The sequence below is a fragment of the Dermacentor albipictus genome, chromosome 1 (assembly GCF_038994185.2).
Source record: "Dermacentor albipictus isolate Rhodes 1998 colony chromosome 1, USDA_Dalb.pri_finalv2, whole genome shotgun sequence".
In the NCBI taxonomy this organism is placed as follows: Eukaryota; Metazoa; Arthropoda; class Arachnida; order Ixodida; family Ixodidae; genus Dermacentor; species Dermacentor albipictus.
Genome location: NC_091821.1, coordinates 232,386,633 through 232,530,811, shown reverse-complemented (window position 1 = coordinate 232,530,811; position 144,179 = coordinate 232,386,633). Strand labels below are relative to the sequence as shown.

General features: G+C 44.2%; 6 protein-coding genes and 1 long non-coding RNA gene across 7 annotated transcripts in view; 3 read left to right on the top strand and 4 right to left on the bottom strand.

Annotated features, from left to right (window-relative positions):
• LOC135897262 (uncharacterized) overlaps positions 1-6,480 on the bottom strand; it is a 6,987-nt gene extending 507 nt beyond the window's left edge. Inside the window, exons 1-2 of the long non-coding RNA XR_010562988.1 lie at positions 5,929-6,480; positions 1-881 (exon numbers count right to left, since the gene is read on the bottom strand). The exon at positions 1-881 is cut by the window's left edge and continues 507 nt beyond it. This is a non-coding gene — a long non-coding RNA (uncharacterized lncRNA). The remainder of the gene's footprint in view (positions 882-5,928) is intronic.
• A 1,104-nt stretch (positions 6,481-7,584) lies between these two features.
• On the top strand, positions 7,585-32,984 carry Uba5 (Ubiquitin-like activating enzyme 5). The gene is made up of 12 exons (XM_065425870.2): positions 7,585-7,852; positions 8,314-8,359; positions 8,449-8,538; positions 10,108-10,217; positions 10,318-10,404; positions 15,718-15,799; positions 16,083-16,187; positions 16,725-16,852; positions 21,986-22,121; positions 24,612-24,690; positions 28,249-28,367; positions 32,721-32,984. The coding sequence occupies exons 1-12, from the start codon at positions 7,713-7,715 to the stop codon at positions 32,793-32,795; spliced, it is 1,197 nt and encodes a 398-aa protein (XP_065281942.1). The 5' UTR covers positions 7,585-7,712; the 3' UTR covers positions 32,796-32,984.
• A 152-nt stretch (positions 32,985-33,136) lies between these two features.
• Positions 33,137-40,923, bottom strand: LOC135897275 (transmembrane protein 41A-like). Its single transcript, XM_065425872.2, has 5 exons — positions 40,403-40,923; positions 40,160-40,316; positions 39,918-40,079; positions 38,605-38,743; positions 33,137-33,406 (listed from the first exon to the last, which is right to left on the bottom strand). The coding sequence occupies exons 1-5, from the start codon at positions 40,501-40,503 to the stop codon at positions 33,228-33,230; spliced, it is 738 nt and encodes a 245-aa protein (XP_065281944.1). The 5' UTR covers positions 40,504-40,923; the 3' UTR covers positions 33,137-33,227.
• Positions 40,924-41,140: 217 nt separating this feature from the next.
• On the top strand, positions 41,141-50,935 carry RsfS312 (ribosomal silencing factor RsfS-like protein, 312). The gene is made up of 3 exons (XM_065425871.2): positions 41,141-41,864; positions 47,292-47,470; positions 49,613-50,935. Exons 1-3 carry the CDS (start codon positions 41,300-41,302, stop codon positions 49,892-49,894), a joined length of 1,026 nt encoding a protein of 341 aa, XP_065281943.1. The 5' UTR covers positions 41,141-41,299; the 3' UTR covers positions 49,895-50,935.
• A 7,541-nt stretch (positions 50,936-58,476) lies between these two features.
• LOC139047714 (uncharacterized) lies at positions 58,477-62,031 on the top strand. Its single transcript, XM_070521692.1, has 3 exons — positions 58,477-58,626; positions 60,930-61,298; positions 61,705-62,031. The coding sequence occupies exons 1-3, from the start codon at positions 58,477-58,479 to the stop codon at positions 62,029-62,031; spliced, it is 846 nt and encodes a 281-aa protein (XP_070377793.1).
• A 29,170-nt stretch (positions 62,032-91,201) lies between these two features.
• On the bottom strand, positions 91,202-113,611 carry LOC135897281 (ubiquitin conjugating enzyme 2). The gene is given in 6 exon segments (XM_065425887.2): positions 91,202-92,562; positions 103,451-103,598; positions 105,460-105,592; positions 113,202-113,252; positions 113,447-113,563; positions 113,565-113,611. Coding segments are annotated over 6 exon segments (579 nt in total). The 5' UTR covers positions 113,597-113,611; the 3' UTR covers positions 91,202-92,464.
• A 5,976-nt stretch (positions 113,612-119,587) lies between these two features.
• Positions 119,588-132,178, bottom strand: Syx17 (syntaxin 17). The gene is made up of 6 exons (XM_065425859.2): positions 131,778-132,178; positions 128,409-128,604; positions 128,134-128,330; positions 124,572-124,622; positions 123,065-123,281; positions 119,588-119,770 (listed from the first exon to the last, which is right to left on the bottom strand). The coding sequence occupies exons 1-6, from the start codon at positions 131,940-131,942 to the stop codon at positions 119,622-119,624; spliced, it is 975 nt and encodes a 324-aa protein (XP_065281931.1). The 5' UTR covers positions 131,943-132,178; the 3' UTR covers positions 119,588-119,621.
• Positions 132,179-144,179: the final 12,001 nt, after the last annotated feature.

Genomic DNA, 144,179 nt, shown 5'->3' with positions numbered 1-144,179 from the left:
GGGTGGATGCCTCATTTTCCTTTTATTAATTACTTCTCTCCACCTTGCGGGTTTCCGCAGAACTATTACGTCAGAGAGTGATGAAACAATGAGTGCATCGCTGGAAGAAAAAAAAATGTGTAGGAGTGGAAAGTTACATAGTAAGACTTGCTTCTGCTGCTGCCACCACAAGGAAAGGCTCAAATGAAGAAGAAAGTCTAGTGACTCACCCCAGTTTTGTCCAGGTATGTGCAAAAAACAAAGTTCTATCAGGCAGGTTACACTGCCACAACACCACACATGTTGTATGGATGAAGTATTAAAAGCTGTAGCCTCTTTTTTCTTCCACAGCAACTGACAGTAGGAAAAAACTAAAACAAGCAACTTTTATGCCTCAGCAGCTCTTATGTAGCTCCCTGAAAGACACCAGGGCTCATACCTTAACAGCAAAACAATGCATTAGCCAGATGAAAGGAAGCTGCTGAACATGATTCTAAACTATGTCTAGAAGACATTTCTGAGTGAAACCAAAGTGCCTTTTACATAGGAATCTACAAATATGCAAGCCCGAATCAAGCAGCTCAGCAGAAACAAATAAACATCAGCTCTCAGAGACCAGCTGTGAGATTAACGCAGCACAACAAAAGAAGGACACAAGGAGTCGTCTAACTAAGGCTGTGTGCGAATGCCAGCTTTCTCAATTCGTTCTCGCCGCCTCAGTCGTGGTGGGTCAGTGACCAAAAGACCAGCTAGGTCACCAGGATGCAGCAAGCTATAGAGGATGAGGGCTCCCTGGATGGATAACACACGGTCCTGGTGCTTCATGTCGTCAAACAGGTCCCAGTACATAGAGTGTTCCCATATGTGCTTGGTAAAGCACACTTTGCTCTTGTACAGCTTCCCTGGAAAGGTGAACAAAAGCATTTGACACTGCAGAGAAGTGTGCACTGTTCCTAAGATTCATCATGCTCAAGGTCAGCTGTGAATCAATATTCAGGAGATGTCTGCACACTATTTAAGGTGTGGCTTTAAAGGGCCCTTCACCAGAACTCCCTAAAAATTTTTGTTATACAGTGCAAAATTGTGAAGCACTGTCCAGAAAGTGCTCTACCAGAGTTTTTTTTTTTTCATAAGGGCTCAGCAGCAGCTAAGATAGAAGCAAACTAAATGTTGCAATGTTATGCTGCAAGGAAGTGAGCTACCCTCCTTGAAGCAAAGATCCTCTCCCACTACCTCGACCTTCTTTTGCCCCCACTTCTTTACATTATTAATGCTATTAGAATTCTTTGGGAACTTCAGTTTGCAGTACGTCTGTCTCTTTGTATCTAAACTCTTTCACGCCTTTCATTAATCATTGAGAACAACTAATTTTACCATACTGCATGTATTTCTGCTTTTGCAAGAACACTAAGGTTTGATCAGAAGCTCAAGGAAGCATAAATGTTGCTTTGCCTTACTGCCAAGAAGTATGCCTACTATCGACAGATGAAATGCAGTCAACTTCCGTTAATTTCACACTGACAGGATCGAAGAAACTGATCGAGTTATCCCGCTGGTTTAATTAAATAAGATGCAGAAAAAAAAAACAGATCAAACCAATGGTTCACCTGGCAGTATTTGCTAGATTTATGCCCTCGAACTAAACGTGCACCCGCTTTCAATGTGTATAAAGTAGAAAACTAACATATAAATTACATTAAAGCTCTGAAACAAAGTAGAAATGTAACGCACACATAATTTTTTAGCAAGAAAAATGGGCAAGGGTCTAATGTTTGTTGCACAATGGTGGCCGGTTTTCTAAAGCCAACTTCGCCACACTATTTTTGATGCGAAAGCGTCAAATGGCCCACTGAGTGAAAAAGCCGGCATATGTCGTCTGTAGCAGCAAAACGGCAGGTAAATTCCCATTGGCTGTGATGCCACATCACTAGCGCGCCTCGACGGAGCAGAGCGGGTGAAAAGGCACACCTGTTGCTGCACTATCGCGCCAAGTGTGGCGCGAGGGGAGAAGACATCGCCACGATGCCACATCACCCTCACTTTCGCTCTCGGAAGTCTGGGTTATCTGCACATTCCTTGTCTGTGCAAGCTCTCACCAGCATTCTAACTGCAGCTTAATAAGGCCAAAACAAAGTGCACCAAGCATCTCAACGTGCTCGCTTGCCTGCGAGGAGTTCATATCTGGAAGGACTGCTTAGTGGCATTCAAGTGCACATTAATTTTTAAAAAAGCCGAATTTTGGAATCAGGTAAATAACATAATCAGACATTGTGAGTTACATTTATTGCTTCAAAGTCTTCCTAGGGTAGGCTGAAAATAGGCGTTTCCAGCAGGAGGTGATGTGTTCAATGCATTCGCTGTCTCGTAAGCTCCACTGAAACGGATGCTGCCGTTAAAGGGGCTACTATTAAGGTCACCACAGGGGTCAGACGCATGCATGCTGACTCGTCAAGTTCGAATTATATGGTGAAGGTCAATTTTAGGATCGAAATAATGAAAGTTTGGGCTGATAGAAATGCATGGGTGCCAGCCTGGAACTTCGGCCAGGAATGAATTAACCGGAGTCGAATTAACAGATGTCTACTGTACTGTTACAAAACTAGAACATGCATTTACACATTTTGCATCAACTTCTGCTGGTGCAGAGCTGGTTGTAATGCAGCTACATAGGCAGAAGTTTAAGTAATTAATGTAATTAGCATGTTTAAATTTCATAGAATCCAATAACTAATAAGCAAAGGTGCTTGAATAGCGATATTCTTAAATCAAAATAAACACAAATATTCAAGGAAAGCTGTCTTCATATATTAAGCCAAAACCCAATGTGAGTGATTTTGTATGCAAAAGTGACAAGTGACAGCTTCAAGCGACGAAAGGGGCCATTGCATGAACAGATTGCTCGTTCTTGTTGCTCGATTGCTCAGTTCTAGAAATCTAGAATTCGTCGTAACTCATTGCCTGGAAGTGCTATGAGCGACTAGACAATAGTACGAACCCAGAAGAGGATGTACATCATGGACATACTGTCAGTTGTCACATGGAACGAGCAAACGAGCAAACAAGTGAATTTTGATATGTGCAAGGATAAAAAAACCTACCGAAAGACTATCAGAAATATTTTATTCTGTTCTGTAAAGCAAAATAAGTCAACTTAAGTTATTAAAGCATGAATCAGGCCAGTTTTGGTACATATTTGCTGCTTTCATACCGGCAACACTGGGAAGACATTGCTCAAAGTTGTAGTTGTCATTCACGTAGGGTTCTACTTGTAGGCGACGAGCGGATGTGACAGCCATCTCTATCGGACCGCTTGTTGCCGTAACCCTTAAAAAAATAAGCCCTATTATGTTTAGGCCTCTGCCATTTATTGCAACTTAGTGTCATTGCTAGGTGGATGTTAATAGCAAGCAAATTTTTAATGTAATTTCACTAACTGCCTAAAGTGTGCTAAATACTTTTAAATTACTTTAGGGAACACGTTGTAATCAGTAAATTGAAGTCGAGCTGTGGTGAAGTCGTATCTGGTTAGCAGAAATTCCAAGGCTAGCATCACATTCAAGATGGTATGGTATGGTATGAAAAACTTTATTCAGATCCTTCAGGTCGCGCTGGTTTCCTAGCCCGAAGCGTGCCGCTCCCACATCGGGACCGAAAGGCCTAGCCTCTCGGCCACATCGCAGGCCCGATGGACTGCCCATGTCTGTTCTTCTAGTTCGGGGCTATGGAGAGCTGCATCCCAATGCTGTTTGGTGTTGTCCTTGTCACTGCGTAACATGGAGCACCGCCACAGCATATGTTCTAAGTTTGCTACACTACCGCATCGCGGGCAAGTGTATGAAGCCAAGGCTTTGGGAAATATTTTGCTTATTAATAGGGGATTGGGATAGGTCCCCGTCTGCAAGAGCCTCAGGATGAGAGCTTGGGGTCTGTTTAGCTTTATGTGCAGAGGCAGGTATGATCTGAATGCCAAGTAAAAGTGTTTCGCGAGTTCGTTGTATGAGAGAAGATGGTCCCTGCAGTATGTAACTTCCAAGTCTAGCTGCCCTGGCTCCACACGGTCTGTAAGCCCTTGCGCAGTGTCGTAAGCTGACTCGTTGAGATTAGTCGGGGCTCTGTCAATTTCTCCCATGTGTGCGGGCTAACATCCTTGCAATGGAGGATCGCCAGGGCCTGTCTGGAAACGGTGCTCTTGTCAAAGGCTCTCACATTCAAGATGTCTGTCCAAAATTCATAACCGCTTCTTGGCCTAGTTGAGATTTCCTGAAAGACGTATTTATCACTAATTGGACCCGCACAAAAAGGAAGACCCATTATCGCCAGTATGCCGCCAATGTTTCTTCCATATTGTAAGAGTCCTCTTAGCCGCAAAATATGTCTCTCAGGAAATACATTGGCATTCCAGTTGGTTCCCCAAAAGCGTCCCTTTAGCCATTCTGAGACAATATAAAACTGGACCCTGGAATGTCAATGCATTTTTTAGCAAACTTTGGGGACAGATATCTCAAAAGTGCATGTATGCGTGCTGCATTGCTTCAGCCATGCAAACATGGGGACCATGGAATTAGAACAATACTTCTCATGAAGTGATGTATCAAATCTGCTGGCAGCCTAATAAGGAAACATCCTATACTAGATCACAGCAAGACATCGGCAAAAATAACTGACTGATCTAGACATCAGCTTCGAAACTGGTGCTTCTGCGCACAAATATTTTTTGGCAGAGCTTCTTGTTGGGCTAGCTGGTTTCGATGTGGAGGCATGGTTTTTTTTGCATCACAATTGAAAGGAAAAGAAGAGACCTCTTGATTTTTTGTGTGTTCTTTCTTTTTCCTTTAATGGTGGTGCTAAAGACCATGCCTCAATATTTTCTGGCAATGACTGCAGCCACAGGCGCAGGAAATTAATATGGGCATTACGTGTTAGTTTAGTAATGACTATATTCAGCAGCCTCAGATTCTCCCAATAGTCTGATAACCACACTCATTTATTCAGCAAGATGCGAAGACTCTAAAATCCATGTAATCGTACACCCTGCTAATAAGCTTAGCTAACACACACTGCAGTGCTCTGGCTGTAGCACATTTTGTTTCCATGGTAAATTTGACCCATGATGCCAACCAGCTGAGTTCACCACAAAATTTGTTAACACCATGGGTAATTTTGACCATGCACAGCTACAGATTGCAATTTATATAGCATTACAATTTACAAGAATGTAAGGTCTTTGAGTATACAGACGGAATGGCAAAATTTTAATCAGCTTTCAGAAAATCACACTTACTTAAGTCAGAAAAACAGAGGTAGATAAAGAGTACTATACTCGAGTTTCTGCTAATGCCCTTCAACAGCACACATATCGGAAAATTTTTAACTGACACATGAAATAAATTAAATTACACCACACAATTTAGAAGTTATGTGGAGCGCTTCAACTCAACGAAATTGTTGCAATAATGTTTTTCTGGATGGAAGCTGCAGTAACTTCGTTCCGAACACTGGGCAAAGCAGGCTACCTGGTGGCATGTTTACGTGTCCGCAGCAGGCACACACTTCAAGCCGCGCATAGTGCAGAAAATCGGGGGTGATTCGCAGTCAGCACAATACTTACTCCGCACTTATCCTACTCACACCCATGACAGCAAACATGAGACATGCCAGCGTAAGTGCACCGAACAGGAAGGTTGCCATAATTTTCCTTAAAAATTCCAGGTTTCGATGCAGTAGCTGCAGAACAACTGCAGCTATACGCAAAATGCGGTTGCACTGCGTACTTGCCAATCCTTTCATATGACATTTTTATGAGCACAACAAGCACAATATAGGTAACTCGGGCGAATGCCAGTTAATCGCTTACGGTTTTACTAGTGGCTGGCATCAAAACACAGATTGCGTCACAGAATGGCACAACACGAATGACAGCAGTGTAGTTATGAACTGCCAAATGCTTACCACAGATGCTACAGTTTATGCCTCCTACAGACTTGTTACACGTATCTTCTTTCAGCATTGTCACAATTCCTTGAAGGTTGAGGCTCCGGTCAACGACGGTGCCATCACTCGAAAATTTGGAACGTTGCGAGTCATTTTTCAAACGTCTTGACCTCAGTTCTTGATCTTGCTGAAATGTTGCCGTCCTCATTTTGATACTGCGCAAGGCGGCATGCGTCTTCACCGAAACAGCAAAAACGTCCGTCAGCGACGATTCTCGCCGCGTCGCTGCTGCAGGTATACTCAAGAGGCCATACTTGTCACAGTCCACCCAGAGACCTATCGCCAAAACAAAACGAAGTTAACACACTCCGCGAAAGCGAAACTACAATCTTCGGAACTGGCCGAGAACACTGTCAACATACGCGCATCACTACCAAGATTATTTGATCTGTGGCATAAAAAAATAACACCCGTGATTTTAAAAGCGAGCGCCACAAGCAAATAAACGAAAGAACTGTAGTAACGTTCATCACTGATGACAGCAAATAAAATGTCAAAAACTTGAGGCACTCTTCCGGTTCTTTATTCTCTGCTCTTCCTTGCAACCCAGTGCGCGGGCCTTGGCGCGCGTTTGAAAAAAGCTTTGCGCTCACCGCTGCACTGTTCTTGCTCAAATTTTGCAGAACGATCACATTTTGGCGTCGACTTCGTTTAGTGTAATACTTGGCACAGTTAAATGCCTGGTGTTGAAGACAAATTTTCAAATTTACCTGCGCCTATGAGGACGCGAGCTGCTGCCGCAACGGCGCAAGCATAAATGTGTGTCGCCGCCTGCCGTCAGCTGCAAAAAGCAGCGTTTCAGGGGGGATGTCGCCTGTTCCAGGCTATGATTCCAGGAGCGGGCAACACGCGTCGGCCATCCCTGAAACGCTGCTTTTTAGAGCTGATGGCAGGCGGCGAAACCAGCTTATGCTTGCGCCAGTCGAGGCAGCAGCTCGGGCTTTCATAAGCGCAGGCGAATTTGCATTTTTTTTTAAACTAAACAATTAACTGTGCCAAGTTTCATACTAGACAAAGTCGATGCCAAAATGGGATTGTTCTGCAAAATTTGACCAAGAACAGTGCAGCGGTGAGCGCAAAACCTTTCTTCAAAAAAAGTTTATTTCCTTCCTTCCTTCCAACACGCGCAGCGAGATGTTTCGGACCCTGCATGTTATGTTGCGCTAGGCTGTCCCACAATATGAGAAACGGCTGGGCTACATTCGTTACTACAAGGTTATGACTAGTCATTACGCAGATTGATCATTTTTTGATCATTTACAGAGTCCATGTAGCTTATGCAATGAAACAAAACCTTGGATTCAATATACCCTGCACCAACGGCGTAACAAATGTTCACACAAACTAAGAATATTGAAATTAACGAGAGTTTACCCCAGTAGCGAACAAGTTTCGATTCCTGCGAATTGTTTTTACACATCGTAAAATGCTAGACAGTAAAAAAAAAAAAAAATGTTGATCCTGATTTAACTTCTTGTTTTGAAACGTTGAAAATAGCAATTATTATTACTATTTATTTATTTATTTTTGCTTATTTAGTAAGTTAGTTGGTTTTTGTCTCTACTTTGAACTAGATTTTGCGGCGACGAGCTAAAAAGGACGCAGCCTCATCAGCATCAGCATAAACTTGCGCATCTGTGCGCGTGGCGCTTCCGAGTAGCAGAAATCTGTCAAACTCTCGTGTTTTCGTAGCTTGTTAGTTGAGTTTATATAAAAGTGCAATTGATTGGGCCACCTGAGCTATGGGGGACTCCAATAACTTAGAAGCACTGGTGATGACGCTCAAGGCCGAAATTGAACGTTTGAAGAAAGGGGAAGCGATTAATCCACGCGAAAAAATTTCCCAGATGAGCTCGGAGGTCGTAGACTCAAACCCCTACAGGCAAGTTTCGGTTCTAGATATTCAAAAGCTATTCATTCGCTGTCTGCCTAGTAAATTGCGTGTCGTTCGTGATTTGTGAAAATTATTCTCGGCACTTTCGGTCATAAGATCTGCCCGTTAGCAGAGCACATACGGTAGTGTGCAACATTACCTTGCATGTTGAAATGGTGGAAGGAATTACCAATCTAACGGGGTAGTTACGCAGGTAGGAATATCGTGATCATTATTTTCTTGGAACCGCTCGCGTTATTGACAGCAGTCGGCCTTAAATAAACTTTTTTGTTGTTGCACGCGCTAGTCGAAGTAGCAAGTTTCGTGTTTTTCTTCTGCGTTCTAGCTGTTTTGTGTTTGTGTCTTTTCCAGCATATCCGCGTTAATATACCGGAGTCACAATCGTTGTTAAAACAGTGCAGATGTTCGTCATTTAATATCCAACTTCTTAAACTTGTGTTTCCTTTCAGCCGTTTGATGGCTCTAAAGCGTATGGGCATCGTCGATAATTATGAGGCAAGTCGTTGACATCATAATTTTTAATAGATGATCAATTTCTCTATTGCATCTCGCTGCATGCTAACTCACTGTGCCTTTGCCCACAGGCCATTAGAACTTACACGGTAGCTGTTGTCGGTGTTGGTGGTGTTGGGAGCGTGACTGCCGAAATGCTTACGAGGTGTGGAATAGGCAAGGTGAGCTTTCCGTTTGCAGACGTCACGTACGATTGATTGATTAACCGATTGGTGGGTTTTGACTTCTCAGAGCAACACATGGCTTTGAGTGATACCATAGTAAAGGGCTCCGGGTTAATTTTGACCACCATGCGCACACAAAGCACATGCTACACAAACGTTAACTCGATTGTGCTCAACAGCAAACCACTGAGCCACCATGTTAGGTACACAGAAGTTATAATTTCACCTTGGAAGGAAGATGTTGAGCTATTTCTGCCATGATCAGTGCAACCTAAAATGGTACATTGATTCCCTCTTTTTTTTCCCAGTCATCACAGTGCTACTGGACCACAACTATTTAGGGTTAGCTATTTGATATATTAACATATTGCTCAGTTATTATTTAAGCTTATGTAGGCGCCTGGGTTGTGGTGTGATGCCCCCTGACATGGAGTCAGCTGAGTGCTCTCACTTTGAATTTGCAGGGCCAGATGTGGCATTCCAAATGTGACATGCCAGTGGTTCAGGGTGGTTTAAGCAAAACTGCATGAATATGGGGCACATCACGACCTACTGTATACAGTAGGTCGTGGGGCACATTTATACACTGCCTTCCTTTGGTCGGTCTGTCGGCTGGGCTGTTGAGTAGGAGGAGAGTCCTTGTCTCCAGACAGAGTTTCCTGGTATTCTAATCTTTGCATGACTGCAGTTATACTGAAGTGATGAACTAGTAGGAGCATACTTTATGTAGCTCGACTCATGTACAATGAAGTAGATACTTGTCTGAGTTTGTCCGTCCTTCATGGAGGACTAGAGCCTGCTGTTGCAAGCATTGCAACACAATAAAGGACAGCGAAAATGCCGATTTCTTTATGTGTGCAACCAGATTCATTATGTGATGAGTAATAAATTTCAAACACTTGCCCCAAAAAATGTAAGTGAACGAGCAGTCTCTTACATTGTACTATCGCATTGCAAGTGACAAAAATGTGTTGTGATGTGCTCTTGTAAATCACATATTGGAAAAAATGTTGGCTCTCCTTTGTTATCGCCCTTTATGTCTTGTTTGCTCTCAAAAGCAAAGAGTTTCAAAGTTGTATTTGTGTGTGTTAGACATGAAATATTATTGAATAAGTGGCCTCATTTCTTTGAACCTAACGATTCTCTCATAAAAGTTCTATAGGCTAATATATTCATTGAGGTTTTAGTGTTATTAATAGAGCTACATTCACAATTTACCATGAACTTCAATGTCATTGGATTATTCAAGGGATATTTGAACGTGTACCATCAGCAGAAATTGAACTGCAGACAGGAAAAAGAAAACCAAACATTTCTTACACAAGAGTTCATGAATGTTGGATGTGGTACTGCTTTATAGCCTACTGCTAAATGCTGTACGGTCATTCAACTACCGTCCAGAAAACAAATCTCTAATGTGTTGTACACACCAGTGAATGCAGAAAGAAAAAATTACTGTTCAAACTGTTCAGAGCTGTTGATGTCTGAATATGTTTTTCTTTTTTTGTGTGAAGAATTATTTTGGTTTAAGAATTTTACATGAGTGTTCTGATTTTTTCATTGCAGCTCATTTTATTTGACTATGATAAAGTTGAGCTTGCCAACATGAATAGGCTGTTCTTTCAGCCACACCAAGCAGGTATGAGCAAGGTGGAGGCAGCTGCCAAGACACTGCAGTATGTCCATTTCAGCTTTGGAGATCTGACACACATGGTGCTGCATTAACTGAACTCCAACTGTTTAACTTGATCTTTTCTATTTAATTATTTTTTGTAGGTTCATCAACCCTGATGTAGAATTTGATACATACAACTACAATATTACCACTGTTGACAACTTCCAGCACTTCATGGACACCATCAAGTAAGACAATTTTGCTGACATCAGAGACAGAACAACTACAGTATGTGGCAACTTTGGACTTTGAATGAAAGGTTTTTAGCAGCAAAAGGTGAAAGTTATGTATAGTCAGTTTGCACTGAATGCGCTGTTGTGGCTGCAATGTTGGGAGTACTTCTAGCATAGGCGCCGACTACAGGGCGGGGGGGCTCTGAGGCCTGAGCCTCCTACGGAGATTTCCCGGAGGGGTGAGCTGCTGAGCCCTCCTCGGGCAATGCCGAAGCCACCTCCACACACACCTATAGTGCCATTACCAGAGCTTTGACCCCCACATCATTTTAAATTCCTTTTGACTTTCCTCAACCTTCTCACTTGAAATTTTACTGGGGCTAATAGCTTACTGCGTCATTGTTGGCTCGGACGTCCACGGCTTTTAATTCATACTATCGCTTTATTGCTGCAAATCCTGACAATATGGGGGCACGCGCATTAGCAGCGCCAGCTGCCTCGTCCGTATTTTCTAATTTGTACATTGCTTTAAATTTCCACCGTAAACACCATGCACATATACAATATGTTTAAGTATACACACAGGACAAAGTTTATTATATTTTTGAAAGAGATAGAGATAGCCAATTAAAACTTATTTCTAAAGGTATGGATATATAGCCTATGCCTAGGGAATGAATATATGTTGCTGTACATTCACCACGCTTCAAATTGCTTTGCGTGCTTTGTTGACCATGAAAAACTATAGACTTCAGTGACCCCTTTGGCAGAGTCTTTTATTAATGCCGTGTGAAATGCACGTGAATGTTGCGTGTCTCAGTATTGCTTCTCTTTCCAGTAAGCAATGCTAACGACTCATGAAAAAAAAAAACTATTTTTAATAATTTACAATATTTATTAGGGATGGAAACATAGTCAGTTGCATTCAAAGGACACAAATATATACAGGATGTCCCAAATAACTATCATGCACCAAGATTTTTAAAAAAGCGCAATGCATTACTTGAAGAAAACCTAGTGCATATACAGTACAGTGGAGTAGCTGCCAGTAATTTTTTCGTTACTGAAATTTAATTAGGTAACTGTATTTAATTATTGAACTCGAGATGTACTATCCTAATTATCAAAGTATCAATGAGGCATTTCTTGGCACAGCCAAGGGACATCCAACTGCGTTTTTTTCAGTGACGTACAAATTACGTACTAATTTTCTCGACTGATAAATAAACCCCCTGAAATATGGAGAATACCATGTGACTGCGCTCCCACCCGAATCATAAAGCAGCACTCTCCACCCTCGAACAGGCTCCCTCTGAGTTATCCAGAATGAAATAAAGGAAATAAAGAAAAACATAATGATCGAGCTAGTGCCTTATCTACGTGCCTGGGCCGAATTAACACGTCGCGTTGGGTGTTAGTTGGAAGCAAGCTGTGATAGCTGATGTGTTAGTGCAGATAAAGTGCACGTTTTTTTTTTTTTTTTGCGAACACAAAACCTATCACCACAAAAGCAAATTGACAACGTCAGTGCAAAGGTTTGAAGGTGCGTTTTGCTTTGTCCCAGTCGCCACATCTCTCTCTAATGACCAGAAGGTAAACATAATCCTTGCCTTGGGATCTGCAAATGGCAACAAGAGGAAGGCTGCATATATAGTATATATCAGTAATGGAAGTGTGGTGGTATACCAATTGCATCAACTATCATCAGAAATTATAAAAACCTGAGACAAACCAGCGGCTGCAAGAAACAGTGGCGGAGGACTCCATCTTTGAGTCCTAGCCTATGCACGGATGTTCTAGCATTTATGGCCTCAAACCCTCATGCTAGCGTGCAGGGTGTGGCCGCCCACGTACCAATTTCCGTCATCAGTTTGATTATAAATTACAGCCCTTCGCCCGTACCACCTTAACCAGCACCAATGCCTAGAAAATAGGGACCTGTAGAATCATCTAGATTTCTAAAATTGGGTCCTCACAAAAGCTGATGAGTCACCAGATTTTTTGAGCGACATCATGTGCACAGATGAAGCCAATTTTCGCAGAAACGCCTAGGTAAATTTGCATAATGCACACTATTGGTGGGACTCCAATCTAAACTAGGTAAAGCGGAATCGGCACCAGTACAAATGGTCGCTCAATGTGTGGTTCGGTATTTACGCCAGTGCGATAATCTGTCTCATCTTCGATCACACACTGACTGGACAGCGTTACGTGAAAGAAATCCTTGAAGGAGTAATGTGAGGAGTAAGTTTCTCAGTGAAGTCCCGCTGTTACATCTACTTCTGTGGCATCAGCAAGATGGGGCACCTGCACACAGCAGCAGCCAAGCACAAAACTGGCTGGATGCAACTTTTCATGCACAATAGATTGGAAGGCACGGGCCTGTAAATTGGCCGGTTAGTCACCTGACCTCTCTCCACTCGATTTCTTTCTTTGGGATTATGTGAAAGATCGTGCTTACAGGATCGAGATGGACGTCAGATTAGTTCAAGGCAAGGATAACGGATGTCTGCCGTAGAATTCCGGGGTTGGTCATCAAGAAAGCCACTGAATATGTGATAAAACGGACACAGTACTGCACAGCTGCAAAAAAGGAGACCTATTCGAACTTGTCCTCTAGGCTGGCGTTCACCGGAGCTGACCAATTCATAGATGATAAGGGCACACTGAAATCTGATGGTTTTTTTCTTTTTTGTGCAGACATCGTGATTGCCAATTCGGCTCATTTAGAAGTGGTATATTTACTTTCTTGAACGCATTGGTTTTGCCTTTTCTCTACACGTTGGTCCTACAACGGGAAGCCTACAATGAGGCTTCCCAGTCTCATTAATTCGCTTATATTTTTTGACACGAATCTGTTTTCGTAGCACATATGCACTTTAATGAAAAATAAATTGGCCACTTTAATTTTGCTTTGGTCCGAAGCAAGTTTCTGGCGCGAAATATAGTTTCCCACTCTCGGTCGATGCGGTGCAAGTGAAGCCGAGATTTTGAAACATTTTATGCCTATTACATTACTCTTCGCATTTCGTGCGTGGTCAGAGCGGTGCTTCGGCTGCGTTATGAAGGGGCTTTGGTTATCAGTGTGACCAGTCCGCCTTGAAAGACGGATAATAAGTGTGATGTAGAAATGAGAGGAAGGAATAGCTGCGAAGCCACGAAACTTGCTGTTGGTGCTCCTTCCGTACCATTATCAAGGTGATGCGCTGTTTCTGCAGGTTTGCTACAGGCGATGCAGTTGCTTTCAATCAACTTATTCGGGGGTGCTGCTTTATGATGCGGGTACAGGAGCACACTCACATAGTATTTCTAATACTTAGTGAGGTTTCCTTGCCAGTCGGAAAAAATTTGTACGCAATTAGTACGTCACTGAAAACACCGCGGTTAGATGTCATTTCGGGGTGCCTACAGATGCCTCATTGACACTTTGAAAATTAGGACAGTACTTCTCAAGTTAGATAATTAATTGCAATGACCTAATTAAATCTCAGTGATGAAAGAATTACTGGTGGCTACTCTACTGTACTGGAAAGAATATGTACTAGGTTTTGTTCATGTAATGCAACTGCTCTTTTTTAAGTCTTGGTGCATGATAGTTGGGGAACACTGTATAATTCATTCAGTGACCGAAATGAGGCCAAGCCGGATTCGCTTGAAATCAGTATCAACAGCAGTCATATGCAGCAGCGCTTATACTCGGACTCACAGAAAAGAGAGAGAGAGGCTGCAGTGTAGCCGTAAAGATGAAGCAGTATTAGTGATAGGCAAGTATGCTACAATCACACAAAGGAAGATTACTGAGAGTACTCAGGCTATGAAATTGAACTGTCTCCAACTATGAGGTCTTGTATATACTCATACAACGCCGTCACTTCAGCGCTCAATTCTTTGACGTCACACAGTTTCAAGTGCAACAAATATATATATATATATATATATATATATAATGAGAAGCCAACAAACACTGACACCAAGTACAACATAGGGGAAATTGTATGTGCTTAATAAATGAAATGAAGTAATGATAAATTAATGGAAATTAAAGTGGATGAAAAAACAACTTGCCGCAGGTGGGAACCGAACCCACAACCTTCGCATGTCGCGGTTCGGTTCCCACCTGCGGCAAGTTGTTTTTTCATCCACTTCAATTTCCATTAATTTATCATTACTTCATTTCATTTATTAAGCACATACAATTTCCCCTATGTTGTACTTGGTGTCAGTGTTTGTTGGCTTCTCATTATATGACTAATAATTATCGGGTCCCTCGGTTAACCCCCTTTCTTCTCGTTTATATATATATATATATATACACAGACACAGACACACACACACATATGGGGTTCGGAAAGTTGCCCCCCCCCCCCCCCCTCGGAAATATGAAAACTCTCCGCCTCTGACTTCTAGCATAGGTAGGAGCTGTGCCCTAATCTGATTCCTTCACTTCCAGCTTATTTTTGCCTGTGCTGCAGAAGTTATGAATAGTACTCCAATATGCTGCCAGTAGCATTGCATGGAAGCTGGCTATTGCATTTATTTGTTTGGATTGTCCTTCAGAACCTGTAGCAATTAAGCTAATGTCACTGCTATCTGCGGACAGCCTTGCATTATTAAAGCATTGCGCGAGATGTTCTTATCATTGCAGTACCGAAATGCAGATTATGCTGAGCATATGATGCTTCTTTGTTGTCTCTCTATCCATGAGCGCATGCCTTGTCCTTGCTTTAAAATCTTGATATTTCCTGCTGCTCATTAAACCAGCGTGTAACTGCTATGAACATTAATTTTTTTTTCGTGCTAATGGAATTTCCTCTCTTTGGCATTTTGCATAGAGGCTTTTTTACACACAGATTTAACAGATATATTGATTTTGCGCAGTTCTCTGTACCTGTAGAGATGCTGATATTTATTTGTTGTTGCTGCAAGTATAATGGTCATGGATTTATTCCAGGTATAACTTTCATTCATGCGTCTCTTGCCTCATGCATTGAAAGTGAGATTCTGTTACATTGTCACTGAAACTCCTCTGAGGATTCATTCTGAAATACAACCTGGCTGAATGTGTGTAAATTGCTGTAGTCTCTATGTGTGTCCATTATTTAAAAGAAACAAATAGACTGTGGTAACATCATACGGCTACCTTGACTCAGTTTTAGTTTCTGCAAATGGTAAGCAGTTCTCAGTGAGAACTAGTACTTACCTTCTATAAACAGTGGACTGTTTAGAGAAGGCAGTAGATGGCAAGAGTTAATATAAATAATCAAAGGAACATGCAATTTGTTGTTCACTGCTATATGTTATAATGACTGCAAATATCTGTTCACCTAGGACTGGCAGCCTGCAGGGTGGTCCAGTAGATCTTGTTCTCAGCTGTGTCGACAACTTTGAAGCACGCATGGCAATTAACACGGTAAGCATAAAATATGAAATGCAACTACAAATGTATTTTGCCAGTTTGCACTTGTATACTGTAGCAAATGGGATTTGCAGTGTGTATGCTTAGAGTAAATAATCTCATTTCGACATATTTTCTATTAATACCCTTAAATGCAGTTTTACTTTTATGGGTGCGAAAGCATTTTGTGGTTATGATACGAAAAAAAAAAATTCTTTGTCTGGTTTTACTGCAGTCAATTATTATCAAGCAGACTCATAATCTAATGCATGATGCTGTACCTACTCTTTTGTTATAGGCCTGCAATGAACTCAACCAAGTTTGGATAGAGTCTGGTGTTAGTGAAAATGCAGTCTCTGGCCATATACAGCTTATAGTCCCTGGTGAAACTGCGTGCTTTGCTGTAAGTAGTTTCAGCGACATGATTAAGGTGCTTATGCTCATTGTATGGTACTAGGCTTGTGCCAAGAAAAACTGCAGTGCGAAGTAAGTTATTTTTGCATGCAGTTTTGTGTCATCCATGGATAAAGAGTGGAAATATGATGAGTAGAAATGGTGGGGCCATGTTGTGCATGCCTATTTCAGAAAGTGCATGGTTGCCATTGCCATATTAGTGAGTTGTAGTGGATGCTCATGGAATTCTTGACATGCACTGTCCACTTGCGAGGCACCGTTCTATATGTGCTGCTCAGTGCATTATGTGCAGGTGGACTAGTGCACAGCATGCCGGTGCAAGTGTAAAAGTGGAAGATGCTGAAAAGCAAAGCGAAATGTCATCAGGCTAAATTACAGCTGTTGTGTGCAATATGCCAGATGGAAATAAAACAAGATGCGTGCATAAATCTGTTATAATGCACACTAGCCCCTTCCATTACTTGTTAAAAACATTTCCTAGGAGGAAAGTGAGGAAAGTGTGTAACAAGGTCTGTTTACATTGCAGTGTGCACCTCCTTTAGTTGTTGCTTCCAACATAGATGAAAAGACATTGAAACGGGAAGGAGTTTGTGCTGCGAGCTTGCCTACTACAATGGGCATTGTTGCAGGATTTCTTGTGCAAAATACTCTCAAGTGAGTACATTATGTGACTAATAATATTAGGATTATACTTTAAGGTGATTGATTGGTTGATTGATTGATTGATTGATTGATTGGTTAGTTGACTGATTGATTGTGCCATGGCAAAGTACTCCAAATTAATCTTGACTACTTGAAATTCTTTAAAATGCACCCTAATGCTTAGTAAATAAGCATTTTTGCAATCTACCTCCACCCAAATGTGGCTGTGGTGGCTGAGGATCGATCGTGTGACTTCATACTGAGTAGCTGATTAGCAGCAGAATGCCATAGCCACTAACACACAGATCTTCGCAGTTTTTTTTTTCAATCTTTAATGCTTTGTGATGATAATGTGGTAGACATGGCAAAGTGAAATATTGTGAGTTAATTATATCCTATGCTTTGCCGGTTTTACATTTATTCAGTTTGTTGGGTGTGTGCTTAATTTAGCAGGCTAACTGGTTACGCAGGTTTCCTGAAATGCTATCAACTATCATGCAGAGTTAAATAGTGCATCATAATTGTACTTTTACTTTAAAGCCTAACCTGGTGACAAACTATACTCCATCTCACAAGCTGGTTGCAGCAATGCCAAAGGTATGAGGCATACACAGGCAATATCCTTGCACAGTAGTATATATTTCCGGGCGTAACTGGCTGATTATTGGCTACACTAGAGAGTTTTATTTTTGCTCGCTACACGATACGGTAAAGCGATACGTGACATGTTGGGTCCTTTGCGCAAGCACATTGTATACTGAGAATTACTGTGGCAGTCACCGACGGTAACCATAATAGCCACCCTAACTGTGGCAACATGGCAGCTCCCATACATCGCAAACCACCTGCTTCGATCCGAATTCGTGCTTGTTACTGACTCTCCACCCTGTCGGCAAGAAACAAGTGGCAAAATCCGTCATCGCTAAGTCTCATCTCAAGCTGAGGTCAAGTCATGGCTTGTCATAATTATTGATATTGGCTGTTTGTTTTCATGCTGCTAGGACTATAGACACGGCAACGAGCTGGAAAACTGGCTTGATTTCTAGTTAGCAGATGGTGCCACAGCATTAGCATTGGTGATGCGTTGATGGTGCGGAATGCTATAAAAGCCTAATTGTTCACTGCATCATTAATTTCATACTTGCCAACTCTTCCGAATTTTTCGTAAAATGTACGAATTTCGAGCAGTCTTACGATTTTACTAATCTTCCTTAAAGTTTTACAAAAAACATATTATTTGCGAAAAAAAAAAAAGCTTGACAATGTAGTAAAACTACACCCTGGGTACCTTGCGCTGCCATAAGAGGGCAATATGTATGCTTAGTATGATCATCAGGAGCTGCAAGGTTGTTGTGACTTCTTTTGTCTACTAGGGGGTCAGGAATCCATATCCAAAGCTCGATAGTGCTGATAGCGCCTCTTGCGTCTCCGCAAACCAGTTGCCGTGCTCTTGCCTTTGTTTGCGCAGGCATGCGGGTTTGGACTTCAGTCAGCTTCAGTCACTGCAGTATTGGCCTCGCCTTTTGCATGACTAGCTGCCGTGTCAGACGCAGTGCGACTCCGGCCTGTAGCGGCTTTGCACTGCGATGGCGAGCTCGAAGCCCCGACAGTACTTCCAAGTGTTTTTGAAATCACACACAAAGAATTTCCGTGCTTCGTGCCGTCAAAGAAAGGGGAGAAGTTAGAATTCTGCACCACGTGTGCCTTTGATGTGAACATCTCGCATGGCAGCAAGTCTGACATCAAGGTCCACATTGCTTCGAAAAAGCATCAGGGATTTGTGCGAGCCGCAGACAGCCAGCCAAGGCTAGCAAGTTTTATACGCAGCGACAACAACCTCAGTGTGATTCATGCAGAATGCCCCTCCACAGTTTTTAGTTGACCACAACACACCGCTGAGTGTCAGCGATCATGCCAGGCCGCTTTTCCAGAAGATGTTCCCCAAGTGCCAAGAAGCGAAATGCTACACCTGTGGACGAAACAAAGACGACGTCAATTGTTCGGGAAATGGCCGCCAACGCTCAGACTCCTTTGCTGGATACCCTAAAGCAGCAAGTACTTTCGATTGCTGTGGATGGCAGTAACAATAGGGATACACAGCTCTACCCTATTATTGTGACATATTTCGTTAAAGAAACGAGTAGAGTCGAAAGCCGCCTCCTTCACCTCGGGACAATCCAACGGGAAGCAACGGGTCACAAGATTGCAAATCTGGTTCTGGACGACATGAAGTCTCGGAATTCGCCTGTTGGAAACCTGTTGGCTATGTGTTTGGACAATGCCAATGTCATGATCGGCAAGAAAAACAGTGTTTCTACTGTATTGAGAGAGACTCAGTCAGGTTTTATAGGGGTTGGTTGCTCGTGCCATCTCATCAACTTGGCCGCCCAAAAAGGAGCTTCATGTCTTCCTGTGAAGGTTGATGAGGCTTTGGTTGACATCTTTTTACCTAGAGAAAATTTGAAACGGAAATATCAACTTAAAGAGTTCCAAAAAATGCATGACGCTGAGGTCAGAAACCTGTTGAAGCATTTGCCGACACGTTGGCTGTCGTTGGGAAAGTGTTTGAAGAGGCTGCTCAACCAGTGGAAACCACTACTCAGATTTTTTTATCTGAAACAAAGCAGTGTAACAAGCAGAGCTTGTTCTTGGAGTCATACCAAATTTTGAAGACTTCCTCACAAACCCCAAGAACCCTGCACTGGTCCCAAAGTCTGCTACACATCTTCACAAGACTCCTGCAGACCTCGGGGGAAAAAAGGCACCGACGGCGATGAACTCTCGCTAAAGAGGAAAGGCGCTCATTCTGGACCTCAAGCAAAAAAACTGAAACTTCATACCAAGGATTCTGGGGAAGCCAGCCACTTGACACGTGAGGAGCGCCTGTATTATTTTTTTTCATCGGAGCTAAACAGGGCATGCTGTCTTTTTTTTTTTCCAGAATGTTATACCGCTTTTTGAGAAGGCAAACTGCCTTCTTCAGGCACAGGCTCCTCAGATTCATGTTCTGAGGGGCCTCTTGAACTGCCTTTTCGAGGATTTCGAGGATCTCCTGACTAGATTTGTGCGTCCAGGTGTTGTCAAAGCATGTCATCCATTGCTGGGAGTTGACTATAGATCTGCAGAGAACCAGAAAGGTGATGAAGACATAGTCATTGGCAGCACAACCTACTCTGTAGTTGAGACACTGAGCTGCATTTAGAGAGAGCAGTTATTCTCTGTTGTATGTCTGTATTTAACTGTAGCGATTACATTCACCATTAATTTCTGCTAGAAGATGTCAATCTCAAGATGACTGAAGTTGCTCGAGTACAAGCTCTGGAAACTGCTTCATTCAACAGTGTACGCCATTTTATTATGGCGTTCCCTCCTATCCTACCCCTGCAGAGTGGCGAATCAAAAGAAGAAGCAATCGATGCACTTGAAGTCGAGTTTGCCAACTTGCAAGCATATCAGGTTCCAGCCGACATACTGAATGAGTGAAGGTGCAATGTGCAGTGGTCGCAATTAGGAAGCATTCGAAGTGTCAACGGATCGCTCAGGTTCCACAGAATTTCAATGGGTATTATACTGGGTATTCTCTCCATTCCCCACAGCAATGCTGAATGTGAGAGAATATTCAGCACTGTGAACAAAACTCGAATGGAGTTTCGCTCATCCGTGTGTGAGAAAACACTCGAAAGTCTGCTGATGGTCAAGGGGTACCAGAGTGGTACTTGCTTTAAGCAAACCTACATGGAGAAGTTTCTGAAACAGGCAAAGTCGGCAACAGCAGAATCATTGCAAAAAGAAATTGTGCCCCAGTGGAGTTTTCGCTCTTTACTCTCCAAGACACAGATTTTACTTGTGGTTGTGAAAACGTGAGTAAGCTTGTCGCAAAAGGTAAATCGCTTAAAAAAAACAAAAGTGCTGCCACATCCCCTCCCCCCCCCCCCCCGCCTGCCACGATAGTTTTATGAATTTCCAAATCTTCAGGTTGGCAGGTATGTTAACTCACTAGCCCGTTCTAGCGTGGTACGTGATGACGGTAGTGAGAAAATGCCAAGTAGACGCCGAGGAGATGCTGTGGCACAGGTGAACGTTTGTAAGGGCATTCACCCGTATTACTTGCCAAAGAGGCTGCAAGGTAACTGCAGGCAAAGCGTACAGGTAAAGTGAAGCCATGCTGTTGCATGCATGTAAATGCAGCCTATGGTTTGGTGTCAAAACATTTTTTGCATCAATCCCCACCAACCATGGAGCATGTAACAGGATGGCAAGCAGACTCTGAACAGACGACACGGTGCGGATGAGCACATCTAGAGGGAGGGGCATTTGGCCTCCCTATTGGCTAAGAATTCACAGTGATGCAACCAGCTTGTGAGATCGAGTATAGATAAAGGTGTATATTAATATGATGGCCAACATGAACGTTTTCTAGCTTTGCTTCTTTCGAGATCTCGCTGCTTGTGTTTAATCAGTGGGTAGTATAACATGCGCACAGTTTCTACCTAGAAATCGCTAATGTATAGTTTAAGTAGGCCTATTGTTAACTTTCATCTGAATGCAGCAGATAAGTTGTGGGAAAGGTCATTTACAGTTTCTGTTTGCAGCATACTTCCTAACTCTCCAGAATTTTTTGTAAAGTTAATGAATTTAGCATCTTTACGATATTACGAATGTTACGGGAAGTTTTACGAAAAATACATTCTTTCTGCAAAAAGCTTTTGCTCGTTGGTGCCTGAACCTTTCATAAAAGTCGTCTGATGGTGAAAGGATGCAAAAGGGGGACTTGCTTCAAGCAAGTTTGTACAGACAAATTCCTGGAACAAACTGAAAAAGTCATTGCTATTTGCTGTGCCACGTTTGTTGCTGGCTGTTTATTGCACCTAGTTAAATGATTTTTAATAAAGTGCAACTGCATCCCTTAAAAGGCATGTGCTCAGGGCAAGCTTCTACAAAAATTCGTGCCATCTCCCCACTTTCTGTGTCATGTCACAAGTATTTTACAAATTTTAAAGTTCACTGGTTGGCAGGTATGTTGCAGCTGCGCAAGCAGTTTTGATAACCATACTCGTAGTAGTAGGCATTGTTTACTTTAGGTGCCATGGACATAGAGTATATATAAAATGCTTGTCTAATGATGTACACTGAAAATTTGTCTAGGTATCTCCTAAAGTTTGGCACAGTGTCCCACTACCTTGGCTACAATGCTCTCCAGGACTTTTTTCCAACAATGCAAATGAAACCAAACAGCCAGTGTGATGACAGTTTCTGCAGACAGCGTCAAAAGGAGTACCAGGTGACACTGCATTAAAAATTAGTAATATAGTGCACCCACTTGTCAGGTCATGTTGTAATCCAAACCAGATATAAACCTCCATACTGTAGAGTGTGTAGAATGCCTCAAAATGTGGCTCATCGATTCCTGTGGCTGCTACTAGTATTGTGCATGTGACTGGTCAATATAAACCTGTAAGAAATGACTGTCGGCTATATTGCCTCAAATTTCACAGTTGAGCAAGGCAGCTGAGAAGGCAAAAAAAGAAAAGAAATGGAAGTGTGTGAAAATGAACAGAAAAGTTGCAGTTGGAGCCAGTTAGAGCATGCAACAAATTTTAAAAAGCACCATTGCAATGTTGTGAGATTCACTTTTGCCCTCACCAGTGAAGAGGTGCAACTTCTAACATGCTAGGAACGACAAAAAGAAATGGGAAGCCACTTTTAATTCTTCACCCTTTGGGTGCCAGGTGCTTTTCTGAAGTGCAACAAATTCAATTACTTTCTAAGTAACATAGCAGCAGGTTCTGAATTTAAATGATATTTGTTGGTGATATGTTGCTGAATGTTTTACAGATTTTCTATCTGAAAATTGAAACAAAAATTAAGACATGTAAATTAATTATTTTAATTAGAGCAGCTATTGTTCCTCAGGCAACATGGCAACTGTCGTCCCTTAATTGAGGACAGCTCATAATTAACATCAAAGTCCTCTGAATCAACGTTCATAAGAAGTTCTTGAATTTATGAGTCATTAAAAAATGCGCTGGTTTTATGCACCACAGTTCGCCTTGTCGGAAAATGAGAGGTGTGAGCAACACCGACAGTTGATAAGCTTTGTCGCACAATCTGTCATAGAAAAACAAAACCTACCATAACATTTCTGTTTAACTAACTTCTGAGAAGATGGCACAACCAATCTACAGATGTTTCACATTCACCAATTATTTCGAGCACTGAGCCAGGGGTATATATCAGTGGCCAGATGAGTATGCATGGGCACAGCAGGGTTGTTAACTTGATAGAAGTCCTTCAAAAAATTCCTGCAGGAGTAAATTCATGACACAGTGCCTTCTCATAAACTTTGACACAGAAGCAACGTAGAGCCCCTTAATGTTATTTTCCACTACATTAGCTACACCAGCGACTGTGGGAGCACTGTTTCTGGGTGGAGGCATACCCTCTCAGAGCAGCTGCAAAGATGAAATACAAGTTTTGGCCATTAGCTACCAGCTTGTCCCCAATACGTTGTGGTTTGATGTTGAACATTCTCATTATCTGCCATCGGTATTGAAGTTTATGATTTATTCTGTCATTATCTACCAGTACATCTTAGCATGTGTGGTAGTTTCACCACTACCTTAACACTGCTACCTGAGGACAGTTGGCTGGTCGGGAAACATGCATCACACCAAAATCTCAAGAAACAGGAAGAATGGAGTCTGAACTCATATTCATTTTAGACTCTGTGAGGAGAGTGCTAAATGCCATAGACACTGACAGACAATAAAATGTTTCTTTTCGGATATGAATCAGTGCACATAAAAAGCCAGAACAGATAGAACGACACACAATACCAGTGCTTAACTGAAGTTTTATTGTCATATTCACACTTAACAAGCAGGCACAAAAATACATGTGACATGAGTTGCTGCATCCATCTGAGTCACTTAAGAAAATATCTTTCGACAACTTCTAGGGAAGTGTAGTATTTATGTCTGAATGTTATTTGTTCTCTCTGGCCATCCTGGTTTTTTTATGCACACTGTTTTGTATCCAGAGTGAAGCATTACCAACTCACCCAAGTCTCACTTTCATCCCGACAAGAGTCCTGAAGAACTTCATTGGTAGATATGATGCACCTATTAGGCAAACTAATACAACAAATTTCTCAGTGTAATTTTATTGATTTTTCTACTTTACGCTGTCTAATGAATCTCTCATTCAGCTATAAAGCTATAATGTTGACTGGAAGCAGAGAAAATGTGCTTATATTAAAGCACTTAGTATAGTAGACAATTTACTCATTTCTGACTTGCTGTCTATAAGGGGGCTTTGCTGTATAATTAGCTTGTTTTTGCAGTGCAGATTTTTATGGTTGGAAAGGTAACATTGTCATAATTGACAGAATTTACAAAAGAGTGAGATTTTGAATGATTCTTGGCAGTTTTGGTTTAATCAATTACTACTGTTTTGTCTCATAGCACCCACTTCAAGTGTCTGTTGCGGTTGAAGCAGTTCAGTTCATTTTGCCACAGTTATACCACAGAAATGCTGCAGTTATTGGAGGAATTTCACAAGAATTAAATTCTTAGTCGTGGACCACTAGTCGTCCCACTAATGGTCACAGAAAGAAGGACTTGTGCTTTAATGCTCTACAACTTTACATGTGTAGTGCTAGTTAACTGCGACTTTCCTGATGCCTTGTTCTGACACTTGTTTTATGTTGAACTACCTGACATCGCAGTCGATGGCAAACTCATGCTTCATTTTTTGGTTTCATGGAATGCAGGTTCGGGAGGCATCTAAGCCACCTCCAAAACCCGTGGCAGAACAAAACGAAGAGGTGGTCCATGAAGACAATGAATGGGGTAAATAATTCTGTTTTAGCCACTTCGAATACTGTAACATGCTTGAAGGCACTAATGTGTAACTTTTGATTGTTGTAATTCTACTGATACAATAAAAAGCCATTGATAAAGGTCTAGTTTGGGGGAAGTGACATGCCAGTGATACCCTTCCATGTATGCTCTAGGCATTTTGCAGCTTGGCTAAAAAACATATTACATCCCATCATAATTGTTTATGATTTGTTTTAGACAGCCTACATATAATTCATTGGAACAAACAAACAAAAAACATCAAGGTTATACTATTGATAAAATTGCATCACTATACAAAATGCTCAGTACCTGTGCGAGAAGAGCACCACATCTATGGCACAGTTACGAGTTTCTTTATGATCTATTACTAGGGTTCTGTTTTTGTGAGCTTATTTTGGGGCAGTATCACTGGTCATTTTTCATAGTTCATTTGTTCACATGAACTAGAGTTATCGGAGATTTCTTTTATGGTGCAATAAAATTAGAAGTTTTTCAGCCTTCTTAGCATTCATGATTATATTGCGCTTAGTATTACACTGAAAATTTTAAGTGAAGGACGGGATGTGGACGTACGTAGCGCAAACTACCAACTGTTTAATGCTGTTAAAGAATGCGCTTATATACAAGGAGATATGGTGCGGGGGTGGGGGGGGGAGATATAAATAGGTATGAAAAGGTGACGACATGTGATCATACTTTGGGCCAGGCATACATCGTTCACTTGCACCCGTTCGCCCTGGCAAACTCGACCTCAGCTTCGATAAGCGCAATGGACAGAGTGCTTCCTGCTTTGAAGATCCCAACACCAGAATGCCATCAATGTACACCCTTACCTTTAGTAAAGGGTCGAAAATCTCGCTGCGTGTTTCTGGAAGACTTCGGGTGCAGATGTGATTCCGAATGGAAGTCTAAGGAAGCGATAGCGACCAAAAGGCCTGGCGAACGGGCGTATCTTTGAAGTAGCCTCGTCGAGTGAAATTTGGTGAAAACCCACGTTCGCGTGTAGGCGACTAAATAATTTTGGGCCTGTCAACTCCGCCTCGGTATCTTCACGTTGTGGCACCTGGTAGTGCTTGCGTTTCAAGCATGCATTTACGTTTCTTGGATCCATGCACACCCTGAGGCTACTGTCTTTTTTCCTCACAATAACAAGTGGACTTACCCAACCAGTTGGTTCGTCCACTTTGCAGATGATGTTCGCCTTTTCCATGTGCAGGAGTTCTTTCCGCAGGGGTTCCCGTAACGCCAAGGGGACGCGACGCGCTGCATGGATCACTGGAACTGCATCGTCACAAAGCACCATCCAGTACTCTCGCTTCATACAAACAGTGCCTTCAAAGGGGTAGCGAAATTCCTGTATGGCCAGAGCAACCTTGTCTGTAGTCGCAGAATCAACAGCGCGGGACAGTAGTGCCAGGGATTCAGCCAGTTCCAGACCTAAGATGGGCTGGCTACGCTTCACAACGAAGAAGTCTGCGAGGCCCCTACGATCATTGATTGAGACCACTTGAGTTGTCACCCTGCAGTGCCCGATCGCATTTCCGCTATAGAATCGTAAAACTGAATTACTTGGCCTCAAGCATGGCTTCGTTCGGAATCTGTTGTACACCGCCAATGGTAACAGATTGGCTTTGGAACCAGTGTCCACTTTGAATGCAACTTGTTGTTTCCCAACTTGGGGCTTAACGATGCAGTCCATTTTCTGGATTCCGCATATGGTGATGTCTAAGATTTCGAAATCCTCACTTTCATGTTATAAATGAGAAGAAAGAAGGTTAACCGAGGGGCCCGATTTTTACTAGTCACATCATTAGAAGCCAACAAACACTGACACCAAGGGCAACATAGGGGAAATTACTTGTGCTTAATAAATGAAATAAAGCAATGATAAATTAATGAAAATGAAAGTGGATGAAAAAAGAACTTGCCGTAGGTGGGGAACGATCCCACAACCTTCGCATTTCGCGTGCGATGTGCTACCAATTGAGCTACCGTAGTGCCATTTTCCTATCCACTTATGTTGTCCTTGGTGTCAGTGTTTGTTGGTTTCTTATGATATCACTTTGATGTTGTACTTGCCAACCTCCGCAAGCATGGCAGATTTTGCCAAAGGTGGGACACTTTCTTGGCTCATGTCTTCTATTGCACTTGGAGCACTGGAATGTGTTTTTCAGGCTTTGGCTCCGGTGCGGGTAGCCTTTTTCGACAGCGTCCACTTTTGCTCTGTTACTTTGCCTTGCTTCATTTTGTTTTCTCACAATCTCTGTGGCCTTGCAGATTTGTTCTGCCTTTTGGAGCGTCAAATCTTTCTCTTTCAGCATTTTCTCCCATAGTTTACTTTTCCTGGTACCAAACGCGATTTGGTCGCGAATCATCGAGTCAAAAAGCAGACCAAAGTTGCAGTACTTTGCTTGCTTTCGTAGGTCTCGTATGAAGTGCTCCGCCGGTTCACGTTTGTCTTGCGTCCTTATTCTGAAGAAGTATCTTTCATAGACTTCGTTTTGCTGCTCTGCGCAGTATTCTTTGAATTTTCTTACCACAGTCTTGTAGTTTTGCTTGTTTTCGTCTTCAGCGAATGTAAAGTTATGGAAGACTTCCAGTGTATCATCCCCGGCAGCAGTCAGGAACCGGGCGGTTTTAGCAGCTTCTGTCAGTGGTTTTGCTGGCTCTGTTGCTTGTACATACAGTTTGAACTTTTGCTTGAATAGCTCCCAGTTGTTCTGAACGTTTTCTGTTAGACGAAGATGGTCCGGTGGCTTCAGCAGTTCCATGATTCTCGGTATGGATGAAGCGTTGTAGCCGCCGCTGTGGGCCTCACTTCTGACACTATGTATCAGCCACAGTCAGGCTGATAAGGGACTGAGACAGTCACCGAGAAATCCGAGAGCAGCAAATGTGGCTGCGGGATTTATGGTCATCGCTTATATAGGCCATCATAGGTCGATGCGCAACAGAGTGTGCATCACGTGGCATGGTCAGCATGATCGAGCACGATACACTATCCATAGAATATGGATGTGTATGTATGTATTTACATATATCTTGTACTTACATATGTCTAGTCTTGTAGTTACCTATGTCTGCCTGTCCTGCAAGGACCACGATGTGGTCTGTAGTATGTACTAAATGAATAAATAAATAAATAAATAAATAAATAAATAAATCCATTGCACATAACAAGGTGGAGAAAACGATTCCTAAGCAGCAATAATTTTTCTTAAGGCATTGCTGCCTCGCATAGAGCTCTATTATCGGTGAATCATCACATGGTCATACTTTCAGCTAAAGGACATTATCTGCCCACCTCACAAGCAGCACCATCCACAGCTAAAGCGTATACATCTTGCTCTGTGTACAGTTGGCCACATTAGCTTGTGTATAAAGCACATGTGCTTTATGCTCGCATTATTTCATTCTCACATTTTTTTCCACTGTTTTCATATAGCACTAATTGCCCAGCCAATTCGACCTTTGCATGATATTCTTAAATAACAAATTTTCTTTGTATCAATGTAACCCATGGATTCACTTATGTTTTTTGCAAAGGTATCTGCTTAGTGTCAGAAACACCAGATGAAGCAGCTGAAGGAAGCAGTGCCGAGTGTACAGTGTCCGATCTTGCACCTGGAATTCAGCTAGCTTACACTGTTCCCAAGCCACAAAAGGTATGAAACACGTTCTGTGCCCAGTTTTTTATGATGAATTGGGGAGGGGGGGGGGGGGGCATTTTTGTTTGGTCTCTGTGCTTGTATAAATAAGGATAAGCATTGGCTGCTTCTGTAGCACATCTTCACCACCAAGTGTTTTCAGGGGAACTTATTTTGGACCCTCAGCGAGGCTATAAATCCAATCTGGGCCATCATAAATTAAATACTTTTGTGAGTAACTTGGTAACTTGCAAATACTTATTTATGTGAGTCGGTAACTGATAGTAGTGTAAACTTCTAGCGGTAACTTTGATATGTTACGCAAGTTACTCATAGAATCATAGCAGATGATCTGTGTTTGCAGCTCAACCAGTGCCTTTGGTTGTGCAGCTTGCTTTCTCACCGAAAGCTATGAACTGTGAATACACAACTGGCAGTGTTCAAATTACAGCCTAGCTACAGAAGCGGTGCACATCATTCCGTGCCCTGCATCCTGTTTCCCAGCAATTTACAAGAAGTCTATCTGTTGGAAGCAGGTCTCAATGCAGGTAGGAAGAGCCCGTGCACTGCAGTGGTAGTTCAAGTCTTCCTCATAGTGTCCAAATTTCTGCCATTATGGAATTTTCAGTTTCCTTACCTGTAACAGTTGTTGATGAAACAATGTTTTTCACACCATGTGGTGCCTTTAGTTCTGACTCGGGGATCATCTGATTCATTTTGTAGAATTTTCAGTGTCTGCTTCAAAGCATCAGGCATCCCATATTCGGATTTAAATATACTCCATTACAAAGCCACCTCACCATGCTGCAAACCCCTCCTTGATTTAATAGATGGACAAACCACTGTTTTGGTCTAGCCTTGTAACTCTGAACCAGCTCCAGTATGTTGCAAGACATGGCACAGTGCTGCTGGTCGTACTGCCACCAGTGACATCATTTTGCTTTGTGCAGGGCCAGGATAACATAAAACAATTCCAAATCTGCGATTAGGCCTGCGCGACAGGTCAAAATGGCTCGAGCCCTGTCCATTTTGGTCTATCATGGGGGGAGTCAGTTTGAGAGTGTAGAAGTTAGGGCATTTGCTACAGTTTGCCATGGTTTTCTTAGCTCTCATCTTCGTACTGGATGCAGCTGCAGTGCTGCCGAGCATGCAGCAATGCACACAGGGGCCGTCAGGGAAATTATGTTGAAAGCTATGACGGCATCCTGTGCCAGTGTGTAGAGAGATGACAAAGCATGCGTGGCAAGTGTGTTTCATAGAAGTGAGCCATGGTGGCAGGTCCTTAATTTAGGGAGGAATGGAATCCCCCTGGATGTGGCTTTTTTAACCCATGTTGCTACAGGGGGCCGCCAACCGGTAACCGTTTGCTCAAGTGGGCATGACGGGAGGATAATTAACCGGCAGCAAGTGACTGAAAATGCTTGCGGGATTTGACGAGATGAGTGTTGCTCCTGTAGGGGTGGGGGGAAAGCAGGGATAGTCAGATGTATGCATTTTTGTTGCGGTTGTTTGTTGTAACAAGACTGAGCCCTTAAAAACCGGCGCTCGGGATGAGATGAGAAGAGGTTGTCTGGGCGCAGCCCGACCGGAGGCTTTGCTTCGGAAATAAACGCTGTCCTCCACCAGACCCTAGCTCTTCCTTCGTGTTGCCAGCGTGCACTTGGGCCATTGACCAGCACCATCTCAGACCACCACCACTAACCACGAATGTCCATTCCCAGCTGAGGGCTAATGGTGGATTTGGAATAAAAACAGACTTAAATATTTTTCCGTAATTTTTGCCCTGCTTACGTTATCGCTTCGCCAACCTACCACATATGCTGATGCCCAGTATTTCCATATGTGTGTTATTTCAAAAAATAATTTCATACACATGTTCACAAAGAAAATGCTAGATAATGGGTGGCGCTGTGACGACATTCAACTTGTAGCGTCATCGAGCGGAAATAGGGGCGGGAAGAAATTGAGTGAACAGGACAGACGCTCATTTACAACTGAAGTTTAATGAAAGGTTTTCCAGGAAGCGGAGGGCCGCACATGCACAGGCTGGCCAGATATATGCACAATCTGCCACGTGTGTCAGTGTCCCATCAGTTGCCTTGATGGATAAAGAAATTAGGTATCTCCTTAGGCGGTAGCATTTTTTACAATTTTTGCATGTGATTATGCATGAGCTTTGTATCTGCCTTCCGACTGCGCACGTGCAGACCTCTGCTCCCTGGAAAACCTTTCATTTAACTTCAGTTGTAAGTGAGTGAGTGTCCTGTCCACACCGTTTCTTCCCACCTGTATTTCCTCTCAATGACACTACATGATGCACCAACTGGCCCAACAGCCTACGCTTCCGACAGTCAACTTGATTAAAGATAAGATTGTTTGAACAGTCATATTCATGTTTATTAAATGACAAAGCATGCATAAATATTTTTGTAATCATAAGGAATGTGCAAAATACTGAAAGTAGGCTTTTCCTATTAGGTTGCCATACACGAGATGGCCTACCTCCCGCTCATGGCACCATTGAGCCAAGGGTAGGCTAGCAGACAGCGATGATGTAGTAAGGAAGAGACAGTGGGAAGGCTAGCGTCACCAAGTCATGTGGTCGTGCCTTATTTATACTTCTATGGCAACGTCTGCCATCTTATGTGGGTCAAATAAGATTTGTGTAAAAGCGCACTTTCAGTATTTCACATATCTCCTATAACAGCCTTAAGCATTGGCACCTGTCTTTGACCTACCAACCTTTTAAAACAATGTGTATGTACACTTCTTACAAATTTACTTCAAAATTGAAGGAAAGAATCAGTCACAAAAGACAAAGGACAAGAGATGTTCACACTACAATGACACACTCGTGTTCACACCACAGTGGTTGTGGTGTGAACATCTCTTCTTGTCCTGTGTCTTTTGTGACTGATTTTTTCCTTAAACTATGTACCAACTCGCCCGGATGTCAACCCTTTTACTTCGAAAATGTGATGTTAGTGCTACTCGCAGAACTGCCAATAGAATGGGTCAAAAGATGTGCATGCACATGTACTCTTGCACACATTAAGTTTTTAACTGCAATCTAATCAAGCTCACTGGAGATGCCAGGGTGCACATTGTGGTGCAAAATCAAAGCGACAAATGTAGGCAGTCCAATAACAGAGTTGCTGGACACCTGCTAGTGCTCTGTTGGCACTATTGTTAGGGTGAGTTTTATATACCATAATGTTACTACAGTCAAACCTCGATTTAAGTAAGTTGTGTTCACATGCATTGTGGCAAATTTCCAAGAGGGAAGCCTGCAACGGTTTGGCCACATAATGTGGAAAAATGTAAGGATGACCAAATGTGGTAGCATAAGGAAATGAGGTCCACCTAGGAGGAGGTGGCAGGACAATATCAGGCAGATTTTCATACTATGAAACTGACGAAGAAACGTTAAGTGACTGTGTGATGTGATGGAAACTCGTCGAAAACAACAACTCCATGTGGAAATAGGATGTGTTTGAAGAAACTTGGGAGAGGAACCTATAAGGATTGTGTACATGGAGGAAGGCATGCAGTCTCACTGTCATCTTCATTTTCTTTTTGTGGCTATCCACCGTAGCCTTCTGCCGACATCTTGACTATGCTGTATAAATATGACAAAATCCCACATGGGTATACTATTTCGCTCTCTTTTTAGTGACTGCATTCCTGCAACTTTACTGTTGGACAGCGTATGTGAATGCATAAATGCTGAGAATAAGAGACAGAAATGAAAATGGCCAGGTCATGTAATGTGTAGAGCAGAAAACCAATAGTCTGTGAGAGTAACAAATTGGGTGTCAAAGGAAGGGAAGAGCAGCAGAGAATTAGGTTTTTTGAGATTATGAAAAATGCAGCTATCGGGTAGGTTTGGTTGAGGCAAGACAGGGGTAATCTGAGATCCCTGGGAGTGGCCTTTGTCTTGCAGTGAATAGGCTGACAATGGTGATGATGTATGTGAAGTCACGAGGGAAAGGCTTCCTGGTCTGTTAAGTGCAACTCTTACTTGTAGTCGACTACATTCTTGCAAAGTATAACATGTATCCCAGTCACCACCTTCATGTTGGGGGTTATAATTGAGCATAAACATATGCAAATGTATTTAAAGAACTAGTACATGTATGACAAAAAGTGGTTTAGTGCTGAAGCTTGTGCATAGTTTTGTATTCTGACATACAGATACATTTTATATTGTCTCACTGCTTCACTTTTTATGTGTGTGCGTGTGTGGCAAGCTTTATAGCTCACAGGCATTATTGTGCACTGATGCAGTGCACACTACACATAGCTAAATTTACATTCCTCATGTCAAGCACCTTATTCAAGCTTTTAATAAGTTTTGTTTTTCTTTATCAGAATGAAGACACAGAAGTTGCAGCTGACAGTGGACAGACATTGGAAGAACTTATGGCACAAATGAAATCGTTGTAAGAGAAGCTATGCTTCAAATAAAGGCCCTACTACCAGCTTCACATCTTAAGATATCCGTAACACTCAGATATCGGGAAATGCAGTGCAAAACTGATGTGCTTATTCACCATACATAAAAAGGTAAGCTCAATTAAATGTCAGTTGATACCCATGACAATAAAATGTGCTGATTATGGCGCTTGAAATTTTTCTGCATCATAGTTATTAAAAGTGCTAAACACTGGGGTGATTTTTTCACTGCAAGCAGAGAGGTACACTGCACATTCCACTATTATGCTTCTTCATCAGTAAATTTTGGCAAGCTCAGCTAAGGTTGAAATAAATCATTCAGGCAAGGAACAAAAAATTCATATGTATTTTAATGACATTTGTACACAACATCAACTTGAGAAAAGTGAATTAGAAATGAACAAAGTTAAGTCTAATCATTTGTCAGTTCATATCGCACTCTTTCTTGACACGTCTTTTCATCAGAAGGCTTGGTAAAAGTGCAACGCCTGCAATGGCTGCCATCTTGGCCATTGTAGTCCATGTGAGTATGTCATTCATAGACTTCAACTCTGAGAGTATGCAGCCTGTCTGCACACATATAAAGTTGTAAGGCATCAAACCTGCAAGAAAGAAATGCCTGGGTTTAGAAAAGTGTTAACAATAAAAAATTACTTAGTAGATAAGGTGTCACTGAAAAATAATTCAAAGGCTGTGGAACATTGAAGAAAATTTTTTTGTTGTTGCATCATTGTAAATAGTGATAAAAAATCTAAGGCTCTAGCACATTTTGGTTCACAGGAAACTTAAACCCCACAGTAAAAGATAGCATGTATTCATCAACTGGGGTGATTTTTTTCACTGCAAGCAGAAAGGTACACTGCATATTCCACTATTATGCTTCTTCATCAATAAATTTTGGCAAGCTCAGCTAAGGTTGAAATAAATCATTCAGGCAAGGAACGAAAAATTCATATGTATTTTAATGACATATTTGTACATAACATCAGCTTGAGGAAAGTGAACTAGGAATGAACAAAGTTAAGTCTAATCATTTGTCGATTCATATCATATCAACTCTTACAAATTGCAGGTAATTAGTTCAATTATAAAGCCCTTACTACCTACCCTTCAATCTTCTGTAAAAGCTTTGCTAGCATCAGTTTCAGGAAAATTAAGCTGAATTGTACATGAAAACTGTCATACACATATCTGTTTAGCAGTATTTTGTTGGTAGCACCATCTCCACTGCCGGTGTTGTTCCTGCCTCTGATTGGATGTGATTAATGAATCATTATAGCATATCTTGAAACTTGAGCGATGTTAAGAGGACATTTTTTTTTTTTTACAAGCTCAAGCATTACTGGTACCAGCTACTTTGCGTATGGAGTGTCATGAGCAGAAACATGAACTTTTAAGGTTGGCATTCAGCATTTTTCAAACACATTTAAAATGCACAGCATTTCTAGAATTTCCTCGTGCATAACCATTCGAGAGCATCAAAAAGAGCATGCTGAAGTGTACATTGCAATGCTGTGTGCATTGGCATGTACAAGCAAACTAAGGGTGCATTGCAAACTACACGCAATCACTGTGCAGTGGTGCAATTGAAGGGCAACTCCACCTGTGCCCTTGGCACTTGTTGCTTATCGGTATCTCGCACACTCGACACTTCCTGTTCTAGTCTCTCTCTGCCTCTTCACAAGCATCCCCCTCTAATGCCTTTTCCGTTATGCATTTCTTGGTGTATAATGGGTTTCCACACTCTGCCTAATCTTTTTCCCCCTTGCTGATGCCCTTTGTTTGTGCTAGTTGTCAAGGACACAATAGATAAGAGGTGGACTGACCCAAGAGGCATGTAAAAGTTGCATGTGGATTTGAAATCACACTTGCAAGCTATAAACAGGTTTCTGATAATCTTAAGTGCTTCAAATGAGCTTGGCATGTATTTTGGTACTTGTAGGTAGAATTTGCCCCAAAAAAGACATCAGTGCAGTGGAACTGTGGTCATCAACTCAAACAATAGTGCCAGACTTTCACTCCGCAGCGTCTTGATAGTGATTGGGTGTTCCCTCTTTATTGCTTCAGGAGATGCTGATTGCAACAGCAGCAGAATATACTTCCACGGTATGTTTTATGCAACCTGTGATGCATATTTCAGTACTACAGTAACTTTCTTCAATGCCTGAAGTTGCTCAAATTCATGGATGCATGTACTGCATTTGTCTACATTTTTATCGTTACTTTTATTTTTACTACCTACAAGTTGTGCAAATCCTGAAGCAATGCTTCTAACACAAAATCCAGCGAACACACATCCTGAACGGCTACATAATAGTTGAGTACCTTACTGTGGCACTTACAAACAGGAAATAGTGTGTGCACTAACAAATGCACTAACAAACAGGAAATAGTGTGCCGTAATAAAAATCGTCCTAAAGTGTATGTAATGTGCTCACTGCTGTGTGATGGACATGCATTGTGTACTTAACCATTTCTGGTCCAAATTTAACACATTTATATTATCTGAATGAGAAACGAAGGACCAGCAAGGAACTTCAAGTGTGGTTATTCGCAATATACCAAAGCCTCCTGTCATGAATTCAGTAGATCACACTGAGCACTTCTGAATTTACAATCATAAATGCAAAGAATAGGCAAAAGCCATTATGTTTAGGTTATGCATAAGGCATGCAGCATACCTTAAGTGGCAGGCTCTAAAAATGTGTCATAGAGGCCTTATGAAACATGTGGGCATTTTTGAAATTTTAAAATGAACCAATGATCTGTGACAGCTGGTCTACATAAATTATGTGATTGCCTGCACAATGATTACAGTATTCCTTCTAATCATTTACAATATTCCTCCAGGAACTATTACACCAGAGAGGTTTTAATTATCACAGGCCTTTACAAGTGTACAGCACTCATTTTATGAATACCATTCAAAGGTAAAGGAAAGTAAACCTTATATTGACAATAAATCTTCGTTAAAAAATAGCATTGGTGAGAAATCACTGGATTTTGGGCTAGCTGTAATTCCTGCATGTAGCTTTAACATGTGCATGCATGCAGACACTCCACTAGTAGAGACCATGCTTGAGAGTACCTTAATCCTACTGCACAAGCTTTTACTTTTCTCTCTCTCTCTCTGTGTATGTGTGTGTGGCATATTTAACACACTGACATCACCTCCTTCATACCTAAAGACCAGACAACATGTAAGATATAACCTGATGAAAATTTCACTTGAACTCTGAATAGAGTTCATAATTTTTCATTAAGTATTTGTGCCCCTTAGATGAAGAAATAGGTCTTGGCTAATTAGCTAAATAGGAGCATCGCAAGTACTACAACTTGCTTAAAATGAACCTCTACAGTATCGCCCATCTGTCTTTGACATAGCATAATCTACTTAACCTTGCATGTGATATAATTGGTGTGCGTTTCACATATGAACTCACATGCTCATTTGCAAGCAATCAATGCAGTTGAAAGCAGCACTTATTCAGTCATATTTACCTTGTGTCCTGTTAGTTACTTAACATTCATCTTTTAACTTACACATATAGTGATGTGAAGGGATCAAAAGAGCCACCTCTTAAGAGGAAGCTTCAGCTCAGGAGCTCCTATATAGATACATGGAAATTGAGAAGCTGTTTTTTTCAGCAACCACTGCACCGATTTTATTGGGGTTTGTTGTGTTTAAAAGGAGTTAAAAATCTAGTGACTATGGAAGCAGATTTTTTCGGGGGCATTTTTTTTTTAAGTTGCGAAACTGAAAAAAAGCTCAAGCACCAAGTTTTCGACTCTGTAACTTGGCAATTAAAAGAATATCACAATTATGTAAACTGCACCTAATAATACACTTAATGTAGGCAAAATTGCGGTATTTTACACCGCTCTGAAATATAAGACTTTTGCAATACCCTTGTAAACATTGTAACATTTTCACATTTGCTGCAAATTCATATATTAAGTTTGTCCGCTGCAGATGCTCTAACAGATGCAGTTTATAGAACTGCAATATATATATTTTTTTCTCGTGCTTCAGTTTTCTTTTTTAAACTTAATAATTTTGGGTAATTTCTACGTAAAAAGGCCCTACACAAAAATTCTGCTTTCTAGAGTCGCTATAGTTTAACTTTCTCTGTTAAATGCAACAAATTTCATTTAAATCAGTGCAGTGGTTATTTCACAAAATCATTTCTGTTTGTTACATGTGTTTGAATGGGGTAATTGCACTTTGCTTCAAGTTAATGCTTCCTCTTTATTGCCAATTATTTGGTCTGGGGGACAACTACACAATCGAACTTCTCGTGGCTATTAGTAATGCAAAAAAGAGTTTTGAGAATAATTGAGAATGTACCAATCTGGCATTCTGCTGCGGAGCTCTTTAGTAAATTTAGAATAATTAGGGCACAAGACACATATGAGTATAAATTGTTGCGTGAATGTTGCCTAAATTGTGACTGTCATAATTATCTCTTCATGGGGTTAGTAAATCTCCATACGAAGGAAGTATCAAATAACACAAGAACAACAGAAATATGGAATGTTCTGTATTGTCGTACTGGCTATGGTTGGCAAATGTTTCACAACAAACTTCCATGTCTACTAAATGACTATAATGAAAAACAAATTGATATTTGCAAAGTAAAATTATCTGACTTGTATGCATTCTTTCTAGCCTAACATTGACCTCTATAGCTGTTTATGATTTGTATTATACAGTTTAATGCCACTATTACTATGCGTACATTGTTGTGAAATATTGTGCTGGTGTTCAATGCTGATGCGAAGTGACGTATGCCAACGCATGATTATCTGTGTAGGGTAGTAATTAGTGACGTGCTTAATTTTAAGGTTTTGTCAAAGTGTATGACAATGTTGTGTTTAAAATGATGGTTTCGTGAAAGTGTATGACAATGGGAACAAAATGTGTGTGCATCTGCTGCTGTCTTTGCCAGTATTGGGGGCAAAGGACTCCCTCAAGTCGTCCTTGAATGGCTTTTCCCTTCGCCTCCCATCACATGTATATGCGATAAACCAATAAAGAATCACTCAATTAGTTAAGTAGTCCAAGTTGGTACACCCAGTCAATTCCAAGGAAACTGTCAAGTAGAATGGCTCTAGTATAGTACCCTAGCTTTGAGCAAGTTGGTCAGACTGGCTAGAAAAAGGAATAGGGCACAAAAAAAGTTTTCTTCATATGGCGCTCTCTCTCTTTTTTTTAATGCACTTTCTGTACATTTGCAAGTAAAATGGGTCTGTGGTATTGTTTATTTGATAAGTCTGCATCATCATATTTCAGCTACTATGACAGCATGCTACTGCTACTATGGCCTCAATGAAAAAAAGAGGAGGTCCCACACATTTTAAGCACAGAATGAGCATCTGTCCAAGTAAGCTGAAACAGCTAACTAAACAAGGACCAAGCAAACATACACCACAAAACAAGTGCTGTGTAAATATATCTACCACGTCACTCATAGTGCATATATTTGGTACAAGAATAAATAATTCTCATTATTACACATCACCTTCCTGCAGAGCAGTAAGTCCCCTCTTTAGCGATTATGATGTGTATTGTTGAATAGATTGCAATCACTTCATTTTCCATGCTTCTGCTCACTCTGTCCCCTTTCATTTGACACATCCAGATGTTGTGGTCAATTGGAAGCATCACTACATTTTTTTTCTTTGTCTTTCATATCTTGGAATAAGAAGTCAATTTATACAGCTGAACTGCAAGCCTGTACATGAACCAGTTATGTACTAGCATTTCTGCTCTTGATTTTACATGACAATTGGAGCTTACCAATCAAAACTGATATGAAGAACAGGTGCAGTGGAACACCAACAACTGGAGACGCAATGTTGAGAAACCAGTTTGGTGTCATCGGGAATAAACGCAAAAAGAGAAGCCAATACAGGAGGCGGTCTCTGTTTTCCTTGACCTGAATGGACAGCATCAAAAGGAACCTTGTTTGTATGCACAGCAAGTTCAAAGGTATATGCTAATGGCTATGCACAGGTTGCAAGTGAAGAGAGGAATTTTGCAACCTCATTGACCTTGTAAAGGACACAAGTTTTGCTTTCCACAAGAATGCATTAAACAGTTTCTACCTTCTTGATAATGGCTACATGTGAGTAAATTTAAAAGCAGCAGAGTGCCATGAATACTGCATTACCACTGTATAAAAATTATTTGCACATCTTGTCCTAAATTATACACATTAGACAAAACCATAACTATGAGCAGCAGGTGGTTCCAGTGCCACCTGTGCTTTGCACTTAAACTTGTAAACAGTAAAATTGTAAAGAGGGTTGTCACCTGGTGATATTTCCCCTGGCACAGCCGGTTTTTCTCTCACAATGCCACTGTGGGGGCTGAAGTGGCAGCCAGTGCCAGGTGCGGGTTTAGCCCCCACACTGGCACATCATTTGCCAATTTTCTAGTTCTTTCCAAATTGGCGCATTATAAACTGCATCGCAAACACAGTCTGTCGTTCCTACATATCAGACAATGTGTCACAAGCACGTTCATTCCTAATTCCTTAAAACTTTTCAACGTCATGGTACGAGACTGAATTGTCCATCCCTTTGCTTTTTTTTCTTCTGGACCTTTTCGTAAACGTCCAAGTGTATCCTCTGCTAATCTCCGATACATCATACCCACTGTTTACGCTTACTGCATCACCTGGCATAGCCAGTTGGGACTACACACATGAGTGAAATGGACACACATTTGCCCTCTGCACAACCCAGGACTATGTGACTTAAGTGTTCAAAATCTTATATAAAGCCTTCCAATAAATTTCAATAATGCAATGTCTTGGTGTATCTCTACTTTGTTGTTTTCAAAAAAGTTTTGGTTATAGTACTCTTCACAAAAAACATGACGTTGACAAAGTTAGCGACCCTACCTTTAAATGCTCACATGGGTTTCATTTACCGTGTTGGTGAAGTACATGTAAGTGTGCTGTTACATATAGCTCACACATATGCAAAATATTCCGCCAACATACATCAAAGCAGTTATAGATCTTAATAAAAGCAATATTGTCTTGGTTGCACTCAATTGAAACACTATGTTTAGTGCAGTGAGATCAGATATGAGTTAGTACATACCTTGTCTTGGAAAAGCTTTACTTTATCAGGAAAGTAACTCGCAACGTACTTTTGGCCACAAAATTTGGAGAGCAAATAGCACTGTGATGCGCCTATTCCAGAAAGCAGGCAAGTCAACAAAAAACTTTTCCAGATGCCGAACAGTGCACCAGCCAGAACATTCTAAAGAAACCAAGACAACATATTAACTTTCACACATAAACATGAACTACTGCCTTGAGCATATAATAAATATTATTCACCAGAAAAACGGATCCCGGAATGGCAAACGTTTGCTTGTACAAGTATGCCGATGAAAACAGCACCAAAACATAAGCTGCGTGTTGCTCTTTGTAGGAATTCAGTAGCTCCGCTAATTCTTTCAATTCTTGATGACTGCTAGGAAACTTCAGGCGACTCCTGAAACACAATGCTTGCATATTAGACGCTATCACGAATGATGTAATCTGTTTTCTAAGAGCGGCAGTAACATATTTTTTGCTTACGCATCATCGTCGTGGCCGACGCTCGGAAGTAGCGTAGTGAGGAGATATAACCATCCTGTGCCAATAGCCGCACAGGCTGGAAGTAGCAGAATATGCATCATTTAAGCGTGTTTCATAGTAACTGCTGCGAACCTACAACAGTCGACGGTGCAACAATTCATTCACGTAGTGAAATCAATTATCACTAAGGCATATCATAGTATACTGAAACAGTGGTGCGACCAATTTCTCGTTTGCGCAAGTGTAATCACCTGAAGTACAGAACCAAAAGTATACCGTAACGCACGATAAGCTTAGTCGTCTGCACCAAGTAATCTTACGATACCAAGGCGACCGCCCGCTTTCGAGCTACAAATACTGCCCTTTTAGGAGGCTAGCAGCAACTTTCTTTGCTGCTAATGTGCAATGCCATTTAAAATAAACGGTGCCAAAGCCAGATTTTCGGCGACGAAACACGACGAGGTAAGAGGAAGTAGCGGCGCAGTCTGCTTGGGCTGTGTCCACGCCACCAGCGCCTCCTACGCTCCTACTGGCGTTTACGCGGATATGTGAGATTACGAATCAAACTTAACAATTAAGTTCTGGCTAAATAACGTTTTAGATGTGCTAATTGGGTGAAAAGCAAGTTTACCTTATAAGTTTTTTTATACCGTTGCACGGCCATCGAGCGAATTGCATAATTTGGGTGACGTAAAGTTTGCCTACTGATAACCTTGGGAGTTCCGATTGCTTCCGTTATTGTAAGGCAAGGTCTTTCCGGTTTCGTCGGCCGTGTCGCATCAGCAGTGGCCCTGTGGCTGGACAAAATCGCGCAGGTGGAGTGTGCCTCAGCACCGAGGTGGCTCATTGAAACACCGGTCGTTGCGCTGTCGAGGACTGAGGAGTTCATACATCACGATGGGCTCGCAGATGGTGCTAACCACGCTTTTCCGACTAGGAGGACTCGGTGTGAGACAAATAGGCTACCGGGCTGCCGATGTTCATCGCGACCAGCTATGTCAACGGTTGGCCAACCAGGCTGCTTTACGACGTCATTTCTCCGCTCGTCATTCGTCTCTGCGAAAAGACGACGTAGTGGACTCAAAACTGGAAAGCAGTCAATCTTCCAAGAAGCCCTTGATTGAACCAGATGACGAAACGCGCTCAATTTTGAATGACATTTGGCGCGACTTCGAGTGCGTGCCGCCAAAGCCGAGCCCTGCCGGAGGCGGTAGCAGCGGCAGTAGTCCAGCGCCCGCTGCCGCAACGAAAGGAGACCTGCCAAAAGAAAAAGGGACGGATGGCCCTCGAATGCGCAGCATGCTGCATTCTGCCAGGGCTAACGCTAAGAAGCTCTTTGCAGACGAAGACTCGTCGATAATCCTGGACTCGGCTGAGGAGCAAAGCGCATTGCCTGATGCTGATGTGGATTACATTCCTCAAAACATCAAAGTTGATCCACTTGAAGGCTTCAACTTAAAACGTGAGTATCACGCCCGATGATGCAGTTACGTCTACTCAAACAAATGTTTCACTTCTCGCCGACGCATTTAGGGCTTGAGCCGCTAGCTTGACTATCGCTTTCAAGGTAACCGGCTTCATCGAGAAGACACAGATTACCAGATATGTAAGATTTGGTTCTTAGACACTTCGGGAAACTTGTAACTGCTGAATTGAAGCCATACAGTGCTCGAGTCATGTCCACTTAGCCGGAATCCCGAGACTTGCACCAGTTTCGAGATACTTGCCCTAAAATTCTGCTACGCTATGCATTATTTGGACCTGTATTGCACGAGGGAACCTTTTCGGTTAAATATTAACTTGAATGCTATTACATTTCTTCGCAAGATTGGAGAGTCATATTGCAGCTACTGCTAGTCTCAGGGTTCCGAACTTCCTACACATGGACGGAGCACTGACTGCCTTCAACTACAGCATGTGCTCTAGAGTAAGCATTTATGAATTTTGGTCAATTATTTATTTAATCAATGATTATCATACGTTTACTGATGTATGCCGCTGCTAGTAATCCATTGGCACAACTAAGACAGTATCTCCAGAGCACTGTCTTTGGCTGTTTCCACTTGAAGCAGGTAGTACATTTCTTGACATGCAACAAGATAACAAAATATACCTTCTCATTATACAACATGAAGCATAGAGTTTCTCACTATATTACCTAGGCACTGCTGAGCTGTTGTATGCATGGGAATGCTGTTACGTGGCAACTTCGGATTGGCATCGTTCTCGGAGAGCCAGGACACCTTGAAACATGGAGAAAGGAAAAAAGAGGAGGAAGCATACCGCAACGCGATTGAAGCCAAAATCTGCTGGGCCAGTGGTGGCCCAACACGCCGTCAAAGTGTGCAGTTGGTTTTAGTGTTCCTGCTCTGCAGGCAGAGCCATGGCAGGGCAGCTAAACAAGCGCACACCTAATAAAAACTGCTGGCATACCTACTGGGGACCAAATGTCTCAGCAAATCTCCATTCTTGCTCCATGATCTCGGCTCAAGAGGTCACGTGTTGGGCCACCACTGCGGCTTCACGAGCGTTCGCTTGCCAAGGCTGGCTGCATGACGTAATGCCCCATTCTATAATAATAATAATAATAATAATAATAATGTTTATTTACCATCAAGAAAGATGGAGGAGGCTGCAGGTAAACGTTTCCCTTCCTCCATGCCTTGAAGACTCGCCTGGCTAGCACCATTCCGTCTGTTGCAATAATTCATTTCCTACTAAAACAGCATGTATAGAGCTGTTTTAGTGCTGTTATTACACAAGATTGTGTTTTGTTTTAACTATGAGGACTTGTGATTCGGTGTACAATTATATAAAACATTAGAAGTATCAGCTGGCTGCTAAAGTTGGAGGACAGACAACAAGGTTCACGCTCACTTTGGAACAGTTTGTCATTGCTTTTCTTCAGAAATACATGTTGCTAGGCTAGTTGGTTGATATTGCTCAGTAGACCATAAAAAATTATGGTCGCTTAGTGCGAACAAGGAGCGACAGGAGTGGACAGGGGGAGTGCCAACATTCGACTGCTTGTTTTATTTTGTATTATTATCCAATATATAAATGCAAGCAAATGAACAAAATACCAAGAAGCGTCACACGTGCCACTCCCAAATCGCAGCCAGCTATAAAAAAAAACCTCTTTATTTGCTGGATTATGCATTGTAGGTGAGTAAACTTTTTTGAAAAACGTAATATTGGTGAATTAAAACCTTTTATGAAGCTTTTATTCTAAGTACACGTTATTTGTGTAGCCATTTTATCTCTCTTGTTAAATTTGAATACAAAGAAATCGCCTGGAATGGACGGCATACCTACTGCCTTTCTCGTGAGATATGCCGAGTGGTGCTCAAAATATCTGTGCATCATATTTAGCAAGTCTTTATCGCGTGCGGAAGTTCCGGATGACTGGAAGTACGCAAAGGTTACCCCGATACCCAAATCAGAAAACAGGTCGCTTATCACTTCATACAGACCAATTTCACTGTTACCCACATGTGCAAAAACCCTTGAGCATATTATATTTAAACATATTTCGGTCTTTCTTAATGACAACAATATCATTGATCCTAGGCAGCATGGGTTTCGGAAGGGACTGTCTACAACAACACAGCTACTGGAAACTGTCCACGAACTCGCAGCAGTTCTAGATAAACAGGGCCAAATTGATTTAATATTCATAGATTTCGAAAAAGCATTCGACCGTGTGTCTCACACTAAACTGCTGTTAAAGCTACAAACAATACTTAAAAATGATTCTTTGATTTCATGGATTTCAGCGTATCTGTCGTTAAGGCGGCAAAGTGTGTTTATTGACGGCGCGCTTTCTGGATCAGCACCGGTTCGATCGGGCATTCCACAGGGGTCCGTCCTTGGGCCTCTTTTCTTTCTAATCTTTGTCAATGACTTAATAAAAGAAGTAAACGTGAAAATACGTTTATTTGCAGACGACTGTATACTACTATATCAAGAAGTTAATAGCGTAGATGATCAGGTCCACTTGAATTCTTCACTAGCCAAGGTAGAAGCGTGGTGTGCCACATGGCAAATGAATATTAATGCAAAGAAAACGGTTGCTATGTCAGTAACACGAAAACGCCACCCCTTAAAATTTTCTTACAGCTTCAGTGGTAATAATATATCTACGGTTAGTAGCTACAGATACTTAGGCCTCGTAATTTCATCCGACCTTAGATGGAACGACCACATATCTTATATTTCAAGAAAGGCAATGCGCCAACTTGGTTACTTGAGAAGGTCGCTCCGACAGTCCACACAAGAAATCCGTCTTTTAGCGTACAAAACGTATATTAGGCCAATTCTTGAGTACGCCTCGGTAGTGTGGGACCCGTACACCCTGAAGAACATTACTCAATTGGAAAATATTCAAAGAAAATCTGTTAGATTCGTGTTTAACTGTTATAGCTGGCACGTATCTCCAACAGTTCTTATTAATGAAATTAACCTGGAAACATTAAAATTAAGGCGATATAGGGACCGTCTGAAATACATGTATTTACTTTACCATGATATGCTGGGGATAGATAAGGATACGTATATTACTTTAGTTACTAGGCGTGCAACACGATCTAATCATCAGAAGAAAATAAAGGAATTTTCTTGCAGAACAAACGTATTTAAAAACACATTTTTTCCTCGTACGATAGGTGAGTGGAACGCACTCTCTGCGAGTACAGTGGAATGCCCGACCGTCCAGTCATTCTGCAACCAGCTGAATAGCACTTAGACGATGTTATATATATATGTATGTATGAATGTAATTTTTCTTTTTCCTCTTTGCTTTACAATATACGGAAGTGCTATTTTCGCTTGCCTGTCATTGCTATTTGTAGATTTCTTGCTGCTCAACCTACCGAGCATGCGCGATGTCTTTCAGCATACCAGTATGAATGCGACTCCTCCTTATCAATATCCCGTTGTTATCATTATGTTCTGTACAGCTTTTGCGGCTCAGCGAAAATCCGTATTTTAAAATATATTGAAATTTTGTAATGCTTTTTTCGTTGGAATGCTCTGTACGGCTTGTGCGGATCATGGAATATGTCTATTGCAATGTATTGAATTCTTGTTTCGTTGGAATGCTCTGTACGGCTTGTGCGGATCATGGAATATGTCTATTGCAATGTATTGAATTCTTGTAATGATTTTTGCTGTTAATTTTTGTTTTGTTCATCTGTATATCGCACTGTCCACTCCTGCCCAAGGCCTAAGACTAAGGCCGGCAGTATCCTGTAAATAAAAAATAAATAAATAAAAAATATCCATGTTTTAGATGAAGCCTCGTACGACACCAGCCAACACAAGCCTCGCACACCCATATGCCGCCATTCCCATGATGGCACAGCGCTTGTTAGAAAATTCCCATAGACAGGGGTGCCAGATTTCCCTCTAGGTAATATAGTGAGAAACTCTGACTTGAAGGAAAGCATGGTGTTAGGTACCATTGGGAAAAATAAAGCATGATAATCACATGTACTACCAAGTCTGGTGGCTACACAATTGCAGTGTACACTTATGTGATCACTAAATCATGTAAAAGGGTAGTTTACACATTTATCGCAGTGATAAAGAAATATGAAAGGGTCAGTGATCACTAAATTTTGTTACAACACCCGGGCATTGCTGGATATCATTGCTGGATGAGAACAGAAATAGCTTTATAAGGCTTGCTTATGCCTTCTCAATTCTTCCTATCATATGTTGGCTAACATTTAACTTTAACGTTTATTTAAGTCACTTTTCAAGGCAAAACATGCAAGCATTCCTCGCAACATGCCTGCTGTTGCTGCCATCCACTGTCATTACTTTACATCTTTCAAGACTGCACATTTTCAGTGGTTTGGTCAGTGAAGCAAATATTGAACCCTTTTTGCCACTGTTATAATAGCATGAATAAGCATGAAATTGCACCAGGTTTCTTATTACCTTGTTCCACTGCCACTGGTCTTATCGTTTGTCTGCTCTGTGCCTTTTCAAACACTGCACTATTGTGACCAGGATATCCTGCAGCCAAGAAGTTTGATTGCTATTCCTGAACTTAGCTGAATCAAGTCTGTATTATTATCTAACTCCTTGGGAAAAGGGAGTGACAGAAAAGTGGTTGTTTTGCAGCTTCACAATCCGTGGTGCCGTAGATACAAAGTTCAGCAAGCTTATTAGCTAGGAAACAGTCAAATGAGGCAGGGAAGAAAAAAATGTTTAGTGCAGAAACATAAGGAGGCTTTGTTCAGAATGAACAAGGCTTCCTTGTGGTGGCCATAATGTAATGAGTTCAAATGTCAACGAATGGGCAAAAGCTTCAATCATATAATGGTCACGTAAATAAAAAAAGCACACGCATGCAAGCAATTTCATTTTTGGCATCTTTAGACAAGCTTCAAACAAAATTGAGCCCCTATTTCACAGCCATTAGATGCTAGTTCCTAAGAATGTGGTGCTAATTGCTAGTAGGAGGTTGGAAAAACCATTGCAGTTTCTGGTTAAATTTTTCTTTAGTTAACAGCAGATAGAGGTCTCCTTGACTTTGGGCCACGGTCTGATGTAAACCATATAAGTTTTGATGCTTTGGTTTTGCAGAGATGAGAAGGTATATATGTTCACTGTATTTGTTGTAACATTTAGGTGGGTGCCAGTGTCTGGCTACCGTTTCCTTTCCTTAATTTCACTCTTTCCAACTGTATGCCACTTGTCGCAAGGACAGCCTGTCATATTGTATGCATCACTGAAAAGTACCTGGCATGAGTGACATGGACACAACATCTGCTGACAGTTTGTCATTGTTGGGCTGAAATTTGAGCATAAGCAACCTTTTCTTCCCCTCTTGTTTAGCTATGTGACTGCCATAATTATTCCTCTCTCATTTTCCCCACAGGTGGTGAAACTGGTGTCTTTGAAGTTGAAGAGCTGGTTAACATTCTACGAGAAGAAAAGCTGTCTGACATTGCTGTTATCACAGTTCCAAAGGAGATGACGTATGCAGACTACTTGGTTTTAGCAACAGCAATCTCACCACGTCAATCTCGAGGAGTGACAGAATTTTTGCGAAAATTGGTATGGCAACTTATGCCCATTTTGATACCATACTCATAGTAAAGAGTTTATGTAGACTGTCTCGTATTTTCTGTGTGTGAGCCGGGAAACATAGGTTAAATTTTCCATTCACACAGAACATGAAGAATGGTAGCTTGGAACAGTAGTGGAAAATAGCAATGGCTAGTGTTTTTATGTACAGTACATTGAATGGGGTGAAGAAAAGTTCTGCGGTCTATCCTTTTTGTATTTTGTGATAAGCAGTCAAGCTTTGGTAGTAAGCAGACATGAAAACTAAAGATAGAAAAAAAGAGAAAAATGATAAAGCATCATCGTGAGCCTATTTTATGTCTACTGCAGGACAAAGCCCTCTTCCTGCGATCTCCAATTACTCCTGTCCTGCACCAACCGATTCTAACTAACACCTGCGAATTTCCTAATTTCATCGTCCTGCCTAGTCTTCTGCGGTCCGTGACTGTGCTTCCCTTCTCTTGGCACCCATTCTGTAACCCTAATGGTCCACCGGTTATCTAACCTACGCATTACACGACTTGCCCAGCTGAATTTTTTTCTCTTAATGTCTGTTAGAATATCGGCTATCCCCGTTTGCTCTCTGATCCACAATGCTCTCTTTCTGTCTCTTAACATTGTGCCTAACATTCTTTGTCCCATCGCTCTTTGCGCATTCCTTAACTTGTTCTCAAGCTTTTTTGTCACTCTCCAAGTTTATGCCCCATATGTTAGCACCGGTAAAATGTGCTAATTGTACATCTTTCTTTTCAATAATAATGGTAAGCTTTCAGTCAGGAGCTGACAATGTCTGCCATATGCGCTCCAACATTTTTATTCTTCTGTAAATTTCCTTCTCATGATAAGGGTGCCCTGTGATTAATTGATTAGGTAAACGGTCAATTACTCCTAGAGGACCCTGATCATGAGAAGGAAATTTACATTTGCAATCAAGAAGTGAAGCTAGGGTTGGAAACGTAGAAAAATGAGAATAGAAAGAGATAAAAACATGAATAGAAAAATTTTAGCTCAATGGCTATTCATACCGGCCGAGTCTTTTTTTTTAATGAATTTTTTTCTCCAGGTAAACATTTCTAGCAAAGAGCACTCATGCTATGCTTTCGGAAGCAGCGTATGTCAGAATTATTTGAAAAGCTGTGGGATGTTTTTGCTAATAACAGGTGCAACACCTGTTAGCTGCACTGTGAAATTCTACATAGTGGATTATTATATTGCAGTAGATAGTACCAGGTATTAAGCATGTAATTCTTCATCTCATGGTGCACAACTTGGACAGGGAATCAACATTCCAATACAAGCCTATATCAATCCAAAGAAATCAGCGGGAACCCTAGGCAGGAGATCTTTCATCACCATGCATCAATGATAACATTCAATTGTCTATTCTCCACTGAGCAATGAATTATGAAAGGCACAGTTATACTATAAAGTTACTGGTCATTTGTTGTAAGAAGTAAACTATAAATAAATTACTATAAATAAATTATATAAGCCACTCGCAGCACTCAGATACACACATGTGAATATGTAGAATTGCTTTTATTATTATGTAGTTTAGCACGTGAAGCAGATTGAATGGAATCCAATACCTTTCAGCTCTCATTTTCATGCAAGCCATTAAATGCATCATCCCAGCCTAAATTGTCTTCAGTTGTGTTCTCAATTTTTCAATTCTGAGAAAAGAAACTAAAGGCCAAGTTTTCTTGCTTACTCATTCCTGGACAGGCGCATTCATCAGTGCCAGCTGCATTAGGCTGGTGCTGACTGCCTCTGTGTGACACAGTCGTTATGAACTTAAAAAGGTGTCCACAGTTTCATTAGTGGAATTTATTGATTGCTCAGAGCTGCCTTAGGTATTTTGCTGCCTAATTATTTATCAAACCTTGCCAAAATTCAGTGTCCATTTGTGTCCGGTCTGATTGACTTGCTAAAAGGCTGCAAATACCGTCCACTTATGTGCCTGCCACACTAGGCAGTGCCTATGTGACATGTGGATTGTGTTGCCGTCTACATTGTTACATAACTTGCTGTCAACAATGAAACTTTGTGCTGCAATATTTTTCATCAACGCTTGTTTAATGTGCCCGTACATATTCTTAGTGATGTTATATTCTCTGTCTTTTGTCCTTGCAGTACAAGCGCAAGAAGGCCAGCACTGACCCAACCCTATTCATTGAGGGAGAAGAAAGTGCCGACTGGAAAGTGCTGGACATGGGGAATGTGGTGTTGCATGTATTTTTGGCAGAAGCACGCAGACATTATGATGTAGAGACCTTGTGGACTGTAGGAAGCCGCTATGATGACCTTACACATGCAAAGGATGATCCAGTGTACAACCTGTTGCAACAGCAGATCCAACTGATGCAGGAGATGCAACCCAAAGATCTTGATGATCGATGTGCTTTGCAGTCTTGATTTACCCTGCAACATGCTTACATGCATTTGTTATGTCTGTTCACCTTGTTATAAGTGCAACCGGTTAATGTCAGTGTGTGTGCATTGCCCCACAGAGTGTGGGTGTCTCGTGAAGAATGCAGTTTGTGCTGTATAAATGTCACGAAGAGCGAACAAAGCTGCTGGGTGGATACTGGACTGCGATATGAATGGATAAGTGCTATTTAAGTTGAACAGCAAAGTATTTTGTTCTCACTTACAACTGAACCTTCAAGACTTATTGACATTTTCGTTTGTGCCTGACGGTAATTTGCCCACTGTGCAGTTTGTAGCAGTATTGCCCATCTCTAGCGCTTGTGATGTTGCAGGCTACACCAGGCTGCAACTTAATGAGTGTTAATAAGAAGCAACTGCTGACAGTTTCATATCAGCCACTTCATTGGCCATATCAACTGTGCGGGCCTACTTACCATGCTGTATTAGGGACTTAGGCTTTCTTAATGGAACTTGTAGCTTGCATATTTAACTGGTAACAGCATGCTTTCAAGAGAAAGCGCTTTTGTTGAAATCTGGTTGATTTTGAACTCTCTGAAGATATCTTTGTCATATTGTTAATGTTATGCCCCAGGACAAGTGAATTTGGAGCAGCAGTCCTAGTACTCAAGTGTGTCATTTCAAGTTGGCAGCTGAGAGACTAATCAGCACAACCCATACTTATATTGTGGAGCTTTTGAAGTAACATAAAATTAATGTGTTTGGTTGGAAGTGACTGTGCATGCTTAGGTGCCGATACATATGTGCAGTCTAATGGGGAATCTGTCACAAGCAGCTGTGTTTGGTTATGTACTAGTACTTTGTTAAACACAGGGTGATGCCACATGGAAGCAGGAACTTCAGGTGACAAAATATCGCAGCTTTTTAAATAGAGAAGCCTAGCAGCAATCCTGCTAAGTGCACACCATTACACGTTGTTGGCAGTAAACTCTATTTTTTGTTTCCTGAATACAGTATTTTGAATGTCTGTTATTAATGTGCTGCAGTAAAACGTTGTAATGAAACTCATTCGTAGCAGTGCTTTCACTGTGATGGTTGCAAACATCTGCTGCATACATACTGCAACACTCATTCTGAGCATTTAGTACCTGAAACTTGCGTGAATACAGTATGCGTTTCGTCTACTGAAATTACACAAGCACTCCCTAGTAATGTGTTAACTGAAGTCTTGAACTTTAGCAGGATGCGCTGTTGGGCAAAATTTGGTTCATTGTATTTGGAAAGATTGGATGCGCTTTGTTGGATCGATTGGATTGGATCGATTGGAGATTAGATCGATTGTGTGAGCGAATTAGTAGACAGCTATATAAAGTAAGGACAGTAAATTTATTGGCCATATGAACTTGTAAACATTCGCTTACTAACAACTATGGTGTCATGCTTACACATGAACACATCTCACTCGATGACCGCACACACACCTGTCAAAACGCCGGAGTGAGAAAGCGCGGCAGCAGCAGCGAGCATATTAACCTTCGTGCTGTGTGACTTCAACGCGAACTAACGGCGAGAACAGAGTGTACACGAAGCTATCAGCACTCGGCGCACTCTGTCCCCATCGAACATCGCTTTCAAGATAAGGCCCGCGTCAGACGCAGCCGCCGCCGGCGTAGAACGCCGCCCCCCCCCCCGTGCCTTGCGCGCGACGGAAGACGGTGCGCTTCCTCCCCGCTTTCTTCCTCTAATTATTTTAATATTGCAGCAAGTAGGATAAATTGCAATACTACGTCGCCTTGCTGCCAGCAGGCGAGCTTCACTGGCAACATGGACTGAAGCAGCGTAGCATGGCGTAGCTTCCACGTGCGATGGTTTCGCATTTTCTCAAATGCGGAAGAAAAAAAGCAGAAAAACAAAATTTAACGCTCAGCGTAGTATTTTCTTTTATTTTGCTATTGCAAACAAGGTGCGTGTGTGTATTGGTGAAGACGCAGGACTTCTTTCAGAACCGTTCTTGTGCGCGCTTTGCCTGCGTAGTTTTTTTTTTTTCCTTGTCAGAGAAAGTTGTGACCTGTGACCAGATTTTTTATAACCTTGTAGCACGAACAGGCACTAGTGTCGGCCATAAACCGCTCAGTGAAAGAGAACTCATCGGGTAGAGAGGGCGCCCGGGGTCCGCCACTCGGAGGCCAATATATATATATAGTGTTCGAATATTGTGTCTTTCCGCATCTGCTGAGGTGTTTGCTTTAGAGGTGCTCTTACCGCATCTGCTAAGCGGGATGTGCAAATGTTATTCGTCCTAGCGGCACTGTCTGTGGCACTGTGCCGTCGTTGGCTGCACCAACCACTGGCGAGCGAGGAAGCTGCTCATGCGAGATCCCTGCGATTAACGTTCACGGAGAAACAAGAAGTTAGTGTGCACTGCATTCGGCTGTGCACGCAAGGCTCCTGCAGTGCCTGAGAAACGCCACTATATGATAGTGACATTAAAAGAAAATAATTCGTAACCAGCAAGCTTACTCGGCCGCGTATTCGATTTGCTGTAGTGAACTACGCGATCGTGTGCGTCTTGCCTTCCCACGCTGCGGGCCTATGATAACAGCATAACATTAACCCTTGCGACCTGTCGGTGCCTTGACTTATTTATCTGCTCGGTTCGCTTTCCGGACGGAAAGCCCACGGAGGTTAACCCGTTGCCCAAAACTGCGTTTTTGATACGAAAGAAAGGTGAGCAGAGGGCGCTCAGGGCCGCTATTTTGTAGCGATGCCTTATGCCTTATTCTATGCTATTCTTATCATCCACCACACACGGCGGCCTGATCCCGTTGATAGTGGGGGCAGACCGTCGCTCTGACCACTGGCTTAGCGCAAAAAGCCTGAAAAAGCATAGAATCGGAAAAGGCATCGCTACAAAATACCGGCCCAGGTGCGCTCGTGTCTAAAGTCACTCGTGTCGACTTCGCGACTTGCGCAACGATTTTCCAGTTACTACAAATAAACAAGACTTCACGGAACTTGACGATTTCTGTGTCCTCTGTTTTTCATGCGCACGAACGAGCCGCATTCGAGTACTCGTGACCGCGAAAAGAGAGAGCAGCATATAACTCACGTAAGACGATCGCTTTCAAAATGGGGCCCGCAGCAGCGAGCGAATTCGCTTGCGCGCTGCCTCTCGCTTCAACGCGATCTATCCGGTGGGAGCACAGCGCTCACGAAAGTATCAGCATTTGCCGCACTCTGTCCCGATCGGATATCGATTTCAAGATATAGGGCCCGCGGTTCATCATAGTTGATAATGGTTCGACGCGGATTCATAAGGAGCCTAAAAGCGATAACAGCTTATAATGACCGGAACGTCATCACCGAGCCTGGCGCCGCCACCTGCACTAGTTTGCTCGCGTCATCAATTCACCTTACGCCGCCGTCCGCAGCAGTTCGTGTCCCGCAGCGCTGTCGGTTATACTGGTCGGATCAAGTTTTATAACACTGATAATGACACCGGGCTGTGTGAAGATGAGCAAGTCGCGCAATGCTTACGCATACAGTAAGTCTTGGGGTCGGGCATTTCAAAAGGGGAGGCTGGCCCATGCCGACTCCCCATGCCATGTCGTCCGACTCATCCACACTGAGGACGTTGTTGAAGGGAGGAACAGGTTCTCATCGAGAACGAAGAGTGCTGGTTTTATTTGCAAGCCGGGGATGAAGAAGTGTGCGTGGTAGCTGCTGCAGAAACGAACAGTAAACGGCCGTTCGCTTTGAACTGACTGCTTGCCTTTTAGAAAGTAGAGAACGTTACGTCTCAGCAGTCTAGCATGACTGCATTGAAGCTCAGTGGTTGAGGAGCCGAAAAAAATCCACTTAAATTCCCTCTATCTTCCCTAGATCCCTAGTCCAGGGAAATATGCCGTCACACCTTCGTCCAATCGGAGCATCCAAAGTCGACGAGGGATCTGACTTGAGGACAAGGGTGCGCACAATCACTCCGGCACTTTTGTTCACTGAACACAAACAGAGAAATACCCCCAGTGCACCCGGGTCACTGTCCCAGAGAAAGGAGGAGTGGGGGCGCTCGTGGAGGGGTTGTCACGCTTGACTCATTTGGCGCATTGGTTCCTGGGACGGCCTGGTGCGTATGTCAAACGGCCTTGGTGGCTATAGCAGTGGCCGTGAGGAAGCGGCATAGAACGCCCTTTTCCAGGAGTTTCTTGCTCCCAGCGTCGGGGTCAGCGGCAGTGTGGCGTCCATCAACACTCCATTCGCCAAATTCGTCTCGCCCTGGTGTCGCCACTGGTCTGTCCGAGGGGACGAATTGTTAGCTTCACGAAGCGATTCGTCGCAGTAGAGCAGGAGATACTGGAAGGTCACTTTCTCACGCTGCCCGATCGTAATACTTATACAACTTCCTGGGGAGTTTCTGCGTGAATTTTATTGCGATAGAAATTATATGGACACTCCAGGCGCATTTTTTTTCCGTCGGCGTCGTCGTGATGTTCTGTACAAGCTCCAAGGGCGATGCCGCGCGTCGTATGCTGTGTGTACAAATGAAAGCGTGCGAGGGTGAGCCGACGATCGCGGCTTAAGCAGGAGACACACGACATGATTCGGGGGTCCGATCCGACGTGCGGCACTGCATGCTCCGGCATGCGGCATTCGGCGATTCGGGCCACACGGTACGCCCATCCGAACGAGCGAGCGGCGCGTAAGCTCCGCCCAGATCCAGCGCCTCAGCGTGTATGCTCGGAAGACTTCATAGATTCCACGTAGAGAAACGCAATATAAACGACTCTGCACAACACTGCTTCGCTTTACGCGAACACTGTCAATAAACTTATGCCCCTGCGAGCGACAGAACACAACGGCGCGTCCACTGACGGCTTCGCTCACAGTCAGCGACAGGGCCGGTAGGCCTAGCTAGGTGGACACCGCGGCCGACGGCGCTTGCGGTCCAGCCTAGAGCACTGCACGGGCCTGATTTTTCGGCCCGGGCCCGCTTTATGAAGCCCGAGCCCATCCCAGGCCCGTGATACCAAGCCCGGCCCGGGCCCATGGTTCCAAGTCCGGGCCTGGTCCGGGCCCGGGCGTTCATACTACGCTTAGCCAAGGCGCGCGTGTTCATGACCAGGCCTGGCCCGGGCCCGCTAGACGATATTTGTTGTTGATGATGATTATTATTGATGCCTTGCGCTTTGTAGCGGGCGATCAGACGGAAAAACCGGTGTGTACATGCGTCAAAATGCTGATTTACCCGCGGTGGTAGCTCAGCGGTTAAGCTGTTGCGATTAAGCTGTTCCGTGGCCGCGGGTGCGATTCCCGCGGCCACGGCGGCCGCATTTCGATTTTTCGCATTTCGAAAAAAAAAAAAAAAACAACGCACGATGAATTCCCATAACCAAACTTTCTGAACCCCTATTGTGAACTTTGTTTTTGCACGCCTCCGTGGTTTGTCGTTTCCCTAGTTTTCTTCCACCAATCTTCAAGTCGCCGCCTACTAATCTGTACTGTGGACATGTTTACTTTCCCCCTGCTTTCGCTGAGCCCAACGGCTTCAAGCAGGCCAGAGGTGCTTAAATCGACCGCTGGGCAGATATTTTCACATTATAATAAAACACGCTCCATTGTTTCCCTTAGTTTCCCTTAGAGTTACTGTATATGCTACCGCAGGTAGCTACCTGTGGTAGCATATACAGTAACTCTAGTTTCCCTAGCTGAGCAGCGCCGCGCGCGGTCGCGTCGCGTCACCGTGTTGTGTACGAGCTGAAAGATTGTGTCTCCCGTGCATTTGTTTGCACAAGCCTAACGTTCAGTGCTACAACAGCCTCAAAAACACGAAGGGCCGACACCCGCCCGTGAAATTTACATATTTCCGGGCTGGTAATGCAAAAGAGAGGGGAGACAAGCGCGCACCACTTGTCAAATAAGTTGCGCGTCGCTTTCTCATGCCAAATCTTTATCCCTGTCGTGCCGTCAGTGAAGGGGGCTGTCGCCTGTAACTGAGGTCAATTATCAGAGGGACACTGGGGGTCGTAGCCGCAGCTGGGAGCCACCGTTGAGCGGCAGCAGCAGCGGCAGCTTCGTGCAGCGGGTGTCGTGATGTGATACGATCATCATGTTAAAAACCAAGCTAGATACAAAGGATTCGTCAAAGACTGAAAAAAGCGTGTATGAAGAAACTCACGGGGTAGGCCGCCCTGAAGACTCGAAACACGTGCATGACGATTTAATATCACACAGGCACTTTGGATCGCGACCAAGTCCGATCCGGATCCAGCCGATCGCGATTGCCGGCTGTCGCCTGCACCGTCATGCGGAGTGAGCTCAACCAACTCGATCCGAATTGTTGGACCTTGCAGCAGCGCCCATTCTTGATCGCGATCGAAAAATTTGATACGGATTTGGCTTTACTATGATCGAAAGTGTTCGTGTTGCCCCGGTATTAAAGAACGACCGAAGGGCAAAGTGATTCAAACCGCGGCTGCCCTCCTCTCGCAACACAGCTCGTGGAGTTGTGTTGCGGCGACTCGTTTGAAGTAAAAAAAAAAAAATTATCAGGTTTCTACGTGCCAAATTCACGATCTCATTATGAGGCACGGCGTAGCGCGGGACTCCGGAATAAATTTTAACCACCTGGGGTTCTTTAATTAACGTGCATCTACATATAAGTACACGGGTGTTTTCGCATTTCGCCCCCATCGAAATGCGGCCACCATGGCCGGGATTCGATCTCGCAACCTCGTGCTTAGCAGCCCAACACCATAGCCATTAAGCAACCACGGCGGTTGGTTTGAAGTCAGAGAAGCGCAGAGCAATATTCCTTTTGAAGAAAGACTCGGGAACATGGGTCAAAATAAACGGGCGGCTAAAGTGCACAAGTATCTGTACCTGAAAAGCGTCAAGACAGAATAGAGGAAGAGCTAGGTCAGGAAAGTTGGCAACCAAGTAATCAAAAAGAAGATTAGAAGGGAAAATATGTACGATAACACGAAGGCCTTGCTGTTTGAGGCTCGAGCTGGTTGCCTATAAGGACAAAAACATACAGGAGCAAATACTAGCAACAAGATGAGGCATGCGTATACTGCAGCGAAAATCCGGAGACCACTTAGCTAATCCTCATGGAATGCGAAGGGATTTGGTGAAAAAGAAAACAGGGAAGAGATTGATACGACCGGATCCGTTACAGGCACAGGTATAGTGGTACAAAGGAGACATAGATGTTTTGAGGAACAGAAAAAAGATTAAAGAGATACATACAAAAATGCTAAATGAAAAACACGTCTATAGCATACCTGCGGAATTCAAGCAGGCTAGGTGACTATTTGTCACCGTCCCATTTCAAAAGGAATGCCGATAAATCATCATCAGAATCAAACTTGGGGTTGGGAGTCCCATTCACGAATTCGATTCTTGCATGCAGGGGCCCTCGCGTGCTACTGTATGTAGTCATTCTGGACTTCTTCGAGACAGCGCTTTTATTTTTATCTCGGGAACAGCACATTTACGTACACGAGAATTTCCGTCTACTTAAAGAGCGCGTGACACGTACCGCGCCTTGTGGCCGCATTCTGTAAACCGTTCGTGCACAGTACAAAAACTCGAATTTGCGTGACTTCCAGTTATGCTCAACCAGATATGAACAATTCGAGAGTTTGCACAGCAGCTAGCGGCCAGATATATCTGGAGCCGCCCTCGGGGCCCAAGTCAGAGCCTGCAGAGTACCCCGTGCAGCCGAACGATCGTCACCTTTCCGCACGCCTTTTCAAGTAGGATTTCCGCGGGAACGACCGATTATCCAGGACTTCGGCAAGCACTGGGCCGCATCGCCAATATGAAGCATACCTGTGGAGTTTGTTAAAAGAGAGAGAGAGAGAGAGAGAGAGAGAGAAGGCTGGAAACGGTGCCCCAACCTTTCATCAGCGGTCACGTGCTGTGCAAGGAATTTGCAGAAGCTGCCCCAAACAGCTAAGCGTGTTGTCTGGACGTTGATAAGCACACGTGTTTTTACTCATGAATGAGCAATCGTGGGGCGGCTCGCGTTGTAAAGACCGCGCATATCGTGTTTTTGGTCAGGACGCACTGAAATATGGTTTTCGGTAATCCTGTCAGCTCCAAGCTTGTCCCATCAAGTGGTCTTGCACACGACTGGTGTGCTCAAACAGTGGGCGTCCTCTCCCAACGTCTGCGCCATATATTTATAAATATATCTCAGCCGTGGCATGCCTTGAGTTCAATTGGAGACACGCCAATACATTTGCGAATTAGCAAAATAATTAGAATTCGTCAATTGCATGACTATGCACAGGGTGTCCCAGCTAACTTAAGCCAGAGTTTCAAAATATGCGAATGCCACAAAGCTGGACAGAACCAAGGCAATGTTGTTTGCCGTCGCTTGGAGATATGAGAAGAGGAATACGACGCTGTTCGATATGTTGTCACCTCAGCTCTGTAATTTTTGCATAGGCTTTGCTATTCATTAAGTAAGTTATTTTTATCCTTTGAATACGGCCGCATCTTTAAGGCGGTACTGTCCCTATGGGAAGGGTACGGCTGCTCCGGCGCCGGCATCTTTAAAGGGACAGCGCCATTCGAAGGAAGCCAGCGTGGCGGAGGCGGCCATGGCTTCGCAAGGCGTGGAGCTGCCAGACATCAGGGACGATCAGCAGTCCAGTGCGTCATCATCGCTCAGTGGGGACGACTCAACTATCGTCGACACTGACAAGGAAGTGGCTGATATGGCGGAAGTGGACAGCGACGGCTTCAAGGTGGTGAGTCATCGGAAGCAAAGAACGGTCGGAATCCCAGTGGTAGTTGCCAACAGAGAAAGGTGTTGATTTGAGAGAGCGCCCCGAATTATCTGCGGTGACTTCAACGCCCATCACTCGGTCTGGGGTGACAGGAACAAAGATTCCAGCGGACGCAAAGTTGTAGAAGTTATCGACAGTTTGGACCTGTGCGTGGCCAATGAAGGAAGTCCCACTTTCTTCTGGCCTCCAGCTTCAGCCACATCTATAGACCTAACCATGCATTCGCCTGACGTCCATGTGAAGTGGTCAACTGCACCTGACCGCATGGGAAGTGATCACTATCCAATTTTAGTGTTTACTGCCGACTTCCATATGCGCGGCTCTAAAATGAGCCATGTTGTTAATTGGGACAAATACAGGGAGCAACTTGCATGTGTTTCTGGTGATGTGATAGACAAAATGATTTCTGGTAAGATGGCTGCTACCACGGCGGTCAAGTTGCCTAATTATTTTCCGACTCCGGATTTAAAACTCCGGAACCTTTGCGCAGCGCGCAGAAGGGCAGAGCGACAACTGATACGGAAGAATGACGACAGATGCTTGAAGACGACCTTCAATAGGCTTAACTCTGCCATTCGACGACATACGAACAAGCTCTGTAGGTCGCAGTGGGCGTCCTTCTGCGCTAGTTTGACTGTTTTCTCACCGATGACGAGAATTTGGCGAGTCATTGGCAGTCTTGCTGGTGATTCTCGTCCTAGTAAGCCTTTTGAAGCGCTTGCACTGCGCAAGCAGAAACCTCTCGCGCGCTTGGCAGAGGAATATGCAGATGCATTTGTACGTGCAAATTCAGGAATTACTACAATATCATGTCTGTTATGGACGCCCCCTTCACACTTCGAGAGCTACAGACAGCACTCAGCAGCCTGCGGCGTCGATGTGCACCAGGTCCTCACGGCATTACCAACCAGATGATGCAGAACCTACCTCTGGAACATCGGAAGATGCTCCTAAGCTATCTCAATCGAGTGTGGGAGACTGGCGACGCTCCTCCTTCACGGAAGGTGGCTTGTGTTGTCCCAGTGCTGAAGCCCGGCAAAGAAATGACAGACTTGGCCTCGTATCGCCATGTATCTCTGATGTGTGTGGCTAAGCTCATGGAGAAGCTGGAAAGTAAGCGTTTATCTTGGTGGCTCGAAGACAGAAGGGCTCTGCCAACATGCATGACCGGATTCCGCACAGGTTTAAGCGCGCAAGATAGCGTCTTGGACTTGATAAGCCACATTGAACATCATAGAGCTTTCGGCCTTTCAACACTAGCTATTTTCGTAGACGTATCAAAGGCTTATGATAGCGTCCTTCAGAGCTCAATACTAAATAGTTTGCAGGCCATAGGCGTACAGGGCTATCTTCTGCGATTCATTCACTCATTCATCAGTGATCGTAAAATTCAAGTGCGGTTAGAAGTACCATAAGCACCGAAAGGGCGGTATCGCGAGGTGTACCTCAGGGAAGTGTTCTTTCCGCCAACGGTCTTTAATGTTGTAATGACTGGTCTTCCCGCTGAAGTGCAAAAACATTGCAGGCATGCCCATACGTCGATATATGCGGACGACATTTGTCTTTGGTTAACTGGATATCAACACAAGCGTTTAGCTCTGATAGCTCGACAGGCATTACTTTCAGTTCAAAATTACCTTCAAGGTGTTGGGTTGACTCTCTCGGTAGAAAAATCTGGCTTCCTCATATTTACAGGTAGAGGAAGACGGTATGAGCGGCTGAAGATAGACCTTGATCATTCTTACCTTCGTCAATTGAAGCACAAACGCTTTTTAGGCGTCATTATTGACTACCGTCTACAGTGGCGACGAGCTGTGGACTCGATAGTGACATCACTATATTCGCGTCACAATGTGATCCGTTGAGTTCCAAGTGAGCAATGGGGAAATCACCCTTTGTTATAGTGGGACAATCTTAGGGCTAAGCAACCCTGTGTTACCATGTGTCACGTGACGGCGGCTTCCCGCCAGTCTGTACCCTGCCTCCGGCAATAAAGGATGTAACATAATTGGCGACGAGGATCGAAATTTAGGCCTGATTAGGCGTGGGGCTAGCCGAAGCGGTTGGCGGTAGGGAAAACGGCAGCTGCACTGGGCACGATTGGGGAATTCGTTCCGACAGAGGCGCCGTCTTGGCCCTTGTATTTGGAGCGCCTCGAATTTTTCTTTCAAGCAAACGACATCGACGGTAACGAGAAGCGAGCAACGCTCTGCAGCGTTTGCGGCCCAGCAACATATGCCATCGTTCGCTCCCTTTGTTCTCAGGATGCGCCGTCGGCGGTGGCCTACGATGAGATCGTCAGGCGCCTCTCAAACCACTTCTCGCCGCGACTGTCGGTGACAGTACAGCGTTTCAAGTTTGGCACGCGTCAGCAACAGCCCGGTGAGTCAATTGCCGACTACATCGCAGAACTGCGACGTCTCTCGGAACATTGTGATTTCGGTGCGTCGCTCGACGACATGTTGCGCGACCGACTGGTGTGCGGGGTGCGAAGCGAGACTCTTCAGCTTCGGTTGCTGGCGGAGCCGGAGCTTACGTTTGCGACAGCTCGGGAGAAAGCCATTGCCATGGGATCTGCGCAGCGACAGACTGAGCAAATTCGCGGCAGTGTCACATCGTCTGAAGTTTGCAGCGTGAGCGGGAAGCGTTTCGACCCATGTGTTACGAAAGTCTCTGCGCCAGTGACAGCCAAGGAGGGTACCCAGAAGCAGGCTGGTTCGCCTGGGAGCACAAGTGGATGTTTCCGCTGCGAGGGTGCGCATTCACCAAGCAGTTGCCCATTCATTAATGTGCAGTGCCACTTCTGCAAGCAACGAGGGCACATAGTAAGAGCATGCAGGACGAAGGCTACAGCTCGCGCTTCGGCTGAACCGAACTCTCCGAACGGAAAACGGGCCAATGGAGGCCGTCACAAGAATGCAGCGTCGGACGTATACGACGTGTTCGTACTGTCTGGTGAGGAGCTTAGTTTCTTATTTTAATTATTTTATTTTTAATTAATTTTTATTGCCCAACACACTCCTTATGTCTGGTGAGGAGCCAGCCGTGAGAGTGGAAGTGCGCGTCAACGGAAGTCCCCTAGAGATGGAGGTGGACTCGGGTGCAGTGTGTTCAGTCATCAACGACCGGACTATGCGGAAGCTGCGAATATCGAAAAGGGCGTTGCACCCAAGTAGCCTTCACCCCCGAGCTTACAATAACAAGGAACTACGAGTGTTGGGTGAACTGACCGTGACGGTGGAATTTAGGGGGCAAGAAAATCGCCTGCGATTGGTGGTGGTTAAGGGTGCTCGTATCGGACTTACCGGTCGGGACTGGTTCAAGTCCTTGGGAATAAGTCTGAGTGGCGTTCACAGTGTGTGCTAGCCAAGTAGAACTGGCAGTAAAGGAACAACGGCCTTGCTAAAGAAGTATTCTTCAGTCTTTGAGCCTGGACTTGGGACAAGTAAAGGGCCTCCTGTACGCATAGAGGTGAACCCGGCAGCTCCGCCGCGATTTCTGAAGCCACGGCAAGTACCGTTTGCATTGAGACCGAAGGTCGAAGTAGCACTGGACAGGTTGGTGAGCCAAGGCATTTTCCAGCCTGTACGGCACACGAAGTGGGCAACACCTGTCGTTCCGGTTGTCAAAAAAGATGGATCGATAAGGATCTGCGGGGACTACAAGAGCACAGTCAATCGTGTGGTGCAGTGGGAAACGTATCCTCTGCCAACGCCAGAGCAGCTGTTTGCCAGGCTGGCAGGTTGCGCAAAGTTTTCAAGACTAGACCTCGGACAAGCGTATCAACAGAAGACTGTTGATGAAGAAACAGCTGACTTGTTGACGGTTACAACACATCGGGGACTATTCCGCGTAACCCGTCTTCAATTTGGCGTGGCAGTGGCAGTGGCTATTTTTCAGTGGCTATGGAAGAACTGTTGCATGGTATTGATGGTGTGCTGGTGTTCTTGTATGACATCTTGATCGGTGGAAGGGATGCGCTCACTTCACTGTCCTCACCACAGGAACCAGGTTCGGTACTGGGTGTTGCAGCCTCCTCTCGTATTTCTCTTTGGTCCCGTCTTCCAGGGTCCTCTGGGCTTGAAGGAATGCCAATTTCGAAACACTCTGCCGGGGAAGCAACCAACGGTTCCTCCTCTTCGCACATTCCAGAAGTGGAACTGTCCAATGCGTAGCTGGAAGAACGACTTCTGAGTTGATCAACATGCCGTCTCCACCGACGTCCATCCTTTGTGACGACCAAGTACGACACTGGTCCAGTGACAGAATCCACAATGCCTGGCAACCACTTGGGCCCATAGAGATAGTTGCGCACAAACACTCGATCCCCCACTTCAAACAGTCGCACTGCCTGGTTAAGGCGCTGCATCACCTGCTCTTGTTTCTGCTGCACACTGGACTGCAGGTCAGGATGCAGACGCTCTAACAGAGTTGAAAGTTTCCTGCCCATTAGCAATTCGGCTGGGCTTTTGCCTGTTGTAGCATGAGGCAGGATATGCTGGGTCATTAAAAACCTAACCAGACGTGTGTCGATACTGCCTCCAACCATGCGCTTGAGTACTTCCTTGGTTTCGCGCACCATCCGCTCTGCTTGACCATTTGAAGAAGGGTGATATGGGGCAAGTCACATGTCGGATTTGATTTCGGCACATGAAGTCTCTGAACACCTCCGAACAAAATGCAGTTCCATTATCCGAAACAACAGTTTCTGGAATGCCATGGGTAGCAAAAAGAAAACGAAGCTTCGCACAAACTGCAGCTGCCGACATGGAAGTCATTCGGCACACTTCCAACCACTTTGAATGAGAGTCCACCACAATGAGGAAGACGTTGCCTTGGAATGGCCCAGCAAAATCGCTATGTAGTCTTGTCCAAAGACGCTTGGTGAATTCCCAAGGGTGAATTTTTGCAGCTACTGGCGCAGACCTGGATTCTTGACAATGTGCACAGTCCCGGCCTCACTTTCTGCTCAACATCTCTGTCAATTCCTGGCCACCACACGGCTCCTCTGGCGAGCCCCTTCATCTTGACAATTCCTAGATGAGCTGTGTGAAGAATGTCCATGACATATGGTACAGCTGGCTCCGGAATGACCACACGACTGCCCCACAGCAAACAACCTTGTTACACCGACAGTTCATGCTTGCGCTTTACAAATGCTGCAAACTCTTCCGGTAGCTTGCCCTCTGGCCACCCATGCTGCACCCAATTGCAGACTCTAGCCAACAGCTTGTCCTTTGACGTAAATCTTGCCACCTTCCTAGAGTTCCATGTTACTTCTGGCGCCATTTCTAGCATTCCTACTTCGCAAATACGCTGCTCCTCTTCCTCCGCCTTACTGGCCCTCAGTGGTAAACGACTGAATGCGTCAGCATTTGAAAGCTTCTCTGCTGGTCGATACTCAATTTCATAGTCATATGCTGATAACATGAGAGTCCAACGCAGCATCCGTGGTGATAGCACCTGGGGAATGGGCTTGGTATGGTGCAACAGTCCTAAGAGAGGTTTGTGGTGCGTCACAATTTTGAAATGCCCCCATACAGAAACTGATGGTACTTCTTAATGCCAAAGGCAATGGCGAGCGCTTCTCGGTCTGTTTGGGCATAATTCCGTCCTGCCGCGCTCATAGTCCTTGATGCACATGCAACCGGTCTCTCGCTGCCATCTTCACCCACATGACTCAACACAGCACCCTGTCCATACGGGGAAGCGTCATAGGCCAGCACTAGGGGCCTGTTGACATCATAGTGCACAAGAACATGCGATGATTGCAGCAGATCTTTCGCCTGGCGAAATGCGTTTGCCTCGGCTCCCGTCCAACGCCACTCGCGGCCCTTGTCCAACAGCCGGTACAGTGGCTCCAAAGCATGTGCTGCTCCATTAGGAAACTTGTAAAAGTTCAGAGCTCCCAAAAAGGCTTGAAGCTCCTTTTATGCGTTGCATATTGCAATCACTCAGTTCAGCCCTTGGGCGCGGCCAGGCAGCCACCACTGAGGGTATGAGCCATTGTTCATTGCTGCGCGTCTCATATGTGGGTCTATTCTCTTTTAAGTTTGCTATGTTTGTTATTAAGTTGCTTCTATTTTTATGCGTTGCATATTGCAATCACTCAGTTCAGCCCCTGGGCGCGGCCGGGCAGCCATCATTGACCTTTAGCGCAACCACGTGACGTGACGTCACGACAGCCGGAGGAAAAGCTGGGCCCCAACTCGCGCAATATGCAACGCATTCTTGGCTTAACCAAGCTAAGCCTGGCCATTTTTGCATGTTGGCTCCGGGGCCTCGTGAATAACACGCACCTCCTCTCGGCTGCACACCTGCAGAGTTCACGCTAAATCCCAAGTAACGCACTTCCTCAACACAAAATTGACATTTATCAAATTTCAGTGGCAGACCGTCTTCGTGGATTCTTTTGAGCACGTCTTGCAAACGAGCATGGTGCTGTGCCTCATCCCTTCCACCGCGGCAATAAAGGATGTAACACCCTTCAATGATCAGGCTGCACGATGAGGTTGAAATCACTTTGGTCATTCGCGAGCCTCGATTGTTCGTTGACAGTTCCTCACGTTCGAGCTAAGCGGAGTTCTCCTTTGACAGCAACGCGTTCGCTCGTACTGGAACATCTTGAGAATGAATATGCACGTCATCTTCAAATTTTTACTGATGGCTCTGTGGACAAAGTCAGAGGATCTAGTGCAGCTGCTTTTCACATTCCCTCTTTGAAGTATGACTGGATTGTTCGCTTCACTGCAGTCGCGTCCTCCACAACGGCCGAAAGCGTTGCCATTGAGTCAGCTCTAAAGAAGCTACGGTTTTGTACGCCTCGACCTGTTATCATTTTTACAGATTCAAACTTCTGCCCTTCAAAGTTTAGAGCACGGTTCCCTACTGATGCCTTTTGTCTTAGCTCCCTACGCTCGGTGCACAATCTCCATATCAAAGGCTTCTCCATACGTTTCCAATAGGTGCCCTCGCACATAGGTATCATAGGCAACGAGATGGCGGACAGCCTCGCCCATAGAGCGCTGTCTGGGAATCCATTGAGAAAAATGCCTCGAGAGCACAAGAGACTCTTCAGAGAAGCGGTGTTATGCCACTTCAGTTCTTTGTGGAGCTCACCTCACAAGCCATGTGTGACCAAGGGTCTCAAAAGAAACCAAGCCACTTTACAGCTCCGCATTCGCACGGGCTCTGCTTGTACCCCTGCGTGGACGTATAACACTGGCCTGGCGTTGTCTCCATTATGTTCAACGTGTAATGTGTGCGGTGACATAGAACATTACCTTATGTGCTGTGTATAATGCGGAAAGGAGTATGTTATTCGGGTCCTTCAATAAGACAGGAGTTCCTCGCAGTTCTCTTCAGGACATTCTTTTCTCGCGCGGGAACCAGTTGTGTAGGAAGGAGGTTTCTCGCCTTCTTTTAAATTACCTGCAGGACACGGATTTTGCCTCCACATGGTGACCTTAGGAGTGACTATTTGTAATTGTGAGGTCTGTGTCTGATTTATGTTATTTATTTTAAGTGTCGCTACGGTGGAGCAATTGCCGGCAGCAACTGCAAGGCTAATCCCACCAGTAGCCTCCAACCACTAATCTCAACTGACTTGGAGATACTCCAATTATTTTTTTTATTTTGCGTAATTAAATAATTAGTCTTAATATATTAATCAATTTCTCAAAAATTATATTTAGATAAATAGTGTAAATGAGAAAATCGTAGAGCGATATGAAAAACTTCCGACACAGGTTTCTGTCGCTCAATACGTGCTACATAAACGTGTTTTTTCGAGCGTGAAAGAAGCCCGCGAGTACATGCAAAGTGCCTCGAGCGGCCAGTCGCGCGGCGTGCATGCGTGCATGGCGACATACTCGCTGGCTGGAGGAAGTCCAAAAATACTTCGCTTCTGAGTGCGAACGGGGTGTAATGCCGATAAGCCAGGGAAACCCACGTTTCCTCAGATAAATGTGTTTACGCGGTCGCATCGCAAAGCGGTTACGCCATGTACGATGTGTTGGCACCCCATTGCGATGCGCAGAGTAAACTCGGACAAGGAAGAGACGACCGCCTGTACCACAAGGCCTCGCTCGCAATTTGTTAATTGCATAGAGAATGCTGCTTATTTAACACACTTGTCTCGCGAACGAGCGTACATCGGTCAGACAGGCCGCTGTATTAATCATACGTGTTAAAAGAGCATCATTATAATGCCACGAAAGTTATTTCAGGCCATTTAGGCATACATTGCCGGGGGTGCGGCTGCGTCTCGGTCTTTAAAATACTATTTTGAATCGGACCCAGAGCGGCATGAAAAATGAAATTCTTTAGGCTTATGAAATAGAAAAAAAAAGAATTAAGGAAAGTGTGTGAGCATGCTTTCGGTCCATGGCGTTGTCGGAAAAAAGAGATGCGGTTTCTCGAGTTACGAAGATTACCTAGCAAGTTGCTGTGTGACACGTGTCGGTTCCGTAATGGTGTGTGCTTCTCAGTTTTGACATTCTTGTTCTCGTTTTGGATGGCTCGGCTATATATATATATATATATATATATATATATATATATATATATATATATATATATATATATATATATATATATATATATATATATATATTTATCCCAGCGCGTGCGAAGGCTGTTGCTAGAGGCCGCGTTCTCGTTATTGTTATGTATCCCTCGGCATTCTCATAATATATGCTCCAGAGTGGCTCTGGATTCACATATGTTGCATTTGTCCGTTAGCTATATATCTCGATATATGATGCGCAAGACCGCAGGATTCGGATACGTCCTAGTTTGTAACTGCCGCCATGCGACAGACTGCTTTTTTGTCAATTTTGGGCGAGGTCGCGGGAATATGCCCCCCTGTAACCTATAGTGTTTCGTGATGTCATTATATGTTGTCATTCTGTCCTCCCACTCCCACTCATTTACTGCACATCGTCACGTCCGGAGGGTGTCGGGGCGTCACTTGCGACTGTGGCCCTCGAGCCGCGTCGTGTGCCGCCTCGTTGTTGCCGTCCTCCGCGAGGGTGTGAGCGGGTGTGCATGTGATGTACACCCTTCTTTTGCAATTTTGACCTGCAAGAAGGATGTGTAGTGCCTCCGGGGAGATTCGGCCGTTGGCAAAGTTTCTTATTGCCGTCGGAGAGCCGCTGACTTTGCTGAATTTGTAGTTGAAAGTTAACGCTGCGTGTGTGTCAAAATTCTCTGTCCTCGTCCTGTCGCGTTGCACTGTGCTATCATGAAAAAAACTTGATGTACTACATAGTAATGATTTGCAACATATAATAAATATAATAAATGATAATAGTCACAAGAAATATTTTAAGATTCAATAATGGAATCAGCGCAATTAGAACCTTTTAGAAAAGTTGACATATGTATCGATTAAAAACGAAATAAGCTATATTTCGAAACACCCGTAAGATGAAGACTTTTTTAATTCCGAGTGGAATGTTGTATTGTAGAAGGCAAGAGCCGCAAATGACGTTTGCTTGCTGTATAGTTAGTCTGTATTATTGGCGAACGAAAGTTATTACGGGCGCGAATCTAATTATATATATATATATATATATATATATATATATATATATATATATATATATATATATATATATATATATATATATATATATATATATATATATATATATATATACGATTATATACGATTATATGCACACGCGATTCCTAAGACCTATCGACTTGAGGTATTTCAACAGCGCCTTCGTGGCTTTCTGCGCCATCGACGTATACGGCCACGGTCCAAGCATCTCCATTACCGAAAATGGTCTAGAGCTGGTTCAATGCTGTCCGAAGAGCTCCACGTACGCTCGACGTCGTATTGGGGACACATACATAGGATGTGTTCAATGTGACCAGGGTCCAAGGATCTCCATTACCGGAAATGGTCCAGAGCTGGTTCAATGCTGTCCGGAGAGCTTCACGCTCGACGTCGTATTGGGGACACATACATAGGATGTGTATCGGTATAGACGTGTATTCAGTCCCCGAATGTCTCAATGATTAATAGCAGCGTCATCTGTTTCAGAGCTATTGTTGGGCGATTGGCTTTCTTCTTTACACCCGGAACATTTAGGCCACCCGAGGCTGTTGGAGACACCACAAGGACAATGAAGGCCTTGCTGCTGGTAGGTATCCGAATGGAAGGCAACCTGTATGGGTGATTATAAATTCAGAAAACGTTGCACGAGGTCTCTGCTATGGCAAGAATGCCAAGTGATGATCAGGGACGCGGGAAAGATGACGGATATGCGTCCTGAGACAATCCACAGCAACGTATGTTTGGATGGAACGATCTTTGGCGAACGCGATTGTTGCATCTGTTGATGCACAGCGAGGAAGTTCTAAACACGTGCGCCATGCTCGGCCCTGTAAGCTCTCCAATGAGCGAATATTTTACTTGCACGTACTGAACAACACTGGAAGGCTGTGGTATAAATAGCCTAGGAATATAGCTCTGTACAACTGAAGCATGAAGCGTACGGATGTGCCCCATGTTTCTCAGTACCTGGGCAATCGACAACAATTTTTTTCTTCAGGTACAGTGCTCACGGAATGAAACGCGTCAATTTAGGGCTAAGTAATGCGCAAACTTTCGCTTCCACCGGCTGTAGTTCGTGTCACATCGACGTAATTTCGGTGCGTACGCTTACACCGTAGTCCTCGTCACCTTTGGGGACCAAATTCCTTGCGACATGACATGGTGCTCTCGCGTACTTTGCACGTATGCAGGGTTTTACTAAATGCTCCGTGTCGCGTTTCATTCCGTGAGCACTGTACGTACAAGGAGGGCTCTAGGAAAGATTTCGATCGATTATTGCACCCAAGAATCGATGGGTCTTTCCATAGGTGATAGCGCGTCCATTGATGGAGACTGGGTATGGCGTCATATAATTACGTGTGAATGCAATCAATGCACATTTCTCGGTGGATACAGTCAAGCCTTGTGTTTGAAGGTACGCTGATGTCAAGGTTGCTGCCCACTGCAATCGCGCGCGAACCTGAAGGCGAGTTACCGCAGACGTCCAACGGCGGATGCCATCTGCGTGTATCGAGAGGTAGATTGTTTTAGGTAAAACACATTGAGCAACGTGGGAATCAATACTCCTCCTTGAGGCACGCCGCAGTAAGTGTAATATTCAGTTGTGGGGTCATCTTCTGTTTGAACGAAAAACGACCGGCGAGTTATGTAGTCGGATAACCAGCGAAGCATGCGGCCGCCAATTCCAATAGTCTCCAGGGAGTTGATGACGGCGTCATGTGAAACGCTTTCGCACCAGCCGCCGTTTGCGGCGGCTGGTGCGAAAGCCTCGGACAATGGTGAGCCTCGGACAATCCGCACGAGGCGGATTGTCCGAGGCTCACAGACGGTTTATAATATAATCCGTCTGTCTATATAAACAGTTTATTCTCAGCCAGTCCTTTCTGGACCATGAGCGAGGCAACCGGTGGAAGTCCTTCGTCTGCCGCTGCTGCTAAACGTGCTGCCCGAGCAGAGGCCCAGCGCCGTCGCCGCCAGAATCCAGAGGTGTGCTACGCCGAACCAGGCATTGGTGCAGCAAGTCCATCTATTTCTCCGACCACAAAGCTTCCTTCATGACAATAAGGAACTGGGGGCGGAGCGTTTCTTGAAGAAGGAATATGTGTGAAGAATAAAAAGTTTAACTGTACATACGTGTCTTGCTCGAATTCCTTGCCTCAATACATCGAAAAGCCGAAACAGCTCAAGAGCTACGCTCAAATTTCGCATTAGGAAGTAACGTAATCGTCGGCAATTTTTTTTTTTCATACAGCAACACCAACACCGACATGAGTGAGGTAATACAAGCTTCGGTTGAAAAATAAATGTGTGTGCGTACCTTTCATCACGACGGCCACCGATCAAGACAATAAATGGGTTCTTACCTTTGTTCAAAATTCTGTCTCACCTCTGTGTCGTGTGGTACACAGCTTCGCTGGCCATCCACCTTCACAGAGTCGTATGGCTCACGATTCTCTACCATTACTTCGCTTCGAAAATTTTTCCATGCTAACCAAAACCGTTATGAACCACTACGGTTTTTTTTTTTGTCGTTACGGAGCAGAACCGGAGCGGAAGGTTTTTTAGTGAAACGAAACTAACACCAGAACCAAAAAAATTTAGTTCCGATACCCGGGGCAAGTTGTTTACTTCCCACTGATTGAGCCCCGTAGAGAACGCTATAATATTATCGCTGCGCGTGGGCGCGTAGTGAGTTGGTATTTATTTCGCGAGCTTTCTTCAACACCAAACATAGCGTGTCGCAAACAATTGAAATCGATGTTTCCGAAGTTGCTCTAATACCTAATGTTGACATGTCTCCCATAAATGTAGCAACCATAAAGTTAGTCAATTAATATTACAAATGAATGAGGAACACAAAAAATGCGATACGCTTCTCCATATTGCTGCTAGCGACATGAAATTGGCTTCATCCGCATAGAAGGCTTCCATTTTTTTTTTTTTACCTTGCGCGCGATAGCTGGGTCGCCCTGTATAACATATTCGTAAAACGTTTGAAACTGCTACGACTTTCAGTTAATGTTTGGAGTTTAGTTATATTTCAATGTTAACTGAACGTTTCTGTAACGTTTAGGACTGTTCAGTACATTGAATTTTGGTCTATATGTTCCATAGTTCATTCTTTGTGCAGAAGACAATTAACAAACTTGCCTGTTTATCTTCTAAACTGCACGCACCTATGTACAGAACAACATCAAGAACCTCAATATTTAGTGAAAATTTACGTCATACGCTGTTCTTCACTGGAACTTACGCGATGCTTTTCCCTGTGGGTTACAAAAAAGAGGTTTGAAAAGAGTGTTGAACCAGGTGAGTGTATAGTGGTATTTCTGCTTTGTTTGTGATGTGTTACGCTTGTATTGACTGAACGCTGTTTCTGAACATTGTGTGCACTTGCTAACCATGCACTAGTAACGTGACGTTTGTAGAATTGTTTGAACTTTTGAAATAAGTTTGGGAAAATGTACGTGTTTAATTGTAATATTAGAGCAGCGTTAAAAATGACGTTCCTTTCAACTTTCGGCCGAAAGAAAAATCCAGAGAACGTGGCTTCAGCACAGCTAGACAAGGTTCTCAAGAAACATCTAAATAACCCTTGAACTGAAACTTCCCTCAGACCCGTTACAATTTTCCTATAAAAGTTTTACAGACGTTCTTCAACTACATGTTGATTTGGGCGAGTTACTTCATCTTGCGTTAAACTCAAAGTAGCGCGAAGAAGACGAGGGCAGTAATCGAAACACAACAGGACGAACGCTATACTGGCAAATCAAGAATTTATTGAAAGATCAACCAGCTTTTATAATATGTCAAAAAAATACCTGCAATAACCAAAACGGTTAAAAGGCAAGCGTACTGTCTACGAGTAGAGGTGCTTATCTAGAAAATATATCTCAAGTTTTGTTAGGCTGAGCGACGCTGCGGTAACAATTTATCTCCTGCTTTGGTAATGTAGTAAGCTTCTAAAACTTCTCCTTATTTTTTATTTTATTTTTTGCTCTGCCTGCTTTAGAAATCTGGTGTCACTGAGCAGTGGGGTACATTAGCATTTGTTGCAATGCGCAGCTAAACGACTACCGCACCTGTCTTTTTACGTTGTTTTTATGCTACCTAGCTCTATCATTAAAACATTACCCGGTTTGTCCGATGTACGCCCGGCGACAAAGGTTCACGAACTACGGGATCTCGAAAAACATTCAAATTCCCGAGCAGCCTGCAGCAGTAAATCTGTATACTACAATGTTGTTAGCATATTCTAGACGAGGCCCGAAATGCAAATACCAGAAGTCGTTGTGAGGCTGCGGAGACATTCAGCTTTTACTCAGACCTCGTGCCCCGCAATATTTTGTCGCCGTGTGTGCGCTTGTCCGCAATCTAAAGGTATTGCGTATACATTTGCATATAATGTTGACAACGTATCTCTATCGGAGGTAAGAGAGTACAAATATTTGGGCCTATGGATAACCAATGAGCTTTCCTGGACGAAGCACATAGATACTGTTGTTGCGAATTTTGCGTAAACTGGTTTTCTTGAGGCGCTCACTGAAATTATCTACGTCTGGTGTTCGTTTACTGGCGTACAATTCCTACATTCGTCCGTTGTTGGAATATGCCGTAATTCTTTGGGACCCATTCACTTTAACCAATATTAAAAAAGTGGAACGTGTACAGCATAAGGTGGTTAGGTTTGTTTTTAATTCATACGGCCGCGCGTCTGTTGGTAAGCTCGTAAGACGCAGTGGATTACCCCCGGTGACTGTGCGCAACCGTATCTGTCGATTAAAGTTTCTATTTCAACTTGTAAACGGCCATTATAAGGTTAACACTTCCAAGTTCTTTACTTACTCATCAGGTTATAACACGAGACGAAGGCATGCTTTATCGATAACCCCCATCAACGCACGGAATGACTGTTTCAAATATTCTTTTTTTCCTAGGACAATAACAGACTGGAATAATCTTAATTCTGATATTGTTACCCAGAGTTCCTTATCAATGTTTGAAAAATGCTTGCAAATGTTATGAATTCGTGTGCGTTATCTGCTTGTATGTTTTTTCTTGTATGTTATGCATTCTTCACCAATGTCTGAAAATGCCTGCATATGTGATGAATTTTGTATGTGTTTACATGCTTGTATATTTCTATGTATACCCACCCTGCTATGATCTGATTACAGATCGCAGTATCTATAAATAATAAATAAAAATTCTCGTAAACGACGTCAGGCGTAATAGTTCTGCGGAAACCCGTAAGGTGGAGAGAAGTACATGATAAAAGGAAAATCAGACATCCACCCGTTCGTAGCAATTGCTACAAAGGAAACCCATACGGGTGCCTCGAAAGAAAAGCCTCGCAGTTGAATAAAAACTCGTCCTGGTCCAGGACTCGAACCAGGGACCACCGCCTTTCCGCGGCAGCCGCTCTACCATCTGAGCTAACCAGGCGGCTAGCAGATGGTAGGGCGAAGTTGAATTTGTCGACAACTCGAAGCAAAGGCAAGAGTTTGACGTAATATTTCGGCGGAAACCCGCAAAGCGGAGAGAAGTACTTAATAAAAGGAAAATCAGACATCTATCCAAATGTAGCTAATTGCGACAAAGGAAACACATACGGGTTCCTCGAAAGAAAAGCATCGCAGTTGAAGAAAAATTCGTCCTGGTCCGGGACTCGAACCCGGGACCACCGCCTTTCCGGGGCAGCCGCTCTACCATCTGAGCTAACCAGGTGGCTACCAGGTGGCAGGGCGAACTGCAAGGCTTTTCTTTCGGAGAACCCGTATGAGTTTCCTTTGTAGCAATTGCTGCGAACGGGTGGATGTCTGATTTTCCCTTTATTAAACGACATCAGAGGTGCGCTTGGTGAATTTTTTTTTCTTCTCGTGATTCATGGCGTATTGCTGGCGTTTCCAATTTTTCACAGCATTGCATAGTTTCGAAAGTTTAAAGGGAGCGAAAAGCACTAGGTTGAGAACAATAGGCCCCACTATGGCGTCTCTCACATCCACTGTGTTCTGGGACGTTAAACCATTTGCACATGATAACGTGCGCTTCTCTGAAACTGTTCTAATGTGCACCTGAACAAAGACGTGGAATGAGGCGTTCAAATTTCCCGTGAATGTGCAATCCACCAATTGATGCTCCCCTATAGCGTTCGGAACTGCCGCGATCTACGAAATAGGGCTATACAATAGGCTGCCGTTAAGACGAACACGAAGTGACCATGAAAATTTGGTCCAGATTAAGTAATATGGAAAGTTCAGAATATTCCTGGGGCACAGAAAAGCCCGCGAATAAAAGCTTAAACGGAATTAGAACGAAAAGGCAGGCGCAAAATGTATTTGGATTTGCATGATATTAAGTAGTGCTCTATGCAACCCTTACGAAAATAATTATTAAACCTTTTCAAAAAGCTGACATCTCACCTAGCTTGCTCAGAAATTTAGTGCATTCAAGCTGAGAGAAAAAGTGCACAGCATGCAGGGCATCTTTAGCTGTGAACACGCCGCACATCGAGGACCCGCAAGCCACCGTCGACGCTGGCCTAACTGTTTAGGTCCACATAAACGCCGCTTGCTTCTCGCGTAGCCAGCAGGATCGCCTCCATCCATTTTGCCGTCAGTGATGGCTGCGGAAGTTCGGCTTAACCGAACCAGCGGTTCGTGTTAACGGGTCTCTACTGTACCAGCTAAACATTATAGGCGCAGCATGCATGTGTGCGCCTGGTAAAAGATGAATCTGTTCCCCCGTCACACGGCGTCAGCAGAACTATGGGGTTCAATCATAAAGGGCGCTGAAACGTTATCCGCGGCTGCCAGCAGCTGCCTGCTTGACCTCGAGATAGCAAGCGTGGCGCGAAAATTTGGAGGCTGGAACTTCATGACACCCATGTCGGCGCTAATCTTCAAGATACCGTGCCAAGGGCGACCTACCTTTTAATCTACAAACTAGCAGTTCGTCCGGTGCACAGGCCAGCCGGCGTGCACGCGGCATCTGCTGCGCACGAACTCGCAAACAGGAACCCAGCTGAGCACCTCTACACAGAATTTATTCACGACGCTGCCCGCCTAAGTAACAGAGTTTTTGCACGATGCGTCGGAAGGCGATGCCTTCAGTGGTTTAACCTCAGCGTATTACAGCGAAGCTGGTTATGCGGACCCTGTGCCGTCGTTGTCGCACTTAGCTAAAAAGGGGCCACGTGACCTAGCGGGAGAAGAAAAGAATAGCTCCAAAGGGGGGAAGGGGGTTGGGGTGAGCCCTGTCGCGAATCTTATACGCGAATCTTGTACGGTTGTCACACGGTGCATTTTCGGCGATCAACTCTGACCGGCATCGAATTTGCCGACGATTGATTCCACTAGTGGCGTAGGCAGAAATTTCTGGGGGGAGTTCCGCCGACAACTACCACTCGTTCAACCCCCCCGCCCCCCCCTCTCTCTCTATGTGTGTGTGTATATATATATATATATATATATATATATACACACACACATACACGGAGGTTGTACACCACGTAATGACAAACACCCCGAACAAAAATGCCTTATGCTTTAACAACGAGGATGCCCGTTTTGCAGCCACTTCGCATCATCCTTATGCTATTTTTAAAAATGATAATAAAGAAATTGAATTATCGTTTAAGAATTGATGCATTTATATAATGTATGTTGATGACCTAGCTGGTACATGACTTGGAAAAACGAACACCGCTACAAACGGGGCCATAAAACAAGGCAGCGCACTATCGTGTCTCTTCTCGTTTGCAGGCCAGACTTGTTGCAGCCCAAGTAACAGTGGAGATCACCGTTGTTTTCCAGCCAGATCTCCTAGCAAGTGGTACGGCCACAGCTACGTACGGGAGAGGGCGAGTACTATTCCGCAAGTTTCCTGTCACTCAATCGCGCTTTCGGCGTTGTGGGCATGCTATATTATTCTAGATTAAAAAATACAGAAACGAAGCTTTGCCCTAGAACTTCACGATAGTATCATATGATGCAAGTTTCACCCACTTTCGGTGACCTGCTGTCCGACTTGTTTGAAGAGATGTTTGGAAGTAACTTGCGATCATGGTATTGTACTCACCACGCGACGCATATTGTTATTTGGTCACACTCGGGAACTGATGAGGCAGACAGTCCGAAGCAGGGCTGCTTCCTGTTTAGAAGCTTGCCTTTGTGAAAGCGGGTATAGCCGATATTCTACTTGACATTAAGAAAAAAAAATGAAGCTGGGCAGGTCATGTAATGCGCAGGTTAGATAACCGTTCGACCATTAGAGTTACAGAATGTGTACCAAGAGAAGGGAAGCGCAGTCGAGGACGGCAGAAGACTAGGTGGGGCGATGGAATTCGCGAATTCGCGGACGCTAGTTGGATTCGATCGGCGCAAGACAGGGGTAATTGGAGATCGCAGGGAAAGGCCTCCGTCCTGCAGTGGACATAAAATGGGCTGATGATGATGATGGGGAAAATTACGCCATCCATTGTTCGCAGTAGCTCCGCTCCGAGAGATTTGAAAGCATCGTGTGTCGCGACAACCATCTATTCTGAAAATTGCCGAGACGTTTAGTTGCGATGGGCTCTCTGCGGTAAGCAGCACGTGCTACTACGCGGTAGGCGAGCCTCAGCTAGGCGACTGGCCACGGCCGTCTGGTGTTGAGCGATCGGGCAGTGACGAGACGCTCTCCCTATGTCCATAAGTATCCGCCAACTTCGCTCTTCACGCCTTTCATGCGCGTGCCCCCCTCCTTGCATCCGTCACCCGACTCCCCTTCTTAACATTATTTACCATTAATCACTGTCACACTCAACATTCACCGGTTTGTTGAACGGCGCGGCGGCCCCTAACATTCTCATATTTGTTTCTGCGTGGACTTCGAGGCCGTTTTCCTACCTGCCCTCCCACCTGTTTGTTGTGGCAGTTTCTTAGCTTCCCTGGCCCAACACCCCCGTCACTGATATATTTTGCCGTGCGCAAATCGCCGTTTTAACGCGAAGCTTCTTTTTTCCTCGAAAGTTTGCCGGCGTCGCGGGTGGTTCAGAGCGTGTATATACATGGAAGGAGCGTGGCAGAGAGAAAAGACGCGAGAAACTCGTTTGGTCCTTTGCACCTTGCCGAATTTGCATAATGCTCTCTGGAGCTCCCCGGGCATTGATCGCCACATTACCCTCTTGACGGCTGTAATTATCCGTGACACCCCACAAAACCACTGCAGAAATTGCAGCGCTTACCTTTCTACTACACCCAAGTACAGAAGGGGGAGAGAAGGCAGAGAATGGGTAGAACCAACACAGTCGCGAAACGAGTGATGAACTCTTCCGTTACCACGCCTATGCAAATCGATCACCGGTGATCGATGCTCTAGATCCCCTATTTCGACATGTTGGAGCAGTTTCTTATCCAGTTAAGGCCACAGAGTAGTTCGTACAGCCAGACAACGTTTGGAATCGGCTTAAATTTTCGCGCTCCGGCGATGTTGTCATTTTTGACGAACCTTTTTTGAGAACTAATGTGCGTATGTTGAGCGAAAAAGAGGCGTGGCTGTCACCTCCTGCCGCGCTCTAGAAGAAAGAATGCCGCTCACGATTACGCCGCACTAGCATCAAAATTTTATCAAATGACTCCCAGCAAGTCAACAACTACATTATATCGCTGGCTTTGCCGTCCGACAGTGCTGAGCGGTGATAATTAACCGAAAATGACGGCATCTGTTCACTAGTGAGCTTTGCAGTCCGAGTCGTTTTATTCCGCCTAAGTGTGTTTCTGAAGGTCCCCCGCATGTCCAACATGTAGACCTGGCATTTTCAACCAGTTTTCAAGAGTTTCGGTTTCGCTTGTCTCGTAAAATCTAGGCAAGGGGCGCTGCTTATGCTGCCGGTGTCACTGCGCACTTATCAAAAGTCGCTCCCATGGCGTCGTCCCGCGTGGTTGCGTCGCGAGAAAAGCGTCGTGCTCGACATAGAGTTTCCTGCAAAAATAGGAAACTCTATGGTGCTCGAAACTGTGCTGCACCCGCACTTCACTTTAGTGATGAGGACTGGAGTTACGATTCTGAAGATGACAGCAAAGCAGATTCACGCTATGACGGCGACGATGTTTCGAGTCAGCATGAGACATCCGCGGCTGTTCACCGGCGAGTTTCCTCTACGGCCTTGCGCGGTCTCCTTCCCTGTGCGCGCTTATTTGCCGATATTTTTGCACGACCCGAGAACTCTACTGACTATCTTAATGACGCATGCTTCGCTTGGTTATAATGTGCTGCCATTAAACAAACTTCTGTTCACGCCAAGAAGGCCGCCTGTAGCACACCTCGGCCCAGCACTATATATATATATATATATATATATATATATATATATATATATATATATATATATATATAGATCAGCGCAAGACAGTTTACAACGGCGCGAGCTTTCTTTCTACTCTTCTTCTCTGCAGACGTGTTAAAGACAACCTGCAAAATTGCAAGCAGATATGCTTGGATGCATAATCTTGTAGTTGCCCAGTTATGCTGAGAGCGATCGGTCCTGGAAGAGGTGCATGACTAGACGAACTGGTGAAGTACGTTCCTGGGATTTCTGATCGGACCATCCTTAGAAGATGCCGAAAAGGCAGAACTGCAAAACGTTACGAGGACCACAAGGTTGAACAAAAACCAGACGTCTTGCGAGAAATGTGCGGTGTGCACCGATGCTTCACAAAATCCAGGAACTGCTTCACCACAAGGCAAGAGCGATAAACTGGTCTGTTTGTATTTCTGAGAGAGAGACTTTATTTATCCCATCTTAAAGGGAAAGGGGCTGCGGGAAGAAGGCGAAGGAGGTTATCCTACTCGCGGTAGGCCTCCTCTACCACCTCAGCCCACCTCAGCATAGCTTCCTGAAGTTCAGGGTTGTAGCTGCGCATGGCAGCCTCCCACAGCTCCCTACTAAAAACTCTACAAAGGTTAAGTGGAGGGGAGTGGTTCTTGCATTGCCACATAATGTGGTTAAGGTCCGCTCTGCTAGCAGGACAGAACTTGCAGGCTGAAGTAAGGTATATTCCCGGGTGAATTTTGTGACGTAAGGCAGGAGATAGAAAAGTGCGAGTCTGTAGTGTACGCCATAGTACCTCGTGTACGCGTGACGACCGAATCATTAAAGGAGGGATGGTCAGGCGGCAATGACCGCAAATGTCGTGGTATGTAAGTAATCTGTCTTTGGAGGTGAATACTGGAGGGAGATTATTGGCGTCTGAACCGTCCGCTAGTCTAGCCTGTGGTCGGTTCGTGAAAGCTGAAGTTCCTTTGATATTAATATTTCTGTAGACATCTTTTTTACTGTTTTTATCAAATTGCAGCAAAAATGGCGATTTCTTAAAAATTAAATTATGGGGTTTCACGTGCCAAAACCACTTTCTGATTATAAGGCACGCCGTTATGGAGGACTCCGGAAATTTCGACCACCTGGGGTTCTTTAACGTGCCCCTAAATCTAAGTACACGGGTGTGTTCGCATTTCGTCCCCATCGAAATGCGGCCGCCGTGGCCGGGATTCGATCCCGCGACCTCGTGCTCAGCAGCCGAACACCATAGCCACTGAGCAAAAATGGCGTTTTCTAGAATTTTTGTTTTACCTAATAAATTTTGTTTGGCAACGCATATATTTGGAAAGAGCATTTCATTATGCACAATATGCTATGCTGCAATGTGTGCTGGAATATTATTTGTAGTTGTAAATAATTTTTGTCCGAAACCTATAAAAAAACAATTTTCCCGCGGTAACAAAAGAGTTAACAGGCTTGCCACTCTACGCTCGCAGTTCTATATAACGAGGGTACGCGATGGGATACGGAAAAGGGGACGTGAGAAGGCAAGGAAACGGTATTACTATAGACACGACAGCGGTTGTGGGCAAACTGGATAAACTTACGTTCTAGGCACGATGACATGACAACCCCCTCCTCGCCCTTCGGATTTCCCGTTTAATCTATGGCGCTCTTTCCGAGCCCACCTCCTGAAACTTTGTTCCGTAGAAAAGGGGTGGACCTTCGACCCCCCCCTCCCCCCCCGGCTACGTCAATGGACTCCAGCCCGCCGCGAAAGAAACTCATGTTATGCTGGCGGTTTGCGGCCGACGACCAGTGCCCAGCGATTGAAGAGATACTAGGAGCGCGTAGCTGTTGTTACGTTTCGCCTATGACGCGCGGTGTAGCCGGCGCGGATTCAACGGACGGCGGGGCTTCGTTCAAAGCGGCGGACATTTTGGCCCGTTCGGAGCGGCCGCGACGCATCCCCGCCGAGCGCGTCCCGGCATGTTCAGTGCCACGTGTCTTTGTGTGTGCGTGTGTGTGTGTGTGCCCACGCTTGTCAAAGCGCGGCAGCCGGGGAGAGGAGCTCCCCCAGTGTGAAGCGAGGTCTGACCGGCGCCGGCCCGGCTGATGCGTTACCTCCTTGTCCCAACGTGTCTCTCAGTCCGTCCGTCGCCGCTGTCACGTGGTGTCGTCCCGTGACCTTCCTTCTTGCCCGCGACGCCAAGAGTATAAGAGCAGCTGCCCCCGGACGCCAGGAGAGAGGCTCCGATTTCTTCTGTTGAGGAACGTGCTCTCCCGTCTCTCTACTTCGGTCGACCTGACCGCCCGCTCTTTGCGATGCTAGAATAAACAAGTTGTTCTGTTAGCAGTCGCCTCATGCTTTGCTGGGACCTTCGGATGCTTCCAGTGTGCCCCAGGCCGCCAGGCCAACGCTACCCTTGGGGCTTTCGACCCATTTGCAACAACGGGCGCCAACGGTCCGGTTGCAACAACGGGTGTCAGCACTGAGGTTCCAACAGCTGGTGGCAGCGCTGAGATTCCAACAGCCGGTGCCATCGGTGCGGGATCCAATAGCTGGTTGCCAGCGGTGAGATCGCGACAACGGAGGCCAGCAGCGAAGATATGCGGTTGACTGTATGCTGAGCAGCACAACGACCATCCGGGAGCAGTGCAACGAGCCCTGTGCGATGACTAGTTGCCTGCAGCGGAACGACTGCGCTGAATTCTTGGCTGCGAGGTTTGGTGAGTGCGGGACTTTCTTCTTTTGAGTTTTGCCAGGCTTTTGTTAGTGTCAGAAACAGAGCTGGTAATTGTGGTTGTCGTTGCTGCCGGGTTAGTTGCGGCAAGACAATAGTAGGCAGTAGAGAAAGCAGCATTCAGAGCAGCCATGGATTTGAAGTCGTTGCGCAAACCGAAATTGTTGGAGCTTGCAAGAGAGTTGGGTCTGGATGTCTCAGACAAACTCAGAAAACCAGAACTGCTAAGGGCTATTCTTGAGTTAGGAGCCGAGGATGACGAGCTGTCGGAATGCCTTGAGACCATTGAGGAAAGGGAGACGGCAAAAAGACAGGAGCGCGAACTTAGAGAACGAAAAGAGAAAGATGAGCTTGAACGAAAAGAGAAGAAAGAAAAAGAAGAGCGCGATCACGCTTTGGAAATGAAGCGTCTCGAGGTAGAGATGGAACGCGCTCGTAATGGAAGTCAGGCACACGGTGCAGGAGAACGAGTATTGTTTAAAATGACTGACCTGATGCGGCCGTTTAAGCTTGGAGAGGACATTGGTTTGTTGCTGGTTAACTTTGAGCGAACGTGCGAGAAGCAGGGGTTCTCTCGGGAAACGTGGCCACAGCGCTTGCTCATTTTGTTACCCGGCGAGGCGGCCGACGTAGTCGCTCGCTTGGAGAGAGAGGAGGCAGAGGATTTCGACAAAGTGAAATCGAGTCTGCTAAAAAAGTACAGGCTGTCAGCGGAGGCGTTCCGTCGGAAGTTTCGAGAAAATGAGAAGGGCAAAAGTGAGTCATATACAGAGTTTGCCTACAGGCTAATGTCAAACATGCAGGAGTGGCTCAAAGAAGAGAAAGCGTTTGGTGACCACGAGAAAGTTCTGCAGTGTTTCGGGCTAGAACAGTTTTATAGTCGGTTACCTGAGAACGTGCGGTACTGGATCTTGGATAGGCCAGACGTTAGTACGGTGGCTAGAGCCGCTGAGCTAGCCGAAGAGTTTGTGACGCGTCGGGCTCGCGGAGCTAAGGACGGTCAAAAGGGTGAATTTGGCTCCAAGTTTGAGAGGCCGAAGTTCACGCCCATGAGAGCAAAGGGGGACACACGTAGTGCGGATGCGAGTGAAAGCAGTCCGACCGAACGTAAGGAGACGGCGGCAGCCGAAGCCGAACGCAGAAAGCGGTTCGAGACGAGGCAAGCGCGCGTGTGTTATACGTGCCAGAAGCCGGGTCACTTTTCGGCGCAGTTTCCGGAAACAAAAACAAAAGTAGTGTTTTTGTCATTATGCAGCACTGACGAGAACATGAAGCTTCTCGAGCCTTACATGCGAGACCTCCTCGTGAACGGGAAGGAGTGCCGAGTGCTTCGCGATTCCGCAGCTACGATGGATGTAGTTCACCCCTCTTACGTAGAACCCGATATGTTCACGGGCGAGTGCGCATGGATCAAGCAAGCCGTGGAAGCTCATAGCGTGTGTCTGCCCGTAGCAAAAGTGCTTATTGAAGGTCCTTTCGGAGCACTTGAGACGGAGGCGGCAGTGTCATCTATGCTGCCCGCCCAGTACCCGTACCTATTTTCGAACAGGTCCGATCACCTCCTGCGCGAGAAGGGGCTTTTGTTTGGTGAGGCTAGCGTTCAGGCCTTAACCAGATCGAAGGTTCGGGAGCTCGCTGCAAAGGCGGTAGTTGCGGGGCCGACGTTGTCGAACGATGAGAAAGGGTCAGAGGCGCAGCAAGCTGATATTCAGAGCACGCCCGAACTGAATAAAACTGAGCCTGTAGCGTTAAAGGCACCAGATACTGGAGAGGAAATGCCCGATGCGGGAAAGTTAGAAGAGATATCTGCAGATTTGCTCATCGCGCCTACGTCAGACGGACTTAATAGGTTGCTAAAAGTCAGCCGGTCGACTTTGATAGCCGAGCAAAAGAAGGATGGCAGCCTAGAAAACATACGCTGCATTGTCAAGGTAGGTATCGCCAAGAAAAATGCTCGCTTTGTGGAAAGAGGTGGGGTCCTGTACCGGAAGTATATAGACCGCAGGGGAGTGGAGTTCGATCAGCTGATCGTGCCTCAGTGCTACCGTCAGGATCTGTTGCGCTCGTCGCATGGGGGTTCGTGGTCCGGACACCTAGGAGTTAAGAAAACTAAGGACCGTCTCTTGCAAGAGTACTATTGGCCAGGGTGTTTTCGGGACGCAGACCACTTTGTGAAGACATGCGACACCTGTCAGCGGGTGGGCAAACCAGGGGACAAATCGAGGGCGCCGTTGAAGTTGGTACCTATCATTACGGAGCCTTTTAGACGGCTCGTTATTGATACAGTGGGACCTCTACCGGTAACAGCCACGGGGTACAGACACATTTTGACTGTGATCTGCCCAGCGACAAAGTTCCCTGAAGCAGTGCCGCTTAAAGAAAGCTCAGTTGAGATAGTCAATGCACTACTGTCCATATTTGCGCGAGTTGGTTTTCCTGCGGAAATCCAATCAGATCAGGGCACAGTGTTTACCAGCGCTTTGACGACGGCCTTTCTCGAAAGGTGCGGGGTAAAGCTGTTACACAGGATCAGTGCACCACCCCCAGTCGAATTCCGTTGAGTAGCTCCACTCCGTCATGAAGCGCGTGTTGAGAGCATTGTGGTTTGAACAACAAACTGACTGGGAGCTGTTTCTGCCTGGGGTGATGTTTGCATTGAGGACCGCGCCGCATGCGGCTACGGGGTTTTCGCCAGCTGAGCTAGTGTACGGTCGCTCGCTGCAATCTCCGCATCGCATGTTTCGAGATGGATCACTGCCCTCTCCAATGGCTGCAGACCATCTCTTTCACAAATGGCCGCCTCCTGCGCTGGAGCCTCGCTTTGCAACAATATTCCTTTGAGGTGCGTTACAAAAAGGGGAGTCTCAACGGTAACGCCGATGGCTTAAGTCGAAGCCCCTAACGTGGGAATCAGCCTCAAAATTGTTTGTTATTGATGTTTTTCTTCCTGAGGCAGGATTTTTAACATATTGCTTTTGTGTAGTGTTTCAAAGTGATGATATGCTTTCTAGTGCAATTTTCCGATTTGTGGACGCGTTCTGAGTGCTGCTAGACTACTGTAAGGAACTAGGCAGTAGTATAAAAGGGGAAAGAGCCTGGCATGGCTTAGTGAGGTTTGTGCCGTGCTTGCTGACTGAGCGGCTGAGTTTCGGCGTAGTTCTAACGCTTGCTAGGAACGAGAGAAAAATGAGAACTCTCCCGAAGTCACTTTGCAGTGTCCTGTGTGAACCTGAACGTGAGAACGAGGCCTTCTCGGTGCGCTGCGCTCAAGAAACGCCGAGGGACGACCGACGTCGGTTATGAGCATCATCGAGCGACATCCCTCCGGACAGCGGATGCAGTCCCCTGACCATCGGGATCTCCTTCCCCCGGCGGGGCGGTCTGTTACGTTTCGCCTATGACGCGCGGTGTAGCCGGCGCGGATTCAACGGACGGCGGGGCTTCGTTCAAAGCGGCGGACATTTTGGCCCGTTCGGAGCGGCCGCGACGCATCCCCGCCGAGCGCGTCCCGGCATGTTCAGTGCCACGTGTCTTTGTGTGTGCGTGTGTGTGTGTGTGCCCACGATTGTCAAAGCGCGGCAGCCGGGGAGAGGAGCTCCCCCAGTGTGAAGCGAGGAGGTCTGACCGGCGCCGGCCCGGCTGATGCGTCACCTCCTTGTCCCAACGTGTCTCTCAGTCCGTCCGTCGCCGCTGTCACGTGGTGTCGTCCCGTGACCTTCCTTCTTGCCCGCGACGCCAAGAGTATAAGAGCAGCTGCCCCCGGACGCCAGGAGAGAGGCTCCGATTTCTTCTGTTGAGTAACGTGCTCTCCCGTCTCTCTACTTCGGTCGACCTGACCGCCCGCTCTTTGCGATGCTAGAATAAACAAGTTGTTCTGTTAGCAGTCGCCTCATGCTTTGCTGGGACCTTCGGATGCTTCCAGTGTGCCCCAGGCCGCCAGGCCAACGCTACCCTTGGGGCTTGCGACCCATTTGCAACAACGGGCGCCAACGGTCCGGTTGCAACAACGGGTGTCAGCACTGAGGTTCCAACAGCTGGTGGCAGCGCGGAGATTCCAACAGCCGGTGCCATCGGTGCGGATCAAACACTGTCCGCACTTGGGCCAGCAAGAAGTGCCGGCAACCACGTCAAACCAATCCAACCCATAGTGAAAAAGATTGCAGCGCCCGCATCACCAATGGTGGGCCTTGCGCCGAATATACGGAGCTTTGTATTAGTGGTTCTGCACATTCCACCCCAGCTACACCTGTGGGAACACCACGAGAAGTGCGTACTCCCGAGTAGTGGTGGGAATGTCCTTCAGCGTTTTGGAACAGTCATTGGAGCAGGGAATAATTTTGGAGCACCCACTGCTGCATTTAGAGCAGGTGCAAGCCCCCAACGAAAGCGTACAAAGAAATACTAAATATAGTATAGTGTTCTCTTTAGTTCAGATAGCCACTTACTCATAATAACGAGGAGCAAAATAAGTGATTCACCGCAGCAAGTTACGACGGCAGTGGTGATCATGCATTAACAGCGGCAAGTTACCGGCGGCGCTGTGCAAAACCACGCAAGGCACATCAAAGGGACACCATAAAGAGAAACACTCAATTTTGTGGTATTAGATTATTACAACAGCAAATGAAGGTCACAGTCCTCAATAAATTTTGCGCCGCAATACCTGCGCTAGCTTGACTTCACAGATTTCAAAGTGCTTTTTCGTGCTTGGCCCGTTGTGGACCGGTAAAAGCTCTCGAAATTTGATAAGTATTAGTCTTCCGCTCTTCTAGGATGAAATGTAGTGAAACTACACCGAAGAAAAGGTATGTGGAGCTGAGCAGTCGCCATCAGAATCTGTGACATCGCAGCGAGCCGGGGCGCAAAATCCAAGGTGCGGTCGACACTTATCTTTAGTTCCACTATCTCTTCTGGCTTACAAAGCCTGTTCTCACGGTAAGAGGGATTATTTAAAGTCATTTACTAGTGCAGCTGAAATTTGTTTTCTTTACCCATTAAAGGCACCGTGAAACGATTTTGACGATTTTCTACAAACGTACTGAGTCGTTAGAGCAGGTCGATCTTATCATTAATTGACACATCTAAGTGCTCCGCGTAAGGCATGTAATTTATTATAAGGTTGCAATATGCACATTGCTGCCGATCGCAGCACACTGCTCGGCAGAATTTTAAGCCGCCCCTACCCATATGACGGAAATCACCCATATGACGTCAGTGGGGCGAGCTATCCCATTGGCTGACCAGGGCGCGTGATCGATAACTTTTCCAACTTTATGGTAAACAAATGATGTTTGTAGTAGTTGGAATGTTAGTTAATTTGTTTTTATAAAAAGAAAGTAACATAAAGAGAATACACAACAATTTTTCAGTACACTTCAGCACTTCCGGCACACAGCGTCTGCTTGTGTTACAACGTGCTCCGTCTTTGACGTGACCTCCGCCGTCAGTCTCTGTCTGTCTTTTCGCGAGCGCTACGATTCGACTTTGTTGCGTTGTGGACTGCAAACGTAGCGACTGGCAATATGTCAAGCTACGACATCGTGTCCCTGTGCAAGCCAGTAGACGAGCGGACTGGCTGCAGCGCATTGGACCGCCGCTATCCGACGGGCGCCAGGATTTGCGCGATTGCAGCCATCACTTTATACCGGAAGATTACTAACGTAATAGCGTTTCGCGAGTCCGGTATTAGGGTAAACGCAAGCGCAAAGGCACAGGGCCACGCCGTGTCCCCTTGCGCGTCGTTTCAGGAGTTGAACAGAAGCGCAAATGTGAGTGGCCTGCACGGTGCAGCCACCTGGTGGCATAGAGCTTAACCACACACAATAGTAGTAACAAAATGTATTCTTTGCTACGGTGTAAATTTTTCGCAGGACTGTAATAGTTAACACGTTGTTTTTGTAAATGTTTAAAATGTTTTACACTTGGTTAGAGCAATATTAGCTCTTTCTTTGGCTGGTTAAGCTCTGCGCAAATGGGTGGCTGGACCGTGGAGACCGATCACCATGGACGTACGTCTATGCTAAAGTTCCTTCATCAGCTTAAGTTTATGCCTTCACCGTTCCGTCGAAACGTTCCGCTAGTGTGTGGTTAACGGAATACCAGACACGTTTGGCGCTACGACAGTGCTCGCAATGCACCCTGCTTCGATAGCTCTCGCTTGGGGTCGACGGCCAAGCGGCTAGCGGAGAGGTTTCGCACGAGCGGGGGGGGGCTACAAAACAACCGGAAGTGGACGATGTTACGTCACATCGTAACGCAGAACCAGTGAAAGCGGAGCTTAGCCGCGATGGCTCGGCAAAAGAATTGAGGAGGAAAAGCATGGCTAGGGAGGAGGGTAACTTGTAATCGTTTGTAGCACCATTAATACGTAACGCTTCACTTAAATTGTGGTGCGAATGTTCTACTTAAGCTGTACCCTACGCGTCTACAAAATTTGTCCGAACCGTTTCAGGGACCCTTAAAGGAAGATCCACTTCATAGGTTTGATATTCCGCCGATGTTGTTTTATGAACCATATCAGCGCGGTGAGAGCACGTATTCTTTTCGTTCCGCCACTGATACACTCCAGCAGGAAAGGCGTATAGGGCTGGAGTACTTTCTCGTTTGCGTTCACCTTTTACACCACGAGCTTTACCAAAGACATAGTTGTCAAGGAGTATGAAACGCGGTGACAAAGAGCATACTTATCACCTTGCGTTTGGTTTTAATGCCGAATGCTAAGTTCAACCTCAAATTCTTTTGAAAAAAAAAGGAGAAAAAAAGGAACTAATAGAGTTGCAAGCAAGCAACACAAGTGCAGTGTACACTGATCACCTTTTTGTCTATATATAAACGAACCATTGTGAAGCAACCCTTAATGCGTAAAACTACTGCGCTGATCTTGCCATCGCAAAGTAGCACGACCACCAACTCTTTGTATCCTCATGCACGCCTCACGGTTGGCGTATAAAAATAGCACTCAATTCAATTCTGTCATCTCAGTGCTGGCACCGCTGGCCGTAACACCCTGAACAAATGCGGCCAATGAAGGCAATGGCCATAGTTTTTGTATTGCGTGGTTGCTTCCCACTTTTCACACCTCCGAAACTACTGCGGCACAGCAGTGGCGCAATTTAGGTGAAAAGGACTTTTAGAGCAGTATGGAGCTGCAAATTCCAGTTTGCGCAGCATCCCGACCACTGCCTCAGGAAGAAGCTGCCTACAGCGAGCGTCAGCGGGAGTTCGCTCGTGAACGGGCTAGTCGTAGGCCCGACCTCGAGCTGCGCGCCAGAGATGCCGAGTTTAGGCAGCGCCGGGAGGCCGATCCCGAAGAGCGCGCCCGATACGCGGAAACGCATCGGGCAGCGCCCCGAGATGAATGAATGGTGAAACAAAAGATTTACAATATAGACCGACTTGCACGGTGTAACACTCGGTGCAACTAACAGAGCTTCGCTGTTCGACCATCTCCATGGACTGGAAGGGGGCGGCGATTTTTACTTATCGGGCGTAATACGGGCGTTATGCTCGGCTCACGAGATGTTTACGCACGTCAGCCATCAGGACCGCGCGAATCTTTCGCGACGCAAATAGAAACGTTCGCAATATATTATCTTTTTCTTCGATAACGTACCTCCTGCGGCTTATGCAAAAGTTCGGAAGACGCCCAAGCCTCGCCATTAAGAGGAAGCGTTAGCTCGGGTGCTTCTATCTAAACACATTTAAAAGGAGAATTCGTCTTTCTCTGCAACCACTGCACCAAATTTGGCGAGTACTATCGTTAAAAACTGAAACTCTAGTGATTGCGGGCTTCGAATTTTTAAATTTAGGACAATCCTTATAAAAAATTCGCAAAAGTCGAAAATTTTCAGAAAACGAAACTGACGTTTACAACTTCGCAACTCGGTAACGAAAAATGAAATCACAGTCATGTGAATTGCGCCTGATAGTACATCGAAAGCGGACAAAATTGATGTTACACATGAACGTCAAATAATTTAGTAATATGGAAATACAGCTTTTGCAGAACCCTTGTACACGACGTAATAAATTCGCGCAAGATCTAAGATGACATACCTAATTTGTCCGCTTTCGATGCTCAAACGGATGCCGTTTACAGAACCGCGATATCCGTTTTTGATGGCGAGCTATTTGTAAACTTCGTGCTTCTATTTTTTTTCAAACTTTCGAATTGTTGAAAAATTTTCTAGCAAAATTTCGGCCTTTAATCGAATTCCGCTTCCAACAGTCACTAGAATTTGACTCTCTCGAATGCAGCAAATTTCATGAAAATCGGTCCAGGGGTTATTTCTGAGAACCGTTCTTGTGTTTTACATGTATTTGAATAGGTCACATTGGAGTTGAGCCCCAGCTAAAGCTTCCTTTTAAGCGGAAGCTTTAGTTCGAGTGCTATTTAAATATGTAAAAGGAGAATTCGTTTTTCTCGGCAACCACTGCACCAAATTTGACGATATTTGTTGCATTTAAAAGAAAAACTTAAAATCTAGTGACTGTTGGTTTCGAATTTTTGAGCTAGGTGTCAATTTTTTATTAAAAAATGACAAAAATCTGAAATTTTCAAAAACGAAACTACGAAGTTTGCAACTCTAACTCAACTAAAAATGATAATACAATTCTGTGAATTGCGTCTAATAGGACATCTAAAGCGGACAATATTGATGTTGCACATGAAAATAAAAAAAATCAAAAGGAAATACTTTTGCAAAACCCTTATAACTATAAAACAAATTCACGGAAGATGTAAAACGACATACTTAATTTGTTCGCTTTGAATGATCTAATGGATGCCGGTCACAGAACCATGATATCAGTTCTTGATGCAGAGCCATGAATTTGTAAACTTGGAGCTTCTATATTTTTCAAACGGCCAAATATTTGAAAATCGTTTTAAGAAAATTCAAGCCCTAAATCGAAATTCTGCTTCCGACAGTCACTAGAATTTAACGTTCTCTTTCAAATGCAACAAATTTCATTAAAATCGGTCCAGGGGTTCTCATAGAAACGTTTTTGCGTTTTACATGTATTTTAATACTGGAGTTGGGCCCGAGCTAAAGCTTCCTCTTAAGAGTGGAACGCGATAGCATTCAAACATTCCCGGCTGCTTCTCACACTTCCCGGCAACTGCAGCTTATGCAACCATGTTTCCCAGGAAACGGTGGCGGCGAACGTTATGCACGAAGGCGAGCTTTTTGGTTCGCTTTTTTTTTTTTACTATTTTCAAAGTGGCACCGTCAACATCTGTGCTAAACAAGGTGCGACCGGGCCTTGTACGAGGCTTCTTTTCGATCCAATGACCTTCTTTAACGAGCTCCGTGCCATTCTAGTAAAAGGAATGCAGAACTGTGGGACAAGCGGCAAGACCACACAGCAAAAATACATGGGAACATTCACCAGAGAATGCAACAAGAGCGAAAGCAGCAAATGCAATATGAAAGACATCGGCTACCTGTGGCAGTACACTCTACCGTGGCTTTGCACGCTGCAACGACTTTCAGGGTGATGGCGCACTTCAGGTTTTGGTTTATTTGACCAACGAGGCAGCATGAACGGAACGACTCATTATTATGCTTGCTTTTGCACAGTATCTGCGCAAGCTTCACGCTAAAATACAGGTTTGGAGCAGGATGGCGCAGAGGCGTGCTCTTGCGCAATTGGCTATGCTGTTCACCCACAGGGACATCCTCTCAAGTGCCGAAGCTTGGATCAGACATTGCAACAAAATTGGATGGCTTGATCACAATTCATATATGGCCGTGGACTGCAACGTATATGTACAATACGCACATATTCACCACCATGACCCAGATGTATGTTAATACTTGATTGTTGCCAAAACATGCCAGTGCTCATGTGCACAATTACGAACAAGCTGCCACTATTGATAAAAGTAAACATATTGTATTCAGGAGGAGAGCCGGGCACAAATTCATTTGTTTTTTTTATTGTTTATGCACTTTGTATAGAAGATTTAAATTACACAACACCACAATCACTATGTAACAAGCAAACAGAACTGACACATCTGTAGCTACACAATTACATGGGGAAAAATTCATGAAAATGGCCTAAAATGTTTTTTTTTTTTGCTGCCACACAAAGTTCACTTGATGTGTGAACTACAACACAGTGTTCCCTATGTGAAAGCTTGTAAACAGTAAACTCCCCCCACCCCCTCAGACAACAGCCACCGGAAAAGAAAGCTCAACACTGACCACACACACACACACATCCAAGGAACAGTTGCACTCGGTTTAACCCACCAGAATTGCTTTACTCCTCATGCCACTTCATTCTTCAGTGCCTACAACTGGAATGAAACCTCTTTCAGTATGCTATCATCAGTCTTAGCAGTAAAAACATTCTCTCATGCCTATAACACACCACGCGCATGTACACACAGACAGAATTAAAGCGGCACACACAATTCATTCGGTGCAAACAGCATGCACACGGGCCACTTGAAGTTGTAGAGTCCAACATGCTCTTGATTACGGGCACACAATTCATTAGATGGCCTTAAGAAGTGCTCAGAGATTACACCAACTGGCTGGTTTTCTGCACTTATATTCAGGAGTCACAAATTCTACATGGCTATTACCACTTTGGTAAGCCACTAAAAGGAGAAGCGCCATTACTATGAACAAGCTCTAACGTAAGTAGATAAAAAAGGGGCGTGGGATGTAGTAGGGGGCAAGGATAGGTCAAGGAAGCTCTCTCCAGCACTATGTCCAGTATTTTTGGCAACCGCTTTACAATATCAAAGCAGCCACTATTTCACATTTCCTCACAATATTGCAATTTACAAATCATGATTAAGCCAAAAACAAGGGGCCAACATATGATTAAGTTACAAAATGGGCATAACGTCGAAAAATAAACTCTATATACAGATGCTCAAACGGAGTTGCTTGTGCAAAAGGAATCTCACTTTCTTTTTGCCCTAGAATAGATGCATGATGCACCAGGCATTATGTATACATTTATATATATATATAAAAAAGGTGAACGATAAAGAAATAGCAGAGGCTGACTCATGCACACACCACTGGCATCACAACAAGCCTGATGTGGATCCCTGCAGAGGGATGAGAGGACGAAAAAAACTTTGGTGGTGGAGACGGGAAGGAAGGAGGAGCGTGTACACTGCAATAATTAATGTCGTTGCAACCACTACTTCGCTATCTAAGCTTATGTAGCATAGCGCTTTGTCCACAGTCTGGCAATACGGTCATGCTCCTCCCTCTGCTGCATGAACTGTGTGGCGATGCTGCCCACCAGTGGGTCCGCTGCAATTGGAAGAGATTTCACATCAGGCCAACCAAGCTTCAACGCTTTGCAAAGCACATCATGTCCAAAGTATAGCACCACGACTGTTGAGTCCTCCTACTTGATTTGGTGTGTGTCTGAAGGAGCCCCACACCAGGCCCCATTGCAAATTTTATTTATACACTGGAGGCTGTACGGTACTGTCCAAGAAGCATGTTGCAGAAAGAATTTTCCAAATCGGTTCGTTATTGGGGGAGACATAAAATTGATTGTCCTGTTATTTTGCTGCCAGGAGGTGAGCATCACAGCCAAGGGGGACAGTTTCCCTCTGCCTATAGTAGTGTTCCCAAACGATGTTCCTTTCTAATGTTCTCGTATAGTGGAGCCCAGAGACATATCACGGTGTAAGCCCCATCTCCAGTCTTGAGGCATTGAGCCTTTTGCATTGGATGTTTAGTTATGGTGAATGACAAAACATGCACTGCGAAGAGACGTGTCCCTGTGATTGTGGCTTTCCGGCTGGAAGCGGGCTGCTTTGAGAGTACGAAGCATGGCGTTTGGTTTGGAATTTCAGCTGTTTTCGCAGTGCCGTAATACCTTACATTGCAGACACAATGGTAAGCACATCACGTATACGCTACATTTGTTTCTTAAAAATGGTCAAGCCTGGTGAGGGGGCCCCCTATGGAGGAAGACGGGCCTTAGAGACCAACAAATCGCGGAAACATCATTGAAAAAACAACAGTGTTTGGGTTCTAGTGTCCGATGCATTATCTTAGAAATTTTCACCCATCTTGGACCAATATTTTGGTCGTAATGGCGTTTTATGTCATGTCGGCGAGCTGCATTTTACTTATAGACGTGCAAAAAAGGGCCTTTTTTCCGTGCCGCGCTGTTGCACTTCCGATCGCAGCCATCTTGGTCATGTTCTCATTTAGCTTTCGCATCACTGCTACTCTGTGCGCTGAATGGCTATGAAGAAAAAGCCTGAAAAAAAAAAAAAAATCCCAATGTGCAATTCCATTTGTCGATTGAGACATGATCGTAAGCATGCCATGCCATTGGCAGATTTTCGCCGTCGTCTGCTCGGGCGTGCGAAACTCGGCATGAAATGATGTCAAATTCAGTTTTCTGAAAGCCATAAATTCGGCGAACAGAAGAAAAAATGAGGATTGTTAAACCTTCGAAAGTGCGCATTAGCTTTGGAAAGTAGTGGCAATAATTTGCCACCTGTGCTCAGCTCCGCTGAACTACCTCCTGTGACCGTGGAACACACTTAGCAGATGAAAGTGGGTCTGGCAGCGGCCGGTGTTCAGGCGGCGTCCCAGCACTACAGCCTCCACAACTACTGCAGCCAGATGATTTGGAGAAAGTGACGGCTCAAGAAAAACCGCAAGACTTTGCTTCAACGCCGACTACCAAGCAAAAATCAGATTTTCTCGCTCACGCTGATGCAGCCGCAGCTGGCTCGGGTGCGATGGAGACCTGCTTCGTTATCCTAAGCCTCGATTCGATATTCTGCTGTCTTGTGTAACGCACAAGTTGCAGTGCGGCCGTGGGCAAAGGTGAATGTGACTGCAGTCTTGCCATAAGTCATCTCCTGCGTCCCCATTCCTCATGAACAATCTCGCTGTCCTAGAAATGCGGTGCACCGGTTTTTGGCAAATGACACTGAATGGCAATTTTTTCGATTAGTTATTAATCTCATGCGCGACCTGCGGTGACACTGCGTCGACAATAGACGGTATTACCTCAGAAACTCCTATGTATATGCAAAAAATTGGATGTTTAATATAAACAACACACTGCATTAGCATATGCAGTTTTATCATATTTGATCCAGAAATAACAAAGTTACCTCAATAACCCATGTCCCCCCTTAAAGAATGGAAGTGAAAAGTACCTTAGGAACTAATCCACCTACAGCAGAACTAATTACATATTTGAAATCCATACAAAAATGTTTAGAAAACTGCAGTTTCATTAATATAGATGAAAAAATGGTGAAAATTATTTCAGTAGTAGCAACATGTTTGTTTTGTTGATTTTCTCGAAATACTAATTTTGCAAACCAAGCAAGACATTTAAGTATAATCGCCATGCAAGCAATCTTGCATGTGACAGCAACAAGTGATGTGATGGAGATGGCTGTCGTGTTTGCTCGTTGCCCACAAGTCGTACCCCGTGTAAGCGACGATATTGAGCAACGTCTCTCCGGTGTTGCCGGTATGCGGGCAGAAAATATGCGCCGAAACTAGCATGATGCGTGCTTTATTAATTTAAGTTGATGTGTTTTATTGTAAAAAGCAGCATAAAATATTTCTGAAGGTCTTGCAGTAGGTTTTTATCCTTGTACGCATAAAAATTCAATCGTTTGCTCATTCCATGCGACAACTGGTAGTACTTTAGTGATGTACATCCAGTTCCCGCTTCATGTTATTGGCTAGTCACTCATAGCACTTTCGGGCGACGAGTGACACTTCTAGATTTCCAGAACCGAGCAATTGAGTGACAATACCAAGCAATCTGTTCAAGCGACGGTCCGTTTTGGCGCTCGAAGCCGTCACCGTCGCACACAAAATCACTCTCATGGGGTTTATTAGCCTTTACTGTGATATATCAGTAGCTATCAAAGAATCCCTTTTGCAGCATGAAGCTACATGTTTGGAGTATACAACACAGGAAGCAGTTTTTATTTTTTTTTGTTCTAAATTAAAATTTTTTTGTGAGACCAATGCAGGGCAATAAACAAAACAATGGCATTCAGTGTACTATTCAGTAAAGAATATTAACCCCACCATAAAAGTGCTTCCATTGTTGCGTCTTGTGCTTTTTTCTATTGATCCACATGTCATTTGTACATTTTTGTGCAGTCGTTATTTCAAGAACAAAAGACACTGTTTTTTAAATTATGTAATGAAATACTGAACCTATAGAAAAAATAACTGCATTTTTAGAACCGGGAAAAGAAACCTAACAAGCATGCCAACTTTTATCAAGCTTGGTTCAAAAATAGGTAAGGTTAGTTCTAATCACCACGTCCCCTCTTAGGTGGTCCCTCATCAGGTCTGGCCATTTTGGGCAGACAAGTGCAGTGCATACAATGGGGGCTACAATCGTGTCTGCTGTTGTGCCTGACGATCCCTCAGAACAAAGGATGCTTCACAGACACGCGGCTATCACGGTTGCTGATCACGCCTCATAGTTCACTCAAGGCAGCTCGATCAGCGTCAGCTGCCTTACGGACAGGCAGTCATGTTTCAGATCTTCGGCTTTTCGAGCGCCCAGAAATGGCGGCTCACTTCAAACAACGTCACTCACTCCTGACCCTCACAAAGAGGCCACTGATTGATGACACGGTCATTGTCGAGAACTCCTAGGCAAAGGCGTCGACGGCTGGTTCACAGTTCGCCATGTGGTCACTTCGTATTGTGCAACATTGGGGACAGGAGAGCCACCACAAGGGTGGGACGTTGGGGGTGGTGAACGGTTCAGTGTTTGCGATTGACCAGTGAATTTCCTTTACGAGGGAAAGAGGGAAATAAACGGCATAAAAAGCGGATCTAGATGGCTGTGAAGAGGAGGGAAGCTCGGACACGCAAAGACTATAGTAGGACAACTTAAAAAAAAACAGCAGCTGGCAACCAAGGCACATGACCACGGGGGTTGTGTTACTCCGCCAGCCAATCACAGAAGCAAACAAAATTATCATGCGACCTTTTAGAAATGGCATCGTACTCGATACCTCCGAGCATCTGCTGTTCTTGAGTCTTTTCATCTGCGGAAGCGATGAGGTGTGCAACAGACAGGGACAAAGTGAATGGAGTCTGAGCATTTCACTCTTCAAAAGTCTGCAGTACAGTTCATTTCATTGCTGAGCCCATTTTACTCATGTAACTTCACTAGCAACTGAAATGAAACTTGACAATAAATAGTTGTAGCGAAACAAGTGTTTTATTTCAGTTCAATAAAGAATTAGGCTTTTACCGCTTCACTATAATAGACGAGTGAAAACATAACATTATGTGCTAATAATTTTATTTTTGCGGTTACCAGCTTATTTAGGCAACAGGGAAAATTTAAAGCAGAAACTATTTGCAGCCTCCCAGAGGAAAAGTGGCTGACAGTTATGAGGGCATGGGCGGGGCTTCACTGCAGACTTACCGTATTTACTCACATAATGATTGCACTTTTTTTTCAGAAAAATTGACGCAAAATCAGGGGTGTGATCATTACGCGGGTTAAATTTCCCGTGAAAAGAAAAAAATTTTTTTTTCGTCCTGTGTTTGCTGCGGGACACCAAAAGAAAAATGGTGTCAATCGTCACAGCGCATACATAGAAGAGGGACAAAAAGGACGACGAAGACAACATCCTTTTTGTCCCTTATCTCGCTGTAGAGGACGATTGATACCATTGAATGCCAACTAGCCAGTACCCAAGCCTTGCTTCAAAAATGGCGGCTGGCGGGGAAAGCAAAACCCGCCGAACGCTATTCTTTTCTTCTCGTGAGTACATTACGTGCATTGAAACAGTTTCTTCTGTATCAGTAATGAATAATATCATTAATATCGGCAAGTTTGCGGCAATAACGTAGCCATGTCCACTTTGAGGGGACAGAAACAGATGGGCGCGCTTAGCTGCCACTGACATAGAAACACATGGTCGGCATGCTGCGGAAACTGCAGCATCTGTCTTCCCTACTATCCTAATACGGCACCTTTCCGCCAAGGATGCGTGAATATCTTAGCTGTGTTACAAGCGTCGGCATATGAATAGGGTACACTTTTAACATATCAGTGTAAACGTGGCTACTATCGTTGCCGCTCATGATTTGTTGCGTGCCCACGAGTGCAGATGAGAACAATCGAAAGGCGCCTTTTTTTGTTGTTGTTGACTACAACCATTATAAAGCCTACACATAATAAAGGCAAGTTTGGTTGCAGCTTTATTTTAGCCGTGGAAGTGCGGAAAGTGATGAAAGTAATGAAATGAGGCATCTACTTAGGAATGTGTGGTGCGTGCAGCCCGCTTGGTTTGTCTTGAGTAGTTCGCGTAGCATTCCAGAGATGGTAAGCGCGATCATTATTTGCTAGACTTGGCACACGACATATCGCTGCGGCAAGTTCGGGGTGTGATCATTACATGGGAAATAAAAAAAATCAAATTTTGACGACAAAATTCAGGGGTGCGATCATTACGCGAGCGCGAGTGCATTATGCGAGTAAATACAGTAATTGTATCGGGCTATAGCATGCAGTGTGCTCCAAGAGCTGGAGCTGTGTGAGTAAAACTTGATGAACTTTTGTTTGTAAACCCTTTTCTCATTCTTTGAACGTTGCTTCGCACCCTTCTTTCTACCGGCACCTGGCATGGCACTGTGCATGGGCCCTTCGTGGCTGTGCGGACCCCTAGTTTTACAACACTGCTAGGTATTACACCGCTACGCACTACGGAAAGAGCAGAAATTTCAAGCCGAACGCCATTTGCCCCCTCTCCTCACAAGGCTGAGCTTCAAGCCGGAGGGCGACGTATACGTGCGAGTTCGCCTACAAACATGTGTTTGTGCTGCGACATCGCTCACAGTGACATACGACTTCGAGAGTAATTCAAGCCAACATCTGTAATTTGTATAATCTCTTCATTCAATAGATGAATTAATGTTCAGAGAAATAACAAAACAGAAACCAGATGCCTGCGTGTTCTTGCTTCACTTCGCACCACAGCAAGAAATGTACAGTGGAATCTCAATACAGTGGAACCCCAATTATACGACTTTCTCGGGACCGCGAAAAAGCGTTGTAAACTCCAAACATAAATTATGCCTATAAAGATACATGAATCAAGAGCTTTCGCTCGAGTTGGGCGACATCCAAAAGGAGGTCCTCTGCAGCGTCGCGTGAACAGATGAAGTTCTAGATGCCGTCTATGAGAAACGCTTCCCCAGCGCGACGAGAGGCGACGCCACCGAGAAGAAAGGGAGAAAGTGATTGTGGAGAAGAAAAGGCGCTACAGTCGCCGACCGTTTATTCGGACCTCACGGGGACTTCGGAAATGTCCGAAAAAGCAGATTGAGAAAAAAAAAAAATGAAATCCTTCATTTCCACGCACTTATTCGGGCTCGGCAGTAGGCTTGAAGAAATCGTGAATGCGCCGTTGCACGCTATTCCGTTTACGCGCAATCAGATAAGCCTGAATCTTGGAGAGGGTCGTACGGCGGCTGAAAGCACAGTCACTGCTTGTACACGCTCCGCATGCGACGGCAGCGTAGCACATGGTGCGTCATCTTCCGACTCGAGAGTCATCGTCCGGCGGTGCAGCAGTAACCTGACGAATGATCTCGCCGTCGTCGAGTTCTGCGCACGTCAGTACAGCAGTGTCAGCACCTGTGAAACTGTCAAATGAGACGGTGTCCGGAGTCGCAATGCAACCACTGCGCAGGTCTCGGCAGAATATTTTCCGCGTCACTAGGGAGCACATCGGAAGGCGACAAATCTTAGGCCTCCCGGCACCCGCTTGCCGGCATTCCCCAGCGCAGTCTGCGCGGGCACTGTCGGCGCCATTAGAGACTTGATGCGATGTTTCCGTATGCCGCGTTGGATCATCGAAACCTCGACAGAGCACACAGAGCAAACACCACCGTGCCGACGCCAGTCACACAAACGAAAAAACGCGGCCTGCTCGCAGCGTCGTGCGCGAAGACACAAATCAGCTGCTGGATTGTCTTGACATGGCTTACTAAGCTGAAACCGGAACTACTGCAGAGCCACTCTATCGAACCAGGCAGAAACGATGATGATGAGCAGGGATTTCTAGTAGCGCCACTTCATGGGGCAGCAAGGAAGCTCCGTTCACAACAAAAATCGCGTTCAGCAAGTCGAACCATACACCGGTCAGAGTCTGTGCATGGTGCTCTCGACCTAGTTGGCTCAAGAAGTGTCCGAAAAATCGGACGAGAGGTTGCAAGGTGTCCGAACTTTCGGCAGTTGTTATACATTGTGGTCTATGGGGAGGATGGCGGTGCCGCGAAGCTGACCGAATAATCGGGCATGTCCGAATTTTTGGAGTCCGGAAAATCGGTCGGCGACTGTATTTCAGCACAGCGGGTGTCGCGGGTGGCTGCTGGTGGCAGGGGAGAGAAACGTGACGCTACCGAGAAGAGAATGTGCAGAAGAAAAGCTGCTACTTAAGCACAGCGAGCGTTGCGGGCGGCTGCTGGTGGGGGAGAAACTCGCGCGCTTCGCGAGGGTCATCGTATAACGCGGGTCAGGCATAAAATTGCGTCAAATAACCGGGGTTTTTAATGCATTGCTTCTATGAATGCTTCGCCGGAACTGCGCTAATCCGTCGTAAAACCCGGGTCGTCGCAAAACCAGGGGACATATAACTGGGGTTCCACTGTAAATGGAAATCGCTTAAACAGAACTGCCTCTTCGATGGAACTTCGCCCTCATGGTTGATTGGTTTTTTAGTCATGAAATTGTATTCAGCTTTGTCTCTCAGTAAATGTAACTCCTGATAAGCAGCACCAATTTCCCTGGTCCTTTGAGGTTCCATTTAAAGAGAGTCCACTGTACTTCCGTTTTGCCTGCTTGTTCCCATGTCGTGCAGTGGCGCGAGCAGACACTGAAACTGTCATTTTCTACCGTGCTCCAGCCGGCGATCATGCTCCGTGATCCGCTTGTGTCTGCCTCAGTATTCATTTAACACTGACTTATATAGCTAGTCACGTGTCCTCGTGCACAGTGCGCAAAATTGTGCGCTGTGCGAAACGAGACAATTGCAACAGCTCTCCTGCGATACTGTCAGCGGAGATGCGTCATGCAGTAAAAAAGCCACGGGGGAAGAAAACAAAAATTGAAGGTGGGGCCTGTGACATATGCGTCACGTGATCCTCGAGCTCTGGTACGGGAGAATGCAGAAGGAATTGGACTTGCGGAGGCTAGACAGGGTAAGTGGAGAGAGTCTCTTGGCAGTGGCGCTTGCCTTCTGAAATCATGGGTTCGTGGCACTGAATTATTTAAAGCTATTAATGAACAGATTTAAAAAATTTTTGAGGCAGAACACTCTCTAGACGACACGTAACAACTTCCAGCGTAAAACCGAAATTACCACCCATTTTTGCTTCTGTGTAGTTTTTGTCTTACCAATCCACTTCTCACAGCAAGAGCAGCATTTTTGGTATTAAAGGGCAATTTATTATCACCAGCTCAAAATATTCTTCCCAATTAAAGTCCCTTTAGGTGCTTGTGTATCAAAGGAATTTTGAAAGAGCAGACAGAATCCAAAGCAGCAGAAATTAACTGTTCTTTCAAACGATGTGTGGCGACATTCCACACTTAGAGACACGCATGAAGAGTTCATTCAATCACTGTGGGCATTTGCAATCAAAAAGCTAGCGTGACAAGTACTGGCAACAAGGATGCATATAAAGTGGCCGTTCTGTGCTGCAGTTCCCTTCACCATTTTGAGTGTGCCATATCTCTAATTCCCAGGTCAAGTCAAACACACTGTGCGGGCTGGGCAGCTGTCATCAAACCCAAAACAGCACCGACGACACATACTGCGGGGACTGAGATGCAGGCATTCACCTGTTCTGCAAACCCAATGGCTGTTCCTTTCCACTCGCGACAGTTGGTGATGGTGGCCTTGGCCATGGACTAGTTTGCATAGGTGGTGCTCGCATGAAGGAGCTCTCACCCAGATGACACTGGGCATGCACACATTTTCGTCTTGTCCACCGGCCCCTTTGCTAGGGCATCGGACTTGAGCTCGTCTACAATGCCTTTGCGCCTATGGCGAGCGCATACCTTGTGCCGATCCTTTTCCAAATGCTAAGCCAAAGAGAGGTGTCTGGTGCTCACGAATGTTTGTACTGCACCGAACTGCATTTATTGGAGATTGCCTGAGCTTTCGTGAGTGGGCCCATTGGTTATAATGGCGAGAGCAGGCAGCATAGCTGCAGTGATTTTTTTCTAGCGATGCCCTCGAACTCCCGTGTCGGCCTGGGAATAGGCATTTGTGAAGCGTTGGGTGTCGCCGGAGGGTAATGGTTTCCGATAACTTGGGACAATACTGCATTTTCTTGTGCGTGTAGCACTTGGTGTCCCCCTCTTGCGGCCTGAGCGCACACAGAGGGCCTCCTCAAGCCTGAACATGCGGTGGTCAGTACTTTTGCGAAATACTAGACCCCCACAGTACACACCTAAAGCGTGTGTACAGGGTGCCCCAACTAACGTTAGTCAAGCCGTTAGAGAGAGAGAGAGAGAGAGAAAAAAAAAAAGATTTAAGAAACACGGTTCCAAATACGAACTTCTGACAACGAAACACCATAGGATTTATAACTATCTTGCACAGTCTTTCGTTAATTTTCTTTTTCGTTCAGCAGCTTGGCTAAATTTAGCTGAGACACCCTGTATAATGGTTATCGCAATAAAACCAAACAAATGAAAAATGGCAGGACACCTCTATGGCCCACTAAGATGACAAAACTACACACAGAACAATTACCTTATGATTGGCAGTACTTCCGGCAGATATACAAAGGCTGTACCGAAAATATCGCACTTTCCTGTGTATAACCCGCACACCCAATAATAAAACAGCTGGCAAAGAAAACAGAATTCTCACATATAACCCACGGAAATAACTGCGTAAAACAATGCTCCAATCTCTGCGAATCCTTGTCCATTCAAGGATGCCCGTCTTGTACACTATGTATCTCCAACCAGCCGCTCTACTCCCCTTGCCCCTTCGGCAATGCTGATAAAGCTGGATTCAAACGACGCATGTGATAACGGACGAGTCATCCCCGTGACATATGACGTGAATCGGGTCACTTCACAGGCGCAAGAAGCCCTCACGTGACAGAGGATGACAGTGCGGATGGAGCAGCCCTTGAATGGACAATGGTGCCGAAGCAAATGCAACCAAGCCGAAAATCCAACCAGTGATTTCACTCTCCACCGAATTGCGAAGCGCTTTGCGTGGACCAAGAGAGCACCATGGGAGCGGGTGACGCACGAGTTCGCCAGCGCCGCGTGCATTATTCACTATACGCAAAATGTCGACCTGTAAGAGGAAGAGAATGGACGACCATGAAGGAGCTTCAAGATGCAGTAGTGGGGAGAGAATTTTGATGGTCAAGGAGCTGGGAAACTCCACCGTGGCTCGATGGCTTGACGTCAATGAGTCAACGATTTGTGGATGGTGGCATCAATGGGAGGCCCTTTTTAAATGCGATCCATCGCATTTAAAAAGGGCCTCCATCAAAAGTCAAAAGGGCCTTGTAGTGGCCTGGTATTGTCTCCGAATGAAATGGCTGTGAATTCATTTAAAAAAGTACTTCATCTCAAATGAACTCGTCAGCACGGATGACTTGATTCTCAGGCGACCACTTTTGGAAATAATTTCACTTTCGCAAGGCTTGGCTTGTTTCGACATCGAACCCCTCGAAGTATACGGCCGACAGTACTCTAGGCACTGATAATGAGCTTGGAATAGCGCCAGAAACACTTCACGGGAACGCTTTTGGTGTCGAGTCACGTGAAATTTCATGAAAGTGAAACAATTTCCTAAAGTGATCGCCTGAAAACACCACCCCAAGGAAATCGCCATCTCCTTCTTGAAGTACAAGAGAACTCGTTTCCGGATTGATTCCTTGAATAACGGTACGATTTCTCTTTCTGTTCATCTCGTGTTGCATTCATGGTTTTATTTTCCTTCACTTCAAAGACTGAGAACGCGGACCCTCGCATTACGATCGTGGTTGCATTACATTTGAACAAATAAGGTAGGTTGTGTGTATGCAGAAAGCAGACCCAAAATTAATCTTTGTTTTCACAATGGAAGCACTGCTACGATTGTTAGACCAGTGTACTAGATGAGGCACACTGCAAGTGGCCACTTACCTGGGTTGCAGTCCGTGAGTAGAGAGCATATTGACAGTAGAACTTTGGAAATGGTAAGGGCTGGACTCCAGTTATCTTTGAGGATATCTAGACATATGACTCCTTGGCTGTTGATGTTGCAGTGGTATATGCGTGTGCGAAATGTAACCTGTGGAAAGATGATGGCAGGTTACAGGAACTGAAGTCAGAAGCAGCAGAATATCTTCTACACCGTGGCACATCATAGCAACTGCAACAGAAAATACTGTCAGTTGAACTTATACCCTCACAAAGGGCAAATCATGTAAAGCCTTCCACGATTTGATGATGAGGCATGCCACAGTGGGGGACTGCGGATGAATTTTGGATCACCAGGGGATCTTTAAGGTGCCCCAATGCACGGGACACGGGCGTTTGTGCATTTCGCCTTCATCGAAATGCGGCCACGGTGGTTGGGATTTGATCCTACGACCTCGTACCTATCAGCGCAACACCACTGCCACTAAGACACTATGACGGCTTTGTTAATAAAGTGCCCGCTTAAGAACACTAACAGTCAAGACAAAATTGCAACAGACCTTTGACACGTCTCCCTAGAGCCAGATGCATAGGCGGACTACAATGAGCCATAGTGGCTCACTGTAGTCCGCCTATACATCAGACTCACGCGCTGGGTGAGAATCTGATTCTCACCCAGCACATCATCGTGTACGCGCACACGCACACACACACACACACACACACACACACACACACACACACACACACACACACACACACACACACACTGGTGAAATCTCGACGAGTCGATGTATTTGCCAAACAGCCACTGTAACCCCATACCAAAGGTTCAAAATGGTGCTCATTACAGCTCTTGTCAATCACATGGTCATGCAATTCCAGAATTGTTTAAAAAAAGAAAAGGGAGACCTGGGGAAAAAAAAAAAGCTCTTAGTCTGTATTTTGGCAACATTTACTATTACGTCACAATTCTTTGTTGGCAGCACAGGTAAAAAGTTGGCGCTCATTTAGTAGCTCATCGGTGATTGGGCCTGAAATTACACTCGGGCACACTGAGGGCTGTAGAAGTGGTGTTCAGGACTGTGGGTGCCAGCCGAAAACCATAGTGAGCTAAGCCCCCTGGATAAAACTATTTAAACATATAAATAAAACTAGATAAACATATTTTTATCTTGTGGCCCGAGTCGGTGAGCGAGGGCAGGCAAGGAGGTCTGTGCCTTCATGTTGGAGTGGAGCCATGTGGTTGCATTCGCGCTGTTTCCGCAAGAACAATCACGCGAGTGTTCATCCTTTTCTTTTTTTTTTGTTTTGAGTTGCGCCAGCACTATGACAGTTGCCCTTAGCCAGTGCACTGCACAATGATCATAAAGAGGGAAGGTGCGTGTGGCGAGGGAATCGAGAAGAAAAATGTCGCTACCCCAATTTATTCAGTGGGCTTACGGCGAGCATGCCTACTAAGTTAGTAGGTGCACTTAGTTTGCATGTAGGCAAATGGCTACTAGGGGTGTGAAAATACTCGAAACTTTATAATAAAGAGTCGAATATTGTCTTATTCAATTTGGTCTCCAAACCCAGTAGTCAGTTCAGTCAATACCCAACTCCCTAGGGACTGCAAGAATGCCCGAAAAGCCAGACAGCCTGAAAATTCATTATGCAGATTCCATGCACTGTGAGAATCGATGCAAGCAAAGCTTTCTGCTTTGTTTTTTGCAGTGATGAATGACAACTGGCAGTTATGCTCACAGTGAATGTTTAAGTTACAAAGTACAAAGTAGTGGGTTCCAATACAAAGTAGTGGGTTCATACTAAATGTTACATTGTGTGGATCACTCGTGTTCGTCTACGTAGTATACAAAACACACAGTTGGATATGTTTGCTTGAGGGTTTGTTGTGCAACCTCAATTTCGGATCCTATTAGGCAGCACAATTTCCACCACTGCCCCGCCCTTCTGTACAAAATAAGTCACAAATGAACAGAAAAACATGCCATGCAATATGCCAGAATTACCTTAGGTGGTTTGAAAGGATACTCAGGGCTGAAGTGAATGTCCAAGAAGAAAACTCCACCTTCATACACCGATCCTGGGGGGCCAAGAATGGTCGACACCCACTCATAGAGGTTATCTCCCTTAGGTCCCGCACTATGTATATATAAAAAAAAGCAATGCATTCAATGGTTTCGTAGAGAATGACAACAGTGACAAATGTTACTAAATTGACCCTCACTGCATGAATTTTTCTTGTGAAAAAATTTGAAAAGCCTTCATTTAGGCAAGACAACTATAAACCAACCCAACTTTTCTAAAAATATGCTTGGCTGCAAATTTATAAGCCAAAATTGTGTGTCATATGGATACAGCATGTCGTTATGGGGATATTTTTTGACCATGGAAAAAGACATTTGAATTGCAGAAAACTTGCAAGAAATATCAGAACCACCGAAAAAACTTCACACATTGCTTTAAAAGATGGAGCACATTTCTCACAGCTCCAGCTAGCACAAGTTTCATTAAGATTTGATGACAGCATCATTGATTGATCTAGGTAGGATCATTTATAGACCTTGATTTTATGACAGTTCTTGCTCTGCATAGTCTTTACGAGTTTGGTGCAAGCTGAAAGAAAATGTTTGTTCTTCCAAGAGAGTTAATTGTTGCTTTTATTATGATATTCTTGAACATCACAGACCCCCCGCTTTCTTCATCGTAAACACTGCTGGCACTTTCATTTACGTAATTCATTCTGCACCAACAATGGTTTTAAGAAAAGGTATAGCTCATGCAAACCAATTTTGCCATCAAAATTGTTCTTTCACAAGAAAAGTACTTCTACTGTCTCCACAAAACATTGCATAACTGCATGCTGTATTATATATGATACAGCAATTAATGCTTGCCTTACTGAATAACCCAAATGTGTTTGTCAATAGAGACATCACAGTAGGCTAAGAGTAAGTAAACACCCCAATATTTTTGTGTGCCAATTTCAAGCATATAAATTGTGGAAATAACCTGTTTACCTACTAACTTCTTACACACTGTGTGACATGCTGCTGTCATACATTTTCTTAAAGGAAAATTAAACATTATTCCTAGTGCTAAAGTCCCTATGTATTTCATTGCTACAGAGGGCAGACTCCGGGTGAATGTGGAGCATTTTCTTTCTTTCCGATTCTGTTATGCTAAAAGTTCTATGCATATCATATACGATTCACCATTCACCAACACAAGTGACCACATATCACACAACACAACATAACACATAGCAAAACATATCCAAGGAACTCGTGGTACATATATGAAGATGCAGTTTTCAATGACTGCAAAATTCCACTGCATTTTCAATAGTAATGCAACTGTTGTAGACAACACCCTTACATTTCGGGCAATTTACAGTCAGTATCATACTTAATTACATCAGAGTGCAAATATATATGGATTTCCAATTTCATGGATTGGAAGATTTTGGACTATTTTTCAAAGCATCTTCAATTGAATATATCTGAACACACAGTTTCAGCAAAATAAGCTTTCCATTGCTCCATAAAACAAACTACTCTTTAATTTCAACTGTAGGACCTTTTCAAGCTTTGTTTACTGTTCATGCAAATACTATTGCTTTCTGCTCCAGATGCTCATGGCAGATTTTTTTGAGAAGGTAATTTTTAAACATAGACAAAAAAAAAAAAGCACTACTGTGTCCACGTGCCTAGTGATTGCCTTACAGCAGCTTCACACCTGTTCCACTAGCAGCACCAATTGTTTTTCATGTACAGGCGACCTAAACGCACATACTTTAAGTGAGAGCAGGTGCCTACGTTGAAGCAGCACGAGGAATGGACAGAAAGGGTCACTGTATTCGTACATGCTCTTTCCTCTCCATGCATATCTGGTGCAATTTCACAGGTTCTATGTTACGCCCATTAGGCCAAATGTCTAGCCTGAACTGCTTCATGCTATTATGCATACATACGCTGGCATTTCAGGGACTACTTCGGCATCCCCACGTGCCGGTTAGCTTTCGTTTCATTTCACAGGCCGTTTCTGTTCGTTGCACTCAATTGAGGTCTACCTGCTTTCTAGTCTCTCAACACGTTACCACTAGATGCTCGCTCGTCTGTTGTTCACAGGGGTGCGACTACATCTGTTCACAGGTGGGCGGACGCTGGTATATATAAAAGATGCCACAGTGTACAAATGATGCTGCCATGCCTGCATTTCTTTTCTCGAGACGCACCTCGCAAAAACTGATTGCCCCTCACTGGCAACGAAATGAAGGATTACTTCCCGTTTCCAACTAGCTTGGTTTTTCCAATGGGTGCACAATCAGTTTTCTTGCAAGTGCTCACATACACGGTTCAATTACACTATAGGCGTGCATGCTGGTTGCTCTGCAGCAACTTAAGTGGCGATTCCTCTGACGAAGACTACTACCCAAGCACCAAATCAAAATATACCTATTGCAGTGCATCTATTCTTTATTCCTATTATAAGTATTTATGGAAGTCAACTTGTATTCACGAATAAACAATGCACGTTTTTACCTACAGAAAATATTTTTTGTCACTTTGAAAAAGATTGAGGTATATGTTTTTCGAAATAAGCCAGTCTGAAGATTTTGAACCTGCAATAAAAAAATATTCACTCTGGGGGGCTGCTCGCATATGGGGGGGGGGGGGGGAGAGGAGGCCCTCGAAGGGTTAAGAGTCCCCTATATAAAAATGCACTTTGGCTACAGTGAAGTGCAAGTGAGAGAGAAGTGTACCTAGATTTAGGTGCACATTAAAGAACCCCAGGTGGTCCAAATTTCCGGAGTCCTCCACTACGGCGCGCCTCATAATCAGAAAGTGGTTTTGGCATGTAAAACCCCATAATTTAATTTAGTTTATTAAGTGAGAGAGAATACTAACAAGGAATAATTTGGAAACCAAGTCTTGCTGTTCCTTACCTCGAGCTCCTGTTGTGCCAACTGAACTCGTTAGGGTACTGTGTTGGCATCATTCACACAAGTTTATCAAACACGCTCAAGTGTTTTACAGTGTTCATTAGCTGTCCCATATGGGATAAGCTAAGAAATTCTACAGCACCCTCCACTAAAGGTGTTTTATTACTGCCACCTTGGGAACAGCTATTTCCTCACAGCATGCAGCTCCAATGCCTACCACAGACGAATCTCGGTGGAGCAGCCCAGACTGGATAGATCACAGTGATCTATCTGCAATCACAGAGCATGTACAGCATCCCCCCCCCCCCATACTCAACATTAGTTACATTATTCAACATGGACGCATACAGCTCCTTTAACAATTATCTGGCCATTTTCTCATGCTAACATTTCACATGTAGAACTTTAAAATGAAATATTTCATTACTACAAAGCAAGATACAAAACCTCAGTAAATAATGGAAAGCGAGTGCTTCTCTCAGCACCATGCGGCTATACAGAACTAAAATCACTTTTTCTACTCCGACTCCTGCCAATGTGTTCACAATGAAAATTAGACTGCTAGCAGCACAGCCTTGGTTATGCCCCATTTATGCGACAACTATCACAGAAAAAATTGCAACTTTTGCTGATCAAGCTTCATAGCAGTGGCAGATAGCATTTGCATATATAACCACCAATTACCAGAATTTCACCTATAACATTTGTAATTATGGACATCAGGGAGTATGTTGCTGCAGAATTAAAATTAGCCAGTAAATGTGTACCCTTTTCCTATAAATTTTGTGCCTAGCATCAGTTTCGAGAAATACAGATCTAAAACATGCCTCAAGATGTCTCTGTTCCACTACTGCATTTTTTCCCCAGTGTGCAAATATATACTACTAACTAGAAAAGCAATGCACTTCGCTGCAGATCTTGAGTACTTATGTCTCAAAACTGGAGCATGATGCAGAGTTTACAGCAAGAGTTATTTATTGCCAATATTGGCCTATAAGGCATTACAGAGAGGAATGGGATAGCATGGTATATGTGTGGCACACATTAACTGGCACTGTTGGCAAGGCAGTTCCATTCTGTATTGGTGCATGGGATGTATTATCTGAGGTAAGCACTGTAGCAGCAAGTCAGCCCTCCCACCTTAAACTGACCGTCAACGTGCGATGAAATCTAGCATAGACAAGTACGATCTGTCTCTTAAGGCCCAGTACTTTGCTTTCAATACCGATTGATTTAAATTCTGCAAGTACAACAAGCTGCTTATAGTCATCATTTCAAATTTTAGTTATTGAACATTTGTTATTAACCATATTGCTGATTACCGCGCAAGTCTGCAGCTGCTTTGAAGCTTAATCAGTAAAAGTCATTACATCGTCTTAAGCCCTAATTTTTAATAGTATGAGACAGTCATATCAAAAATTCAGAGTACATGAACTGGCAAAATTGTGGGGTTTACCATCCAAAAGCTACACAGCAGGCTATGAGGGATGCTGTAGTGGAGGGCTCTGGATCAATTTTGACAACCTGACGCTCCTTAAGGTGTGCCCAAAGCATGGTACAAGAGTTTTTTTTTTTTTTAATCTTGCACCCATCGGAATGCACCTGGGAATCGAGCCTTGAGCCCAGCAGCAAAAAGCAAGAGACACTGAGCCACCCGGCAGATTATAGGCAATAGTATTCTCAGCCCTTTAATCAGAAGGCACATCAGAATGGGGTATATATGGACAATTGCATACCAAAGCGTCCTATGGGCATGCTACGTTAATGGACCATCCATGTTGCAGTGAACCTACGGCATACTGCAACATGAATGCTGTGCACTTGTGGCAGTGCATGGGCACTGCAAGTTCTCAAATATTTTCCCAATTCATGCTTCAACACCATCTCTTGCTCAGAATAAATGCCAGAAAATGTAGCAGGCATGCGGTTCCCTGCATCAGCATATGTACACACACACACACCTGCACGCACACAAAGGTGGTGCTGTATTGCCCAAGTTGCAGCAGCGGCTGCACTTTAATAAAACAAATGTGCAAAATGGACATCGCTAAAAATGGTGAAGACGTACGATTGCTTCCACTAAAATTTACTTTCATACACAGACTAACATAGCCATGCAAAATGGTGAATAAAGGGTCTAAGCGAAGAGAACAAGAAAATCGCGGTCAGAACCAACAGACCTCACTTACAATGAAGTGAATCGGGCCTGAAATTGAGTTAAAAGATGTGTAAGGATTTGCTAAAACATTTCAACACTCATTAGACATTTTTTTAATGGTTTGAAGGGGGTTTAATGTCTTAAAATACTAGTTCTGGATTTTGTCCACCTGGGGTTCTACATAGTGCTCACCTATGCTTAAGTAAATGGGCATTTTGGCACTCAGAGGCCACTGCAATGCAGCTAAGCATAAAAATGTGACCCTATGCATAACAGTAAGAGTTGATTAAATTGTGTTTTCTAGCCTGAAGGACATTTACGATAAACCTAGGGCCTGCTTTTTTGACAGTCACGATCGTACGAAGCCAAAGAAAGAATAGGGGAAATTACTCATTTAAAATGAAATGCGGAAATTAGAAGGTATAGGAAATGAAAGTGGACAAAAAAAGGTGCCGCTGGTGGGAGCCAAACCCACATCTTCGGAAGGCTAAAATACTAAAAGCACTTTAGTAAAAATTAAAAGAGGACAAAAGGAAAAAAAAAAAGATTGAAGCATGAAAAAAAAAAAATTTTTGCCCAGCTAGGACCCCTCCCATATGTGAAAAGCATATTTGAAGTGACAAAATTAGGAAAAGGGCTAATGCTATACACTGAAGTTAACCCCTTACTGCATGGTGCCTCATATATATGCATAGAACCTCTAGCATAACAGAATAAAAATACTTTTAAAAAATCCGGCATATTCAGCTATAGTCTATATCCTCCTAGCAATGAAGTACATAGTGACTTTAGCACTGAAAATCGTGTTAAAGTTATTTTTCCTTTAAAAAATGTATGGCAGTAGCTCATAACATGAGCAAACGGTTCCACAATTTATACACTTAAAATCAGCACACAAAAAATATAAGGGGGTTTAGTTACTCTCCATTAGCCTACTGTGATGTTTCAATTGAGAAAAACATTTAGGTGGCTCTGTGAAGCAAACCTTAATTGCTGTACGACATATGATACAGTATGCAGTAATCGGTTGTGTTGTAAAGGACAGTATAGATGTGCTTCCTCGCAAAAGAACAAATTTGATGATAATATTTATTGTTTGCACGAGCTATAATTTGTACTAGCTGGAGCTGTAAGAAATATGCTCAATCTCGTCAATGCATCATGTTTTTTTTCAATGGTTCTGATATTACATGTTTCCTGAAATTCAAATGTCTCTCTGCATGGTCAAAAAAAGGTATCCTAAATGCATTACATATGATTCATGACAATATTTGCTCATAAATTTGCAACCAAGTGTTTCTTTAGAAAAGTGACAGTTTCGGAATATCTGGCCTGTACAATTTTTTCACAAGAACATAAAAATTAATGCAGTAAGGGGTTAATCTTGCATTGCACTGCCACCTTCTTACTAATGCATGGACCAGAATAACTACAAACATGCAAGGAGACCCTGTAAGGAACCCATCCTAAATTTAACTTTAAAGCAGCACCCACCCAGGGAAGATGTGGGTGAGGGTGCTAGGGCTTTAAAGTTTTATGTGCGAGTGCCTAAGGATTAACTAACTTCTGCAGTGAGCTTTATGCCTTTTTTTTTTTTTTGTCAGCCTCTGTCAGAATTCTAGCTACCCATTTGGTCATCAAAGCAACTAAAGTAGTCAAAATATAGTCCAACTACCTAGAATTCAGGCTCTCCGGAGGCACATCTTGATTCATTATAACAGGTCAGTGATAAAATGAAAAAGGTTGATCCTTCCAAGCATAAAAAACATGTTACCTTGAAAAATTACTTGGGCATATGAAGGCAACAAAGTGTGAAAAGGCTGGAAAAAATAATAGTTGTGTGTGTTTCCAAGTGTTTGAACATGTCAAGCAGTTACTGCAGAGTGAATGTGAAATGTTACGAATCTATATACTTGAACAAACTACCCATGCATAAACAATTTAAGTCATGTCATGGTACTGACACTACATGTTAGCTTTCAACCACTGCTGGAAAAAAAAAAAAATGTCTACGAATTCTGATGACAGTTGAATCTCAATGGCACAAGTCTCTCATGAGAAGCAGAACATGTCAGCTTCACTATGTTTCGATGTCCCAGAAAGATGGCTAGTACAGTCAGCCTGGACGTAAACACAGATTCTCAATAACAGGACGTGCAAGAGCCATTAGATAAACACGCACAATCACAAAGTTGTGCTAACGTTCTCTTGGCACATGCTTGGGTAACAGTGAGCCAGGATGTTTTAGACGACCTAACATGAAGGTTGTCTTCGTTTTATCGGAGCTCAAGAATTTGGCATGTTGCAGGTGCACTCTAAACACAGCTCAATAAACACTTCACCTTAAACTGATGTCCCTGTCCCACGGGCAATCTCGATCCTCGGTGAAGTTTATCTCTGTCGAACTTTTCAGGAGCAGTCAAACGTGCTTTAAAGTGCCGTGTAGCAACTCTAAATCTGCATCGAGTCCACCATGCTCGAATGCGTGTGTGTGACAAGGATATATGTCATGTCGTTTTACAGTGAATTTACTGGTGGTGCGCAGCTGCCACACGCTAAATGCGCGAGGAGAGACTCTTCGTTAACCGTCGATTACCAAAATCGTGTTTCATAGTAATTCGAATATTGATAAGAAGACGAGAAATAACCTGCAATTAGGCGGCGGGTCCAATGTTATTTCCGCAAGTTCCTTCTGGATCCTGGGAAAAGAAACAGCGAAACAAACATTTAGCACAAACAGCCTATTATAGCTCCTGAAAGATCGCAAAGTAAAATTTACAAAGCAACCGCAACGCAAAGTGCAAAGAAGCTCAGCAAAGGCAGCGCCTTATGAAACCCAAGTTCGTCACGACGTGGGTGCCGCCTTAGTCCTAAGGACATTTGGCCCACTCACCTCTTGGCACTTGTGCTTAAAGCCTTCGACATCTTTAGGTTTGATTTTGGTGCCTTTGAATCTTCTAGACACTCGTTTGTCGCCGACGAGTTTCTGCTAGTAGTGGAAGACTGGTCTTGATGGCCCGGCCTGTGTTCGAACACCGGACATATCACACTCAGTGGCATAACCAAGGAAGATGCACTCCAAAACATGCGCCTCAGAGAGGCCACGCGATTCGGCAACGCTTTGACATAGATGCTACTGAGACGAGCAGGCTCTATAACATTTACAGAGAATAAGTCCACAGACTATACAGAAACATGAATTAGACCCGAGAGAAATACCTCAGTCCTAACAAAGACCTGAATGGAGCATAAACTTCTCCGGCCAACTCATACCCATCGTAAAAAGCCACGACAATGCTAAGTACACCCTTCACAAAGCGTTCATAGTTATGAGAACGCAGCTGTAAGTTATTTCCATTAATGCTCTACACGCACAAAATTAAAAAAGGAAAAGGAAATCGGGACTAACAGAATGACGGACTTCCACAGACGAACAGCAGAACAGCGAACGCTGCGCCCCTGTTGTCGCGGTTGTCTGGTAGTGCATGCTCTTCCACGCAACGGCAGCACTCCCTCGGACTCCCTCGCAGCTGAATTTATGAAATTCACTTCTCTTTTCACTGACCTGCGAACCTGCGAATTTAATATTGAAAAGGACAAATATTCGTGAATGCACGACCATGGTACGACTGCAGAAAGCGCAAGGAACATGGCGCGAAACTCAAGTGCGAGTGGTCACGGTAGCTCATTTAGTCTGTAGTGCTGTAGTTTTCGCATGTCAGCTGTAGCAGATGCGTAACAGGATGCGTAGTAGTCGTCCACCTCAGCGTCGTGAGAAGTGGCGTAAATATGTTGCGCACATTTGTCACAGACCTCTAGTACTGTAGCTATCTAGTCATCATTGTACAGCAGGAACTTAACCTCATCGACCTGAGGCGCTAGGACAGCGAAGCTTTGGTTCACCAGGTTTGGCCACCCCTCGATTAACAAGCCCCCCCCCCCCCCCCCCCAAAAAATCCAATTCGGGACTAAAACGTAGTTTCATATTTGGAAAAGTTGTGCGCGTTAGTACGTAACCCGTGAGCTAAACTATACGTACCACAGGGTCGCTACAAAAACTGAAGTTCTTCGTAATTAACATACATAAACTGAAATTGACGAGTGCACTGGAAAGTTCTCAATGCCAAGTTTGTACTGCAATCCTCAATTTAGGTTATATTCACAAGCAGAAGAAAAAATCGGCTATATCGCGCAGTCCCTGGTCGCTTTATTGCTTATGGTTGTACATACTTGCAAATTGAACACAACATTGCAGAGACGAAAGAGCTGCCCTCAGGACCTACCCTGTGCCTTTCTTCATCCGTCTTACTTTCTCCTGGTCTTTTTTTCTTTCAAACTTGCTAGAAAAGAAACGGCGCTGATGCTTTTCTGTTGTCACCGCGCAGTCACAGAACAACTACACTCTAAAAAAAGTTTGCACCATTTGGGGTGTACATCTGCCACACAACGATAATCATCATCTGCCTTGCTTGCGTTTCCTTTCTTGAAAATGCCGCGCCCGCTACTTTCCTGTCGGCAATGCTACACTCTCTAAGAAAAGTTTACACCCTTTGAGTCGTATCTTGCCACACAACGATAAACGTCATCTGTTTTGTCCGCATTTCCTTTCTGTAACGCTGCGAGCTCGGTACTTCCCAGTAACGAATGGCATGCGCGTTATCAGAATGACATAGCATTGTCGATAGGAAAGTAGCGGCCGCGGTGTTTTCAAGAAAGGAAACGCAAGCAAGGCAGATGACAATTATTGTTGTGTGGCAGATATACACCCCAAAGGGGTGATGGGGTGCACTCCAACACAGCTACATACTCTGGAATGCCTCAACAACGAGGCAAGGAGAGTAATGACAGGATTGCTAAAGTACACGCCACTCCCTGCACTCAAGAGCTGCAGCGCTTTGGACGTGACATCGTTGATCTTATTTCAACGCACGAGCATACTCATGTGACACACCTCAAGTCCACAAACACAGGAAGGGCCACATTGGTTAAAATTGGGCCTGACATCTCTAACCTTCCAGCGCTTCCACGAATGTCTCCCCCTTAGAAGCACGTACCAATTGCGGATCCCAAGCCACTGTCGAAGAACATGGGACAAGATCGATTGGCGAGAAGACAGGCCCATGCCAAACGCCATAAGAAATATACGCACCAATTACATGAGGGAAATGACCACTCTGGCAGGTGCCATATAATCTATGTGGATGCTTCTATCGGAGGACCAGAGGAGGAGCCAATGTCCACTACGGTGTGGACGAATATGGAAGCAACCGAACGGGGCAGTAAACTCCCTCACAAGACATGTCGTTCACAGCTTTACGGCAGAACTGTATGCCATCCTAGCTTTTGCCAAGCATGCTCTGAACGCACTGCCAAAAAATTTCCGAGAGATGCTAAGCACCACTACAAAGTGTTTACGGACTCTCAAAATGCCTTTCGAGCTTGTAAGGACACTCGTACAACCACTGCTGTGGTCCAACCACTCTGCCTCCACGTGTGTCGTCTGCGTGACCAAGGTCATGATTTTCAGTTACACTGGATCCTGGGGCACACAGGTATACCAGCAAATGAACGGGCCCATCGACTAGCGCGCGCCACACTACTTTTCGCGCTGTCGAAACTGCCTGAACAATTACTGAACAACGCACCTGAAGACACGGAGATACACAGTCAGTGGTACGATTTTATGGAAGCACCAATGCCACCAGCGCAGCTATCTCTTCACTACTTCCAATTCCATGGACATGCATTCCTCCCCTTCCCTCCCAGGCTGCTACTCGTTGGCAGCAGGTTCTGCTCCGGCAGGTACAGACTGGCACCCTCCTTACTCCCTTCCTCGTGCAGCGTTTTTGCAGGAAGGAAGACCCTCGGGGCCTGGAATGTTCGCGTGCGGGTATGTGCAGCCCCTGCAATACCAGGGTGGACCTCGAACACTTAATCTGGGACTGCCCGCTATATTCTGGCCCCAGGCAAAGGACCCTTGCTTTGCTCCCAACGGAATGGTGACCAACCTCCCTACAGACCTGGGTGCTACAGAGACACTACAGTGCTGCGACCGCCGAGCTCTGGTGGTCACTGTATGAATTCCTGGAAGATTCTGAGAATCCAGCCACTGGGACCAGGCTTCTTCATCTCGAGTGTACCAGCGAAAGCATCAGACCCCATGATGTAGATAATTAAGCCCCCCTTATCACTGTTTCCCTTACCTTCTCACTCCCGCCACTTCCCAAGCCAATTCACCGCAGCACGAACAAAATGTGATGCGAACGCAACACGTACTGCGAATGCGGTACTTCCAAGTCACGAACTGCTTGCACATTATCCGCCTGACACAGCATTCTTGACAGGAAAGTAGCGAGCGCAGCGTTCTCAAGAAATGAAACGCAAGCAAGACATATGACAATTATTGTTGTGTGGCAAGATACGACCCAATGGGTGGAAACTTTTTTAAGAATGTAGAGTGCACAACACAAAAATTTGCACCCTTTGGGGCTCATCTTTAGGAGTGTGCAAATATTCGAAACTTTCAAATAACGAATCGAATAGTGTCCTATTGATTCAGTCTTCGAATCGAATAGCCACTATTCGTAAATGAGAATAGTATTCGAATACCTTTAGAATATTTCAAAACATTAACTGCACCCAATTAAACATCAAATGGGAGCAAAAGTACAGTAAATTACTTCCTCCACGTGCATAGTACAGACATAAAACATGAGAACTTGCAAAGTGGAGCAGGTTGGGTTGCTTAGGTAGTTATACTGTACAGGCTATATATACAGCTATCATTCACATTCTCTGAAGAGTTGTGTGCGTGCAAACAAACTACTTATTTGCTACCAATGCTCGATTTGTGCTTTTTAATAAACAACACTTTATAACATACTATCTAATGACAGAAACTCGTTAACCTTAAGCATAATAGGCTGTGAATATCCTCTTATAGTAATTGTGATAATGATTGCTCATTATTCAAAAACTATTCTATTTGATTCGCTTCTGGCGCTATTTGATTCGTATTTGATTTGGTCTCAAAAATCGCTATTCACACACCCCTACTTATCTTGTACCCAAGCAATAATCGCCATCCATTTTACATGCCTTTCCTTTAACGCTGTGCTCTTGGTGCTTCTAGCGCTTATGTATGGCGTGCGCATTGTTAGCGTGACATGGCAGTCTTGACAGGAAAGTGGCAAATACAGTTTTTAAGAAAGGAAACACAAGCAAACCAGATGACAATTATTGTTTGGGGGACAAGATATGTCCCAAAGGGTGTAAACATTATTTAGTGTGCATAAAGTTGTTCATCCACGCACTAAAATAGTATACACCCCTTTGAGCATATCTTTTCCCCAACCAATAATCATGTCTTGCTTCACAGAAAGAGCAGCGATTCAAGACAGGACACAAAAGAGTAACCCAACACACACACTGCACTGACTAACACCTGCATGTTTATCTTGCTGAGCCTTTTATGCAGAGCAATAAAGGAATACATTTTTCTAATAATAATAATAAATTTTATATGGAGCAATAAATTTTTCTGCGCCGCACAGGTTAATTGGCCTAGCTAAGGTCAACTTCGACATGCGCACTCAACGAGCGTGTATGACCAAGCACAAAAACCGTTTTGTTGACTGTGTGCAAGAGTAAGTGTATTGATTCGGCCCTGTTAAAATGTGGAAAACGTAATATCGGCCAGTCAGGCCGTTGTATCAACGATAGGCTTAGTGAGCATAATAACAATGTAAAAAATCTTGCAATCAGCGGAAACCTTGCATTGTTGGCAGAGTGGATGTAAGCCACTGTTGTCATAGAGTGAAGCATTGCATAGACACCCTGATAAATACACCAGGGAAACCTTAGAGGCTTTTGAGATTAACCACTCAAATGTTGATTGTGTAAGCATTCCGTCTCTTCAGCAGTCCAAGAAAGAAATCGATTTTCTGAAAACTGCATTGTAACAAGAATGCGCTGGGCACGAGGTCCTTTCCCTCTTTTTCCTTCTTTCCCTTTTGACCAAGGTGTTTTCTTTTCATGGTCTTGTTGATATTGCCTTTATTGCTCTGTATAAAAGCCTCAGCAAGATAATAAACACAGTTATTAGCCAGCGCAGTGTGCATGTGGTTCCTCCTTTGTGTACCGTCCTGAAGCGTGTTCTTCCTGTGATAATGAACCAACTATCCTGTCAGTTAATCCTTGCACATCCTGCTTGCATTTACGTTCTTGAAAACTCTGCTCTCCGTTCGCTACTTTCCTGTCAAGAATGCTATATCATGCTAATAATGCGCAATATGTTCATGACCTGAATGTACCGGCGCGCAGCGTTAAAGAAAGAAAAGGCATGCAAGATAGACGACGATTATTGTTTTGGGGCAAGATAAGCCCCCAAAGGGCGGAATATTTTTTTAAGAGTGCAACGGCAACTGCCGATTACACTGTCTAGTTGATCGGCCCACATTTTATCATGCCATCTCTGGGATCAGCCTTTTACTACTACACTGTCTCCAGGAGGGATGCCCTATGATGCTTGCAGTCTACAAGTAACTGTAAGTAACACCTCCAGCACTGGCCAACTTTACTCAGCAGGAAGCTGACTGAGCAAATGTGCCAAGCCCCGGAAAAAAGGGCATAGAAAGCGTTGCTTTATAAAGGAATCCTGTGTTTGAAGGTGTACATTTGTTGCACTGAGGTATTTAGGTACACTTCGCTGTTTCAGTGTACAATTCTGTAGAGAACAGAGCTGGCAACGGGCACATCTGTGGTAGTAGTACGGATGGGGCTACATATAAGGTGATTCGTCATACGAATGCTGCCCCATGTGCGAGCTATTCCTCTCGCATACGACTGTCAAGTCCGGGTAGGTTCACCCAGAAAGCTTCGCTTCGAAAATGCAATGCGCCCAGTAGGAAACAATTATAGTTTAAGTAGGAATGGAATGTTCTCCGTTCTGATGACCTTCTGCATGCAGAGTGCACGTGGCTGTGGCTGTGCTCGTCCTGAATGGACATATTTGAGGTGACATTATTGCACTACATAATGGCGAAACAATTTTATTTGTAGGTTCCCTGTTACAAAATAACAGGCTTGGCAAATGAGGTCAAGGTGGCTTCAGTGTCTCGCGAATGCCGTTTGGATATTTCTTGCAGCTCCATGTCTTTCACTATTGGCATTTTCTCTTGACGTGCCCTGCGCTGAAGAGCTTTGCCGCCAGTGTAACCTGCAAAAGCAACAAGATGCTTGAAGTGCTGAAAGCTGATACTTCCATTAGGAGAACATTATTAATGTCAATAAAATTTACATTTTGCAGTCGCATGTTTTCAAGCAGAGTATGACATGCGCATTGGAATTGGGGCAATGCTTCCAAAGAGAAATGCAGGTTAAATACAATTAAACCTCGATATAACGAAGTGGTAAAATTGGCAATTTGTTTCGTTACATCGACATCTCGTTGTACTAAAACTCGACCTTTAACGCAAATAAGTACAGTCGCCGGTCGATTTTTCTTGCACGGAAAGGGGCTGCAGAATGTTCCGAATTATCGGGCAATTGAAAAAAGCAAGTTTGAAGGGGAAAAATATTCATTTTGATAAATTTGGGAGTCGGCGACGAATGATACCGTTTCATGACACGTACGTCGACGATATATTCACAGCGGCGGTACGAATTGAGCGAAGCCAGCCACGCTTTCTCGTGCACTCCGCCTCTGCGGCTGATAGCGTCGCTCGCACTGGGACGACGCTATCAGGAAGAGCGTCGGCAGCGGGCAGGGAATGCTTCGTCTGCGTCTCGCTCCAACGGGTCACGGAAACTCAAGATTACACGACCTGAACGCGCGGCAAGACAGCTTACATGGAGCCACGCCGTCTCGGCACGCCCACTCTTTGCGCACGCGGCAGATTACCACTAAAGCAGGTTGCATGGCTGCGTATGCGCAGCCACGGCCGAGAAGCGCGCCAGCTTAACCCTCACCCCGCCCCTCGCGCGCGTTTGATCGCGTTACCGCGAGCGAGCCCCCCCCCCCCCCGCCCCTTTTCCTTTGCTTGCACGGGAAGGCGTCACTCGTGAAGTCACCATTGTCTTGTCTTGCCTACGGACACTTCACTCGCACCTAAAGCATACAGTGCGTGGTGCGTGAAAGGATCTTATCGCACTTCGACTTTACACGGAACATGATGCGGCTCCACTCCGGCGGTCGCTCTTGTCGCGCGGCGCGCGATTTGGGAGGTGCCGTTTGCAAGCGGCCGTTTATAATTCAATCGTTTGACCATCTGCGTCCGCGGAAGTTTCCATTCATTGTCTCGGCATTCCTTTGCGGCGGCAGTGAGATGTTATATTGAAATCGCATACAAACACACTTCGTGAAATTGATGTTCTAAATACATGGTGTTCTACGAACTAGAGGTTATGAGAAGTTACATACTTCGTTGTATCAAGAATGTCATATGTAAGTTCGTTATATATAGGTTTAACTGTACTACAGACTACAGGCTCACATTACAGGGCTGCTGATAACAATCTTGGTTGCACCACCGTGCAGCAATGACCATGCAGTGAACATTACTCCAGATGCTTCCAAGGTTTTCCAGCTTGACCAACAAAGAGCAAACTGGCTCACGCTAGTAAAAGTGGAGGTACATGGCAAGAACAGATATGGGCAGAGACTATGTTATGCCATTGCTATAGATAGTGTGACGAATATGCCAAAGGCATAGTGTGGTGGCAACATCCTTACAGCTGATAAGTGACACCACAGGCCTAAAAAGCAATGAACTATGCAATCATGTGCTGCCTATCAATGGTTTTATACACTACCTTTTTCCATGCTTGCTTTAGTGAGTTGGTAACTGTATGCTCTCTGTGTCATAAAGAGATGGTGATAGTGGCTTGATAAAGACACTTGCCCCACAGTGAGCCGGAAACAAACGGCATGACAGCTGCATTTAGCACAGGGTGTCTCAATACGCTACCTTTGGACAGTGCATCCAGGCGCTCTAGCCTGGCATTTCAGCTTGTTTTCTGGGCGAAAGTGGCTAGAATTCACTACTACGCACAAATGAGCAGCATCAGCTTTTTACCAGTCTGCAAGCAGTTATGAACTCTTTGGATGATAGGCTGCAATCGTTTGTCTGAGTATTGGGTTAGAAAGTTACAGTATAGTCTAATTACTACTTTGAGACATATCAAAATGTATGCCACTATGGTAATTGTGAATGCACGAGAATAGCATGCATTTTTTTAAAAGCTTGTGTTGAACAAATGCCTTTTGTGGAACATGTATGCACTTTATTAACAATGATTTACCTTCAGATGCACCACACAAACACAAGCAAACTTGGAACAGCAAAGACTGACAAGCAACACATTGTTTTCAGATCACCATGACTTTTTAAGATACCTTGCTGTTGTGGAATTAACTGCTTCAGGAACATGTCTAAATAAACTGTGTAAGACACACAGTGCACTAGATGATGATGTTTATGTTTGAGACTGCAGCTATCCCTGGTGCGTGGATCTGTTGTCACATGGTATTTTTAAAACTTCGTGAATTTTTTTTAGATGGATTGCCAAGGTGGCTTTAAATGCTGTTATCGGCCATCTCTCGACATGCTCCACAACTTTTGCATTGACGCCTTATCGATTTGGTCAGTTAGATAAAATTTAGTCAAATAAAATTAAATAGTTATGGCAAAACAATGTATAACCAATTAAACTTAACTGAATAATTATTTGTGCAAGATGAAGAAAATGCTCATGACTAGCATGAACAATGTCCATCAGCATACAGTGGTCACTGCTTGTGTAAAGCTGTTATTTAATTGGTGGCCACATTGAGTTAGGAGAGCTGGTTTAAGTCCACTGCAGGGCAAATGCATCACACATAGATATCCAGCTTACTAGACATGGTAAATGCACATCATGGCATGTGTGGTTTTGACTACCTATCAGCTGTTATCACTGATACACAACTACCCCATTTAGTGCTAATCTAGTAGCAGTAAGCTTAAACTCAAATTGCCACGAATCTTCTGGGTTCGTGGCAAAGCAAGTAGCACTTTTGTTGCCTCAGCTGTGCTATAGATGGAAACATTCTGTGGTGCTAAAGGGAAAGCTACAATGGCAGAACTTCTGCGCCAGTATCAGGTAATCAGCCCATGACGTGCTCATGATGAACAGCAGTAGACTTGTGACATAACAGGCAAAGATAAGTAGAGAGAACATATCTCCTTTGTGTCCACATAAGCAGTATGGACAGGTTCACAGGAGGAACACTTTCTTCTGCACCATCGCCAGAGAGAGTCACCACGCCACAACTAAACTCCGCTACAGCCCCTGTACAGCAGCTACTAAGACCAGGAAAGTCAATGCCCTCACTGCTCATCACAGTTCTTTAATGCAGAGCTTTAGCACACCAACAATGCAGTGGAAACGGGCCACACTGGATAAACTTGCAGCTTTTTCTCTGTAATAAAGCAGGCCAATTACAAGGTGAAAGCGACAGTAAGATGGTTACCTAGCAATCCAGCACCAAGTGCACATCCCAGGGCCATTTTGGTGCCTAACACCAGGCCTACGGGACCCCCCAAGGTCAGGCCCACTAAGGCTCCTGTTACTGGCAGCAGAGCCCTGCGCAGCTTAGCTGCATGTGACAGATGCGTTACGCCACGTGCCACTTGCTCATCAGCATGCGTTACATTGTCCTCTATGGTCTCGACTTTCTCTCGCTGGGCCTGCACAATACAAACACAATTCACTGATGAATGGATAGCTGCTCACGTGGCCCCAAACCAAGAAAGGCATGGCAGCTGAAGCAATGATCACACTTACTTTTTTATATATTTTAAAAGAAACACATAAGCCAAGAGGGACAGGGCCAAACTACATAACGAAGTGAAAGTTGTTAAAATGGAAAGTGTCCACTTCAAATATTAAGCTGTTGTCTTCTCCATGAGATCCGCCACAACGGGTGCCAAACTGGTAATAGGAAGTCGGAAGGCATGCTGTCTCAATGGGCATACCTCTTCCAAAAAATTGAAAATGTAGTGTGCTTATCAGTTTAGGTGCCATAATATGGTGCCACCAATGAAATAAAAAAATTGGCTCCTAAAATTTGCACTAAACATGCTGTAGATGTCTTAAAGGCAAAAAAAAAAAATTCAAGGATCAGGATGGGATAAAAAATTATGACTGTTATAGGATTCTACAATATAGCAATAATTGTCACGAATACAATGATAGTCAATAAGAATACACAGTGAAGGCAAAATTCGAAGAAAAGGCAAGAGGACCCGACACGAAGCACCTCACTATATATGGAAAGTAAAAAAAAGAGAGAAAGGAGAGAGCTGTGGTAGATTTGTTCCAACCTTGCACAACCACAATCCAAATTCCGGCAAAGCAGAGTTTCATGCTAAGAGGCTGTGGCATCCAGCGTGATAACTTCTTGACAGAGGCGTTTCCAGTTTCAGTGGAATCTTCTTGCAGCCTTTGTGAACACTCCTGACCACCTTCACACACAGGCCAAACCAGAGCTGTTGTGTCAGCACGAGAAGTGTTGAACGTATGACACCTCACTATCAACACTCTCAAATAACAGCCCTCAACTTATAAAGGCACTTCCAATGGTTGATTCAAAACATAGAAGGCCTCCTGCATATGTGTGCAAAGCTAAAGAAGTGGTGCAGCCAAATAAGGAGAAAAACAAGGCAGCAGAAGAGCAAGCAAGGCATACATAGAAAGAAGGTTTAGTGAATGTGAATGCATGAATGATATGCATGTGCAAAAGGAGGAGGTATACTGAGTGCAGAGGGCGATTCAGTTAATTCATTCTTATGCCTGATTCTGAGCACAGGACAGCTGGACTTTTTATACAGTGCCATATTTTTATGCATCTGTTAGTGGCAGTGGTTCCTGAGGATGCAACAAAGGATGTGCGGCACTGCTCCTCTCCTTGTTAAAATTGCACTGAAGTAATCGGCCATGTAATTCAGTATTTCAGAGCAAAAGTAATGTATACTTACATAAACGAGGTTGCTGAAACTGCTCACCAAGTCATGAAGATCATGTAGGTCCTGCAATGACAACGATAAAAATATGGTGGTATAATTACCACCATCTTTAGGTGAGGCTTATACAGTGCTGACTAATGGTCATGTCCTGTGCTACAGAGATCTCCCAGATAAGAAGCAATACGGGGTACAATTCTTAATCCATAAGGACATAGCAGGCAACATTGACGAATTCTACAGCATTAATGAGAGGGTAGCAGTATTCATAATCAAACCTAATAAGAGGTATGGATTAAAGATAGTACAAGCTTATGCTCCAACATCTGGTCATGATGATGATGAAGTAGATCAGTTTTATGAAGATGTTGAATTAGCGATGATAAAAATGCAAACATAGTATATTGTAGTAATGGGCGACTTCAATGCAAAAGTGGGGAAAAAGCAGGCTGGTGAACAAGCAATTGGCAACTATGGTGTCGATTTTAGGAACGCTAGAGGAGAGATGCTGGTTGAATTCACAGAAAGGAATAAGCTGTGAATAATGAACACCTTCTTCAGGAAGCGTAGCAATAGGAAGTGGAACTGGAAAAGCCCTAATAGTGAAACAAATGAAACTGGTTTCATACTTTCTGCCGATCCCAGCATAGTGCTGGATGTAGAAGTGTTAAGTAGGGTAAGGTGCAGTGATCACAGGTTAGTGAGGGCTAGGATTCACCTCAATTTGAAGAAAGAAAAAGTAATATTGGTCAAGAAGAAGCAGGCCAACCTAGATGCAGTACAGGTAAAAGCAGACAAATTCAGGCAGGTACTTGCAAGCAAATATGAAACCTTAGAACAGAGAGATGAAGATGACATAGAGGTAATGAATGAAACCGTAACTAGGCTGGCTTCAGAGGCAGCAACTGAAGTGGGAGGTAGGGTACCAAGGCAACCAGTAGGCAAGCTCTCTCAAGTAACAAAGGATGTAAAAAAGAAATGACAAAGAATGAAAGTGTCCATCTCAAGAGATAAGACAGAATTCGCAGAACTGTCAAAACTGATCAAAAAGGTTAAAATTAGTGATATTCGAAATTATAATGTCAGAAAGACTGAGGAAGCCATAAAAAATGGACGCAGCATGCAATCAGTAAGAAGGAAACTTGGCATAGGACAAACCAAGGTGTATGCACTGAAAGAGAAGCAGGGTAAAATCACCAGCAATCTCGAAGGTATAGTAATATCAGCGGAAGAATTCTATACTGACCTGCGCAGTACCCAGAGGAGCCATGATACCTCCACTAGATGTAGTAATGAACAGGCTGCAGAGCCTCCTCCTATAACTAGCGATGAGGTCAGACGGGCCTTGCAAGACATGAAACGGGGAAAAACGGCAGGAGAAGATGGAATAACAGTTGATTTAACCAAAGATGGAGGAGACATATTGCTTGAAGAACTGGTGGCTCTCTATAAGTGTTTATCGACTTCAGGGGTCCCAGAAAACTGGAAGAATGCAAACATAATACTAACCCAGAAAAAGGAAGATGTTAAAGAATTGAAAAATGATAGGCCCATCAGCTTACTCCCGGTATTATATAAAATATCGATCAAGATAATTTGCAATATAATAAGGGCAACACTGGACTTTAGTCAACCAAGGGAACAGGCTGGCATCAGGAAGGGATACTCTACAATAGAGCACATCCATGTCATTAATCAGGTAATCGACAAATCCACAGAGTACAATCAGCCTCTGTATATGGCTTTCATAGAAAAAAAGGCATTTGACTCAGCAGAGATACCAGCAGTCATAGAGGCATTACGTAATCAAAGAGTACAGGCCGCTTACGTAAATATCTTCGAAAATATCTACAGAGATTCCACAGCTACCTTAATCCTACACAATAAATGTAGGAAGATATCTATAAAGCATGGGGTCAGACAAAGAGATAAAATCTCTCCAATGCTATTCAGTGCGTGCTTGGAAGAAGTATTCAAGCTAATAAACTGGGAAGGCTTAGAAGTAAGGATCGATGGTGAATATCTCAGCAACCTTCGGTTTGCAGATGACATTGTCCTGTTCAGCAACACTGGAGACGAGTTACAACAAATGATTGAGGACCTTAACAGAGAGAGTTTAAGGGTGGGGTTGAAGATTAATATGCACGAGACAAAGATAATCATGAACAGCCGGGCAAGGGAACAAGAATTCAGGATCGCCAGTCAGCCTCTAGTGTCTGTGAAGAAGTACTTTTACCTAAGTCAATTTCTCACAGGGAACCCTGATCATGAGAAGGAAATTCACAAAAGAATAAAAATGGGTTGCAGCACATATGGCAGACATTGTCAAACCTAACTGGAAGCTTAGCATTATCATTGAAAAGGAAGGTGTATACAATCAGTGCATTTTACCGGTGGTGACATATGGGGCAGAAACTGGGAGACTGACAAAGAAGGTTGAGAACAAGTGAAGGACCGCGCAAAGAGCGATGGAACGAAGAATGCTAGGCATAACATTATGAGACAGAAAGAGAGCAGTGTGGATCAGAGAGCAAACGGGTATAGTCAATATTATAATTGACATTAAGAGAAAAAAATCGAGCTGGGCAGGTCACGCAATGTGCAGGTTAGCTAACCGGTGGACCATTAGGGTTACAGAATGAGTGCCAAGAGAAGCGAAGTGAAGTCGAAGACGGTAGAGGACTAGGTGGGGCTATGAGATTAGGAAATTCGCGGGCACTAGTTGGAATCGGTTGGCGCAGGACAGGGGTAATAGGAGATTGCAGAGAGAGGCCTTCGTCCTGCAGCGGACATTGAATAAGTTTATGATGATGATGGTGAATTACTCCCCCCCCCCCCCCCCCCCCGAAAATGAACTTCATCAAATGTGACCATTAGGTAGTAGAGAAGATTTAAAAAACACATCCTGGTAAGACCATAGCTCCACATCTCTTATGCTCATTTTACCACCTGCTTTCTTACTACTACTTTAAATTTTTATTTCAAACAATTTCTACAACTTGCCTGTCATAGTGTAGTTTTGCTTTGTCAGCTGGATTACTTCTAGTTGACATTACTTGCATGAGAAACCACAGTGTGAGATTGCAAAAGTTGCACATTTCCTTACTGTAATCATCATGTTGCTGCACTTAAGAACGTTAACAAAATTGCTTGGCATGTGCAAATAATGTTGCACATGCCTCATAAAGGTACTGCATAACCCCAATGTCTTTGTATAGTTCAACATTATAGGAAGCGCACAAAGAATGCAAACAAGGGTCACATCCTGTCCCCTAGGTAGAAGTGCCTCAGAAATTGCTGAAAAACTTACAAATTTCCTGTAGTTAAAAAAAAAAGGAAGACTTGAAAGCTGTTTAAGGATACACACTGAAAAAGAAATGCCTAGATTTCAAAAATTACAAATTGAAAATGCTGGTCTTTACCTAAAAAGAACAATGCTGGCTTGCTTTCCCGCACATTTTCACTATGCCTTAAAGCTTTCAAAACTCAAGAGCTGTATGGTGAAACTTTTTTTAACACTGCCATGTTCAAATCTCTCACTCAACCAAATTAGTTTTTAAATGTGGTGTGACATTACCCTCTTTAGCGAATTCCACGACTTAGAAGCAGCTGTGTTGTCAGGAATATGTTCAATGTAAATTTTCTGCTGTCCCATTGAAACATTGTCTGGTGAGGGCACGTCAACTTCGGGAATAGTGGCAGGTACGACTTCAAGCGAGGACGTTTCAGGCCTTGCAAAGAAGTCAACCACCGGCCCAGCAGGCAGGCATACTTCTGGAATGATAGAAAGCAAGTGAAAAGCATTTTAAAGAATACGTCAAAATAAAAACCACCCTACAACCATGAATTTACCTGTAAATGAGCGCACCTGCTCAAGTGTTGCCTCTGAAGCTGGTCGCACCAAGCGCTCAAACTGCAGCAGGTCATTTGGGTCTACCTGGTTACTTAGTGTTTCCAGCTCATACAGCACAGCCTTAAGCTGCTGAACAGTAAGACATGCTTTGACTTGTGCATCATGTAGTTTCTCCCACTGTTTCAGTTTCTGGCACTGAAAGGAAAATAAATATAAACATTTACTAAGTTAGTCTACAGCTGTCCAAAAATGTTTTCAGAACACACAACATGCGAAAATCTAAATTTCCCTGCAGGTTGAGCTTAGCACCCAGAATTTGGCAGGCAACACACAGCTGGCACAGTTATTTATATAATGCACATCTCTATTTCTGGTTGCTTGATTAGGCTGCAAAGAAATTAAGCGTTTTGGCGACTTGTGCAATTCAAAAGCTTTTGTGGGAAAGGATACCTATATGCAAAATTATTGCGTCGGTACAAAAATTTGTGCTGTGCTGTCCTTTGAGTGCTGGGTGTTTCGGTCATTTCTGCCCACTGTGTGCCGGAGGTTTTTCTAAAATGCATCATATTCAATTTCTAGGGAACAAATTAGCAGGCTTTAGATCCAAATGGTATTGTTCAGTATCTTGCTGAACATTTAACAATATTTCTCGATCTGGGTAATTAAACAAAAATGAAGAGTTATGCTCTGAGTAATTAAACAAAAATTAAGAATTGTGCTAACTAATGATTTCACCACTCTGTCACTAACAATATCGCATGAACACACCTCATGTCGATATCTGAGTCCACCAAACCAGACTCAATGAGATGCTGTTGGATATTTCTACATCATTCAAAAACCACATGGGCATTTTACACTGGTATACCATGTCAGAACCCATGCAACTTTAGTTTAACCAACTTGTGTAAAAGGTACCACAAATACAAAGTGGTTTCATGTTTGGAAATAATCTTGGGAAAGGCAGAGAATGAGCAGAGATTGTGACAGGTTTACTCAAGCACAGCTAAGGATGCGCACAGGCGTTCAGAGGAGTTGACTCAGGCATGGCACCTAAAGGGTTAAAACATTAATTTTTTTAGACTAGTAGTGGTAGTGTCCGCTGCAATGGGGAGGGGGGGGGGGGGTCCTCTGATACACTGAAGAATGGTTGAGCAATGGACAATCAATGCTGCACTGTATTGTGAGTAATTCAGCAAACAGAGGAAGCCGTTGAATAGAAGTGCCCAAACTGGCACGGTGGTCTCATTATTCAACATGATGCACATATTCGCAGTGCAAAAATGGGCATATTAGCCATAGATGTGTTGAACTGAGTTCTTTTCCCCCCATCCAGCCTATTAAACAAATGTTTCTTCTCTGGACAACCACCTGTCTTGCTCTCTGTCAAACGTACTCTTAGGAACAGCCTTCAAGAATGGAGGAGCTCCAGAATTACATTGACAACTTTTTTAGCAAAATCTGACATTTTTTTTTCAGAGACAGTATTGAAGGCTTTACCAGACATAGGGAATACATCATGAACAGGGGTGATAGGTAAATGAATGATCCTAAAGTTATATTTCCTGAGAATAAAATTTTTCTGTGATAGAGAAAAATGAACATATGCATTACCCCAATGCATAAACGAAATCCAACATCCCAAACAACTATTTTGCCTAATTTGGTACAGTATGTTCAAGATGGTGCTTTGTAACACGTAAGAGGGGGCACTAATTATGGACAGAGTTCTTTATTGCGCATGAAGCTTTTGTACACGAGAGTTTTTCAATTGTGCCAATATGGCTGAAATGGCAAAGAATTGAACCCACAAACATTTTTTTATTTAGTACAGTTATTGCTATAAAGCTTGAGGCTAAAATAGAGCTTTGTTTACTCTAAAACTGCCATACACTGCATGCAGGTTCCTATACTTATATTTCAAAGCAAGCAGCAAGGTATTGGCTTTTCTTGTTACATTTTATTCATTAGCTAATATCCTGAAATAATTTCTCTAACTGCTTGTACCACAGTGCACGAGTTGATGGGCTAGTTCGTTGGACATTAAGGCAGCAGTGCAGGCAAGACGAGGACACAAGAATGTGAAAAACAGAGGCCACAAGTGCTGAACTAAAAACCGAGTTTTATTGATGAACCGACATTTATAGGTACAAATAATCAGTTTCCTGAGCAAAAGAAAAGAACATCCTCAGAAAAAAAAAAAGAAATAAGTGATGGCATCTCTGGCCAATCATTGTTTATCAGAGTGTGTGGTCAGATTTGCTTTGTAGAACTGCACATTATGTATCCAATAGCGCAAGTGAAGGGCTGCTGACACCAGGTGGCACTTAGACAATATTTAATTATTGGAGTGTGAAGGTAAGTAGATAGAATGTGTTCATTTGTTACAGCACATTTTTTCCATATACTAATCTTTGGCAACAACTTTTGTGGAAAAGTTTATTTTACTTCTAAATTACAGCAAGATGCAGGTAACTAGCCATAATCTGAGCTTTTAACTACGTTATAGATCCTGAGTATTAGAATTAGACTCTTCCTGCAAGAAATTTGTGTTCAGTTTTATAATAACAACAACAACTACAACAATAATAATAATTGTTTAGTCAGGACACTGCAAATACACTTGCGCAAACTGCAGAGTCTGCTCAAAACATGCAAAGCAGCTTGGTTGGGGTTTAACGTCCCAAAGTAAGCTACGAGATGCACCGCAATGGAGGGCTCCGGATTAGTTATTTGAAATTGTGCTAGAAAACTGAAGTACGTGAATTTTTCCACATCTGGCTGGGTACGCCTACGTTTGGAGGGTGCAAAGAAGTTGTGCAATTTTTTATGCCAAATTACTCGATTGCTGTGCTACTTATCACTCTTCCAGTTCACAGCTCGGTTGAGACGTAAATAAGTAGCTACATGTAACAGCAGAATGACCGTATATTGCCAGTGGAAACTGTGACAAGCTTTCGCAAACGTATTAATTTTCGACCGGAATGCTCCCTTAAAAAAAAAAAAGAGAGAGAGAGAGAGATGAAAATGTGCAAGTCATGACAGCCACATTGCAAATGCGCAATTTGTAACCATGCCATATTAACTAGAAATCCAGAATATTACACTATGCATACTTTACTGCATTTATAAGGTTACAAGATGGTTTAGTCGCAAGCTGCTTCCTACATATTGGAAGTACTAAAGACAGTACTTTTACTGCACTTAAAACAAACGTGAAAGAAGGACACCAATAACATTATTACTCAACCTTGCGTGTTTCTGCAATCATTTCATAGCTCTCATAATTTACGTTAACCTGCAAACTGGTTCAATCACCAATCACAGCTCAAAATAAGAGCATTATATTTTAGTGCACATTAACTAACCTTTTCGATGACACTTCGCTGCTTCGAAAGAATGTCGAGGTGGTACGGAATCGCTACTTTAGTGATTCGGTGAACTGCAAGCTTTACTCTCCGTAGTGGGAACTTGACGCAAGGTCCCGTCGTACTTCCGTCACATGAGCCATCCCGTGAATTTGAATCTACCATTGCAATGCCCGAGTAAAGTATGTTGCTGTCTAGAACAGCGAGTCTGACAGTAGTCACACTGTGAATACAAATTCAACGAATGTCCAGAGTAATTATTTCCTTATCTGCAGAAGCATGAGAAAACTGCGTCGAATCATGTTGACCGGGCCAAAGAAGGTGCGAACGCGATTACCCGAAAATACACAGCGCAAGGACAGGAAAGCCTGTCAGGGACAGGAAAGCAGCCGGACGTGCTTATTGGAGAACATTCCGCCGCACTTCCTGTAAGCTTCGTGAGATGGCGCCACCATGCTACTAATAATAAAACCCTCAATTTAAGAGGAAGCTTTAGCTCGGGCCCAACTCCGACGCGGCCTATTCAAATACACGTAAAACGCAAAAACGTTTTTCTGAGATAACCCCTGGACAAATTTTAATGAAATTTATTGCATTTGAGAGAGAAAGTTAAATTCTAGTGGCTGTTGGAAGCGGAATTTAGATTTAGGTCCTGAATTTTGTTAAAAAAGATTTTCGAAAATTCGAAAGTTTGAAAAATATAGAAGCACGAAGTTTACAAATTCATAGCTCTGCATCAAGAATGGATATCGCGGTTCTGTAAACGGCATCCATTAGATCATTGAAAGCGAACAAATTAAATATGCCATTTTATATCTTACGTGATTTGGTTACGTTGTGTACAAGGAATCTGCAAAAGCTGTATTTGCATATTACAAATTTTTTTGAGATTCGTTTGTAACATATAAATTTTGTACGCTTTAGATACACTATTACATGCAATTCACAGAATCGTATTATCATTTTTCGTTGCTGAGTTACAGAGTTGTAAACTTTATAGTTTCGCTTCTTGAAAATTTTCAATTTTTGCCAATTTTTAATAAAGAATTGACGACCTAAATTAAAAATTCGAAACCAACAGTCACCAGATTTTCATTTTTTCCTTTTAAATGCAACTAACCTCGTCAAGTTTGGTGCAGGTGTTGCCAAGAAAAACGAATCGTGCGTTTACGTGTATTTAGATAAGAGCACCCGAGCTAAATCTTCCTCTTAAAAGTAACGCTAGTACACCATAGAGAAAGAAATGAGTACACTGCACCAACCACTTCCCTCCTCCTCTGTTCCACCCTCCCGCTCGGCATGGCTTCGATGGGGGCGCCGCCTATGTCGGATCTGCCGTAGCAGACGACGGCTAACGCGCTAGTGGAGGAAATCCGCGAAAAACTTCGTTCGAGCCCTGCGCAAAAGCTTTTGAGGCTAGATTTTTGCTTCGTCAGTCAGTAACTAACCATAAAAATTCCATGTTGGAATTGCGCAAAGAAATAGAGAAAAGGACCATTATTTAAGGCATAAAGCGTCCGCACGTAGCTTAAGCACGACGCATGCTCCTGGTGTGCTCAAACGCACGTAATTACCAGTTTCAACAAGTTTTTACCACGTGAAAGTATGTGAACGTGGTTTCGTAGGTTCATTTAGTATCTGCAGAATGCTTTGGTTCGGCCGGCTCGTGAAAGATTCCAACTGCCTTGGCTAAGCAATGCCTAGCATATGGGCCGCTTCTGCTTTGCGCCTTTTACAGATGTGTGCAGCTGATGAATGGGTTCCGGCGGCCATGAGCAACGTCTTAACACATAGACGGTATTGATAATGCGAATACGTGTCGGTAGTTTTCGCAGTGCATGAAATCGTTTTTTTTAATTTGTTTTATTTCTTGCAGTGCACGAGGTTGGACTTTAATAGCAAGAACGAACTTGATGGAAAACTGGACAGAGGTTCCAAAACAATTATCCCCCCCCCCCTATCATCAGTAACGCTGTTGTTGACGTTCTAATTTTATATCTGCGTACTGCGCGCGTCTGTATTCTTTTGCGTTGTAAGTTGTCGCTGGGAAGCAGTGTCCCTGTAACTGGAACACTATTTTAGAACTCTATATTAGAGACAGAGAGAACAAAAGAGCTGTACACATGGGTGTAATAAAGGTGCCCAAGGACTGCAACTCCTTCCGCACTCCATAATCAAAAACCGCGGAATTATTTGTCGCAAGAGATGTAAGGCAATGTGCAGTGCATATTTATTTATTTATTTGTTTATTTAAAGTTCCTTACAAGCCCTATGGGGGCATCGTGTAAGGGGGGGGGGGTCTCAAAATCAAAGGCAACAAAAAATGAGTAAGCAGCCTTCTGAAGTCTGGTAGAAAAGATACGTCCCAATGCAGGGCTCGTCAACATTACTAGAAAGATCAAAACATGAAAAAGGAAAAACAAGTAATAAAATGCCACAAAGGTACACTTCAAGGAAAGAACACGAGTAAAATTTAACGTAAGGCACTAATACTAGTAAGTACAATACAGGAAAAATGAACAGATCAAGGAGTAGAATGCTTCAAGGGATATTTCGGGAAAAAGACGCAAAAAGCAATAATATATACAGTGCATACAGGTGAACACGTGACGCAGCATAAAATACCAATTCATGTGAATGACGCATGTGATAACCATTTACTTAATCGGACGCATGAAAATGTTGATGTTAAGCAGTAAAAATGTTAATCCTTATCAGGGGCCTATGGTCCTTTGCGGCCTTTCTCTGCTATGATAATCCCGCAGACAAAACGTGCGAGTAGCCGCTGCTCATCCCTTCGATTCCAACGACGCGTCCGGCAGTAGCCGGGATAGAGGCGAAATGCGAGAGTCCCGTGTTCTGTACCAAGTGCACGTTAAACATCACCAGGTGACCTAAGTTAAGTTATCCGGAGCCATCCACTACGACCTGATCTACTAGGATCAGATTATGTGATCCAGGTCCGCCCTTTCTTGATAGAATTTACATTTGGCCGATTCTGACCAAATTTGGCCGAAGTTGGCCGAATTTTGTGTCAGTGGCGCCTGACACCGGCAAAAGATGCCGAGAGCGAGCGGGGCTATACTAATCCAGGTACAACGAAATTAGGAAGGCCAGCTAAGCTTCAACAAAGACACTCCCTCCCCAGTACAGGAATTGGCCCCCCTGGTACAGTATTCGGCGACTACCACCCTCATGAATCCTACAATTAACCCATGGCCCTCAGCCCCTAGCAGCTGCGGAGCACCTGACCAAGGCGGCTGTCAGACCTGTAACGCAGCAGAGCGTGCTAAGAATCTCTTGACCCAGAGAGGCCGCCAATGGAAACTGACCCTGGCAACCTTTAACATCCGAACTCTGTCGAGTGAAGCTAGCTTAGCAGGACTCTTTGAGGAACTAAGGCCTTTGAGGCCTTACTGCGATTAGAAGAACTGGTGAGGCTTATACAGTGCTGACTAATGGCCATGTCCTCTGCTATAGAGGCATCCCAGATAAGAAGCAACACGGGGCAGGATTCCTAATCCTTAAGGACATAGCGTGGTAACATTGACGAATTCTACAGCATTAAAGAGAGGGTAGCAGCAATTGTAATCAAACTTAATATATAGGTATAGATTAAAGCTAGTACAAGCCTACGCTCCAACATCCAGTCAGGATGATGATGACGTAGATCAGTTTTATGAAAATGTTGAATTACCGATGAGAAAAGCGCTAACTCAGTATACTGCAGTAATGGGCGACTTCAATGCAAAAGTGCGGAAAAAGCAGATTGGTGAACAAGCAATTGGCAACTACGGCGTCGATTCTAGGAACACTAGAGGAGAAATGCTAGTAGAGTTCGCAGAAAGGAATAAGCTGCGAATAACGAAAACCTTCTTTAGGAAACGAAGCAACAGAAAGTAGACATAGAAAAGCCCTAATGCTGAAACAAGAAATCAAATTCATTTCATACTTCTTGGTGATCCCAACATAGTGCAGAATGTAGAAATGTTAGGTAGTTAGTGATCATAGGTTAGTTAGGGCTAGGATTCACCTCAATTTGAAGAGAGAAAGTGTGAAATCGGTCAAGAAGAAAATGGCCAACCTAAATGCAATAAGGGTAAAAGCAGACACATTCTTGCTGAGGTCAGAAGGGCCTTGCAAGACATGAAACAGAGAAAAATGGCAGGAGAAGATGGAATAACAGTCGATTTAACCAAAGATAGAGGAGACATATTGGTTGAAAAACTGGCAGCTCTCAATATGAAGTGTCTATCGACTTCAGGGGTCCCAGAAAACTGGAAGAATGCAAACATCATACTAATCCAGAAAAAGGGAGACGTTAATGTCTCCTCACCAGGCCCCATAGCAAATTTTGGTTATACGCTGGAAGTTGTTACGTGTCCTATAGGGAACGTTCTGCGGCAAGAATTTTTCAAATCGGCTCATTAATAGCCGAAATAGAAATATTTCAGTGCGCGAACCCATGATTTCAGGAGTTCAGCGCCACTGCGTAGCGAGACATTCTCTTCACTCGCCCAGTCTAGCCTCCGCTAGCTAAATTCCCTCCCTGCGTTCTCCCCTACTGCACCTCGAGGATCGCGTGACGCATACGTCACGGGCCCCGCCTTCATTTTTTTTCTCCTCGCTTTTTTTGCGGCGCCGCGCACTTCCGCTGACGGCATCGCGCGCGAGGTGTTGCGAATGTCTCATTTCGCGCAGCGCTCAATATTGCGCGCTGTGCACGAGGACGCCTGACTAGCGGTATAGGTATGTGCTACACGAATACTGAGGCGGTTCACAGAGCATGATCCCGCGCTGGAACATGGTAGAAAATGCCATTGTTTTGTTGTCTGCGCGCGCGTCTGCACGACGTGGAAACAAGCAGACGAAACGGAAGTACATTTCTCTTGCTGTGGTGCGAAGTGAAACAAAAAACACGCAGACATTCCGTTTGCGTGTTTTATTATTTCTCTAAACTTCAATTCGTCAATTCAAGCAACAGATCACACAAATAACAGATGTTGCCTTGAATAATTCTGGAAGTGACCTGCCACCACCAGCGACGTCACACTGCGGACACGAGCACGTAGGCGCAGGGGTACGTCGCCGTCCGTCTTGGAGCGTGGTCGTCGCGAGGGAAAGGGAAAACGGCGTTCGGATTGAAATTTCAGACCTTTCAGCGGTGCGTAGCGATGTAATTCTTTGCAAACACCATCGTTAGCGGGCATTGTATGCTCTGCGCTTGTCAGCTGAAAATGGCCAGACCTTGTGAAGGGCCCTTTAAGAGACGGACATTATTTGGGCGAAAAATCGAGAAGCATCATCGACTCATAGCCACAATTTCTGTAATTAACTTTTAAACTAATTACCTTACGGTCCATATTTCAATTTACGACTTGAAGCCGGTGAGTTCGCAAGTCATATCCACTGGAAAAAAATCCTGAGAATGACACCAGTGCTTATATACACGTGTGTTCCCAAAGTGAGCGAATTAACGCAGTGGTGTTCCAGTCATTTTTTATGCGAAGCATATTACTAGAGCTCAACCTAGCTCCTCAGGCGCGGCCAGTCTAGTAACGTTGGGCGCGGCGGTGTCGCCTTCAATACCACGTGACACTGTGACGTCACGACAGAGGAGAAACGGGGTTCCAACTCGCGCCGTCGCTCGCGGCGTCGCGGCGGTATATAATCAGCTGCGCTTGCCTCTGCTAGACACTCACGAGGTGAGATGCCTCCTGGAGACAGAGCTGCTCGTTGGAATGAGAAGCGAAGGTTGCGGCGTGCTACAGAGACTGTTTCTAGGTGGCTTTGCTACGGCGCAGCGACTACGCGCCCCGCATCGGACGCGGTGAGCGTCGAGCAACGCAGCGTTCGGCGCGACAACGAAATGTGCGCCTGAGCAAGCGCCGCACGCCTGAGCCGACGCCGACGACACTGGCTTTTCTGCGACACGAGCTCCTTAACGCTGTCGCGTTAAAATAAAGGCTAGTATGCTTCGCATCCTGGGCTTAACCTTAGCTAAGCCACAGCCAGTTTTTTGAGCTTCAATGCATAAAAAAAGTCATTTTGTTTAAAACGTAAGTGAAACAACGGCACATTTCTTACCGCAAGTTTGAAGGCGCTTACCTCAAAACTGACGCTAGTTTTAAAATTAATTCCAATAGGATGTGCATTGTCATATCACTGGCTTCAATTCGTAAATTGCCATATGTGCGCTAAAGTAATGAGTTTATATGGTAATAGTGAATTTTTAAAAATTTATTAAGCTATGTATTTTGATTTCTTCTGCATATAATGTCCGCCTCTCAAAGTAATCCAGATTAATGAGTACATATGCCTGCTATGTGCCATAGGAAACTTGTAAAAGATTCTGTTAACGTTTAGAAAAAAAGAAAAAAAACTTGTACGACGTGCCTATACCACTCCGGCCGTGGTATACGAACTGGCCATGAGGTTGCACCACATGCTGAGCTCGCGGTCAGAAGTTCGACCCCGGCCGCAGCGCGGCCGCATTTTGATGGGGGCGAAATGAAAAAAAAAAAGAAAACGCTCGTGTAGTTAAAGTTCACGTTAAAAAAACATCAGGTAGTCAAAATTAACCCGTAGTCCCCGAATATACGTCGTGCATCACGATCAGATTGTGGTCGTGTCGAGTAAGAAACACCAGGATTTAAATGTATCAATTTCTTTTGTGCGCATACGAGGGGGGCGGGGACCCAACAGTAACAACACGTGCTCGAGTACAGGACCATGCGGAAGAGTATAGCTATACAATACTACACTGACCCGTGCCGTCAATTAGGCGCTCTTGTAATACACTGTCGTATCGTCTCCATCCGTTGGCCGAGCACCGTCCTCGTGCAAAGTGTCGCGCGCTCACGGCGTTGTTTCCCCCTTGAGCCTGTGTCGCCCTCTGCGTCCGTTTTGCGGCGACGGAGGTCGACTGGCAACGAGTGTGAATCGGATTCTAGTCTCTCTTGGGGAAACTTTCTGATACATCAAAGAGCGTTAAATTTCTACCAAAATGTCAGACAGTCGTCCAGCACTTTTCACGGTGGAATACCCGAGCACTTTCGGGATGCAGTTCGAAAAAAAAAAAAAAAAACGTCCCAATCGAGCTGTGGAACAGGGGCGAGTGGGTTGTGTGCATCTCGACAGCGCCTCCGCCCGCACCGCACGTCCCGACAAAAATTCAAATTGAATTCTGGTGTTTTGCATTCCAAAACCACCATCTGTTTACGAGGCACGCCGTAGTGGGGCGACTCCGGATCAATTTTGACCAGCGGAGGTTCTCTAAACCCAACTATATACATGAGCGTTTTCGCCCCTATCTAAACGTGGCCGCCTTCGGGATTCGATCTCGCGACCTCGGGCTTAGCAGCGCAACGCTATAGCAACTAAGCCACCGCGGTGGGTGACAGAAATATCATCACAACGCCAAAGTCATCTGGATCCTCCATATCCACTTACTGTATCTTGCCCCTGGCACTTCGTATCTCCGAGACTAAGAAAGCGTTTTCAATATGTGATAAAGAAGAAAACGAAGGAAGCACCGACAGCCATTAGTTTGCAAGGGTTGCTCAAGAGTTTTAAAGAAGAGCGGTTAGACAAATTCATTGCGCCCGAGAGAGTGCACCTTAAATGTGATTAATATTTTGATATATTCTAGGAAATATGCGAATTGAAGAAAAAAAATTCTCGTCACTTTTGGGTCGTCTCTCGTATATAGCCTTTTCCTGTTCAAATTATGTAATACACACTTACCTATAATAATAATAATAATAATAATAATAATAATAATAATAATAATAATAATAATAATAATAATAATAATAATAATAATAATAATAATAATAATAATAATATATGCAAACAATTCCCAGCATCAAAATTTTTAAACCACTTGTGAGAACGTTTTGGATGCCGCCGTTGTTTGTGGTCGCCCTACTTATCTGCCACCAAACCTACAATTGCCTCTTGATAATATCTATTGCTGAAATGTTTACTTTCTCCCTGCCATCCCTGAACACAAAGGCTTCAAGGACGCCAAAGGAGACTAAAGCGACGGCTGGGTTTCTTCACAATCTAATAAAACATGTACCATCGTATTCTCAGCTTTACTGCAGCAAACACATGCTTCTTCCTTGGCGTACCTGGCTTTATAACTACGCGTTCTAAAGCATCCTGATCTCGCTTCGAAAAGTAAGGAGCTTCCCTTTGAGTTTTCATAACTTGTTTCTTTCCTCATTTCGTTTTTTCCTGTTAAGTAGTTACTCATGGCAGGTTTCCTTTCCATTGCCGCCACCCATGAGAATATCTCAGCCTCTGTGACTTTGCGTTTGACATTCTTTGTTGCTGTGTTGCTTACTATACCGGTCGCATACTTGCTGGTAAGCTTCCTAATTCTTTTGCTCCACCTTGAGTCAGTGTTTTTCCTGTACAAATACCTGAACACTCTCGCAACCCATTTACTTTCTTTCATATTCCTCAGTCGTTCTTCAAAATCAATTTTACTGTGAGCTTCCCACACTTCAAACCTTGTTCAGCCCATATCATCCTTCACAGCTTCAGTTGCAGTCTTCCCGTGAGCGCCAATGCGAGGCGTCCCACTGACCTTTGGTTGTCCTCGAGTCCTGATTGCAACCCTGACTTCAAGTAAGCAACCGCATTTCCAAATGTAAGTCCTGGAATCATCACACCTTTCCACATACCCCGGAGCACCTCGTACCTGTTGTATCCCCAAAACGCTCTGTGTTTCATAATGGCGGCATTTCTCCTCCCCTTTGCTATTATTGTTTTCTCCTGTGTTTCCATATATCTATTCGCTTCGTTTACCCATACACGAAGGTATTTATATTCTTTTGCCCGAGGTCTTCCATGACCCTGTATTGACACTGTCTGTTCATTTTTTTTTCATTGAATACAATAAAAACTGCTTTTTTACCGCTAAATTTTAATCCTAAATTATCACAATCCTGTCCACAGATACTAGCCAAGCATTGCATATCGCTTTGCTTGATAGCTAGCAACACAATGTCGTCCGCATAAACAAACCTGGAAGCTGCTGCTCCACTATTGTGCCCGCCTGTTTGCAGGAGAGGTTAAATCCGATATTGATTCCTTCTATAGCACCCTTTCCATCCTTACCGTGTACATAACAAACAGAAGCGGGGATAAAGGGCACCCCTGTCTCAGTCCCTTGGTGATATCAATTTTCTCCTCGCCCCTCATCCGTTCCCGTTCAACGCAAACGGTATTCGCTAGGTAAATCTCTCGCAAAAGCTGTAGACAATCGTCGCCTAAGTCTTGCCCTTCCAGAATATTCCACAAAATGTTGTGGTCTACGTTGTCATACGCTCCGGTAACGTATAAAAAAGCCACATCTAACGGTTTCCTTTCCTTTCCGCTTATTTCAATACACTGAATAAGAACAAATAAATTATCATCCAGACGTCTACCGATTCTGAAGCCATTCTGAAGTTTTCTCAATATGCCATTATGTTCTGACCGTGCTTGCAGTCTTAAATTATTTGCCTGCATAGATAACCTGTATATTACCAATGTAATGGTTAACGGTATATAGGGGTGAATTCTATCTTTCTCCCCCTTACCTTTATAAATTAAATTCATTCTACTTTGTTGCCAACTGTCTGGTATTCGTCTACTTTTAGACTCTCTTCTACTGCTTTCAACAGAGCTTTCTTACATTTTGGTCCTAGTTCAATAATCAGCCTAACGGGAACCTCGTCTAGCCCTGTGGCTGTGCTCTTAGGAATTTTCTCTTCGGCTGTCTTCAAGTTGAAATTTCTCAGCACCAGCTCTTTTTCCATCTGGTTCTCGTCCATGTCCCTTTTTTTCCCACAAACCACCTCGCCATTGTCTTGCAATGATTCGGCTCTTATTTTTCGGATGTAATTTAATGCCACGTCCCTATACGGTTTGTTTCCATCTTCGTCTAGGATGTGTTGCTGTATTGTTCCAGACTTCCTGCCTATTGATTTAATGTGGATCCGAAATATTCTAGGGGCGGCCTTCTTTTTCCCACGTGTTTCTGACAACCAACGTTCACTTTCACCTTTAATCTTTGCTTGAACCAGTATTTCAGCCTTAGTTCTTTTCTCCCGGTATATTTGCCATTTTCTGTCTACTTCATCCCGCGCCAGTTGCGTTTTATTTTGGCTGCCTATACTCTTTTAATGCTTTCTGTCGTTCATCGATCACTTCCCGTGTCTCCCTGTTCCACCAGTTTTCTGGTTTTCTTTTTCCGTTCCAAGAGACGTGTTGCATCTCTTTCCTCATTTCTGTCGTCATTACACATTTAAGCTCACTATATTCCCTCTCTTTGCTTGGCCATTTGCCAAGTTCTTTCTCAACTCTTGTGACTATATTTGTTATTTGTTCAGCGTTGGACTGAACATCCTTCGCTCCTCGCTCTCTTTAACAACTGCATTTTTGTTTCGGAGGTTGACCGGGTTCCCAGACGTCAACCTGTGAAGCAGATAACTTCTGCTTCGCGCAGCCCCACAGATATGCACATTGATTATCGCCTAATTATAATAATGAAGTCTACCGAAATCACCGGATCAGGGAACAGACAATTATTCATGGGCTTTCGTATAGTTATATTAGCCAAGCATAGCGGAAACGTATGCGAACGCGGAAATTTTGTGGCAGTTTCTCACAGATGGCAGTCTGCGTACAAGACAACATAACGTTAGTAAAGGAAAATGCACCCCGAAAATAAAATCTCGATAGCATGGGAAAAATTAACTAGCGGCGAGACAGTATAGACATCCAGAAAAGCTTTCGCTAATGAAAATGCACCCCGAAAATAAAATCTCGATAGCATGGGAAAAAATTAACTAGCGGCGAGACAGTATAGACATCCAGAAAAGCTTTCGCTAACGAAAATCCACCCCGGAAATAAAATCTCGATAGCATGGGAAAAATTAACTAGCGGCGAGACAGTATAGACATCCAGGAAAGCTTTCGCTAACGAAAATGCACCCCGAAAATAAAATCTCGATAGCATGGGAAAAATTAACTAGCGGCGAGACAGTATAGACATCCGGAAAAGCTTTCGCTAATGTTTCTACGGTTATAGCTCTGGAAAGGAGGTCGCAATCTCTCGTAATAAGAAGACGGTGGGGCGGTGAACTCTTTTGTGTTTAATGTGCACAGATGACGTTGTTCTGTTATCGGACAGTCAGAGAGATAGCGAGCTTCTGGCAAATGTTTGCAGAGGGGAGGGCGGCGCTGGATTTCAAATTCAGCCGAAGAAAAGCAAGGTTTCGGGGTTGTTAATGATACCAGTCACCAGGAGGTCCCGATACGGATAAACTAAATGTTGGGCATTGAAGAGTAAAAATATCTTGGAGTATGAATAAACGAGGAATAATTAAATTGCACGAAAAAACTTGTTCAAGTAATCAAAGCGAAAGGCCAGAAAAGCGCAGGCGTAATGAAGCAGACCGCTATATAAGGGGGCATAAGTATGAGGCAGTCGTGAAGCGAGTGCAAAGGGATTGACGTGGTTTTCGGACTTATGTCCGGAACATCGGCTTAAAATCCGAAGGGCAATCGGGACTAGAGATTAATCAAAGAGATGATTGGAAGGCTAGCTTTATGTAGGAGTGCGGGGAAAAACTACAAACGAGGTATATTAGAGGGAGACGGGCTGGTCGTTCTTGGATGCGTGGGGTGCTCCCAGAAAGATCTGCTTCGAAAAATGACTGAGGAGTATGAGAGAAGAGGAACGTTACCGTCACAGAGAGAGAGAGAGAGAGAGAGAGAGATGCTTGCTGTGGAGAAAAATAATTCTTGGACAGTGGAAGTGAAAAAGGCGCGAAGTCGAAAATTCAGAAACAACATACCGTACAGACGCGATGGAGAGGAAGGCAGCTGTGGAACTATGTCAAGCTACGAAATAGGTGCCAACGAGCGCTTCATCGGAAGTGCCGTAGGTAATGGCGTTTAGCGTATACTGGGTGGTTTATTTCAAGATGCACTTTCTTTGGATGCTTCTGCGCAATCAATCTATCTATTGAGGGATACACGTGGGGAGAACCTTACGAGTAATGATATGCTGACTGACGCACACGGCACAAGAGCAAAACATTCGTTGAGAATTCAACACGCTATATATAACAGCAGAGGCAATTTGAAAGTGGTATTTCAATTTCTGCAACTTTGAGGGTACCTTAAATAAGCATGAAAAAATTCAGCAGACACACTATTTTTTTTAGCTGATCTATGGCACTTTCCCATCGCTGTCTCCCCCCCCCCTCCCCCCTTATGTAATGGCCCTGAAGGGACCCTTAAGGGAATAATGAATGATGATGATGATGACTTAAGACTGCTTAAGTGCGGGAATGCTAAATCGTTATAATCGCTTAGGAGAAACGTTTTCGATTGACGTTT

Coding starts and splice junctions, on each gene's coding strand:
- Syx17 (XM_065425859.2), bottom strand. CDS start 131,942: ATGGTAGATTCAAATTCACGGGATGGCTCATGTGACGGAAGTACGACG. Junction 123,282..124,571: donor GTTTCAGCAACCTCGTTTAT/GTAAGTATACAT, acceptor TGTATTGTGCAG/GCCCAGCGAGAGAAAGTCGA. Junction 119,771..123,064: donor ACTTGGTGCTGGATTGCTAG/GTAACCATCTTA, acceptor TTGCTTTTGCAG/GTTACACTGGCGGCAAAGCT.
- LOC139047714 (XM_070521692.1), top strand. CDS start 58,477: ATGGCTTCGCAAGGCGTGGAGCTGCCAGACATCAGGGACGATCAGCAG. Junction 58,627..60,929: donor ACAGCGACGGCTTCAAGGTG/GTGAGTCATCGG, acceptor CTTTGTTCTCAG/GATGCGCCGTCGGCGGTGGC. Junction 61,299..61,704: donor CATCGTCTGAAGTTTGCAGC/GTGAGCGGGAAG, acceptor TCTGGTGAGGAG/CCAGCCGTGAGAGTGGAAGT.
- LOC135897275 (XM_065425872.2), bottom strand. CDS start 40,503: ATGATGCATATTCTGCTACTTCCAGCCTGTGCGGCTATTGGCACAGGA. Junction 40,317..40,402: donor GTCGGCCACGACGATGATGC/GTAAGCAAAAAA, acceptor ATTGTGTTTCAG/GAGTCGCCTGAAGTTTCCTA. Junction 40,080..40,159: donor TTCCGGGATCCGTTTTTCTG/GTGAATAATATT, acceptor TGGTTTCTTTAG/AATGTTCTGGCTGGTGCACT.
- RsfS312 (XM_065425871.2), top strand. CDS start 41,300: ATGGGCTCGCAGATGGTGCTAACCACGCTTTTCCGACTAGGAGGACTC. Junction 41,865..47,291: donor TGAAGGCTTCAACTTAAAAC/GTGAGTATCACG, acceptor TTTTCCCCACAG/GTGGTGAAACTGGTGTCTTT. Junction 47,471..49,612: donor CAGAATTTTTGCGAAAATTG/GTATGGCAACTT, acceptor TTGTCCTTGCAG/TACAAGCGCAAGAAGGCCAG.
- Uba5 (XM_065425870.2), top strand. CDS start 7,713: ATGGGGGACTCCAATAACTTAGAAGCACTGGTGATGACGCTCAAGGCC. Junction 16,188..16,724: donor GTGAAACTGCGTGCTTTGCT/GTAAGTAGTTTC, acceptor TTTACATTGCAG/TGTGCACCTCCTTTAGTTGT. Junction 22,122..24,611: donor AGCGTCAAAAGGAGTACCAG/GTGACACTGCAT, acceptor CATGGAATGCAG/GTTCGGGAGGCATCTAAGCC.